Here is a 144,179-nt window from a genome sequence, read left to right on the forward strand (position 1 = left end):
TTACTAGATGCTGTTCTTCCACTAACCTCATTGCAACTCCCCTCCAAGTCTCCGACCACTGCCTTGTATCCTTTTCCCTCTCGCTCTCATCCAACACCTCCCACACTGCCCCTACTCGGATGGTATCGCGCCATCCCAACCTTCGCTCTCTCTCCCCCGCTACTCTCTCCTCTTCCATCCTATCATCTCTTCCCTCCGCTCAAACCTTCTCCCACCTATCTCCTGATTCTGCCTCCTCAACCCTCCTCTCCTCCCTCTCTGCATCCCTTGACTCTCTATGTCCCCTATCCTCCAGGCCGGCTCGGTCCTCCCCTCCCGCTCCGTGGCTCGATGACTCATTGCGAGCTCACAGAACAGGGCTCCGGGCAGCCGAGCGGAAATGGAGGAAAACTCGCCTCCCTGCGGACCTGGCATCCTTTCACTCCCTCCTCTCTACATTTTCCTCCTCTGTCTCTGCTGCTAAAGCCACTTTCTACCACGCTAAATTCCAAGCATCTGCCTCTAACCCTAGGAAGCTCTTTGCCACCTTCTCCTCCCTCCTGAATCCTCCTCCCCCCCCCTCCTCCCTCTCTGCAGATGACTTCGTCAACCATTTTGAAAAGAAGGTCGACGACATCCGATCCTCGTTTGCTAAGTCAAACGACACCGCTGGTTCTGCTCACACTGCCCTACCCTGTGCTCTGACCTCTTTCTCCCCTCTCTCTCCAGATGAAATCTCGCGTCTTGTGACGGCCGGCCGCCCAACAACCTGCCCGCTTGACCCTATCCCCTCCTCTCTTCTCCAGACCATTTCCGGAGACCTTCTCCCTTACCTCACCTCGCTCATCAACTCATCCCTGACCGCTGGCTACGTCCCTTCCGTCTTCAAGAGAGCGAGAGTTGCACCCCTTCTGAAAAAACCTACACTCGATCCCTCTGATGTCAACAATTACAGACCAGTATCCCTTCTTTCTTTTCTCTCCAAAACTCTTGAACGTGCCGTCCTTGGCCAGCTCTCCCGCTATCTCTCTCTGAATGACCTTCTTGATCCAAATCAGTCAGGTTTCAAGACTAGTCATTCAACTGAGACTGCTCTCCTCTGTATCACGGAGGCGCTCCGCACTGCTAAAGCTAACTCTCTCTCCTCTGCTCTCATCCTTCTAGATCTATCGGCTGCCTTCGATACTGTGAACCATCAGATCCTCCTCTCCACCCTCTCTGAGTTGGGCATCTCCGGCGCGGCCCACGCTTGGATTGCGTCCTACCTGACAGGTCGCTCCTACCAGGTGGCGTGGCGAGAATCTGTCTCCTCACCACGCGCTCTCACCACTGGTGTCCCCCAGGGCTCTGTTCTAGGCCCTCTCCTATTCTCGCTATACACCAAGTCACTTGGCTCTGTCATAACCTCACATGGTCTCTCCTATCATTGCTATGCAGACGACACACAATTAATCTTCTCCTTTCCCCCTTCTGATGACCAGGTGGCGAATCGCATCTCTGCATGTCTGGCAGACATATCAGTGTGGATGACGGATCACCACCTCAAGCTGAACCTCGGCAAGACGGAGCTGCTCTTCCTCCCGGGGAAGGACTGCCCGTTCCATGATCTCGCCATCACGGTTGACAACTCCATTGTGTCCTCCTCCCAGAGCGCTAAGAACCTTGGCGTGATCCTGGACAACACCCTGTCGTTCTCAACCAACATCAAGGCGGTGGCCCGTTCCTGTAGGTTCATGCTCTACAACATCCGCAGAGTACGACCCTGCCTCACACAGGAAGCGGCGCAGGTCCTAATCCAGGCACTTGTCATCTCCCGTCTGGATTACTGCAACTCGCTGTTGGCTGGGCTCCCTGCCTGTGCCATTAAACCCCTTCAACTCATCCAGAACGCCGCAGCCCGTCTGGTGTTCAACCTTCCCAAGTTCTCTCACGTCACCCCGCTCCTCCGTTCTCTCCACTGGCTTCCAGTTGAAGCTCGCATCCGCTACAAGACCATGGTGCTTGCCTACGGAGCTGTGAGGGGAACGGCACCTCAGTACCTCCAGGCTCTGATCAGGCCCTACACCCAAACAAGGGCACTGCGTTCATCCACCTCTGGCCTGCTCGCCTCCCTACCACTGAGGAAGTACAGCTCCCGCTCAGCCCAGTCAAAACTGTTCGCTGCCCTGGCCCCCAATGGTGGAACAAACTCCCTCACGACGCCAGGACAGCGGAGTCAATCACCACCTTCCGGAGACACCTGAAACCCCACCTCTTTAAGGAATACCTAGGATAGGATAAGTAATCCCTCTCACCCCCCTTAAGTTTTAGATGCACTATTGTAAAGTGACTGTTCCACTGGATGTCATAAGGTGAATGCACCAATTTGTAAGTCGCTCTGGATAAGAGCGTCTGCTAAATGACTTAAATGTAAATGTAAAATACTGTTATACCCTCCAGGACACCTACACCACCCGATGTCACAGGAAGGCCATAAAGATCATCAAGGACAACAACCACCCGAGCCACTGCCTGTTCACACGCTATCATCAAGAAGGCGAGGTCAGTACAAGTACGTCATTACGTACGTAATTATAATCAAAAGTAGTGTGAAATGCACACATATGCAACATGTAAATAGAGGCTTTTTTGTTGGTATTCCATTCTGTCACCATAGTGGATTGAGCAGTCAAAATAGAATAGTGAATAGACCATTTTTTTGTGTTTGTAAACGTTGCCGCACGAGGGCGATGTTTGCAAACACAAAAAAGGGTCTATTCACTATTCCATTTGACTGCTCAATCTACTATCTCATCAGCCCAGCCAGGCAATTTATTACCTTGATCTCCACTGTAAAAAGCATTTAGATATTATATCCCATTTATTTTAGACTAGCATTTGGTTTTCAACAGTGGAGATTTGTATTAATCTTGCTGTCTGTCTCATTCCACGGGGATGCGGACCTATGTTGACTCCAATCCTTCCCACAGTTGTGTCAAGTTAATAATATAATATATGCCATTTAGCAGACGCTTTTATCCAAAGCGACTTACAGTCATGCGACTTACAGTCATGTGTGCATACATTCTACGTATGGGTGGTCCCGGGGATCGAACCCACTACCCTGGCGTTACAAGCGCCAAGCGCCATGCTCTACCAACTGAGCTAAGTTGGCAGCATGTCCTTAGGGTGGTGGACCATTCTTGATACACACAGGAAACTGTTGAGCGTGAAAAACCCAGCACTGTTACAGTTCTGGCACCTAGTAGCATACCCGGTCAAAGGCACTTAAAAATTGTGTCTTGCCCTTTCCCCCTCTGAATGGCACACATACACAATCCATGTCTTTAACCTGTCTCCTCCCCTTCATCTATTTACTGATTTAAGTGGCTTTAACAAGTGACATAAATAAGGGATCATAGCTTTCACCTGGATTTGCCTGATCAGTCTATGTCATGTTAATGTTTTGTATACCCAGTGTATACAGGATCTCATGGAAGGATGAAATCGTATGGATGAATTCATCTAAATAACGTTTTTATTGAAAACATGTCAATCATTATTTGAATATTTTGGTAACCCGTTGTTTTGTCTGGTAGCCCAAAAAGTTACATATTGCAGCTTTAAATTCATAATAATGATACTGACCTTTGGCTTTGAGGAACAAAATGGGTCATTATCATGGTCTTTTTGCCATTATCAAAAATAAGAAAACATGAGATGGAATCACTTTACACAAGCTGGCGAAGCAGAACAGTCTGTAATGCATTCACAGACATGTTATCAAGCAGTGGTTATTCTTATCTGAACAAAATGTAAAATAATGACAGAGAAATAGAAATCAATAGGATGATCAATGGAATAAGACACATTTATTATAACCATAACATGTTGAAATATTAAGAGTTCCTGAAGTAAAAGAGGGGAGGGGAAAAGAGGGGAAAGAATAATGGAATATCCTGTAGCACAAACAGATGGAAGGAAAAATAACTCACCGAAAAGGAGGATGAGCAAAAACAGACGACCAGCCATATCAGGGATGAACAATGTCATTTTTTAGACAGCGACATACATACTGTTAGTCTGACATCACAGAAGATGGTGGCAGTGACTAGGACAAAGTTTAAATGTTTCAATAGAAAAGCAGATGCGGAGCTTGTTCACAGGAAAACCACAGATGTCTCATATGACAACTGTGGGCTAATGTCATGTTGCAGAAGACAAGGAGGCTGAACATTCAGAATCATTCATCTGTAATTATTTTTAGGTTCTAAAGCTACATGTCCTCAAATAATTTTATATTTAATTGCAGGCAATTAAATTTTCTAAAACCAACAAACTAACTTGTCTTTCTGAGAAAAATATTTATCTTCGACTTTTTGTTTTGTAACAGCTGCACAAAGTTTAACTACAAAAAACCCTGCATTTGTGGTTGAGAGTTTTATAATCTCTAAAATGTAGAAGGGTTTTCATATTTCATTTATGTTTGGTGAGTCAGCTTTAATAATATGCCAGAGCAGTGAAGGTAAACTGATAAACGCAGTAAAGGAAAGGATGGGTGGAAGGAAGGAACAGAGCAGAGAAGAAAAAGCGAGTTCACACTACTGTTTGAATGTTAAATGACGAGACAGAGGCATTGATGCGAGTAACCAGTCTTTTCGGTACATCACAACACATCCAGGTATCTCAAGCACCCCGGTCAAACACAAGAGTTGCAGTAATGAACATTTACCAACAGATGGAATCACTGTGCCATTTTACACCCATAACAACTGCTCGGACTGATCAGTTAACCTTTAGTGCTCTGACTGGTACATACATTTCAGCGCCCATTCAGATAAACCGCGTGCTTTACTTGAAGTGCAAAACATTGAACGTGTGTAGGCTGAGTGTTATGTTCTGTTAATTACTGATGTCGCCTTTAAGGATGGAGCGCCCTTGGTCATGCGCAGTATTGTTCTATGTTATTCTGGTACTAACTAGTTTGAGTAAATGTGAAGCTCCAGTTCAATTGCTCGTATTCAGAGTCTTTCTTATTACATAAATAAGTACTAAGTGTTAAGACACTACAATGGCGACGAGGATGATTACCTGCAGTGTGCATCACGAATACAGATGGAGTTCCTAGACTAACCACCCCTAGCCTGCAAAAGCACAGCGTGGTGCCCTGGCCCCCCAATGGTGGAACAAACTCCCTCACGACGCCAGGACAATGGAGTCAATCACCACCTTCCGGAGACACCTGAAACCCCACCTCTTTAAGGAATACCTAGGATAGGATAAGTAATCCCTCTCACCCCACCCCCCCTAAGTTTTAGATGCACTATTGTTAAGTGACTGTCCCACTGGATGTCATAAGGTGAATGCACCAATTTGTAAGTCGCTCTGGATAAGAGCGTCTGCTAAATGACTTAAATGTAAATGTAAATGTAAATGAGTTCGTATAGAAGAGAGGAAGATTTTGACCCTGTAAGCACAACAGCTAGCAAGCAGTGAAGACGAGGGGAGAGCTGATGAGAACGAGGCGGCAGATCAAAGACCCGTGGAGCCGGAGGTAAAGAGAATGGCTAGCATCGGGAAAATAGATGTGTTTGATGACACGCAAGAAAACTGGGCAACTTACATTGAACGACTGGAACAGTACTTCATTGCAAACGATATTGCTGATAACAAAAGAGTACCAGCGTTGTTGAGTTTAATTGGCCCAAAAACATACAGTTTGCTAAGAGATCTGACTGCCCCTCTGAAGCCCTCGAATAAAACATTCACAGAGATTGTGGAGATATTGCAAAATCACCTATCACCTAAACCACTCCTCATCGCGGAACGTTTTCATTTCCACAAGAGAGATCAGAATGAGGGGGAGGGTGTTAGTACATATGTAGCAGTGTTGAAGAAACTGTCTGAACATTGCCAGTTGGGAGAGAACCTAAATGACACATTAAAAGGGATAGATTTGTTTGTGGACTGAAACATGAACACATTCAAAAACGTTTGCTCACAGAATCAGAGCTCACGTTTGCAAAGGCTGTTGAAATTGCTGTGGCTATGGAAATCGCGACTAAAGATGCATTTGAGTTGCAAAGTAAAAGAAGTACTAACCTGTCACAAATTTGCCTGCACAAGTTCACGCAGTCGACAGCGCCCCCGTGTGGCCGAAAAATGAAACAGGTGTGACAGAGATGGTCACAGAGCAGAGGACTGCCGTGTCAAAGACAAAATTTGTCACAAATGCAGTAGAAGGGGCCACATTCAAAGAGCATGCAAAGCAAAATTCAGTCACAACAGGAAAACTGAGAAAATTAAAGGGTCTGTGAATGCACTAGCAGAGAACAGTGGCAGTGATTCAGATGAACGATTAATTGGTACAATGGAGTTAAACACAGTGACTTCTCCCAGCAGTAGCATAATATGGGTGACACCAGATATCGAAGGCAAACCCCTCAAAATGGAGCTGGACACAGGATCTGCAGTGTCTATAATTTCCACTACTGTCTACAATGAGCACTTTAAGGCTATCAAGCTGAAGAACACAAATGTGTTGCTGAAGACATACTCAGGAGAGAGATTGAGCCCAATGGGGGGTTGCAGGTCAGAGTGCATTATGGGGGGCAAACACAGCAGTTACAGCTGTATGTGGTGCCTGGAACTGGCCCCCCATTATTTGGCAGGGAATGGCTTTCAAAAATAAAGCTGAATTGGTGTGACTTGAAAATGCTCCACACGTTCCAGTCCAAAGAGAATGGTACAGACCAAACACTGGAACACTTGCGGAAGAAATACAACACAGTTTTCAGTGATCAGATGGGAACAGTAAAAGGCTTCACAGCAAAACTTGTACTAAGAGATGACGCAACCCCAAAATTCTGCAAAGCCCGATCTGTTCCATACTCCCTGAGACCAAAGGTGGAAGCGGAAATCGATCGCTTGCAGGATACAGGGATCCTGACGAAAGTGGACAGAAGCGAATGGGCCACACCCATAGTTCCTATTGTGAAGAAAGACGGGTCTGTTAGAATGTGTGGGGACTTCAAGGTAACTGTGAATCCAATGTTGCATGTGGACCAATACCCCCTACCACGTCTGGATGACATCTTTGCTGCACTAGCTGGTGGGAAACACTTCAGTAAAATTGATCTGAAACAGGCTTACCTGCAGCTACCGGTTGAAGAGAGTTCCAAACAGTACCTAACAATAAACACACACAAAGGTCTATACAGGTATAACCGCCTGGTTTTTGGCATTGCATCAGCCCCAGCCATTTGGCAACGAACTATTGACCAGATTTTGCAAGGAATCCCAGGAACCCAGTGTATCCTGGATGACATGATCATAACAGGACGCACCGACAAAGAGCTAACCTGGAAGAGGTCCTGAAAAGACTGAAAGAGTATGGTCTACAGGCAAACTTAAAGAAGTGTGAGTTCTTCAAAGACAATATTGTCTTCTGTGGACATGAGATTGACTGTAATGGATTGCACAAAACACAGGACAAAATCGAGGCAGTGGTACAGGCACCACAACCACAAAATATCACAGAAGTGAGATCTTTCACGGGACTGATCAATTACTACAGAAGATTCCTCCCAAACATTTCAGCAGTACTCCAGCCTCTAAATCAGCTCCTGGAAAAGAATAGGACATGGCGATGGACAGAACAGTGTGAAAATGCATTTCTGGAGGCAAAACGGCTCATAACATCTGAACAGGTCCTGATGCATTACGACCCTGAAATGCCAGTGAAGTTGACTTGTGATGCCTCCCCTTATGGATTAGGGGCAGTCCTTTCACACACACTGAAATATGGGTCAGAGAGGCCAGTTGCATTTGCGTCACGAACAAGAATGATGCAGAGAAAAACTACTCACAAATCGACAAAGAAGCACTGGCACTAGTGTGGGGCGTCAAGAAATTCCACCCATACCTATATGGCAAGCGTTTCACACTGGTTACAGAACACCAGCCGTTGCTTTCCATTTTCAGTCCAAAGAAAGGCATTCCGGCAATGACAGCAGCCAGGTTACAGCGATATGCCCTATTCCTTGCCAGTCATATGTATGACATTGAGTTTAAGCCGTCATCCCTCCACACAAATGCAGATGGATTATCCAGACTGCCGTGTACTAGAGTAAGACAAAGGCGTGTGGATGCAGTGGACATGTTCCATACCGCTCAGCTTGAGGCACTACCGGTCACAAGCACAGTTATCAAAAACGAGACAAGGAAAGATGTGACCTTGTCAAAAGTGTACACCTACACCATGTCAGGATGGCCAGTTACTGGCAGAAAGGAGCTGACTCCGTATTTCCAGCGGAGAAACGAAATTACAACGTACCAAGGATGTTTGATGTGGGGAATGAGAGACATGATACCCCAGAAATGCCAACATCTAGTCTTGCAGCAACTACATGAAGGTCATGTTGGAATTGTCAAAATGAAGCTGCTCGCAAGGAGCCACTTCTGGTGGCCAGGTCTGGACCAACAGATAGAAAATATGGCAAAGAACTGTAGTGGATGTTTGGAAACCCTTCACATGCCTGCTCCTGTCCCAGTCCACCCATGGGAATGGCCCACAGAGCCATTGCAGAGAATTCATGTGGACTACGCTGGTCCCTTTGAAAAGCACGTTTCTGGTTATAGTTGATGCCCATTCCAAATGGCCAGAGGTTTTTGCACTGACTCCTCCACCTCAGCTCAGACGATAGAGTGTCTCAGAACAACGTTTGCACGCTTCGGTTTGCCGCTGCAGCTGGTAAGTGACAACGCGCAAGCTTTTGTAAGTGACGAGTTTACAAGATTCATGTCAGTAAATGGAATCAAACACTCAACCTCAGCTCCGTACCACCCTGCCACCAATGGGTTGGCAGAACGCTTTGTGCAAACCCTAAAGCAAGGACTCCGTGCAGCAAAACGAGACGAAGGGACTTTGCAAACAAAACTGGCCAAGTTCCTGGCCTCCTACCGAAACACCCCACATGCCACGACAAATGAAAGCCCAGCCGCACTGATGTTCGGGAGGCCTCTCCACACACAGCTGGACATCATGAAACCAAACAGGCGTAATGAAGTGCTGAACAAACAAGCCAAGATGCTCTCCGGTGGCCGGGAGCGCCATCTCCAAACAGGACAGGAAGTGATGGTGCGAGACTACAGAAGAGGAGGGAAATGGACAAGAGGGACCGTACACACACAAATGGGACCCAGAACTTACCAGGTTCAAGTGAGCCCAGACATAATGTGGCGGCGTCACATTAACCAAATGCATTCCACGGAAAACAGCACAACAATCGATAGAGAACAGGCACAGAGAGCTCCTGAGAGTGACACACAGGGAACTGTAGAGGACGGTGGGGCAGTAGAGAGACCCCAGGCTGAAAGAAGGGAACGTGTTGATGAAGGTGCTGCTATAGCAGACGCTATAATGGAACAAGCACACACTGAGGATGTTCAGGAGCCTCCAGACAATCTGAGGCGCTACCCAGAACGAAGGCACCGTCCACCAGACAGAGTAGACTTATAAACAAACAAACAAAAACAAACTGTTCAAGTTCAAATTAAAAGATGCAAAATAACTACAACAAGTTCTGGGAAATGCTTCAGTTGTGGTTTGGTAAAAGTAACTCTGATTGTATAAGAGAAGGAATGTTATGTTCTGTTAATTACTGATGTCGCCTTTAAGGATGGAGCGCCCTTGGTCATGCGCAGTATTGTTCTATGTTATTCTGGTATTAACTAGTTTGAGTAAATGTGAAGCTCCAGTTCAATTGCTTGTATTCAGAGTCTTTCTTATTACATAAATAAGTACTAAGTGTTAAGACACTACACTGAGAATGCAGTTGCTGTTTTTAAACAAACGTTTTTATTTAGCCAAACTTTGATATTAACCGTTTGATCATGACACCTTAAGAAAGCAGCAGCCGCCAAAGAAGTAGCGGCTATTTGGTTAGATTACGGTTGGTTGATACATTTGTCAATTCCATTGTTAGAATCCAGCAAAGCACCTGCTGTGGCATGAAAAACTCATCTCCATCCACCCACGATGGTGTTGGTTAAAGAAGCGCTGAAGGAGTTGAACTCTCGAATCGTCTCATCGCAGTCCACCAGCGGCGACAAAACAGGGAAATATCCATCTGTGGACCTGATGAGGTTGAAGTACATGACACGCAAGATCCTGAAAATAGGAATTGAGGGCGGGGTATTGGTGAGGACATCAACTCGATAGCAAACGGCGCACAGGGGAGGTTTCAGGTAAGTGACCCATTCATGTCTGAATCTTATTAAAGTAAATGCACAGTGTTTCCTGATTTCTATGAAATATGACCTATACAACATGAGTGAAATGATTTTCCTTCCCAAAAATTGTAATTGAGTATGTTAAAGCAGCATTCCTGTTTGAATAGTGTTTTTTATTTATATATTACAACATTGGGCTATTAAATGCAATTTCCAGTGGCACTCTGACTCACATAATGATGAAGCCACCATGGACTTCTACTCACAGTGATGGCCAATGCGCTCCTCTTGGCAATAGCCTATCTCAAAATGAGCTACTTTGAAAAACAGCGCTGCTGGTCATAAAAAATTGGGAGTTGAGAATTATATTGGTTCTAGAGACAGTCTTCTATTTTCAGCAGTAGACATTTGCTTTCCAAACTATTTTTTCCCGCAATGTTTATATTGAAATATGCAAACAGCTGCAACCAACTACATATCATCCATGGATGGCAGTTCCAGTTCAAATCAGGACTGGCAGCCATTGCTAGTGTACCCATGAGTTTCCACTCAAAATGCCAGGATAAGAGGATCCAAAAATCGATGTATTATGTCTATGGCCACAACACAACAAGCTGTACATTTGGCATGTATGCTGCCCAAATTGCAGCCTTCCAGACTGTAGGCAACCTGTAACTACCAAAATCTATGCCAAGGCGCATTGAAGCTGTTCTTGCTGCTGGTGGAGGCCAAACACAAACACTGCATGCTCTTGTGATTACATTTAATCCAATTATTTTTGAGACGCTATTGAACCTCTGTGGCTAAATATGTTCTTTGGTGTATTTTGAACATTGAGAACAGGTTCCCTTGGTTGGTTAAAAAATAATTCATTTTTTGTTTTGCCTCTTGGGCCCAGCCCCTGACTCACATAATTGACCAGTCACATTTAGTTATTATGCAGTTTATTTTTTCAGTTACCCAATCAAGGCAGGGCCCCCCATTTACCCAAACCTCTCCTCCCTCCATCTGATGATTAGCAGAGTGGCAGTAGGAAGCTGTCTACACTCATTGAGAGCAGGCTCCTGAATCCTTCTGTGGTTTGTGGTTGCAGTAAAAAATATATACTACAAATCTAATATGTACTGTAAAATGTATGTATAAATTTGTGACCTTTTTTCTGTCTTCTGGGCCCAGGAGCTTCAGCCAAGCACCTTTGTTAATCCTGATGGGGAAACAAAGCTTCCTGGAGCGTTGAGAATTTCCAGCTAATTGTCTGAAATAGGTTCATTTACTCAAGGCTTTGATCGAGTGCACACACTAGTGCCGCCTGCTGGTCATCGAATTTAGAGCAGCCAAATTATTATAGATTATGTCCCACACCCCATAGAGTGTGTGTACAGTTGTAGTAGCCTAGTCTTCTACCAATCAGGTGGTTGTTTGACGAAACAAAGCTTTGGACGTCATTGATCACGTGCTTGTGATAAGGTGATTTCAACGCATACCTCAGAGCTCAGGCATCAAACATAACATCACTTTACCGGATGAGTCCACAACATTTTTTGGGTACAAATTAACAGAATATACATTTTTTTTAAAGTGAGATCTCCACTGGACAGTTACTTTTAATATAGGCTCCTTGTGGCAACTAGGCTTTGTTAACCCAAGTAATTAAATCAAGAATAATGTGATCCAAGGTGAATGGACTTTATTTTCTGAATGTAATCGTAGTGTAACAGTATAATTTTAAACCGTCCCCTCGCCCATACCCGGGCGCGAACCAGGGACCTTCCACAAAAGCCGCGGCCCTTGCAGAGCAAGGGGAACTACTACTTCAAGGTCTCAGAGCAAGTGACGTAACCGATTGAAACGCTATTTAGCGCACACCGCGAACTAAGCTAGCCGTTTCACATCCGTTACAGTAGCTTACCTGCCAAATGAGCCAAACTTCATGGTACCAGTGTTGAATATAAAGTGGTGTGTTTATTATATGCCAAAAACATATTGAACATGGGCTTGCTGTTTAATATAATGTAGCTCACCGTGTGATCACTCTCCCTTGCCAGCTGGCAGTCAGGGGTAGGGTCAAGGAGTCCAAGCCAAAGGCCACTGAGAACACTGATCCCAATGTGGAGTATACTGCCAAGGTTGGAGCCAAGGACAAGGAAGCCAGGAAACTGAATCCACTGAATTGATTGTGCTCATCACTCCTAGGATTTAGACATCACCCTATAATCTGCCCAATTGTATGGGATCATTGTTATTGAGCTACACCCATTGCAATGGAGGACATTTAACATTGCTCATTCAATGACTTGTATGGGTATCTCTCTTCACCTCATTGTGTCTATGATTGCATGCATACACACACATCACTAACTCTTGTCTCTAGAAGCTGAGAAGAAAAAGGTTACAGCCAAAAAAGCAGAAGGAGAATCCTTCAGAGGCAAGTGTGGTTTCAGTTATGTTATGACTATTGGCATTGTTCAAGTGGTTTTGGGTTATAGGGTCTTTTTTTTACACTTTTGTCATGGGTACTGTTCCCCTGTTTGGGCTTTACCACGCTTGAATTGATTCTCAAATTGAATCTCATGTTTTAAATGCTACCACAAACTAGCAGCATTGCAAACCTGTCATTTTCATCTTTCAGGATGAAAACTCAGGAAGTCCGCAAAAGCATCTGCTTCCAAGGTGGCACCTGCTCAGAAGCCCAAGTCAAAGAGGACAAAGGGGCAGAGAGGACAGCTGATGATCAACCCAAAGCACAGAAGACTACCAAGGGTGAAGGGACAGCCAAGAAGGGTGCAAAGGCCAAAGCTTTCCCGAAGCCCCTTTGTGTTCTTGAAGAGAGCTCGAAAAGATGAGGATGTCATCCAAGTAAACAAACACAAATGAGTGCTTGGAACACCGCTGGGGCGTTGGTCAGGCCGAAGGGCATCACCAAGTATTCATAGTGACCAGTAGGCGTGTTGAAAGCGGTCTTCCACTCGTCACCAGGTCTGATCCGCACAAGATGGTATGAGTTCCGCAGGTCAAGCTTAGTGAAAACAACTGCTTCCTGGAGCAGTTCGAAGGCTGTGGCCATAAGGGGTAGCGGGTAACGGTTACGGACGGTTATGGCATTGAGTCCCCGGTAGTCGATGCAAGGACATAATCCACCGTCTTTCGTGGCCACAAAGAAAAACCCTGCTCCCGCCGGGGAGGTGGATGGACGCATGAGGCCTGCTTCCAGAGCGTCCTTGATGTAGGTATCCATAGCAGCTCGTTCGGGTGGAGATAGGGAAAAGATCCGACCCCTGGGGGGGCAAGTGCCCGGAAACAGTTCGATGGGGCAATCATAAGGTCTATGGGGTGGTAGCATGGTGGTCCTCTGTTTGCTAAATACCAGTTTGAGGTCATGGTAACACTCGGGAACTCGGGTCAGGTCGATGGATTCTAAAGACTCGGGAGTAGAACTCGGGGAATTCGGGAAAATACAAGTAGCTTGGCACGTAGGACCCCACTGCTTGATATAGTGCCCACAGACCAGTCGATGTGAGGGTTATGGCTGTGAAGCCAGGGGTATCCAAGGACGAGAGGGAACTCGGAACAGGAGATCAAATGAAAGTTAATCAATTCCTGGTGTTGTGAAACTAAAAGTCGCAAGGAGGTAGTGACATGAGTGACAAGTCCAGATCCCAAAGGGCTTCCATCCAATGTAGTAACCCTCATGGGGTCACTTAGAGGTTCAGAGGGAACGCCATTCTCCTTCGCCCAGACACCATCCATGAAGTTACCTGTGGCTCCAGAGTCTACCAAAGGCTTGAAGGTGAAGCTTGTGGTTGTCCCAGGAAAGGATGACTGGAATGAGCAGACGGGAGTTGGACGGATGGGAGGAGGTTATGTTTCCCGTTACAGTTCCCCCCGGTCTGTACGGGACAGAGCGTTTCCCTGGAGCCCGGGACACGTGGAACGGAAATTGCCCGGTGTGCCGCAATATAGAAAGCGTCGCTCCCTCATCCGGCGGTCTCTCTCAGCCTGGGAGATGCGTCCAATCTGCATGAGTTCCGGTGGAGCCAGCGAGGATAAAGGTGGAGACTCGGAGCTGGGACTGATAGGGGCTAGAGGTCTACGGTTGAGTTCTCTCTCTCTCAGACGCTGGTCAATGTGTGAGGCCAACTTGATCAGGGGACTCGAGTTTGTCCGGTGGTTCCCGAGTGGCCAGTTCATCTTGGATAGTGTCGGAAAGGACTTTCAGAAAGCACACTGTGAGCGCCTCGTTGTTCCAGCCACTCGCTGCTGCCACCGTGCGGAACTGGATGGCATAGTCCGTCACGCTGCGCCTACCTTGGTGGAGAGTCAGGAGCTGTTTGGCTGAGTCAGGACCACTGCTTGGGCCTTGAAACACTCGTTTGAATTCCTCAGCAAAGGCAGAGTAGCTGGCACAGCAGGAACTATGGGCATCCCACACAGCAGTAGCCCAGGCCAGGGCTTTTTCCGACAGCAGGGTGATGATATATGCGATCTTAGATCGGTCGGTGGGGAACGACGAGGGTTGCAGCTCGAAGGAGAGAGAACATTGGGTGAGAAACCCTTTACACTTGGATCACCTGAGAACCGTTGGGGAGGTGGAAGACGAGGTTCAGCCAGAGGGTTAACTGCCATGGGTACGTGAATCTGAGGTACTGGGACGGGAACTGTTGCCGGGGTAAGTCGATCAGATATCTGCTTTATGGAAGTCAGCATCTCCGACAGAAGATGAATGTCTAGCCATTAAGGCCTCTTGCTGAACCAGGGCGGCTTTGTGGCGTTGGACAGTCTCCTGGTGGTGGGACAGCATGGCAACAAGGTCCTGGGAACTGGCTGCCTCTGGGTTCATTTCTGGCTCTGTGTTTCTGTCAGGACCCGGTTACGAACCCGGGTCTCCGGAGTGAGAAACAGTCACTAAACCAACTGAGCCACGAATAGTCAGCAGAACCCAGAAGATGAGGCAGACACAGCAGTACTTGAGACGGTGTATTTAATGAAGTAAAAAGTGAAGTTCTTCAGGAAAACATGTAACTCCACAACCTCAAAAGGAATTCCACAAGAACAAAGGTAATCCTCCAAGACAAAAAGGTAAATCCACAAGGTGGAAGCTATAGCACAAAAAAGCCTCAAAAGATACTAAAAACAAACAAACAAGAACAAAAAAAACAGAATTCCACAAGAGAGTCCACCGGGATCAACAAGAGTTCACAGAGTACTAGGGCTGGGTGCTAACATACAAACACAGAGCAAAGAACTGAGTAAAACAAAGGGTTTAAATACAATCAGGGGAAATGAGGCACAGGTGAAAATAATAATGGGGATCAAGGGAAAAGAAAAGGTCAAAAGGCACAATGGGGGCACCTAGTGACCAAAAACCGGAACAACCCTGGCCAAATCCTGACATTTGGTTTTGCTAGCGTTTAAGAGCAGTTGTAGGCCCCGGGAGGGGTGTTGTATGGCATTGAAGCTCATTTGGAGGTTAGTTAACAATTGTCCAAAGAAGGGCCAGATGTATACAGAATGGTGTCGTCTGCGTAGAGGTGGATCAGGGAGCAAGAGACACATCGTTGATATATACAGAGAAAAGAGTCGGCCAGAGAATTGAACCCTGTGGTACCCCCATGGACACTGCCAGAGGTCCGGACAACATTTTACACACTGAACTCTATCTGCGAAGTAGTTGGTGAACCAGGCGAGGCAGTCATTTGAGAAATCAAGGCTATTGAGTCTACCAATAAGAATACAGTGATTGACAGAATTGAAAGCCTTTTATCGATGGCGGTTATGATATTGTTTAGTACCTTGAGCGTGGCTGAGGTGCACCCGTGACCAGCTCGGAAACCGGATTGCACAGCGGAGAAGGTACGGTGGGATTCGAGATGGTCAGTCACCTGTTTGTTGACTTGGCTTTCGAAGACCTTAGATAGGCAGGGCAGGATGGATATAGGTCTGTAACAGTTTGGGTCCAGGGTGTCACCCCCTTTGAAGAGGGGGATGACTGTGGCAGCTTTCCAGTCCTTGGGGATCTCAGACGATATGAAAGAGGTTGAACAGGCTGGTAAAGGGGTTGCGACAATGGCGGCGGATAGTTTCAGAAATAGAGGGTCCAGATTGTCAAGCCCAGCTGATTTATACGGGTCCAGGTTTTGCAGCTCTTTCAGAACATCTGCTATCTGGATTTGGGTAAAGGAGAACCTGGAGAGGCTTGGGCGAGGAGCTGCGGGGGGGGCGGGGCTGTTGGCCGAGGTAGGAGTAGCCAGGTGGAAGGCATGGCCAGCCGTTGAGAAATGCTTGTTGAAGTTTTCGATAATCATGGATTAGCCTAGCCTCAGTGCAGTGGGCAGCTGGGAGGAGGTGCTCTTGTTCTCCATGGACTTCACAGTGTCCCAGAACTTTTTGGAGTTGGAGCTACAGGATGCAAACTTGTGCCTGAAGAAGCTGGCCTTAGCTTTCCTGACTGACTGCTTGTATTGGTTCCTGACTTCCCTGAACAGTTGCATATCGCGGGGACTGTTCGATGCTGATTGCAGTCCGCCACAGGATGTTTTTGTGCTGGTCGAGCGAGGGCAGTCAGGTCTGGAGTGAACCAAGGGCTGTATCTGTTCTTAGTTCTGCATTTTTTGAACGGAGCATGCTTATCTAAAATGGTGAGGAAGTTACTCTTAAAGAATGACCAGGCAATCTTCTTAGTGGAAGACACACAAAGAATGCAGTTTGAACTCTGCTTCACTGTCAGGAATTATTCTGCTCTTTGCTTTGGTATTACCCTGCCATTTGCAACATATCATGCCAAGGACGAAGGCAGTAAACTGCTGTTTAAGGGTCAACGGTCATGTCAGAGGTCAGGGTCAACATGAATATGATATTAACTAAATGTCTCCTGCTCCTAACATGAGCCAAAACTATTTGCTTATCTGTCAGAGGAAATAACTATATTTTATTCGGGATTTATTTTTAACTACACTGCACAATAAAAAGCACGTTTCATGTACAACAACAGTATATATTGCCAACATCCAAAAGTAAGAAACAAGAAAGAGTCTTGCTGTGTCTCCATATGACTCTCCATATTGTGCATTAGAGGCAATATTTTTCCTATCTACTGTAGTTATTAGCTTAATAAGAAAGAGGTGCAGATACATAAGCAGTAAACTACAACACTGAATATTTCCATGGAAATATAACATGACAAGTGTTGCTTGTTGTAATGGTCAGAAGCATGAATACATTTCTCATAATGGTGATTTTGGGGTATGAATTTAGTTGAGTTTTTTTTACATCTTGCTAAAATTGTCAGGTAAAGTGGTTGAATAGTTTCAGTTAGATGTATCTGAGGTTTGGTTCAACAGTACTTCTGTCAATCTCCTCAACACAACTAGTCTCTGAAATATGATAGGCTGAAGTTTCAGAAGGACAGGATGTGGCAAGAGTCTCGTCTAACTTTCCAACCTACTGTGGTGTGTGTGGGTGGGTGCGTGTGCATGTGTGCACTCGTGCACCTGTTTGCAGGTGTGGATACGTGGCAGCATAAACTTACTGGTTGGTATGTGATCTGTAGACTGTGACTGCTGCAGGAGAATGCAGGCCACTTTGCCTCCCTCGCAATAGAACCAAACCACAGTACAGATAATCTATAAATTGTCCTTTGAATAATATTTTTAGTCCAGGACTAAGCATTATCTGTCTCTGGGGAAAATCAGGGGAAAAGGGCCTTGGTCCGAGAGGTGACCAAGAACCTGACCAGAGTTCCTCTGTGGAGATGGGAGAACCATCCATACAGACAACCATCAATCAGGCCTTTATGGTAGAGTAGCCAGACAGAAGCCACTGCTCAGTAAAAGGCACATGACAGCCAGCTAAGAGTTTGCAAAACAGCACCTTTAAGGACTCTCAGACCACGAAAAACAAGACTCTCTGGTCTGATGAACCCAAGATTGAAGTCTTTGGCATGAATGCCAAGCATCACGTCTGGAGGAGACCTTGCACAATACCTATGGTGAAGCATGGTGGTGGCAACATCATGCCGTGGGGATGTTTTTCAGCAGCATGGGACACTAGTCAGGATCGAGGGAAAGATGAACAGAGCAAAGTACAGAGAGATTATTGATGAAAACCTCCTCCAGAGTACTCAGGACCTCAGACTGGGGCGAAGGTTTTACCTTCCACTAGGATAAGGACCTTAAGCACACAGCCAAGACAGGGCAGGAGTGGCTTTGGGACAAGTCTCTGAACGTCCTTGAGCGGCCCAGCCAGAATCCAGACTTGAACCCGATCAAACATCTCTGGAGAGATCTGATAATAGCTGTGCAGCGACGCTCCCCATCCAGCCTAACAGAGCCTGAGATGTTCTGGAAAGAATGGGAGAAACTCCCCAAATACAGGTGTGCCAAGCTTGTAGCATCATACCCAAAGAAGACTTGAGGCTGTAATTGCTGCCAAAGGTGCTTCAGAAAACTACTGAGTAATGGGTCTGAATTTACAATGGGTCTGAATAATGTTCAGTTCGTCTAAAAGCCTTTGTCTAAAAATCTGTTTTTGCTTTGTCATTATGTGTAGATTAATGGGGGGGACAAATGAATCCATTTTAGAATAAGGCTATAACGTAACAAAATGTGGAAAAAGTCAAGGGATCTGAATACTTTCCAAATGCACTGTATAAGGACTGAAAGAAAAATAGCACCTTGATCTTTACCACTGGCCAGAAAATGTGACGTTTACAACAGTACATATTTTTTGCATTATCTTGAATAATCAAGATCAAAATCAAATCATGTAAAATACTAACAAAGATGAGGGAATGGTTGTATTCAATTTATTCTTCTTACTTTTTGGTTTTACAGAAGAGAGCATTTCAAATGGAGCTAAAAATATAGGATTTGTATTAACTAACTTAAAGGTGTCATTGAAGAGGGATTTATTTTTTATTTTATTTTATTTCACCTTTATTTAACCAGGTAGGCCAGTTGAGAACAAGTTCTCATTTACAACTGCGACCTGGCCAAGATAAAGCAAAGCAGTGCAACAAAAACAAAAACACAGTTACACATAAACAAACGTACAGTCAATAACACAATAGAAAGATCTATGCACAGTGTGTACAGTGTATATGGGAGGTGAGGGGGGAGCCACCCCTTTTCAACAAACAAAGCCATCCCCCATAGCATAATCGACCACCCTGACAGTTGGGCTCAAGTGTGCATCGAAACAGAATGTAAGCTCATGGTAAACTGGAAAACAATGTAATGAAGTTGTGTTCTCCACACCATTTACATCTTAACCAGTGTCTACAACACTGCACATTGAAGGTGCGACTGATGTGCTGAGTAAGTTTAAATTAAACTGGGAACTTGGAAAATAACAAGTAAACATGGAGAAATTTTGAGATTTGAATAGCATTTAGGTCATCTATATTTTTCAGTTTTGCCAACAATGTAAACATTTTTAAAACCAAAATGTTATATTTTTAGCTTGTAAGAAAGTATGTGGAAAATATCAACATCAATACTTTTGCTATAAAATTGGGCTTTTGGGGTTGATTTTAAATTGTTAAATTAACATTAGGCTTTTTCCCCAGTTTTTTTTTTTTTTTGGGGGGGGAGCTTATATTATAGGCATATTTAAACACAAGATGAATTTTACCAAGAAAAATGTCTTATCAACACCACTGGATCTTAATGACTTCATTTCGATGAATTTATCTTAATTTCCTATTTACCTGTTTTTTTTGCATTGTGTGAATATGTTATATATTTATTGATTTTTAATTGTCTGTATCTATCGATTTTGATCACAAATATTTAGTAAATTATATCATATTTAGTAAATTTTATCAAACCGTTATGGAAGGAGGTATCACACAGATGACAGAATATATATAAATACAGTGTATATTTATTTGGGCATTTACTTAAAAATATTTAAAGGGGAGTATGCCCCGGACACCTCCAAAATCCCCAAATAAAAATAATAATATTAACAGATATTATGGATAGGCATGTAACACAATCCAGGTTTCCATGTGTGATACAGCAAATTACGGCAGTTCCAAACATTTTGGGGGCCCTAAACGAGATTTGCCCACCTCACCGACAAAACATTTTAGTGGCCCCGGTTATGGCAGCGAAGAGAAACATTTGGAGCTTTAAAGTTAATGTCCTGCAATTCTACTAATTTTGCCATGGGGCGGAGAGAACTTAATAATATATGCCATTTAGCAGACGCTTTTATCCAAAGCGATTTACAGTCATGTGTGCATACATTCTACGTATGGGTGGTTCCAGGAATCGAACCCACTATCCTGGCGTTACAAGCGCCATGCTCTACCAACTGTGCTACAGAAGGAACACGCATTTTGGGGGCCCTAAGCGAGATTTGCCCACCTCACCGACAAAACATTTTAGTGGCCCCGGTTATGGCAGCGAAGAGAAACATTTGGAGCTTTAAAGTTAATGTCCTACAATTCAACACTGTATGCCATTGTCGTTGAAACAAAAACATTCGGTTTTAAAGTTAATTTACTGCAATTCTAAACATTTGCCATGACTTATGCCATGTTAATTTGATATCTGAGTGAGAGTGACTAACAAAATTATTGGGGGCCCCCTGGAGGTCAGGGCCCCTGGGCAGTAATTCGGCCATTACTACAAGGCTAGATAGCTGGCGAGACTAACTGGGCCGAGCAATCTATAAAATCTTAGCTGTCATGGGATTTATTGAGTGACTGTCAGTGACTGACATAACAAGAGAAAAACTTCTGACGAAGAACCACATTTCGAAACTGCACGTTGTGTATTCTACTATCCTACAGTTGTTTTTGGAGGGGGGAGGGTCCTCTAACGGCTGCTTACTGTATGTCGCTTATAAACAGAAACGGCACTGTGGTAGATGTTTTAGATACTTATTTAAAGTAACATGATGTCTGATAAATAAAGGACATCCTGAAAGAAACCACTTTTCTGTGAGACATAACAGAGAGTCAGTGGTGTAGTTTCAGTGTGTCTGTAGAAGACTGTACAACCCATCCGGCTGGGCTGAGGATGCTGGTCTGTCGGGGATTGAGCTGTATACATGGTACATATCAGACTAGAGAAAATAAACAAACAGTTTAGCATCAGTCCTTTAATTCTACAGTACTGTAAATGTAATGTAATTTAAAAGGATGGTAACATCAATCTGAAACTGAGAGCCATTCACATTCACCAAACACAGTGGGTGATTCTGAACTTACTTTGTCCTTTTCAGATGACTTTCCATTTTATTCAAAAGGACCTGTACAACACAGAGGGATCCTGAGTGAGTGAGTGTGTGGTTGCATGTCACTTTGCTATACTTAATGTCCTTTCACACTTCTCCTCCTGACTCAAACCATCCTGTAGACGTACAGCTCTATTCTCATGCTCTAACACATTATCTTATGTATAACTTATACACATACATGCTTACTGATATGACTACCTCAGACCAACAAACAAGCCTAAACAACTTTGAGTCCTATAAAAAGCCTGACATGTTATGAAACATTGGGACAGAGTTAAATAGACAAACCTAATGGTACAGATGTGGATGGTACAGAAGTGATCAGGCTATAGACCCCTGCATTCTCTGAATCAGCCTGGATGAGAGAGAGAGAGAAGGATCCTTATTATCCCTAAGACTGTCTGATACAAGTTTGTATCTATATCCAAGGCTATTATTTTTGCTGTACTTACATCTTCATTTGCAGATTGCTGCACAGGACCTGCATCTCACAGAGAGAGACAAAGCCACAAGTAAGAGGTTGGGGGGGGGAGTCAAAAGAAGTGAAAATAACAGGGCTTGATGTCACTTCACACTTCTCCTCCTGACTCAAACCACCCTGGAGACTTACAGCTCTGTTCTCACACGCTTTCAAGATGCTCTGACTAAAAATGTAAGTTAGTAAGGTTGGCATTGAGTGACTAAGTGTTATTGTGGCGAGGGTCTCAAATTCACGTCCCAGGTCAGGAAGACAGGGATAGAAGACATTCTCTGTTACAAACTCACCTGAGTGCAAAAACGTGGACGGTACAGAGGTGATGAGAGAATAGATCCCAGCATCCCTTGAATCCAACATGCCTGCACTGCTCATAGCTCCCATCACCAAATCACCTACAACAGAAACAAAATGAAAATTAAATTAGGATACGTGTTTGGGCATGTATGTGTGTAGTTGTGTTAGTAGTATGTGCAGTGTTTGATGTATTTTGTTTGTTTGGAACGTACATTGTCTGTGATCATCCTGTCTGGCTGTAGGTCTGTACAACATAAAAGTATATAAGAAGGTTGTGGAAAGAAAATCTCATCATGGACAATACAGAACTAAAGGTTGATACAATCTGCATCATATTCACAAGGGAATTCTTACCTCAGAGAATTGGTTTTCTCTGAAAAACAAATGAGGCTAAATTAATGATATTGAATATAGCCTACACTACACAATATCACCAAAAGGAGTTGAAAGATGAACCCATGTCAAAGGCACTTACATTAATATGAGAAGGAAAATGTTTGCAAATGATTTGTTATGCAGAATCAGAAGTACTCACTGGTCCTCCTCCAGAGATAGACAACTGTCAATCCCATCCAGAACATGCCCACTCCAGAAGCCATACACACTGCTGCCTGCCATAGTTGCACCGCTGTTTGGTGACATGATAACATCAGAAGATGTTAGTAATCCAAATGTAAATACTTCAATTGTAGACAGGTGTTAGAATACCACTTTATTAGTAGTCTTGGTAAACGTTTCCGTTTTCATATATGTGAGAAAAGACAGCTAGTCAGCTAAGCGTTTTAGATTTGAGTTTGTGAAGGAAAATGTTATGTTTGTGCTTTTCTAATAACCAATTGGACTGGGTCCATGCAACTGACTGATTGATCGTGACTGGGAGGAATCCTCACTATCAGTATAATTGTGCCAAGAACATTGTTTTGAAAACCGAAAGGGGTGTCTCAGTTTCAAAGTCTCAGCTTGAAGAGAAGAAGCCTCGTGAGGTATTTGTTGGTCACATGCATGAACCAAACGTTAATGATGAATTAATTATGAATTATGAATAAGCTAAATCTTGCAAATATAACTTGTCTGTTTCAGCAGTATATAAGACAACTAATGGGACTTCCCCGGTGGAGCTCCTGACCAACGTGTACTATGGTACATTAAGTTTGTTGGAACCTCTCCAGCTTGTTGATAATAAAGAATTATTCATTTAATATTGACTTCAGGTGTCCCTGATGATAATTTCCGTGACAAGTCATTTAGCAGAGGCTCTTATCCAGAGCGACTTACGTGCATTCATCTGAAGATAGCTTGGTGAGGCAACAACATATCACAATCACAACAAGTACATTTTCCCTCAACAAAGTAGTTATCAGCAAAGTCAGAGCTAGCAGACAAGTACATTTTTGCTGTGAAATTACTAAATAAGGACACTTACCCCAAACTCTTTTTTGACTGTTTGAATTCACAATGCTGTCTGTGGAGCTTTGACCTCCTGTGCACATGCAAGATAGAGACAGTTTGTTAACAGTTAACACACATCACAACTTAGTCAACATCAATAAACAAAAATTGTGTGGCCATATTCACTTTCAGTTGGACTCTTTGGTGTGTCAGTTGTCAAAGTAGGACTAACAGTCAAATCTAGTGCAAAGCAAAGTCATTCGATCTGGTTATACAATAAGGTATTTTAATGGCATGATTTAATCAATCCAATATCAACCTAATTTCTAGTAATTAGGCACATTTGTGATTCAAAAAATGTATACAAAGACCTGGGTAAGATAAAATCATTAAATTATTTTCAGTTTTACTAACTAAAGATGACCAACACACCTGATATATGATTCACTGCTGTGCTGGGGGCCAAAGGAGAGGTCAAACCTGGTGAGAAGAGATGAGAAGAGAAATGTACATTTGTTTCATATCAAATAAAATAAAAGGTTTTTTGTCACATGCTCGGAATACAACAGGTGTTACAATACAACCTTACCATGAACCACTTACCTTTAAAACACTGCATTGCTGAAAGTAAGAAAATATTTGCTAAAAAACTCTAAATAAATAAAATAAAAAAACATTTAAATAAGTAACAATAAAATAACAATAGCGAGGCTATATACTGGAGGTAACTCAGGTAAAATGTGTATGTAGGAAGGTGTAATGTGACTATGCATACATTTGAAGTCAGAAGTTTACATACTTCTGTTTACATACTTCTGACTTAAAACTCGTTTTTCAACCACTCCACAAATTTCTTGTTAACAAACTATAGTTTTGGCAAGTCGGTAAGGGCATCTACTTTGTGCATGACACAAGTAATTTTTCCAACAATTGTTCACAGACAGATTATTTCACTTATAATTAACTGTATCACATTTCAAGTGGGTCAGAAGTTTACATGCACTCAGTTGACTGTGCCTTTAAACAGCTTGGAAAAATCCAGAAAATGATGCCATGGCTTTAGAAGCTTCTGATAAGCTAATTGACATCATCTGAGTCAATTGGAGGTGTACCTGTGGATGTATTACAAGGGCTACCTTCGAACTCAGTGACTATTTGCTTGACATCATGGGAAAATCAAAAGAAATCAGCCAAGAACTCAAATAAAATTGGAGACCTTCACAAGTCTGGTTCATCCTTGGGAGCAATTTCCAAACCCCTGAAAGTACCACAGAGTACGACCCTGCCTCACACAGGAAGCGGCGCAGGTCCTAATCCAGGCACTTGTCATCTCCCGTCTGGATTACTGCAACTCTCCCTGCCTGTGCCATTAAAACAACTCATCCAGAACGCCGCAGCCCGTCTAGTGTTCAACCTTCCCAAGTTCTCTCACGTCACCCCGCTCCTCCGCTCTCTCCACTGGCTTCCAGTTGAAGCTAAAAGACCATGGTGCTTGCCTACCAATTGGACCACCTTACCTCCAGGCTCTGAAGGCCCTACTAAGTGCGTTCATCCACCTCTGGACCACTGGGAAGTACAATTCAAAACTGTTCTGTCAAACTCCTGACGCCAGGAGAATCACCACCTTCCGGAGACACCTGAAACCCCACCTCTTTAAGGAATACCTAGGATAGGATAAAGTAATCCTTCTCACCCCCCTTAAAATATTTAGATGCACTATTGTAAAGTGGTTGTTCCACTGGATGTCATAAGGTGAATGCACCAATTTGTAAGTCGCTCTGGATAAGAGCGTCTGCTAAATGACTTAAATGTAATGTAAATGTAGTAAAGTGGCTGTTCCACTGGATGTCATAAGGTGAATACACCAATTTGTAAGTCGCTCTGGATAAGAGCGTCTGCTAAATGACTTAAATGTAAAATGTAATGTAAATGTACCACGTTCATCTTTACAAATAATAGTACGCAAGTATAAACACCATGGGACCACGCAGCCGTCATACCGCTCAGGAAGGAGACACATTCTGTCTCCTGGAGATGAACGTACTTTGGTGCGAAAAGTGCAAATCAATCACAGAACAACAGCAAAGGACCTTGTGAAGATGCTGGAGGAAACAGGTACAAAAGTATATTTATCCACAGTAAAATGAGTCCTAAATCAACATAACCTGAAAGGCCGCTCAGCAAGGAAGAAGCCATTGCTCCAATAACGCCATAAAAAGCCAGACTATGGTTTGCAACTGCACATGGGGACAAAGATCATACTTTTTGGAGAAATATCCCCTGGTCTGATGACAGAAAAATTGAACTGTTTGGCCATAATGACCATCGTTATGCACATGCGCCGAATACAACAGGTGTTACAATACAACCTTACCATGAAACACTTACTATCAACAATGCATTTTTTTAATGTAAGAAAATATTTGCTACCTTTGTTTAATTATTTTAATAATTCAAAATAAAAACACTTTAAAAAGCAACACAATAAAATAACAATAGCGAAGCAATATAAAGGAGGAAATTCAGGTAGTATGTATACGTAGGAAGGTGTAAAGTGACTATTTATAGGTAATAAACAAAGAGTAGCAGCAAAATAAAAAAGGGGGTCAATGCAAATAGTCTGGTTAGCCATTTCATTAACTCTTCAGCAGTCTTATAGCTTGGGGGTAGAAGCTGTTAAGGAGCCTATTGGACCTGGACTTGGCAATCCAGTACCACTTGCCATGCAGTAGCAGAGAGAACAGTTCATGACTTGGGTGGCTGGAGTCTTTGACACTTTTAAGGGCCTTCCTCTGACCCCGCCTGATATAGATGTCCTGGATGGCAGGAATCTTGTCCCAAGAGATGTACTGGGCCGTACGCACTAACCTCTGCGGTCGGATGCCGATTAGTTGCCAAACCAAGCGGTGATGCAATTAGTCAGGATGCTCTCTATGGTGCAGCTCTATAACTTTTTGAGGCTCTGAGGACCCATGCCAAATATTTTCAGTCTCCTGAGAGGGGATAGACATTGACATGACTTCTTCACGACTGTCTTGCTGTGTTTGGACCATGATAGTTTGTTAGTGATGTTGACAGAAAGGAAGTTGAAGCTCTCGAACTACAGCCCTGTCGATGTGAATGGGGGAGGGGGCTGAGGAAGCGCTTGTTGTCTTGGCATCACACTGCCAGGTCTCTGACCTCCTCCCTATAGGCTGTCTCATCATTGTCAAAATTGTGTCGTCGGCAAACTTAATGACGGTGTTGGAGACGTGCATGACCACGCAGACGTGGGTGAACAGGTAGTACATGAGGGGACTCAACACGCACATTTGACTTCCCCCTGTGTTGAGTATCAATGAGGCAGATTTTTTGTTGCCTACCCTTACAACCTGGGGGCGGCTCGTCAGGAAGTCCAGGATCCAGTTGCAGAGGGAGGATTTTAGGCCCTGGGTACTTAGCTTAGTGATGAGCTTTAAGGGAAACTATGGTGTTTAACGCTGAGCTTTAGTCAACAAACAGCATTCTCACGTAGGTGTGCCTTTTGTCCAGGTGGGAAAATGCAGTGTGGAGACGGTGGGGTGATGGTGTTGATGTGAGCCATGACCAGCTTTTGAAAGCACGTCATGGCTACCGATGTGAGTGCTACTGGCCAGTAGTTATTTCTGTACAGCACTTTGAGATATCAGCTGATGTACGAAGGGCTATATAAATACATTTGATTTGATTAAGCAGATTACCTTGGCATTCTTGGGCACAGGGACTATGGTGGTCTGCTTGAACATGTCGTTATTACAGACTGAATGAGAGGTTGAAAATGTTAGTGAAGACACTTGCCAGTTGGTCAGTGCATGTTCTCAATATGCATCCTGGAAATCCGTGTGGCCCTGCAGCCTTGTGAATGTTGACCTGTTTAAATGTCTTACTCACATCAGCTACGGAGAGCGTGATCTCAAAGTCGTCCGAAACAGCTGGCGATCTCATGCATGGTTCAGTGTTGCTTGCCTTGAAGCAAGCATAGAAGGGATTTAGCTCGTTTGGTAGGCTTTCGTCACTGGGCAGCTCACATTTGGATTTCCCTTTGTAATCCGTAGAAGAATTGTTTGCAAGCCTGCTTTATCCGACGAGCATCAGAGCCAGTGTAGTTGGATTCAATCTTAGCCCTGTATTAATGCTTTGCCTGTTTGGTGGTTTGTCTGAGGGCATAGGGGGATTTCTTATAAGCATCCGGATTAGTGTCCCGCTCCTTGAAAGAGGCAGCTCTAGCTTTTTGCTCAGTGCAGATGTTGCCTGTAATCCATGGCTTCTGGGTGGCATATGTACGTTCAGATGAAGTCGGTGATTGATGTGGTATACTCCACAATGCCATTGGATGAATCCCAAAACATATTCCAGTCTGTGCTAGAAAAACAGTCCTGTAGCTTAGCATGCGTGTCATCTGACCATTTCAGTATTGAGCGAGTCACTGGTAAGTCCTGATTTAGTTTTTTTTTTGCAGTCACGAAAACGCCTAAAAATATACCAAGTTAGCTCCATAATATCGACAGAAACATGGCAAACGTTGTTTACAATCAATCCTCAAGGTGTTTTTCAAATATCTATTCAAATATATCCACCGGGACAATTCATTTTTCAGTAGGACCGATTGGAATAATGGCTACCTCTGTATTTTACACGAGAATCTCTCTGGGAGCATCAGGTGACCACTTGCAGTCACGAAAACGCCGAAAAAATACTCCAAATTAGCTCCATAATATCGACAGAAACTTGGAAAATGTTGTTTACAATCAATCCTCAAGGTGTTTTTCAAATATCTATTCGATAATATATCCACTGGGACAATTAGTTTTTCAGTAGGACCGATTGGAATAATGGCTACCTCTGTATTTTACGCGAGAATCTCTTTGGGAGCATCAGGTGACCAGTTGCGCAATATAGCCGCTTACTAAATAAATGCGTAAAACTACGTAACAATGCTGTAGACACCTTGGGGAATACGGAGAAAAAGTAATCTGGTTGATAGCCCATTCACTGCTCAATAGGGACGCATTGGAACGCAGCGCTTTCAAAACATGAGGCACTTCCGGATTGGATTTTTCTCAGGCTTTCGCCTGCAACATCAGTTCTGTTATACTCACAGACAATATTTTTTACAGTTTTGGAAACTTTAGAGTGTTTCTATCCTAAGCCGTCAATTATATGCATATTCTAGCATCTTGTCCTGACAAAATATCCCGTTTACTACGGGAATGTTATTTTTCCAAAAATGAACATCTTTTTTTTAATCAGGGGAAATTTGTGAGTTAAAACCTGGGTTCAATAAAGCTAGTCTATTTGTTTAGGTCCTATCTGCTAACTAGAGAAAGATGACCAACACACCTGATGTAGGATTCACTGCTGTGCTGGGGGTCAAAGGAGAGGTCAAACCTGGTGAAAGGAGATTACACAAGAACAAATGTAAATTCATTTAATTTATTAGGTCATTCAATAAGCAGAAATAGAGAAGTACACTACACATTACCTACAAATCAGATGGACTAAAAGTGCACAAATCTAGACGAAATTACAGCAGCTATGAATGGGTCAATTCATAAATCAGATGGAGCTTTAGTGAATTAATGTAAACAAAAATATACATGTCAGTTAAAATGAGTGGATCTACTTACTGGTAGTTGGTCTCACTATGGTGTCTGGGGTCAAAGTAGAAGTAACAGTCAAAACTAGTGGGAAGCAATATGATGACACAAGAATAAGATAAAGCATTAATCTAAACCCTTGACTACAATTGGTATTTGCAGAGATGGTCATTTAGAGGCCCAACACACCTTCTGTAGGACTCGCTGTCTTGCTGGGAAGCAAAGTAGATCTAGGACCTGGAGTTAAAACCACTGAGAAAACACATTAATGAAATTAGCATTTTATTCATGATTGTATTAATGATCATCATGGTGTTGTTGTCCTTTTGAAATACCTTCATAACTTGTCTATTCAAAGTGGGAAAAGTAGGACTATAAAATCACTATGGACAGATTGCTTCCTGCCCTGGTAGATTATATTTCTCCTCATTATAGAGATGATGAGACCAATTCATAAGGTGATCAAATCTTTCAGGACAGATAAGGTGTTGATTGTTGTTATCAGCTTCCTAGAATAAGGTCCCCATGTAACTAACAGCTGAAGCCTAACAGTGTACAGACATGATCTAAACACTGAACCAGTTCAAAAATTAATCTGTAATTCTTGTGGAAATGATTCCAGGCGTTGATGATGAGACTAGTTTCATATCTATGAACAAATTACATAAGGTTTCTACTGTAAAGTGTTCTTAACAACATCCTCCATCTTCAACACAATGAACTACAGAGAAAGACATTCCAACAGCTACACATTACCAAAGCTTACCCCCTTTTGTCTCCCTGCTGTAGAGGTTGTCTGTGTAGTTGTTGGATCACTGATGTGAACTCCCACTACATTTACAACAACTTTGGGGTTGGAATGGGGTCTTTAGTTTGTGGGTCAGAATGTTATTTGGTGGCAGTAGCTCCCTGCCTGCCCTCATCCTCAAGGAGCATTCCCCCAACTGGTCACACCCAAGAGGAAGACCGAGAGCCAGGTGGTCCGGCCAGTTGGGGGACGACCTACACAACCTGGGACTCAACACCAGATCAGCCTGGGACCTGGCCCAGAATAAGACAGTGTAGAGATCCATATGTCAAGGTGCTGTGCTCGAAGGAGCAAGCAAAGAGTGAGTGAGTGAGTGAGTGAGTGAGTGAGTGAGTGAGTGAGTGAGTGAGTGAGTGAGTGAGTGAGTGAGTGAGTGAGTGAGTGAGTGAGTGAGTGAGTGAGTGAGTGAGTGAGTGAATGAGTGAATGGGGGATGGAGGGACGGAGGGTCAGAATGAATATAGTCATACTAAAACATGTAAGGGGAGTCAGATCATGAAGACCTGCTGCACTGATAGATTATTATTGTATCATAATAATAATGACTCACATGTAAAGCTGTTCCAATCACTGCGTGGAGAGAGAGAGTTTGGTCCTGAGCTCACTCTGTAGTCACAGCTCACTTCCTTACGCCTCACTGACTGTAGACAACTGATCAGATCATTCTCAGCCGCAGAGAATTGACAGAACCAGCATTCGGAATCTTTGTGTTTCTTCTTCCAGATTCGTGCTCTAAAAAGACACTTACTCTTCTCACCAACATACAGGTTACAGGTGGTGTCATTACTGACAGAGCCAGGAATTAAACAGGTGATGATGAGGTTCCCTTTCAGACTGACTGTAATATTTGGTTTCTGACCTGTTGGGAGAGGACAACAACTTAATGAAGTACAAGGCACACTATTCTGCACATAACAATATACTGTAGAGCCCGCAGTCTTTCACTATGCAAAGTCAAAATGTTCAAAATAAGATAAAAATAGCATTTGTCCAACGGGCACAGACGTCAGTTCCACACCTAGTTTTGATTTACATTTGATTTAGTTGTCAACATTTCAGCCATGTCATGGGATTTAGGTTCAAGTTGGGTGAAAAATTGAGCCCAGGCTCTGTCGCAGCCGGCCACGACCAGGAGGCCCATGGGGCGGCGCACAATTGGTCTAGCGTCGTCCAGGTTAGGGAGGGTTTGGCCGGAAGGGATATCCTTTTCTCATCGCGCACTAGCGAATCCTGTGGCGGGCTGGGCGCAGAGCACGCTGACCAGGTTGGTAGGTGCACGGTGGTTCCTCCGACACATTGGTGCGGCTGGCTTCCGGGTTGGATGCGAGCTGTGTTAAGAAGCAGTGCGGCTTGGTTGGATTGTGTGTGGAGGACGCATGGCTCTCGACCTTCTCCTCTCCCTAGTCCGTGCGGGAGTTGTAGCGATGAGACAAGACAGTAACGATTAACAATTGGATACCATGAAATTGGGGAGAAAAAGGGGGGTAAAAATAATACAATTTTTAGTTTATTTTTTAAGTTGGGTGAAAAAAATACAAATTTCCCCCAAATTATTTCAGCAAATCCAATACATTTTCCACATTGATTTAATGTCATCAGAAGGAAAAACATAGTATTTATTTTGTTGAAATGGCGTGTAAGCAACATTGATTAAACCAGTTTTTGCCCATACCATTCTACACTTAAAAAATGTACATATAATACATATTTTTGCATTTGTTTATGTAAGTATCTTACCTGTAATTATGTATTTATCACTGCGGGGAGATAGAGAGTGTGATCCTGTGTTCACTCTATAGTCACAGCTCACATCTCTCTCCAACTGCAGATGCCTGAACAGATCATTCTTAGTAACACTGAAGGTACAGAATAGTTTGGATGATGCTGCGTTAAATCTCCTCACCCAAGCCTCTTTGTAGGCCTGAGGCTGGTCTCCAGTGTACATGTTACAGCTATGACCATCACTGACAGACTCAGGAAGTACACAGGCAATAGTGATGTCATGAGAAGATTCGTCATTGACACTAATGTCTGGTTTCTGCAGCTTACCTGTGAGGAGGACACGTCAATAACTGTCCATACTGTAGGTTAATGAGAATACACACCTCTTTCTTTACCAATAAGAACTAAAGAGTGTATATGTTAGCATGACATTATATATTCCAATCTGATTACAGTGAGCCAATCAGATCAGTGTATTCATAATAATACTGCTATTTTACCAAGAATAGTGATAGGCGCAGGATGACTGTGCATCGATGGATAGTGAGTCTCTACTGTGTAAAAACATATAATAATATGTATAATAATACATAAACTACCCTGCTTACCCAGGAGAGTGACTGAGACAGGGTCACTGTAGGGAGAGTAGATAGACATCTCTACAGCATAGTAGATACATCTCATGTTGACCTTGGTGGTTGGACCATGACCTGCCCATTCAAGCAGCTTGGTCCCTGTGAGTGACTGCTGACAGGATGTGGTATGTTGGAGATGGTGTATTTTCTCTATGTAGAAGTAACACTGAGACACATAGGTAGATTGAGAAGTGTGACATCTCAGCTGAACTGTGTCCGTAACCCTGATGACTTCAGGACTCACTGTCAGCTGAGGAGGGACTGTGAGTTCAGAGGGAAATAGTATGTCAATCTAATATTCAACAGATTACTATGTACATAAAATCTTCATGTGTAACAGACCTGAGCATTTCAAGAACATGACTCATCACACAAATTACTTCTAGATTGTAAAAAGACAGTAAATCATTTTGTGAAACATTGTCTTTGAAATCAGAATTATATTGTTGCAGGTTAGTGTATTGTTTAAACGTGTTAACCCTCGCAAGGCTGCAGGCCCAGACGGCATCCCCAGCCGCGCCCTTAGAGCATGCACAGACCAGCTGGCTGGTGTGTTTACAGACATATTAAATCAATCCCTATCCCAGTCTGCTGTTCCCACATGCTTCAAGAGGGACACCATTGTTCCTGTTCCCAAGAAAGCTAAGGTAACTGAGCTAAACGACTACCGCGCCCCGTAGCACTCACTTCCGTCATCATGAAGTGCTTTGAGAGACTAGTCAAGGACCATATCACCTCCACCCTACCTGACACCCTAGACCCACTCCAATTTGCTTACCGCCCAAATAGGTCCACAGACGATGCAATCTCAACCACACTGCACACTTCCCTAACCCATCTGGACAAGAGGAATACCTATGTGAGAATGCTGTTCATCAACTACAGCTCAGCATTTCACACCATAGTGCCCTCCAAGCTCGTCATCAAGCTCGAGACCCTGGGTCTCGACCCCGCCCTGTGCAACTGGGTACTGGACTTCCTGACGGGCCGCCCCCAGGTGGTGAGGGTAGGTAACAACATCTCCACCCCGCTGATCCTCAACACTGGGGCCCCACAAGGGTGTGTTCTGAACCCTCTCCTGTACTCCCTGTTCACCCATGACTGCGTGGCCACGCACGCCTCCAACTCAATCATCAAGTTTGCGGACGACACAACAGGACACAACAGTGGTAGGCTTGATTATACCAACAACGACGAGACGGCCTACAGGGAGGAGGTGAGGGCCCTCGGAGTGTGGTGTCAGGAAAATAACCTCACACTCAACGTCAACAAAACTAAGGAGATGATTGTGGACTTCAGGAAACAGCAGAGGGAACACCCCCCTATCCACATCGATGGAACAGTAGTGGAGAGGGTAGTAAGTTTTAAGTTCCTCGGCATACACATTACAGACAAACTGAATTGGTCCACCCACACAGACAGCATCGTGAAGAAGGCGCAGCAGCGCCTCTTCAACCTCAGGAGGCTGAAGAAATTTGGCTTGTCACCAAAAGCACTCACAAACTTCTACAGATGCACAATCGAGAGCATCCTGTCGGGCTGTATCACCTCCTGATACGGCAACTGCTCCGCCCACAACCGTAAGGCTCTCCAGAGGGTAGTGACGTCTGCACAACGCATCAACGGGGGCAAACTACCTGCCTTCCAGGACACCTACACCACCCGATGTCACAGGAAGGACATAAATATCATCAAGGGACAAAAACCACCCGAGCCACTGCCTGTTCACCCCGCTATCGTCCAGAAGGCGAGGTCAGTACAGGTGCATCAAAGCTGGGACCGAGAGACTGAAAAACAGATTCTATCTCAAGGCCATCAGACTGTTAAACAGCCACCACTAAAATTGAGTGGCTGCTGCCAACACACTGACTCAACTCCAGCCACTTTAATAATGGGAATTGATGTAAAATATATCACTAGCCACTTTAAACAATGCTACTTAATATAATGTTTACATACCCTACATTATCTATCTCATATGTATACGTATATACTGTACTCTATATCATCTACTGCATCTTTATGTAATACATGTATCACTAGCCACTTTAAACTATGCCACTTTGTTTACATACTCATCTCATATGTATATACTCTACTCGATACCATCTACTTGCTTTCTCAGACCCTAGATCTTTGAGAATAATTCACAGCGATAGTATGGTAAATAATGGGGATATAATATATTGCTTCATGCAAAAGCTCTTTACAAAATACAATAATAGCGTGTTTCTAGAGGACCAACTGTTTGCAGTGTTTACAGCTATAGACATTTGTTTTACCCTGAATTTGGACAGAAGTAGGTTCACTGTATACAGATTTAAACTGCCAACCTTCAGCACTGTATTTGTATTAATCATTTATCCGTAATTCCTTTTGAATTCATAGTGTCAGATGGATATGCTATCAGCTAATGTTATATTTGAATGATAAGAATATATACCATGATTACATTTACATTTACATTTACATTTAAGTCATTTAGCAGACGCTCTTATCCAGAGCGACTTACAAATTGGTGCATTCACCTTATGACATCCAGTGGAACAGTCACTTTACAATAGTGCATCTAAAACTTAAAGGGGGGGGGTGAGAGGGATTACTTATCCTATCCTAGGTATTCCTTAAAGATTATTATTAGATTTTTACTGGGTAACTAAAAACTCATAATAATGATACTGACCTTGGGCTTTGATGGATTGGAACGTATCTAGAAATTATAAAATAGATTATCATCTGCCATTCTGAAAGTATGTTTTAACAGGAGACACCTGAACACTTCACACAAGTTGGTAAAGTAGCGTAATCTACTGTAATGCATTAATGGGGATCAAGCATTGGTCAATCTTATCTGAACAAAGTATAAAATAATGATAGAGAGAAATAAATAAGATGATTAATGGAATAAGATACAAGACACTCATCATAGCCATGAGATTCAGAAATATCAAGAGTTCCTAAAGTAAAAGAGTAAAAAGTAAAAGACTAAAAGAGGGGAGAGAAGAAGAGGAATATCCTGTAGAACAAACAGATGATGAAACTGTAGAAATGTAGAAATAACTCACCAAAAAGGAGGATGACCAAGAACAGATGACCAGCCATATCAGGGATGAACAATGCCATTTGTCAGACAGCTACATATGATTAGTCTGACTTCACAGTAAGGTGTGTGACTGAGTCAGAGGATTGTTTGAATAGAGATGTAAATGTGGAGCTTGTTCACTACAAAACCACAAGGAGCAGAAACCTTAACAACAGTCTCATACAGCAAGTGTGAGCTAATGTTGCAGAAGTAAGGGTATCTGAATAATCAGAATCATTTATCAGTCATACACTCCCCTCCATATGCATTTGGACAGTGAAGCCCAAAAAGTATATATGGCTCTATACTCCAGTATTTTACATTTGAGATAGAATGTTTCATATAAGGCGACAGTACAGAATTTCCCCTTTTTTTAGGATATTTTCAAAAAGTTGTCATTCCCCTTGACTTATTATTATTATTACTATTGTGTTACTGCCTGAATTCAAAATGTATTTTAAAAAAAAACATGTCTGAACCATCTACACAACAATACCCCATTATGACAAAGTGAAAACATGTTTTTTTGTATTTTTTTGCTACATTTTTGAAAATGAAATATTTCATTTAGATAAGTCTTTACATCAATACTTTGTATTAGCACCTTTGGCAGCGATTACAGCTGTGAGTCTTTCTGCGTCTCTAAGTCTCTCAGAACTTTCACCACCTGGATTGTGCAACATTTGCACATTATTATTTTCAAATTTCTTCAAGCTCTGTCCAATTGGTTGTTGATCATTGCTAGACAACCATTTTCAGGTCTTGCCATTGATTTTCAAGTAGATTAAAGTCAAAACTGTAACTCTGCCACTCAGGAACATTCACTGTATTCTTGCTAAGCAACTCCAGTGTATATTTAGCCTTGTGTTTTAGGTTATTATCCTGCTGAAAGGTGAATTCATCTCCCAGTGTCTGGTGGAAAGCAGACTCGACCAGGTTTTCCTCTAGTACTTTGCCTGTGTTTAGCTCCATTACATGTATTTTCTATCCTGAAAATCTCCCCAGTCCCTTAATGATTACAAGTATACCCATAACAAGATGCAGCCACCACTGTGCATGAAAATATGGAGAATGGTACTCAGTAATGTGTTGTATCCTATTTGCCCCAAACATAACATTTTGTATTCAGGACAAAAAGTGAATTGCTTTGCCACAGTTTTTGCACTTTTACTTTAGTGACTTGTCACAAACAGGTACAAGCTTCCTTCTTTTCACTCCGTCATTTAGGTTAGTTTGGTAGATTAACTACAATGTTGTTGATCCATCCTCAGTTTTCTCCTATCACAGCCATTAAACTCTGTAACTGTTTTAAAGTCACCATTGGCATCATGGTGAAATCTCTGAGTGGGCTTTTTCCTCTCCGGCAACTAAGTTAGGAATGATGGCAGTATTATTGTTGTGAGTGGGTATATTGATACACCATCCAATGTGTAATTAATAACTTCACCTTGCTCAAAGGGATATTCAATGTCTGCTTTTTTTACCAATAGTTTCCTTCTTTGTGAGGTATTAGACAACCTCCCTGTTTTTTTTGGTTGAATCTGTGCTTGAAATTCACTACGCGACTGACCGACTTTACTGATAATTGTATGTGTGGGGTACAGAGACGAGGTAGTCATTAAAAATCACTGTTATTGCACACAGAGTGAGGCCATGCAATGTATTATTTGACTTTTTTGGGATTTCCATAATAAAGTATTTGAATACTTATTGACACATTATTATTTTTATTTTTTTTTACATAATTCCACTTTGACATGTGGTATTGTGTGTAGGCCAGAGACACAAAACATCTACATTTCATACATTTAAAATGCAGGCTGTAACATAACAACATGTGGAAAAAGTCAAGCGTTGTGAATACTTTCTGAAGGTATTGTATGTTTTACCATTTAGATATAAAAGCACTTTATGTATATTAGTCCCCTCAATTCAAGAAGTCATAAGTATTTGGGCAAATTAATTTATAGTGTATTAAAGTAGTCAAGCATTATGTATTTTGGTCCTATATTCTTTGCACCCAATAAATGCATCAAGCTTGTGACTCAACAAACTTGAGTTTGTATGCATTTGCAGTTTGTTTTGGTTGTGGATTATGTTTTGCCCAATAGGAAATTAATTGTATCCAACTGTTATGGAAGAAGGTATCAAACAGTCAACATAATATACTTAAATACAGTAGATTTAGCATTTACTAGGGAGAAGAAATAAGAAAAATGCTCAAAGGGGAGTATGCCCCGTACCCCTCCAAAATCCCCCGAATAGAAATATTAACACATTAACAGATATTATGGATAGACATGTAACAGAAATCAGTTGTCCATGTGAAATACAGTAGAAATATTACCTGTTAATCAACGTATTTACAGTAACTGGATGAGTGATAATAAAGGATGTCGTGTGAGAAAGAATGTATTTGTGTGAGATGTGTGAGACAGATACAGACAGCCAGAGGTGTAGTTTCAGTGTGTCTGCAGAAGACTGTACAACCCATCAGGCTGGGCTGACGTTGCTGGTCTGTCGGGGATTGAGCTGTATACATGGTACATATCAGACTAGAGAAAAGAAACAGATTAACTTTAGGGCTTCGAATCTACAGTGCAGTAAATGTAATTCATAAGGGAAATTTTATGAGGATGTAACACCAATCTTAAACTGAAAGTCATAAAACACAGTGAGAGAGACTTTTTAAATGTTTTTTAACCTTTATTTAACTAGGCAAGTCAGTTAAGAACAAATTCTTATTTACAATGACTACCTACACCGGCCAAACCCGGACAATTGTATGCCGCCCTGTGGGACTCACAATCACGGCCTGGATTTGAACCAGGGTGTCTGTTGTGACGCCTCTAGCACTGAGATGCAGTGCCACTCGGGAGCCACTATAGAGTTGTCAGAAGTGAGAGAGAGAGAGAGAGAGAGAGAGAGAGAGAGAGAGAGAGAGAGAGAGAGAGAGAGAGAGAGAGAGAGAGAGAGAGAGAGAGAGAGAGAGAGAGAGAGAGAGAGAGAGAGATACTTTAATCTTCTAGTCAGTCTGTCTGTGAAAACAATGCTACATATCAAAATATAACAATATAATACAATTAATTGTATAACGATATATCTATACTCCATGCAATTATTTGTGCAGTACTTACACGTTCATTTGCAAATGCCTGTGTATCCACATCAACGGGACCTGAGAGATAATTCCATGAGTAAGAGGTTGTGTATGTATGTATGAGGGTGTGTTTGAGGGGGGATCATGTGTATTTCACATGTCTACATTGCATGTGTGTTACTTAGTCGAGTTTGACCTCTTGCGTTACTAACAGCCAAACAGAAGAAGTGCAAGTAACAAGGCTTGATGTCATTTCACACTTCTCCTCATGTCTCAAACCCCCCTGCAGATCTACAGCTCTATTCTCACGCTGCTGATGCTCTGATACATTACTTTCTGTTTTAAGTGTCATATATGCGTTTTGATAAGGTTGATATGGTTAGGCCCAAAGTTTAAGCATGTACAGTAGCTGTGCACGTGCAGATGGTTCTGAGTTCTGAGGGACAAACTTGAGGGCATGAATGCGTACAGTACATAAGTGATCTGAGAATCGATTCCAGCATCTCCTGAATCCACCTGTAGTGGAGAGAGAGGGAGAAGAGAGAGACTTTTTATCCTCCAGTCGTAACAAACTGTCTTTCTATTCTATTCTCTAACTCGAGACATGAACTGTACCCTCCTTTGTATCACAGGAAGTGTTTGTGGGTTTTGTGTTATTCTGAGGACTACACATGTCCAATGCAAGATGTAGGTTATTTGATCAAAAATAGTTTATGACTAAACTCTGTACCTACTTAGGAACACATTTACACGGTTTAACATGAATTAATGTATTAAGAAATTATTTCAGGGGAAAAACATCTTATTTGATAATGAATATAAATTGCCATATAAATCTGTAAATAAATATAGCTGTTGATTTGATACCTTGAACATTCATATGTTGAAGCACTACTAATGTAACATTAAGCTCTTGATCCTCAGATCAGACAGTCAGAGGATGCTGGTGAGAGGATTTATAGGAGGACAGGCTCATTGTAATTGTTGAAATGGAATTAATGGAATGGAGTCAAACACATGTGTTTGATTTGTTTGACTCTGTTCCATTAATTCCATTCCAGCCATTACAATGATCCTGTCCTCCTATAACTCATCCCACCAGCCTCCTCTGTCAGAAGGGTACATGTGTACAGATTCCACTGTAATGTAGAATAATCACCATGACTCCCCTGCTCACCGCTCCCATAGACACCAAATCATCTACAACAGAAACACAATGAAAATGGGATTACAGTGTTTGTGCATGCGTGTATATAGTTATGTAAGTCGTATGTGTGTGTATGTTTGATGTATTTTGTTTGGAAAATACATTGTCTGTGATCATCCTGTCTGGCTGTAGGTCTGTACAACATAAAAGTATAAGAAGGTTGTGGTAAGAACATCACATCATGGACAATACAGAACTAAAGGTTGATACAATCTGCATCAAATTCACAAGAGAAATCTTACCTCTGAGAATTGGTTTTCTCTGAAAAACAAATAAGGCTAAATTAATTAAATTGAATATAGTCTAACCTATACAATATGATCAAAATTTGTTGATAAATTAACCCATGCCAAAGGCACTTACATTCATGTTAGCACGGTAAATGTTCAAATGATTTGTTTTGCAAAATCAAATGTACTCGCTGGTCCTCCTGCAGAGACAGACAGCTGTCAATCCTACCAGGAGCACGCCCACTCCAGAAGCCACACCCACTGCTGCCTGCCATAATTGCCCCACTATTTGGTGACATGATGACATCAGGAGAGGTCATTAGCTCTTGTTCTTCTAAGAAAACGTGCACAGCTCTGTTTTCATATGTGTGAGAAAAGACAACTAGAAAAGGATTCTTACACAGAATGCTTTCTTGACTGTTTGATTCCACTTCACTTTCTGTGGAGCTTTGACCTCCTGGTCACATGCAAGAGAGAAGGACAACTTAATAACAGAGTTATGTAAATATTTCTAAGAAGAGACAAATTGTTTGATTAATTCTAAAGCTTTGACTGAATTTACATTTGGCTATATTTGCAAAATTGGTTTATGATTCAATAGACAAAAATATTTAGCAAACTAAATGAAATCTATTGGCTAAACTTACTTTCAGTTGGACATGCTGGGGTGTCAGTGGTCAAAGTACAGCAAACAGTCGACCCTGATGCAAAGCAAATCATTGGATCTGATTATAAAAAAAGACGTGTTGATTTTAATCAATCAAATATCAACCTCTTTTTGTAATGAGGCAAATTTGGGATGTGGAAAAAAAAATCATGGAGAAGAAAAAGCAACTCTATTTGTTTTACTTATATTTGCTAACTAGATAAAGATGACTAAGAGACCTGATGAAGGATTCACTGCCCTGCTAGGGGTCAAAGGGGAGGTCAAACCTGGTGAGAAGATATTACTCATATTACACAAGAACAAATGAAAGTTAATGTAATATCTAAGGTCTTTCAATAAGCATAAAGAGAGAAGTCCACTACACATTACCTACAAATCAGATGGACTAAAAGTGGTTAAAAATCTCGACTGAAATTACAAGCAGCTATGAATATATTTATTAGTTAACCGGTCAGAGCTTTAGTGAATGAATGTAAACAAAGTCATTGTATTTGCAAACTAAGTTAAAATTGGTGAATCTACTTACTGGTAGTTGGTGTCAGTGTGGTGTCTGGGGTAAAGGTACAAGTAACAGTTGAAACTAGTGGGAAGCAATATGATCACACAAGAATAAGGTGTTACATTCACATTTGGGTCACTTAATTTTACAGGCCCGTAATCGAAACTCTTGACTGTATAATTACTATTTGCAGAGATGGTCATTTAGAGGCCCAACACACCTTCTGTAGGACTCGCTGCCGTGCTGTACGGCAAAGTAGATCGAGAACCTGGAGTCAAACCCACTGAGAAAACACATAATAATGAAATTAGCATATTATTCATGATTGTATTAATGATCATCATGGTGTTGTTGGCCTTTTGAAATACCTTCATGACTTGTCTATTCAAAGTGGGAAAAGTAGTACTATAAAATCACTATGGACAGATTGCTTCCTGCCCTGGTAGATTATATTTCTCCTCATTATAGAGATGATGAGACCAATTCATAAGGTGATCAAGTCTTTCAGGACAGATAAGGTGTTGATTGTTGTTGACAGCTTCCTAGAATAAAGTCACCATGTTATCTAACAGCAGAAGCCTAACAGGGCATAGATACAATCTAAACACTCGACTAGATGAACACAGACATTATAATACTTGTGCTGATGATCCCAGCCGTTGGTGTTGAGGCTGGTGTCATATCTATAGAACAGCTTAATTATCTAACAGAACAGCTTCATTTACACATTAACACAACTATTCTTATTTCTGAAACTTGCTTTGCTTTAAAATAACAGCAGTGTCACTATAAAAGCACAAATGTGTAGTCTACCTGTGTCTGTATAGTTGTTGGATCACTGATGTGAACTCCCACCAGATCTAAAATCATTTGGGAATGAAATGTGGTATTTAGTTTGTTGCTCAGAATTAATACAGTCATACTAAGAAGATGCTGAAATAAAAGTGAGTCAGATCATGAAGACCTGCAGCACTGATAGATATGTTTAGATTATGATTCACCTGTAAAGCTGTGCCCATCACTGCGTGGAGAGAGAGAGAGTTTGGTCCTGAGCTCAATCTGTAGTCACAGCTCACCTCCTTACGCCTCACTGACTGTAGACGACTGATCAGATCACTATGTTTTGGAGTGAAATGACAGAACTGCTGTCCGGATGCTGAGGTGGCTTTTCTCTTCATGATCTTTGCTGTGAAGGATGGCTGACTTTCCTCTCCAACATACAGGTTACAGGTGGTGTCAGGACTGACGGATCCAGGAATCAAACAGATGATGAAGTCCTCATAAATATTGACTATAATGTCTGGTTTTGGATCTGTTAGGAAAGGACAGAGACTCCTTTTTGCATCACTGTATTTGAACGTATTGTATATGTCACAAGTGACACTGACTCTTACTAAACTAGACCCTGCCATTCTCTTTATATTACGTATCAGCATGTCTTATTTGATATCATGCCTATTTATGAGTGCCAAATAATCATGTGTGCTGTGTGTTTACAACGATTGCCTTTCACTTAATTCCTTACATTCTCACGTGTGAAATGAAATCGAATCGCACAGACAATTTTGCTTGCTTGTATGGTGTGTAGTGATTCCACAGATCTTCCTCTCCCTGCTCGGGAGGACGAGCCGAACCCTGTTCGGGTAGAGCCAAACTAATCCTTCTCGGGTAGAAATGAATGAACAAACCCTGCTCGGAAGGACCCGGGAATCACCTGCTGTGTTAGTTTGGCCCGTTGCTTCTAGTTAGCCTACAGCCCTAAATCCCAGCCTATTTATACTTTTCTAATAGGACTGGTAGTGATACTGTGTATTACTGTGTAACGCTGAGTTTATAAAGAACCTTTGATTGTACATTGGCCTCTCTGTGGTTGTTTGCGTGGGATCTTAGAACTCTACTTTTGACATATACATTTAAAATATTTATTGTCTTCACAACAACTATTTGAAATTACATTGGATGAGATTGTGATTTAAACAGAATCATCCAAGACAATCTGAATATATCATTTCTTACCAATAATAGTAACAGAGACTGAACCGCTGTGCATCGATGGATAGTGAGATTCTACAGTGTAAAAACATCTCAGTTTGATCTCAGCTGATGAACTTTGACCTGCCCACGAGAGCAGCTCAGTCCCCGTGAGTGATCGCGTACAGGGTGAGGATTAGAAGTAACACTAAGACACAGAGCCAGATGGGGGAGTCTGACAGTTCAGCTGAACTGAGTCTCTCTCTCTGATGACTGTAGAACTGACCGTCAGCCTGGGAGGAGGTGAGTCTGTGAGATCAGGAGAATAGTGTCACTTTGAAAGTTGTATTTCAAAAACATCACAGGTAATCCATACATAATAACAGTAAGGAAAATCCATTAATCAAATGTTCAAATATTTCAGCATTTATGTTTGTACAAAGTACAGTAATTCCTTTCATTATGAGAAATTTAGACTTTTAGGAAATACGACAGAAGATCTCATTTTCAGAACGAGCATAATTAATACGGTATAACAGTGACGTGTATAATTTTATGAACCACCTACTTACCCTGAACAGTGACTGAGACAGGGTTACTTAAAGGAGATTATGTGAGACCTCCCTACATCATAGTAACACATCACTTTGACCACATCTGGAAACATTTGATCTGCCCTCTTGAGCAGCTCTGTTCCTGTGAGTGTCTGAGTACAGGATGAGTCTGGAAGATTCTTCCTCCCCTCTATGTAGAAGTAACAGTGAGACACAGGGAGAGAGATGGAGGAGTCTCACAACTCAGCTGAACTGATTCTGTCTCTCTGATGACTGTAGAACTCACTGTCAGCTGGGGAAGGTCTGTGCGAATTGGGGAATTAAGCATTTAGCATTTTGTGGTTTTGAGAAATGTACTGATAGCTAAATCCCTCCTTGGTATTTCAGAATTAAGGATCTTGAGTCAATATTTTATGCAGCGACAGTATGGGAAATTAAGGAGATATAATATATTGCTTGATTGTTTCATGTAAGAGATTATGACAACACACAGTATGATAACATATCACAAGAGGAACGTGGTAATGATGGCACAACAGTACATTGTTTACAACCATTCAAATAGTCTTCTTACCCTGAATTGTGACTGTTGAAGGTTCACTGTATATGGATCTAAACTGTGAACCTGTAGCACTGTACTGACATTGTATTTTGACCTCAGCTGGTGAACTCTGACCTGTCCACCTCACCAGTAGTCTTCCTGTGAGTGTCTGTTCACAGGGTGATGGAAGTGTGAATTCCACTTGCCCAGCAATTTTGAAGTAACACTCAGAGACAGATGGAGGAGTCTGACAGTTCAGCTGAACGGAGTCTCTCTCTTTGATGTGTAATGCTCCGGGTGTCGTGGGTGTGGAGTCAAATGCAGGAGACAGAGTTCAATGCTGTGCGTCTTTTAATAGCACCAACGCACCACAGGGTGCTCACAAAAGTTTACGTTCCCAACCACAGGGAATCAAAAAATTTCAATGGAAAAAATCACGACCAGGCACTAACACGTACCTCTACAACAGAGCCGAAGGTTACATAGAAATAATCCCGCACAACAACCAGGCGGGCCGGCTGTCTAATAAAGACAAACTAATTAAACATGAACAGGTGCTACCACTAAACATACAAGGAGGGGAGGAAAAACAATCAGTGGCAGCTAATAGGCCGGTGACGATGACCGCTGAGGGCCACCCGCCCGGGAAGGGGCATTGTACTAACATTGTATTTTGACCTCAGCTGGTGAACTCTGACTCTGACCTAAATGCGTTTTATTTACATCCTTTCACCAGGACATATGCTCATTTTGGAACGTTGCTAAATGGGCACAGCCAAACAACGGAAGCGATGGATTTCTTTCTGACCAGAACTGTCCCAGAGCTTGGGGAGGTGTGTCTGCGCTTGTGCTGCAGCGGCAGGTGCACAAGACAAAACTTTACCAGCATCATACATATCGGTGAATCACTGTGACATATGAAATAAAGAAGTAACAAACGTGTTAAATTATGTGACGTACAGTCATATCTAGGTCCTGATTGGTCAACAAGCTGATTTGACGCATCAAACAGTGTTATTTCACGTGTATCTTTTTTGAAATGCAAAGACCCAAATGGAGTTCCATACTTTTACAGATACACAATCGAGAGCATCCTGTCGGGCTGTACGGCAACTGTTCTGCCCCCAACCGTAAGGTTCTCCAGAGGGTAGTGAGGTCTGCACAACGCATCACTGGGGGCAAACTAACTGCCCTTGTAACGGATGTGAAATGGCTAGCTTAGTTAGCGGTGCGCGCTAAATAGCGTTTCAATCGGTTACGTCACTTGCTCTGAGACCTTGAAGTAGTAGTTCCCCTTGCTCTGCAAGGGCCGCGGCTTTTGTGGAGCAATGGGTAACGATGCTTCGAGGGTGACTGTTGTCGATGTGTGCAGAAGGTCCCTGGTTCGCGCCTGGGTATGGGCGAGGGGGACGGTTTAAAATTATACTAGTTACTAGCCCTTTCAAGCTTAACATCCTTATCATTTATCGCCCTCCAGGTTCCCTCGGAGAGTTCATCAATGAGCTTGATGCCTTGATAAGCTCCTTTCCTGAGGACGGCTCACCTCTCACAGTTCTGGGCGACTTTAACCTCCCCACGTCTACCTTTGACTCTTTCCTCTCTGCCTCCTTCTTTCCACTCCTCTCCTCTTTTGACCTCACCCTCTCACCTTCCCCCCCCCTACTCACAAGGCAGGCAATACGCTCGACCTCATCTTTACTAGATGCTGTTCTTCCACTAACCTCATTGCAACTCCCCTCCAAGTCTCCGACCACTGCCTTGTATCCTTTTCCCTCTCGCTCTCATCCAACACCTCCCACACTGCCCCTACTCGGATGGTATCGCGCCGTCCCAACCTTCGCTCTCTCTCCCCCGCTACTCTCTCCTCTTCCATCCTATCATCTCTTCCCTCCGCTCAAACCTTCTCCCACCTATCTCCTGATTCTGCCTCCTCAACCCTCCTCTCCTCCCTCTCTGCATCCCTTGACTCTCTATGTCCCCTATCCTCCAGGCCGGCTCGGTCCTCCCCTCCCGCTCCGTGGCTCGATGACTCATTGCGAGCTCACAGAACAGGGCTCCGGGCAGCCGAGCGGAAATGGAGGAAAACTCGCCTCCCTGCGGACCTGGCATCCTTTCACTCCCTCCTCTCTACATTTTCCTCCTCTGTCTCTGCTGCTAAAGCCACTTTCTACCACGCTAAATTCCAAGCATCTGCCTCTAACCCTAGGAAGCTCTTTGCCACCTTCTCCTCCCTCCTGAATCCTCCTCCCCCCCCCCTCCTCCCTCTCTGCAGATGACTTCGTCAACCATTTTGAAAAGAAGGTCGACGACATCCGATCCTCGTTTGCTAAGTCAAACGACACCGCTGGTTCTGCTCACACTGCCCTACCCTGTGCTCTGACCTCTTTCTCCCCTCTCTCTCCAGATGAAATCTCGCGTCTTGTGACGGCCGGCCGCCCAACAACCTGCCCGCTTGACCCTATCCCCTCCTCTCTTCTCCAGACCATTTCCGGAGACCTTCTCCCTTACCTCACCTCGCTCATCAACTCATCCCTGACCGCTGGCTACGTCCCTTCCGTCTTCAAGAGAGCGAGAGTTGCACCCCTTCTGAAAAAACCTACACTCGATCCCTCTGATGTCAACAATTACAGACCAGTATCCCTTCTTTCTTTCTCTCCAAAACTCTTGAACGTGCCGTCCTTGGCCAGCTCTCCCGCTATCTCTCTCTGAATGACCTTCTTGATCCAAATCAGTCAGGTTTCAAGACTAGTCATTCAACTGAGACTGCTCTCCTCTGTATCACGGAGGCGCTCCGCACTGCTAAAGCTAACTCTCTCTCCTCTGCTCTCATCCTTCTAGATCTATCGGCTGCCTTCGATACTGTGAACCATCAGATCCTCCTCTCCACCCTCTCTGAGTTGGGCATCTCCGGCGCGGCCCACGCTTGGATTGCGTCCTACCTGACAGGTCGCTCCTACCAGGTGGCGTGGCGAGAATCTGTCTCCTCACCACGCGCTCTCACCACTGGTGTCCCCCAGGGCTCTGTTCTAGGCCCTCTCCTATTCTCGCTATACACCAAGTCACTTGGCTCTGTCATAACCTCACATGGTCTCTCCTATCATTGCTATGCAGACGACACACAATTAATCTTCTCCTTTCCCCCTTCTGATGACCAGGTGGCGAATCGCATCTCTGCATGTCTGGCAGACATATCAGTGTGGATGACGGATCACCACCTCAAGCTGAACCTCGGCAAGACGGAGCTGCTCTTCCTCCCGGGAAGGACTGCCCGTTCCATGATCTCGCCATCACGGTTGACAACTCCATTGTGTCCTCCTCCCAGAGCGCTAAGAACCTTGGCGTGATCCTGGACAACACCCTGTCGTTCTCAACCAACATCAAGGCGGTGGCCCGTTCCTGTAGGTTCATGCTCTACAACATCCGCAGAGTACGACCCTGCCTCACACAGGAAGCGGCGCAGGTCCTAATCCAGGCACTTGTCATCTCCCGTCTGGATTACTGCAACTCGCTGTTGGCTGGGCTCCCTGCCTGTGCCATTAAACCCCTTCAACTCATCCAGAACGCCGCAGCCCGTCTGGTGTTCAACCTTCCCAAGTTCTCTCACGTCACCCCGCTCCTCCGTTCTCTCCACTGGCTTCCAGTTGAAGCTCGCATCCGCTACAAGACCATGGTGCTTGCCTACGGAGCTGTGAGGGGAACGGCACCTCAGTACCTCCAGGCTCTGATCAGGCCCTACACCCAAACAAGGGCACTGCGTTCATCCACCTCTGGCCTGCTCGCCTCCCTACCACTGAGGAAGTACAGCTCCCGCTCAGCCCAGTCAAAACTGTTCGCTGCCCTGGCCCCCCAATGGTGGAACAAACTCCCTCACGACGCCAGGACAGCGGAGTCAATCACCACCTTCCGGAGACACCTGAAACCCCACCTCTTTAAGGAATACCTAGGATAGGATAAGTAATCCCTCTCACCCCCCCCCTTAAGTTTTAGATGCACTATTGTAAAGTGACTGTTCCACTGGATGTCATAAGGTGAATGCACCAATTTGTAAGTCGCTCTGGATAAGAGCGTCTGCTAAATGACTTAAATGTAAATGTAAAATACTGTTATACCCTCCAGGACACCTACACCACCCGATGTCACAGGAAGGCCATAAAGATCATCAAGGACAACAACCACCCGAGCCACTGCCTGTTCACACGCTATCATCAAGAAGGCGAGGTCAGTACAAGTACGTCATTACGTACGTAATTATAATCCAAAAGTAGTGTGAAATGCACACATATGCAACATGTAAATAGAGGCTTTTTTTGTTGGTATTCCATTCTGTCACCATAGTGGATTGAGCAGTCAAAATAGAATAGTGAATAGACCATTTTTTTGTGTTTGTAAACGTTGCCGCACGAGGGCGATGTTTGCAAACACAAAAAAGGGTCTATTCACTATTCCATTTGACTGCTCAATCTACTATCTCATCAGCCCAGCCAGGCAATTTATTACCTTGATCTCCACTGTAAAAAGCATTTAGATATTATATCCCATTTATTTTAGACTAGCATTTGGTTTTCAACAGTGGAGATTTGTATTAATCTTGCTGTCTGTCTCATTCCACGGGGATGCGGACCTATGTTGACTCCAATCCTTCCCACAGTTGTGTCAAGTTAATAATATAATATATGCCATTTAGCAGACGCTTTTATCCAAAGCGACTTACAGTCATGCGACTTACAGTCATGTGTGCATACATTCTACGTATGGGTGGTCCCGGGGATCGAACCCACTACCCTGGCGTTACAAGCGCCAAGCGCCATGCTCTACCAACTGAGCTAAGTTGGCAGCATGTCCTTAGGGTGGTGGACCATTCTTGATACACACAGGAAACTGTTGAGCGTGAAAAACCCAGCACTGTTACAGTTCTGGCACCTAGTAGCATACCCGGTCAAAGGCACTTAAAAATTGTGTCTTGCCCTTTCCCCCTCTGAATGGCACACATACACAATCCATGTCTTTAACCTGTCTCCTCCCCTTCATCTATTTACTGATTTAAGTGGCTTTAACAAGTGACATAAATAAGGGATCATAGCTTTCACCTGGATTTGCCTGATCAGTCTATGTCATGTTAATGTTTTGTATACCCAGTGTATACAGGATCTCATGGAAGGATGAAATCGTATGGATGAATTCATCTAAATAACGTTTTTATTGAAAACATGTCAATCATTATTTGAATATTTTGGTAACCCGTTGTTTTGTCTGGTAGCCCAAAAAGTTACATATTGCAGCTTTAAATTCATAATAATGATACTGACCTTTGGCTTTGAGGAACAAAATGGGTCATTATCATGGTCTTTTTGCCATTATCAAAAATAAGAAAACATGAGATGGAATCACTTTACACAAGCTGGCGAAGCAGAACAGTCTGTAATGCATTCACAGACATGTTATCAAGCAGTGGTTATTCTTATCTGAACAAAATGTAAAATAATGACAGAGAAATAGAAATCAATAGGATGATCAATGGAATAAGACACATTTATTATAACCATAACATGTTGAAATATTAAGAGTTCCTGAAGTAAAAGAGGGGAGGGGAAAAGAGGGGAAAGAATAATGGAATATCCTGTAGCACAAACAGATGGAAGGAAAAATAACTCACCGAAAAGGAGGATGAGCAAAAACAGACGACCAGCCATATCAGGGATGAACAATGTCATTTTTTAGACAGCGACATACATACTGTTAGTCTGACATCACAGAAGATGGTGGCAGTGACTAGGACAAAGTTTAAATGTTTCAATAGAAAAGCAGATGCGGAGCTTGTTCACAGGAAAACCACAGATGTCTCATATGACAACTGTGGGCTAATGTCATGTTGCAGAAGACAAGGAGGCTGAACATTCAGAATCATTCATCTGTAATTATTTTTAGGTTCTAAAGCTACATGTCCTCAAATAATTTTATATTTAATTGCAGGCAATTAAATTTTCTAAAACCAACAAACTAACTTGTCTTTCTGAGAAAAATATTTATCTTCGACTTTTTGTTTTGTAACAGCTGCACAAAGTTTAACTACAAAAAACCCTGCATTTGTGGTTGAGAGTTTTATAATCTCTAAAATGTAGAAGGGTTTTCATATTTCATTTATGTTTGGTGAGTCAGCTTTAATAATATGCCAGAGCAGTGAAGGTAAACTGATAAACGCAGTAAAGGAAAGGATGGGTGGAAGGAAGGAACAGAGCAGAGAAGAAAAAGCGAGTTCACACTACTGTTTGAATGTTAAATGACGAGACAGAGGCATTGATGCGAGTAACCAGTCTTTTCGGTACATCACAACACATCCAGGTATCTCAAGCACCCCGGTCAAACACAAGAGTTGCAGTAATGAACATTTACCAACAGATGGAATCACTGTGCCATTTTACACCCATAACAACTGCTCGGACTGATCAGTTAACCTTTAGTGCTCTGACTGGTACATACATTTCAGCGCCCATTCAGATAAACCGCGTGCTTTACTTGAAGTGCAAAACATTGAACGTGTGTAGGCTGAGTGTTATGTTCTGTTAATTACTGATGTCGCCTTTAAGGATGGAGCGCCCTTGGTCATGCGCAGTATTGTTCTATGTTATTCTGGTACTAACTAGTTTGAGTAAATGTGAAGCTCCAGTTCAATTGCTCGTATTCAGAGTCTTTCTTATTACATAAATAAGTACTAAGTGTTAAGACACTACAATGGCGACGAGGATGATTACCTGCAGTGTGCATCACGAATACAGATGGAGTTCCTAGACTAACCACCCCTAGCCTGCAAAAGCACAGCGTGGTGCCCTGGCCCCCCAATGGTGGAACAAACTCCCTCACGACGCCAGGACAATGGAGTCAATCACCACCTTCCGGAGACACCTGAAACCCCACCTCTTTAAGGAATACCTAGGATAGGATAAGTAATCCCTCTCACCCCACCCCCCCTAAGTTTTAGATGCACTATTGTTAAGTGACTGTCCCACTGGATGTCATAAGGTGAATGCACCAATTTGTAAGTCGCTCTGGATAAGAGCGTCTGCTAAATGACTTAAATGTAAATGTAAATGAGTTCGTATAGAAGAGAGGAAGATTTTGACCCTGTAAGCACAACAGCTAGCAAGCAGTGAAGACGAGGGGAGAGCTGATGAGAACGAGGCGGCAGATCAAAGACCCGTGGAGCCGGAGGTAAAGAGAATGGCTAGCATCGGGAAAATAGATGTGTTTGATGACACGCAAGAAAACTGGGCAACTTACATTGAACGACTGGAACAGTACTTCATTGCAAACGATATTGCTGATAACAAAAGAGTACCAGCGTTGTTGAGTTTAATTGGCCCAAAAACATACAGTTTGCTAAGAGATCTGACTGCCCCTCTGAAGCCCTCGAATAAAACATTCACAGAGATTGTGGAGATATTGCAAAATCACCTATCACCTAAACCACTCCTCATCGCGGAACGTTTTCATTTCCACAAGAGAGATCAGAATGAGGGGGAGGGTGTTAGTACATATGTAGCAGTGTTGAAGAAACTGTCTGAACATTGCCAGTTGGGAGAGAACCTAAATGACACATTAAAAGGGATAGATTTGTTTGTGGACTGAAACATGAACACATTCAAAAACGTTTGCTCACAGAATCAGAGCTCACGTTTGCAAAGGCTGTTGAAATTGCTGTGGCTATGGAAATCGCGACTAAAGATGCATTTGAGTTGCAAAGTAAAAGAAGTACTAACCTGTCACAAATTTGCCTGCACAAGTTCACGCAGTCGACAGCGCCCCCGTGTGGCCGAAAAATGAAACAGGTGTGACAGAGATGGTCACAGAGCAGAGGACTGCCGTGTCAAAGACAAAATTTGTCACAAATGCAGTAGAAGGGGCCACATTCAAAGAGCATGCAAAGCAAAATTCAGTCACAACAGGAAAACTGAGAAAATTAAAGGGTCTGTGAATGCACTAGCAGAGAACAGTGGCAGTGATTCAGATGAACGATTAATTGGTACAATGGAGTTAAACACAGTGACTTCTCCCAGCAGTAGCATAATATGGGTGACACCAGATATCGAAGGCAAACCCCTCAAAATGGAGCTGGACACAGGATCTGCAGTGTCTATAATTTCCACTACTGTCTACAATGAGCACTTTAAGGCTATCAAGCTGAAGAACACAAATGTGTTGCTGAAGACATACTCAGGAGAGAGATTGAGCCCAATGGGGGGGTTGCAGGTCAGAGTGCATTATGGGGGGCAAACACAGCAGTTACAGCTGTATGTGGTGCCTGGAACTGGCCCCCCCATTATTTGGCAGGGAATGGCTTTCAAAAATAAAGCTGAATTGGTGTGACTTGAAAATGCTCCACACGTTCCAGTCCAAAGAGAATGGTACAGACCAAACACTGTAACACTTGCGGAAGAAATACAACACAGTTTTCAGTGATCAGATGGGAACAGTAAAAGGCTTCACAGCAAAACTTGTACTAAGAGATGACGCAACCCCAAAATTCTGCAAAGCCCGATCTGTTCCATACTCCCTGAGACCAAAGGTGGAAGCGGAAATCGATCGCTTGCAGGATACAGGGATCCTGACGAAAGTGGACAGAAGCGAATGGGCCACACCCATAGTTCCTATTGTGAAGAAAGACGGGTCTGTTAGAATGTGTGGGGACTTCAAGGTAACTGTGAATCCAATGTTGCATGTGGACCAATACCCCCTACCACGTCTGGATGACATCTTTGCTGCACTAGCTGGTGGGAAACACTTCAGTAAAATTGATCTGAAACAGGCTTACCTGCAGCTACCGGTTGAAGAGAGTTCCAAACAGTACCTAACAATAAACACACACAAAGGTCTATACAGGTATAACCGCCTGGTTTTTGGCATTGCATCAGCCCCAGCCATTTGGCAACGAACTATTGACCAGATTTTGCAAGGAATCCCAGGAACCCAGTGTATCCTGGATGACATGATCATAACAGGACGCACCGACAAAGAGCTAACCTGGAAGAGGTCCTGAAAAGACTGAAAGAGTATGGTCTACAGGCAAACTTAAAGAAGTGTGAGTTCTTCAAAGACAATATTGTCTTCTGTGGACATGAGATTGACTGTAATGGATTGCACAAAACACAGGACAAAATCGAGGCAGTGGTACAGGCACCACAACCACAAAATATCACAGAAGTGAGATCTTTCACGGGACTGATCAATTACTACAGAAGATTCCTCCCAAACATTTCAGCAGTACTCCAGCCTCTAAATCAGCTCCTGGAAAAGAATAGGACATGGCGATGGACAGAACAGTGTGAAAATGCATTTCTGGAGGCAAAACGGCTCATAACATCTGAACAGGTCCTGATGCATTACGACCCTGAAATGCCAGTGAAGTTGACTTGTGATGCCTCCCCTTATGGATTAGGGGCAGTCCTTTCACACACACTGAAATATGGGTCAGAGAGGCCAGTTGCATTTGCGTCACGAACAAGAATGATGCAGAGAAAAACTACTCACAAATCGACAAAGAAGCACTGGCACTAGTGTGGGGCGTCAAGAAATTCCACCCATACCTATATGGCAAGCGTTTCACACTGGTTACAGAACACCAGCCGTTGCTTTCCATTTTCAGTCCAAAGAAAGGCATTCCGGCAATGACAGCAGCCAGGTTACAGCGATATGCCCTATTCCTTGCCAGTCATATGTATGACATTGAGTTTAAGCCGTCATCCCTCCACACAAATGCAGATGGATTATCCAGACTGCCGTGTACTAGAGTAAGACAAAGGCGTGTGGATGCAGTGGACATGTTCCATACCGCTCAGCTTGAGGCACTACCGGTCACAAGCACAGTTATCAAAAACGAGACAAGGAAAGATGTGACCTTGTCAAAAGTGTACACCTACACCATGTCAGGATGGCCAGTTACTGGCAGAAAGGAGCTGACTCCGTATTTCCAGCGGAGAAACGAAATTACAACGTACCAAGGATGTTTGATGTGGGGAATGAGAGACATGATACCCCAGAAATGCCAACATCTAGTCTTGCAGCAACTACATGAAGGTCATGTTGGAATTGTCAAAATGAAGCTGCTCGCAAGGAGCCACTTCTGGTGGCCAGGTCTGGACCAACAGATAGAAAATATGGCAAAGAACTGTAGTGGATGTTTGGAAACCCTTCACATGCCTGCTCCTGTCCCAGTCCACCCATGGGAATGGCCCACAGAGCCATTGCAGAGAATTCATGTGGACTACGCTGGTCCCTTTGAAAAGCACGTTTCTGGTTATAGTTGATGCCCATTCCAAATGGCCAGAGGTTTTTTGCACTGACTCCTCCACCTCAGCTCAGACGATAGAGTGTCTCAGAACAACGTTTGCACGCTTCGGTTTGCCGCTGCAGCTGGTAAGTGACAACGCGCAAGCTTTTGTAAGTGACGAGTTTACAAGATTCATGTCAGTAAATGGAATCAAACACTCAACCTCAGCTCCGTACCACCCTGCCACCAATGGGTTGGCAGAACGCTTTGTGCAAACCCTAAAGCAAGGACTCCGTGCAGCAAAACGAGACGAAGGGACTTTGCAAACAAAACTGGCCAAGTTCCTGGCCTCCTACCGAAACACCCCACATGCCACGACAAATGAAAGCCCAGCCGCACTGATGTTCGGGAGGCCTCTCCACACACAGCTGGACATCATGAAACCAAACAGGCGTAATGAAGTGCTGAACAAACAAGCCAAGATGCTCTCCGGTGGCCGGGAGCGCCATCTCCAAACAGGACAGGAAGTGATGGTGCGAGACTACAGAAGAGGAGGGAAATGGACAAGAGGGACCGTACACACACAAATGGGACCCAGAACTTACCAGGTTCAAGTGAGCCCAGACATAATGTGGCGGCGTCACATTAACCAAATGCATTCCACGGAAAACAGCACAACAATCGATAGAGAACAGGCACAGAGAGCTCCTGAGAGTGACACACAGGGAACTGTAGAGGACGGTGGGGCAGTAGAGAGACCCCAGGCTGAAAGAAGGGAACGTGTTGATGAAGGTGCTGCTATAGCAGACGCTATAATGGAACAAGCACACACTGAGGATGTTCAGGAGCCTCCAGACAATCTGAGGCGCTACCCAGAACGAAGGCACCGTCCACCAGACAGAGTAGACTTATAAACAAACAAACAAAAACAAACTGTTCAAGTTCAAATTAAAAGATGCAAAATAACTACAACAAGTTCTGGGAAATGCTTCAGTTGTGGTTTGGTAAAAGTAACTCTGATTGTATAAGAGAAGGAATGTTATGTTCTGTTAATTACTGATGTCGCCTTTAAGGATGGAGCGCCCTTGGTCATGCGCAGTATTGTTCTATGTTATTCTGGTATTAACTAGTTTGAGTAAATGTGAAGCTCCAGTTCAATTGCTTGTATTCAGAGTCTTTCTTATTACATAAATAAGTACTAAGTGTTAAGACACTACACTGAGAATGCAGTTGCTGTTTTTAAACAAACGTTTTTATTTAGCCAAACTTTGATATTAACCGTTTGATCATGACACCTTAAGAAAGCAGCAGCCGCCAAAGAAGTAGCGGCTATTTGGTTAGATTACGGTTGGTTGATACATTTGTCAATTCCATTGTTAGAATCCAGCAAAGCACCTGCTGTGGCATGAAAAACTCATCTCCATCCACCCACGATGGTGTTGGTTAAAGAAGCGCTGAAGGAGTTGAACTCTCGAATCGTCTCATCGCAGTCCACCAGCGGCGACAAAACAGGGAAATATCCATCTGTGGACCTGATGAGGTTGAAGTACATGACACGCAAGACCCTGAAAATAGGAATTGAGGGCGGGGTATTGGTGAGGACATCAACTCGATAGCAAACGGCGCACAGGGGAGGTTTCAGGTAAGTGACCCATTCATGTCTGAATCTTATTAAAGTAAATGCACAGTGTTTCCTGATTTCTATGAAATATGACCTATAATTTACAACATGAGTGAAATGATTTTCCTTCCCAAAAATTGTAATTGAGTATGTTAAAGCAGCATTCCTGTTTGAATAGTGTTTTTTATTTATATATTACAACATTGGGCTATTAAATGCAATTTCCAGTGGCACTCTGACTCACATAATGATGAAGCCACCATGGACTTCTACTCACAGTGATGGCCAATGCGCTCCTCTTGGCAATAGCCTATCTCAAAATGAGCTACTTTGAAAAACAGCGCTGCTGGTCATAAAAAATTGGGAGTTGAGAATTATATTGGTTTTCTATTTTCAGCAGTAGACATTTGCTTTCCAAACTATTTTTTCCCGCAATGTTTATATTGAAATATGCAAACAGCTGCAACCAACTACATATCATCCATGGATGGCAGTTCCAGTTCAAATCAGGACTGGCAGCCATTGCTAGTGTACCCATGAGTTTCCACTCAAAATGCCAGGATAAGAGGATCCAAAAATCGATGTATTATGTCTATGGCCACAACACAACAAGCTGTACATTTGGCATGTATGCTGCCCAAATTGCAGCCTTCCAGACTGTAGGCAACCTGTAACTACCAAAATCTATGCCAAGGCGCATTGAAGCTGTTCTTGCTGCTGGTGGAGGCCAAACACAAACACTGCATGCTCTTGTGATTACATTTAATCCAATTATTTTTGAGACGCTATTGAACCTCTGTGGCTAAATATGTTCTTTGGTGTATTTTGAACATTGAGAACAGGTTCCCTTGGTTGGTTAAAAAATAATTCATTTTTTGTTTTGCCTCTTGGGCCCAGCCCCTGACTCACATAATTGACCAGTCACATTTAGTTATTATGCAGTTTATTTTTTCAGTTACCCAATCAAGGCAGGGCCCCCCATTTACCCAAACCTCTCCTCCCTCCATCTGATGATTAGCAGAGTGGCAGTAGGAAGCTGTCTACACTCATTGAGAGCAGGCTCCTGAATCCTTCTGTGGTTTGTGGTTGCAGTAAAAAATATATACTACAAATCTAATATGTACTGTAAAATGTATGTATAAATTTGTGACCTTTTTTCTGCCTTCTGGGCCCAGGGGCTTCAGCCAAGGGAAGCACCTTTGTTATTCTTGCCCCCCAGGGCGTACCCCAACAATAGAATGGTGTGGGCATATACCTGTTACAAAAAAATATTAAATCAAGTATTCTGTTGATTGGCCAGCTCAGCCAATATGATATCATGTTCAATGAGGAAATGGCGAGCATTATCGAAACAACCTGTTTTGTGTTACAAGTTTAAGTGTTTTTTTTTTTTTTTTTCAAGTTATGCTTTGGCTACAAATACAAGTATAGGATTAGTGATGGGGAAACAAAGCTTCCTGGAGCGTTGTGATTTTCCAGCTAATTGTCTGAAATAGGTTAATTACTCAAGGCTTTGATCAAGTGCCCACTATAGTGCCACCTGCTGGTCAACGAATTTAGAGCAGCCAAATTATTACACAATATATCCCACACCCCATAGAGTGTGTGTGCAGTGTAGCTTTTTTGTCTTCTACCAATCAGGTGATTGTTCGACGAAACAATGCTTTGGACGTCATTGATCACGTGCTTGTGATAAGGTGATATGGGCATCGGCACACTACGATTTCAACGCATACCTCAGAGCTCAGGCATCAAACATAACATCACTATACCGGATGAGTCCACAACATTATTTGGGAACAAATGAACAGAATATACTTTTTTTAAAAGTGAGATCTCCACTGGACAGTTACTTTAATATGCTCCTTGTGGCAACTAGCCTTTGTTAACCCAAGTAATTAAATTAAGAATAATGTGATCCAAGGCAAATGGACTTTATTTTCTGAATGTGGTTGTAAGCTTATCTGCCAAATGAGCCAAACTTCATGGTACCAGTTTTGAATTTAAAGTGGTGTGTTTATTAGATAAATCAACATTATATGACAAACATATTGAACATGGGTTTGCTGTTCAATATAATGTAGCTCAATATGTGTTCACTCTTCCTTGCCAGCTGGCAGTCAAGGTTAGGGTCAATTAGCCCAAGCCAAAGGCCACTGAGAACACTGATCCCAATGTGGAGAATGCTTCAAAGGCTGCCAAGGTTGGAGCCAAGAAGACTAAGGACAAGGAAGCCAGTAAACTGAATCCACTGAATTGATTGTGCTCATTACTCCTAGGATTTAGACATCACCCTATAATCTGCCCAATTGTATGGGATCATTGTTATTGAGCTACACCCATTGCAATGGAGGACATTTAACATTGCTCATTCAATGACTTGTATGGGTATCTCTCTTCACCTCATTGTGTCTATGATTGCATGCATACACACACATCACTAACTCTTGTCTCTAGAAGCTGAGAAGAAAAAGGTTACAGCCAAAAAAGCAGAAGGAGAATCCTTCAGAGGCAAGTGTGGTTTCAGTTATGTTATGACTATTGGCATTGTTCAAGTGGTTTTGGGTTATAGGGTCTTTTTTTTACACTTTTGTCATGGGTACTGTTCCCTATTTGGGCTTTACCACGCTTGAATTGATTCTCAAATTGAATCTCATGTTTTTAAATGCTACCACAAACTAGCAGCATTGCAAACCTGTCATTTTCATCTTTCAGGATGAAAACTCAGGAAGTCCGCAAAAGCATCTGCTTCCAAGGTGGCCCCTGCTCAGAAGCCCAAGTCAAAGAGGACAAAGGGGCAGAGAGGACAGCTGAGGATCAACCCAAAGCACAGAAGACTACCAAGGGTGAAGGGACAGCCAAGAAGGGTGCAAAGGCCAAAGCTTTCCCGAAGCCCCTTTGTGTTCTTGAAGAGAGCTCGAAAAGATGAGGATGTCATCCAAGTAAACAAACACAAATATGTTAAGCATATCCCTAAGCACATCGTTTATGAGTGCTTGGAACACCGCTGGGGCGTTGGTCAGGCCGAAGGGCATCACCAAGTATTCATAGTGACCAGTAGGCGTGTTGAAAGCGGTCTTCCACTCGTCACCAGGTCTGATCCGCACAAGATGGTATGCGTTCCGCAGGTCAAGCTTAGTGAAAACAACTGCTTCCTGGAGCAGTTCGAAGGCTGTGGCCATAAGGGGTAGCGGGTAACGGTTACGGACGGTTATAGCATTGAGTCCCCGGTAGTCGATGCAAGGACGTAATCCACCGTCTTTCTTGGCCACAAAGAAAAACCCTGCTCCCGCCGGGGAGGTGGATGGACGCATGAGGCCTGCTTCCAGAGCGTCCTTGATGTAGGTATCCAAAGCAGCTCGTTCGGGTGGAGATAGGGAAAAGATCCGACCCCTGGGGGGGGCAAGTGTCCGGAAACAGTTCGATGGGGCAATCATAAGGTCTATGGGGTGGTAGCATGGTGGTCCTCTGTTTGCTAAATACCAGTTTGAGGTCATGGTAACACTCGGGAACTCGGGTCAGGTCGATGGATTCTAAAGACTCGGGAGTAGAACTCGGGGAATTCGGGAAAATACAAGTAGCTTGGCACGTAGGACCCCACTGCTTGATAGTGCCCACAGACCAGTCGATGTGAGGGTTATGGCTGTGAAGCCAGGGGTATCCAAGGACGAGAGGGAACTCGGATCGGGAGATCAAATGAAAGTTCATCAATTCCTGGTGTTGCGAAACTAAAAGTCGCAAGGAGGTAGTGACATGAGTGACAAGTCCAGATCCCAAAGGGCTTCCATCCAATGTAGTAACCCTCATGGGGTCACTTAGAGGTTCAGAGGGAACGCCATTCTCCTTCGCCCAGACACCATCCATGAAGTTACCTGTGGCTCCAGAGTCTACCAAGGCTTGAAGGTGAAGCTTGTGGTTGTCCCAGGAAAGGATGACTGGAATGAGCAGACGGGAGTTGGACGGATGGGAGGAGGTTATGTTTCCCATTACAGTTCCCCCCGGTCTGTACGGGACAGAGCGTTTCCCTGGAGCCCGGGACACGTGGAACGGAAATGGCCCGGTGTGCCGCAATATAGAAAGCGTCGCTCCCTCATCCGGCGGTCTCTCTCAGCCTGGGAGATGCGTCCAATCTGCATGAGTTCCGGTGGAGCCAGCGAGGATAAAGGTGGGGACTCGGAGCTGGGACTGATAGGGGCTAGAGGTCTACGGTTGAGTTCTCTCTCTCTCAGACGCTGGTCAATGTGTGAGGCCAACTTGATCAGGGACTCGAGTTTGTCCGGTGGTTCCCGAGTGGCCAGTTCATCTTGGATAGTGTCGGAAAGGACTTTCAGAAAGCACACTGTGAGCGCCTCGTTGTTCCAGCCACTCGCTGCTGCCACCGTGCGGAACTGGATGGCATAGTCCGTCACGCTGCGCCTACCTTGGTGGAGAGTCAGGAGCTGTTTGGCTGAGTCAGGACCACTGCTTGGGCCTTGAAACACTCGTTTGAATTCCTCAGCAAAGGCAGAGTAGCTGGCACAGCAGGAACTATGGGCATCCCACACAGCAGTAGCCCAGGCCAGGGCTTTTTCCGACAGCAGGGTGATGATATATGCGATCTTAGATCGGTCGGTGGGGAACGACGAGGGTTGCAGCTCGAAGGAGAGAGAACATTGGGTGAGAAACCCTTTACACTTGGATCACCTGAGAACCGTTGGGGAGGTGGAAGACGAGGTTCAGCCAGAGGGTTAACTGCCATGGGTACGTGAATCTGAGGTACTGGGACGGGAACTGTTGCCGGGGTAAGTCGATCAGATATCTGCTTTATGGAAGTCAGCATCTCCGACAGAAGATGAGAATGTCTAGCCATTAAGGCCTCTTGCTGAACCAGGGCGGCTTTGTGGCGTTGGACAGTCTCCTGGTGGTGGGACAGCATGGCAACAAGGTCCTGGGAACTGGCTGCCTCTGGGTTCATTTCTGGCTCTGTGTTTCTGTCAGGACCCGGTTACGAACCCGGGTCTCCGGAGTGAGAAACAGTCACTAAACCAACTGAGCCACGAATAGTCAGCAGAACCCAGAAGATGAGGCAGACACAGCAGTACTTGAGACGGTGTATTTAATGAAGTAAAAAGTGAAGTTCTTCAGGAAAACATGTAACTCCACAACCTCAAAAGGAATTCCACAAGAACAAAGGTAATCCTCCAAGACAAAAAGGTAAATCCACAAGGTGGAAGCTATAGCACAAAAAAGCCTCAAAAGATACTAAAAACAAACAAACAAGAACAAAAAAACAGAATTCCACAAGAGAGTCCACCGGGATCAACAAGAGTTCACAGAGTACTAGGGCTGGGTGCTAACATACAAACACAGAGCAAAGAACTGAGTAAAACAAAGGGTTTAAATACAATCAGGGGAAACGAGGCACAGGTGAAAATAATAATGGGGATCAAGGGAAAAGAAAAGGTCAAAAGGCACAATGGGGGCACCTAGTGACCAAAAACCGGAACAACCCTGGCCAAATCCTGACATTTGGTTTTGCTAGCGTTTAAGAGCAGTTGTAGGCCCCGGGAGGGGTGTTGTATGGCATTGAAGCTCATTTGGAGGTTAGTTAACAATTGTCCAAAGAAGGGCCAGATGTATACAGAATGGTGTCGTCTGCGTAGAGGTGGATCGGGGAGCAAGAGACACATCGTTGATATATACAGAGAAAAGAGTCGGCCAGAGAATTGAACCCTGTGGTACCCCCATGGACACTGCCAGAGGTCCGGACAACATTTTACACACTGAACTCTATCTGCGAAGTAGTTGGTGAACCAGGCGAGGCAGTCATTTGAGAAATCAAGGCTATTGAGTCTACCAATAAGAATACAGTGATTGACAGAGTTGAAAGCCTTGGCCAGGTCGATGAAGACGGCTGCACGGTACTGTCTTTTATCGATGGCGGTTATGATATTGTTTAGTACCTTGAGCGTGGCTGAGGTGCACCCGTGACCAGCTCGGAAACCGGATTGCACAGCAGAGAAGGTACGGTGTCATTCGAAATGGTCAGTAATCTGTTTATTAACTTGGATTTCAAATACTTTAGAAAGGCAGGGCAGGATGGATATAGGTCTGTAACAGTATGGGTATAGAATAGCATCTCCTTTGAAGAGGGGGATGACCGCGACAGCTTACCAATCTTTAGGGATCTCGGACGAAACGAAAGAGAGGTTGAACAGACTGGTAATAGGGGTTGCAACAATGGCGGTGGATAGTTTTAGAAAGAGAGGGTCCAGATTGTCTAGCCCAGCTGATTTGTACGGGTCCAGGTTTTGCAGCTCTTTCAGAACATCTGCGATCTGGATTTGGGTGAAGGAGAAGCTGGGGAGGATCGGGCAAGTAGTTGCGAGGAGTGTGGAGCTGTTGGCCGGGGTTGGGGTAGCCAGGAGGATAGCATGGCCAGCCGTAGAGAAATGCTTATTGAAATTTTATCGATTAATTAGATTATCATGGATTTATCGGTGGTGACCTTGTCGCCTAGCCTCAGTGCAGTGGACAGCTGCGTGGAGGTGCTCTTGTTCTCCATGGACTTCACAGTGTCTCAACACTTTTGGGAGTTAGAGCTAAAGGATGCAAAATTCTGTTTGAAAAAGCTAGCCTTTGCTTTCCTGACTGACTGTGTGTATTGGTTCCTGATTTCCCTGAACAGTTGCATATCGCGGGGACTATTCGATGCTATTGCAGTCCGCCACAGGATGTTTTTGCAAGAAAATGTCTTCCATGTGTAAACAATTTCACTGGCTCCTCATCATCCTCCTCCTTTCCGCTAAGCCCGCCCTGTGTTGGCCTCGCTCCACCACATGCATCAGAGGCAGAGTACCGGTTTGTTAGTCAGTCGTCCCCCGCCCCTCACACCAGGCCCCGCCTCTGTCCCTCATTGTTCAGGGAGCCCCGCCCCGCTGTCGCCCCCCTTCGTCACTCATTGAGAGAGCCCCACCCCTGTAGGTCAACTCGGGGACATCAGGAAGCGATCCAGTTACTGCGAGATGACCTCCCAGTTCCTCCACAGGAAGGCGAGGAGGACGACGAAGAGCAGCATGGAGAAGGTATGGCTGCGTGTCATTAAACTCTGTTTTAAAGTCACCATTGGCCTCATGGTAAAATCTCTGAGCGGGTTTCTTTCTCTCCAGCAACTAAGTTAGGAATGATTCCAGTATATTTGTTGTGACTGTTTATATTGATAACCCATCCAAAGTGTAATTGTGTAATTTTACCAATAAATGTCCTTCTTTGTGAGGCATTAGACAACCTCCCTGGTATTGTTGGTTGAATCTGTGTTTGAAATTCACAACGCGACTGACCAACTTTACAGATAATTGCATGTGTGGGGTACAGAGATCAGATAGTCATTAAAAAATCGTGTTAAACACTATTATTGCACACAGAGTGAGTCCATGCAAAGTATTATGCGACTTGTTTAGCAAAATTTTACTTCTGAACTTATTTTGGATTTCCATAACAAAGGTGTTGAATACTCATTCACACTTTTTTTGTTGTTGACATTATTCCACTTTGACATTATTTATTTAAATGTTTTATTTGACCTTTATTTAACTAGGCAAGTCAGTTAATAACAATTTCTTATTTACAATGACAGCATAGGAACAGTGGGTTAACTGCCTTGTTCAGGGGCAGAACGACAGATTTTTACCTTGTCAGCTCGGGGATGTCACGAGTCCGACCGAGGGTGGTTCCCCTTCCCGGGCGGGTGGCGCTCGGCGGTCGTCATCACCGGCCTATTAGCTGCCACTGATTGTTTTTCCTCCCCCTCCTTGTATGTTTAGTGGTAGCACCTGTTTATGTTTAATTAGTTTGTCTTTATTAGACAGCCGGCCCGCCTGGTTGTTGTGCGGGATTATTTTATTGTAAACCTTCGGCTCTGTTGTAGAGGTACGTGCTTAGTCGTGATTTTTTCCTATTTGTACTTTTTCCCCTGTGTTTGGGAACGTTACTTTTGTGTGCACCCTGTGGTGCGTTTGGTGCTAGTAAAGACGCACAGCATTGAACTCTGTCTCCTGCATTTGACTCCACACCCACGACACCCGGAGCGTTACAGAATCCCGCACCTATCAAATTGATGGAGTCAGCAGGAGCAGCAGCCGGCCCTCTCCCTTCGATGGAGGAGAGGGTTCTCCACCACACCACCGTCCTCCATCGGATCGGATCCGCGATGGATCAGGTGATGGAGAGAATGGAAAGATGGGAGAGGAGTGGTCTCCTCTCTCCACCTTCGGCACCCACGGTTCCGGACTCCCCATCTCCCGACTCCAGCACCCTCCGTCTGACGCTACTGAGGGCTTATGATGGAGCGACGGCGGGTTGCCAGGGGTTTCTGCTTCAGCTGGAGCTATACCTGGCCACCATCAGACCCACTCCCTCAGGAGCAGAGAGGGTGAGTGTCCTCATCTCCTGCCTCACGGGTCGTGCTCTGGAGTGGGCGAACACAGTCTGGAATGGCCCAGACTCAGCGCGGGAGCACTACACAGAGTTTTCCTGCCGCTTCCGTGCCGTGTTTGATCACCCTCTAGACGGCCGAGCGGTGGGAGAACGATTATTTCATCTCAGGCAGGAGAAGAGGAGCGCCCAGGATTACGCGCTGGAGTTCCGGACCCTGGCAGCCGGATCTGGGTGGAACGACAGGGCCCTTATGGACCACTACAGGTGTAGTCTCCGAGAGGACGTCCGCCGGGAGTTAGCGTGTCGGGACACCACTCTGTCACTGGATCAGCTGATCGACATGTCCATTCGTCTGGATAATCTGCTGGCTGCCCGCGGGCGTTCAGAGAGGGTTCTGTGCCTTCCACCACCAAGCCCCTCCGCTCCCATTCCCATGGAGTTGGGAGGGGCTACGCTGAGGGGTACCGGAGGAGGTGGCCTTCCCTGCACCAACTGTGGTCGGCGAGGGCACACGTCTGATCGGTGCTGGGGGGGTCCGTCTGGGAGTAGAGATGGCAGGCGGAACGCTTCCCGGTCACCCCAGGTGAGTCGGCATCAAACTCACCCAGAACCCCTTGTTGGCCATATGTTTGTCTTAATCTCTTTCCTTCACTTGTTTCCCTCTTCCCAGCATAGGGCGCTAGTCGATTCAGGCGCAGCTGGGAACTTTATGGATCGCGGACTCGCCCTTAGGTTAGGGGTGCCGCTGGTGCCGATAGATTCTCCTTTCCCCGTGCACTCCCTAGATAGCCAGCCATTAGGGTCAGGGATGATCAGGGAGACCACAGTCCCACTGGACATGGTGACGCAGGGGAATCATAGGGAGCGTATCAGTTTTTTTATTATTGATTCGCCTGCGTTTCCAGTGGTGCTGGGGACTCCCTGGTTGGCCCGGCACAATCCTAAAATTTCATGGAGACAGGGGGTTCTCCAGGGGTGGTCAGAGGAGTGTTCTGGAAGGTGTTTGGGAGTTTCCATCGGTGCCACGTCGGTGGAGAGTCCAGACCAGGGTTCCACGGTGTGCATTCCCCCCGAGTATGCCGATTTGGCAATCGCTTTCAGTAAAGTGAAAGCGACTAAATTACCACCTTATCGACCGGGAAGGGATTGTACGATAGATCTCCAGGTAGACGCTGCGCTTCCCAAGAGTCACGTGTACCCTCTGTCCCAGGAGGAAACGTTGGCAATGGAGACATATGTCACGGAGTCGCTGGGACAGGGGTACATTCGGCCCTCCATTTCACCCGTCTCCTCGAGTTTCTTTTTTGTGAGGAAAAAGGAGGGAGGTTTGCGTCCGTGTATCGATTATAGAGGTCTAAACGCTATCACAGTGGGGTATAGTTACCCTCTACCTCTCATCGCTACGGCGGTGGAATCGTTCCACGGAGCGCAGTTCTTCACAAAACTGGACCTCAGGAGCGCGTATTCGGAAGGGAGACGAGTGGAAAACCGCATTTAGTACTACATCCGGCCACTATGAGTACCTCGTCATGCCGTATGGGTTAAAGAATGCTGCAGCCGTTTTCCAATCCTTTGTAGACGAGATTCTCAGGGACCTGTGCGGGCATGGAGTGGTTGTTTATATCGATGACATTCTGATCTACTCGGCCACTCACACCGCGCATGTGTCTCTGGTGCGCAAAGTGCTTGGTAGACTGCTGGAGCATGACCTATACGTCAAGGCTGAGAAATGCGTGTTCTCTAAACGAGCCGTCTCTTTTCTGGGATATCGCATTTCCACCTCGGGGTGGTGATGGAGGGGACCGCATTAGGGCCGTGCGTAATTGGCCGACTCCAACCACGGTAAAGGAGGTGCAGCGGTTTTTGGGTTTTGCCGACTACTACAGGAGGTTTATCCGGGGTTTTGGCCAGGTAGCGGCTCCCATTACCTCACTGCTGAAGGGGGGCCCGGTGCGGTTGCAGTGGTCAGCAGAGGCGGACAGAGCATTCAACAGGTTGAAGGCGCTGTTCACTGATGCGCCCGTGTTGGCGCATCCGGACCCCTCTCTAGCATTCATAGTGGAGGTGGACGCGTCCGAGGCTGGGGTGGGTGCCGTGCTATCACAGCGCTCGGGTACGCCACCAAAACTCCGCCCCTGCGCTTTCTTCTCAAGGAAGCTCAGCCCAGCGGAGCGTAACTATGATGTGGGGGACCGGGAGTTGCTTGCGTTGGTTAGAGCTCTGAAGGTGTGGAGACACTGGCTTGAGGGGGCTAAGCACCCTTTTCTCATCTGGACCGACCACCAGAATCTGGTGTATATTCGGGCAGCTAGGAGACTTAACCCACGTCAGGCAAGGTGGGCCATGTTCTTCACCCGGTTCCGGTTTACTTTGTCTTATAGACCGGGCTCCCAGAACGTGAAGGCAGATGCACTGTCCCGCCTTTATGACACCGAGGAGGGGTCCACCGAACCTACTCCCATCCTTCCCGCCTCTAAGCTGGTAGCCCCAGTGGTATGGGAGGTGGACTCGGACATCGAGCGGGCGTTACGGGCTGAACCCGCGCCTCCTCAGTGTCCAGCGGGGCGAAGGTACGTGCCGCTTGGTGTTCGGGACAAACTGATTCGGTGGGCTCACGTCCTACCCTCCTCGGGTCACCCTGGGGTGACGAGGACAGTGGGGAGCCTTCAGGGGAGGTATTGGTGGCCTACGTTGGTTAAGGACGTTAAGGGTTATGTCTCCTCTTGCTCAGTGTGCGCTCAGAGTAAGGCTCCTAGGCACCTTCCTAGAGGGAAGCTACAACCCCTCCCCGTTCCACAGCGGCCATGGTCACATCTGTCCATAGATTTCCTGACCGATCTCCCGCCGTCTCAGGGGAACACCGCGGTTCTAGTGATTGTGGATCGGTTTTCTAGGGGAGTGGGCACGATACATTCCCTGGGCTGAAATGGCTCAGAACTCACTACGCCACTCCTCTACTAACGTGTCCCCTTTTCAGTGTGTGTTGGGGTACCAGCCGGTCCTGGCACCATGGCATCAGAGCCAGACCGAGGCTCCTGCGGTAGAGGAATGGGTACAGCGCTCCAAGGAGACCTGGAGGGCCGTCCAGGAATCTCTACGACAAGCGAGTGGACGGCAGAAGAGGAGTGCTGACCGCCACCGCAGTGAGGCCCCCGTGTTTGTACCGGGGGACAGGGTCTGGCTCTCGACCCGAAACCTACCTCTCCGCTTGCCCTGCCGGAAGCTGGGTCCGCAGTATGTAGGGCCCTTTAAAGTCCTGAGGAGAATAAACGAGGTGTGTTATCGATTACAACTCCCTTCTTATTATCGTATTAACCCCTCGTTTCATGTGTCTCTCCTCAGGCCGGTGGTAGCTGGTCCCCTGCAGGACAGTGAGGTACCGGAGGGTCCCTCCCCCCCTCTGGACATCGAGGGGACCCCGGCGTACACGATCCGGGCCATTCTGGACTCAAGACGCCGGGTGAGGGGCCTGCAGTACCTCGTGGACTGGGAGGGGTACGGTCCGGAGGAGAGGTGCTGGGTACCGGTGGGGGACATCTTGGATCCATCCATGTTGAGGGATTTCCATCGCCTCCATCCGGATCGCCCTGCACCTCGTCCTCCGGGGCGACCTCGAGGCCGGTGTCGGCGCGCTGCGGGAGCTGCGCGTCAGAGTGGGGGTACTCTCACGAGTCCGACCGAGGGTGGTTCCCCTTCCCGGGCGGGTGGCGCTCGGCGGTCGTCATCACCGGCCTATTAGCTGCCACTGATTGTTTTTCCTCCCCCTCCTTGTATGTTTAGTGGTAGCACCTGTTTATGTTTAATTAGTTTGTCTTTATTAGACAGCCGGCCCGCCTGGTTGTTGTGTGGGATTATTTTATTGTAAACCTTCGGCTCTGTTGTAGAGGTACGTGCTTAGTCGTGATTTTTTCCTATTTGTACTTTTTCCCCTGTGTTTGGGAACGTTACTTTTGTGTGCACCCTGTGGTGCGTTTGGTGCTAGTAAAGACGCACAGCATTGAACTCTGTCTCCTGCATTTGACTCCACACCCACGACACCCGGAGTGTTACAGGGGATTTGATCTAACAACCTTTCGATTACTGGCCCAACGCTCTAACCAATGATGAGTCGGACCACAGAGTGAAGGAAAAGCAGCCAACAAGTGCTCAGCATATGTGGGAACTCCTTCAAGACTGTTAGAAAAGCATTCCAGGTGAAGCTGGTTGAAATAATGCCAAGAGTGTGCAAAGCTGTCATCAAGGGTGGCTATTTGAAGAATCTCAAATATAAAATATATTTAGATTTGTTTAACACTTTCTTGGTTACTACATGATTCCATATGTGTTATTTCATAGTTTTGATGTCCTTAAATGAAATCCTTAAATCCTTAAATGAGTAGGTGTTATACTACACCGGTAGTGTATACAAATCATTTACTTTGCAATCTCATGGTAATTTGTTATAATTAGTATTACTCTATGGCATTCTTCTACCATGTTCCAATGCATCATTATATATTACAAGATAGGTAATCATTTAATGTAATTCAAACAATTGCAGTGCTGCTTTTCACATGTATTCTTATAACAAGACATGGGCTAGTTGTAAAACACAGTATGTCGTGTGACTGACGCAGAACCTACACAAAGAATGCAGTTTGAACTCTGCTTCACTGTCAGGAATTACACTGCTCTTTAATTAATAATATACATGAGAAGAATAGTAAACTAAGAAATGAAAATGGCAGACCCTGCTCTTTGCTTTGGTATTACCCTGCCATTTGCAACATGTCATGCCAAGGAAGAAGGCAGTAACTGCTGTTTAAGGGTCAACGGTCATGTCCGAGGTCAGGGTCAACATGAATATAATATTAACTAGTAGTCTGGCAACAGATCACCACATCTCAAATGATCTCCCCAGAATTCATTTGACTCAATACCAATGATATAGCTGTACACAGTGTATATATACTAGTGCAAGAGTTGTATCAGAGGAATAACTCACAGCAAAGGAGGATGATCAAAAACAGATAACGAGCCAGATCAGGGGTGAATAACGCAATGTTTCAGAGAAACAGACTATCACAAACTACATAACATACATACATACCGTGTCTGTGACTGAGAGAATTCTATTAATAGAGAGGAAGACGAGGAGCCTACTCACAGGAAACCACAAAGAAAGTCCATCAACTGGTGTGATTAGAGGTAAATGTCTCCTGCTCCTAACATGAGCCAAAACCATTTGCTTATCTGTCAGAGTAAATAACTACATTTTATTCAGGCTTTCATTTTAACTACACTGCACAATAAAAAGCAGGTTTCATGTACAACTGCAGTATATATTGCCAACATCCAAAAGTAAGAAACAAGAAAGAGTCTTGCTGTGTCTCCATATGACGCTCCATATTGTGCATTAGAGGCAATATTTTTCCTATCTACTGTAGTTATTAGCTTAATAAGATAGAGGTGCAGATACATAAGCAGTAAACAACAACACTGAATATTTCCATGGAAATATAACATGACAAGTGGGGTTTTATCACTTGTGAGATGCTTGTTGTAATGGTCAGAAGCATGAATACATTTCTCATAATGGTGATTTTGGAGGGTGAATTTAGTTGAGTTTTTTAATATCTTGCTAAAATTGTCTGGTAAAGTATTTGAATAGTTTCAGTTAGATGTATCTGAGGTTTGGTTCAACAGTACTTCTGTCAATCTCCTCAACACAACTAGTCTCTGAAATATGATAAGCTGAAGTTTCAGAAGGACAGGATGCGGCAAGAGTCTTGTCTAACTTTCCACCCGACTGTGGTGTGTGTGTGTGTGGGTGCGTGTGCATGTGTGCACTCGTGCACCTGTTTGCAGGTGTGGATACGTGGCAGCATACATGTACTGGTTGGTATGTGATCTGTAGACTGTCTGTGACTGCTGCAGGAGAATGTAGGCATCTTTGCTTCCCTCACAGTAAAACTAACCACAATGCAGATAATCTGTAAATTGTCCTTTGAATAATATTTTTAGTCTAGGACTAAGCATTATCTGTCTCTGGGAAAATCAGGGGAGAAGGGCCTTGGTCCGGGAGGTGATCAAGAACCCGATGGTCACTCTGACAGAGCACCAGAGTTCCTCTGTGGAAATGGGAGAACCGTCCAGAAGGACCACCATCTCTGCAGTACTCCACCAATCAGGCTTTTATGGTAGAGTGGCCAGATGGAAGCCACACCTCAGTGAAAGGCACATGACAGCCCACTTAGAGTTTGACAAACGGCACCTTAACGACTCTCAGACCATGAGAAACAATATTCTCTGGTCTGATGAAACCAAGATTGAAGTCTTTGGCCTGAATGCCAAGCATCACGTCTGGAGAAACCTTGCACAATCCCTATGGTGAAGCATGGTGGTGGCAACATCATGCTGTGGGGATGTTTTCAGCAGCAGGGACTGGGAGACATGTCAGGATCGAGTGAATGATGAACAGAGCAAAGTACAGAGATCCTTGATGAAAACCTGCTTCAGAGCACTCAGGACCTCAGACTGGGGCAAAGGTTTACCTTCCAATAGGATAATGACCCTAAGCACACAGCGATGACAACGCAGGAGTGGCTTTCTGACAACTCTTTGAAAGTTCTTTATGTGGCCCTTCCAGAACCCGGACTTGAACCCGGTCAAACATCTCTGGAGAGACCTGAAAATAGCTGTACAGCAACGTTCCACCTCCAACCTGACAGAGCTTGAGAGGTTTTGCAGAGAAGAATGGGAGAAACTCCCCAAATACAGTTGCGCCAAGCTTGTAGCATCATACCCAAGAAGACTTGAGAGTGTAATTGCTGCCAAAGGTGCTTCAGAAAAGTACAGAGTAATGGGTCTGAATACGTATTTAAATATCATTTTTAGTGTTGATGTCTAAAAACCTGTTTTTGCTTTGTCATTATGGGGCATTGTGTGTAGATTAATGGGGGGGGGACTACTTCATCCATTTTAGTGAGGCTTTAACGTAACAAAATGTGGAAGAAGTCAAGGTGTCTGAATACTTTCTGAATGCGCTGTATATGGACTGAAAGAAACATTTAAGGAAAATAGCGTCTTCACCAATGGCCAGAAAAGGATGACAGAGACAACTGTACATAGTATTATCATAGCATTATCTTGAATAATCAAGATCAAATAATGTAAAATACTAACAAAGATGAGGGAATGGTCAAAGTCAATTTATTCTGCATACTTTTTTGTTTTACAGAAGAGAGCGTTTCAAACGGAGAAAAAAACATAGGATTTGTATTTGCTGTACCTTAAAGGTCTTACAGTGGGGAGAACAAGTATTAGATACAATGCTGATTTTGCAGGGTTTCCTACTTACAAAGCATGTAGAGGTCTGTAAATTTGATCAGGTACACTTCAACTGTGAGAGACAGAATCTAAAACAAAAATCCAGAAAATCACATTGTATGATTTGTAAGTAATTCATTAGCATACTTATGTCATGCAATAAAATGCTAATTAATTACTTAAATATCATACAATGTGATTTTCTGGATTTTTGTTTTACATTCCGTCTCTCACAGTTGAAGTGTACCTATGATAAAAAAATTACAGACCTCTACATGCTTTGTAAGTTGGAAAACCTGCGAAATCGGCAGTGTGTCAAATACTTGTTCTTCCCACTGTATAGAAGAGGGATTTATTTTTTATTTATTTTTATTTCACATTTATTTAACCAGGTAGGCCAGTTGAGAACAAGTTCTCATTTACAACTGCAACCTGGCCAAGATAAAGCAAAGCAGTGCAACAAAAACTACAACACAGAGTTACACATAAACAAACATACAGTCAATAACACAATAGAAAGATCTATGTACAGTGTGTACAGTGTATATGGGAGGTGAGGGGGGAGCCACCCCTTTTCAACAAACAAAGCCATCCCCCATAGCATAATCGACCACCCTGACCGCGAGGCTCGAGTGTGCATCGAAACAGAATGTAAGCTCATATTAACTGGAAAAAAATGTAATGAAGTTGTGTTCTCTTACCATTTACATCTAAACCACTCCGCAGTCATTGGACTTCAAGGCTAAAATGTGTCTACAACACTGTACATTGCGACTGAGGTGCTGAGTAAGTTGAAATTCAACTGGGAATTTGGAAAACAACAAGTTAACATGTGAATATGGAGAAATTTGGAGATTTGAATTGCATTTGGAAATCTATATTTTTCAGTTTTGATGATCTGATGTTGCCAACAATGTAAACATTTTTAAAACCGAAATGTTATATTTTGTAGCTTGTAACAACGTATGTGGGCAATATCAATATCAATACTTTTGCTATAAGATCAGGCTTTTGGGATTTGCTAACCTTTGCTGCAAAAATTGTTCAAATAAAATGAGACTTTTTCCCCAGATTTCTTGGGTGCATCTGGTTTATATTATAAGCATATTTCAACACAATATGAATTTCACCAAGAAAAATGTCTTAGCAATACCACTTTGGATCATAATGACTTAAATTATCTTAATTTCCTATTTACCTGTTTTTTTGCATTGTGTGAATATGTTATATATTTATTGATTTTTAATTGTCTGTATCTATCGATTTTGATCACAAATATATTTTATTTTGTAAACTGTATCAAACCGTTATGGAAGGAGACATCACACAGATGACAGAATATATATAAAAACAGTATATATTTACTTGGGCATTTACTTAAAAAATATTTAAAGGGGAGTATGTCCCGGACCGCTCCAAAATCCAGGCCAGGTGTCAATGTGTGATACAGGAAATTACGGCAGTTCCAATCATTTTGGGGGCCCTAAGCGAGATTTGCCCACCTCACCGATAAAACATTTTAGTGGCCCCGCTCATGGCAGCAAAGAGAAACATTTGGAGCTTTAAAGTTTATGTCCTGCAATTCTACTAATTTTGCCATGGGGCAGAGAGATCTTTGCAGTTATTAAGCAAATTTCCTGAAATTCAACACGTTGTGCAATTCCACACATTTTGCCATGACTTATGCCATGTTCATTTGATATCTGAGTGAGAGTGACTAACAAAATTATTGGGGGCCTCGTGGAAGTCAGGGCCCCTGGGCAGTAATTGGACCATTACTACAAGACTTAGATAGCTGGCTAGACTAACTTGCCTAGCAATCTATAAAATCTTAGCTGACATGGGATAATTGAGTGACTGTCAGTGACAGTCACTCAATTAACAAGAGATAAACTTCTGATGTTTCTGACATTTCGAAACTGCACGTTGTGTATTCTACTATCCTAAGGTTGTTTTTGGAGGGGGGAGGGGCCTCTAACGGCTGCTTACTGAATGTTACTTGTAAATAGAAACGGCACTGCAGTAGATGTTTTAGATACCTATTTACAGTAACATGATGTGTGATAAATAAAGGACATCCTGAAAGAAACAATATTTCTGTGAGACATACAGAGAGCCAGTGGTGTAGTTTCAGTGTGTCTGTAGAAGACTGTACAACCCATCCGGCTGGGCTGAGGTTGCTGGTCTGTCGGGGATTGAGCTGTATACATGGTACATATCAGACTAGAGAAAAGAAACAGACAGTTTAACTTCAGTCCTTTAATTCTACAGTAATGTAAATGTAATGTAATTTAAAAGGATGTAACATCAATCTGAAACTGAGAGTCGATCACAGTCACCAAACACAGTGGGTGATTCTGAACTTACATTGTCGTTTTCAGATGACTTTCCATTTTCTTCAAAAGGACCTGTACAACACAGAAGGAGCCTGAGTGAGTGAGTCAGTATGTGCGCACACACACACACACGTCACTTCTCCTCCTGACTCAAACCATCCTGTAGACAGCAGGAGACATTCTGTTACAAACTCACCTGAGGGCAAAAACGTGGACGGTACAGAAGTGATGAGAGAATAGATCCCAGCATCTCTTGAATCCAACATGCCTGCACTGCTCATAGCTCCCATCACCAAATCACCTACAACAGAAAATAAATAAAACTTAAATTCGAATTTGTGTTTGTACATGCATGTGTGTAGTTGTGTTAGTAGTGTGTGCAGTGTTTGATGTATTTTGTTTGGAACATACATTGGCTGTGATCATCCTGTCTGGCTGTAGGTCTGTACAACATAAAAGTATATAAGAAGGTTGTGGTAAGAAAATCTCATCATGGACAATACAGAACTAAAAGTTGATACAATATGCATCATATTCACAAGGGAATTCTTACCTCTGAGAATTGGTTTTCTCTGAAAAACAAATTAGACTAAATGTGATTGATGTTGAATATACACTACACAATATCACCAAAATTAGTTGAAAGATTAACCCATGTCAAAGGCACTTACATTAATATGAGAAGGAAAATGTTTGCAAGTTATTTGTTATGCAGAATCAGAAGTACTCACTGGTCCTCCTGCAGAGATAGACAGCTGTCAATCCCATTAAGAACACACCCACTCCAGAAGCCATACACACTGCTGTCTGCCATAATTGCACCTCTGTTTGGTGACATGATGACATCAGGAGAGGTCATTAGCTCTTAATCCAAATGTAAATACTTCAATGGTAGACAGGTGTTAGAATACCACTTTATTAGTAGTCTTGGTAAACGTTTCTGTTTTCATATATGTGAGAAAAGACAGCCAGTTAGCTAAACATTTTACAGTTGAGTCTGTGAAGGAAAATGTTATGTTTGTGCTTTTCTAATAACCAATTGGACTGGGTCCATGCAACTGACTGATTGATCGTGACTGGGAGGAATCCTCACTATCAGTATAAGCAATTTGGCAGTGCACCAAGAACATTGTTTTGAAAACCGAAAGGGGTCTCTCAGTTTCAAGGTCTCAGCTTGAAGAGAAGAAGCCTTGTGAGGTATTGGTTGGTCACATGCATGAAACAAACGTTAATGATTAATTAATTATGAATTTTGAGTAAGCTAAATCTTGCAAATATAACTAAATAAGAGAACTAATGGGACTTCCCCAGCGGAGCAAGATAGAGACATGCACCACATGTCTCTAAACCACAAAGAAAGTGGGGTACACATCACAACTAGTATACACCAATAAACAAAAATCGTGTGGCCATACAAACTTTCAGTTGGACTCTTTGGTGTGTCAAGTCATTGGATCTGGTTATACAATAAAGTATCTTAATGGGATGATTTAATCAATCCAAGATCAACCTCTTTTCTAGTAATTAGGCACATTTGTGATGAGGAAAGAATACAAAGACCTGGGTAAGATAAACTGAAAACAATTTACTTTTTTTAACTAACTAAAGATGACCAGCACACCTGATGTAGGATTCACTGCTGTGCTGGGGGCCAAAGGAGAGGTCAAACCTGGTGAGAAGAGATGAGAAATGTACATTTGTTTCATATCAAATAAAATAAAATGTTTTTTGTCACATGCGCTGAATACAACAGGTGTTACAATACAACCTTACCATGAACCACTTACCTTTAAAACACTGCATTGCTGAAAGTAAGAAAATATTTGCTAAAAAACTCTAAATAAATAAAATAAAAAAACATTTAAATAAGTAACAATAAAATAACAATAGCGAGGCTATATACTGGAGGTAACTCAGGTAAAATGTGTATGTAGGAAGGTGTAATGTGACTATGCATACATTTGAAGTCAGAAGTTTACATACTTCTGTTTACATACTTCTGACTTAAAACTCATTTTTCAACCACTCCACAAATTTCTTGTTAACAAACTATAGTTTTGGCAAGTCGGTAAGGGCATCTACTTTGTGCATGACACAAGTAATCTTTCCAACAATTGTTCACAGACAGATTATTTCACTTATAATTAACTGTATCACATTTCAAGTGGGTCAGAAGTTTACATGCACTCAGTTGACTGTGCCTTTAAACAGCTTGGAAAAATCCAGAAAATGATGCCATGGCTTTAGAAGCTTCTGATAAGCTAATTGACATCATCTGGGTCAATTGGAGGTGTACCTGTGGATGTATTACAAGGGCTACCTTCGAACTCAGTGACTATTTGCTTGACATCATGGGAAAATCAAAAGAAATCAGCCAAGAACTCAAATAAAATTGGAGACCTTCACAAGTCTGGTTCATCCTTGGGAGCAATTTCCAAACCCCTGAAAGTACCACGTTCATCTTTACAAATAATAGTACGCAAGTATAAACACCATGGGACCACGCAGCCGTCATACCGCTCAGGAAGGAGACACATTCGGTCTCCTGGAGATGAACGTACTTTGGTGCGAAAAGTGCAAATCAATCACAGAACAACAGCAAAGGACCTTGTGAAGATGCTGGAGGAAACAGGTACAAAAGTATATTTATCCACAGTAAAATGAGTCCTAAATCAACATAACCTGAAAGGCCGCTCAGCAAGGAAGAAGCCATTGCTCCAATAACGCCATAAAAAAGCCAGACTATGGTTTGCAACTGCACATGGGGACAAAGATCATACTTTTTGGAGAAATATCCCCTGGTCTGATGACAGAAAAATTGAACTGTTTGGCCATAATGACCATCGTTATGCACATGCGCCGAATACAACAGGTGTTACAATACAACCTTACCATGAAACACTTACTATCAACAATGCATTTTTTTAATGTAAGAAAATATTTGCTACCTTTGTTTAATTATTTTAATAATTCAAAATAAAAACACTTTAAAAAGCAACACAATAAAATAACAATAGCGAAGCAATATAAAGGAGGAAATTCAGGTAGTATGTATACGTAGGAAGGTGTAAAGTGACTATTTATAGGTAATAAACAAAGAGTAGCAGCAAAATAAAAAAGGGGGTCAATGCAAATAGTCTGGTTAGCCATTTCATTAACTCTTCAGCAGTCTTATAGCTTGGGGGTAGAAGCTGTTAAGGAGCCTATTGGACCTGGACTTGGCAATCCAGTACCACTTGCCATGCAGTAGCAGAGAGAACAGTTCATGACTTGGGTGGCTGGAGTCTTTGACAATTTTAAGGGCCTTCCTCTGACCCCGCCTGATATAGATGTCCTGGATGGCAGGAATCTTGTCCCAAGAGATGTACTGGGCCGTACGCACTAACCTCTGCGGTCGGATGCCGATTAGTTGCCAAACCAAGCGGTGATGCAATTAGTCAGGATGCTCTCTATGGTGCAGCTCTATAACTTTTTGAGGCTCTGAGGACCCATGCCAAATATTTTCAGTCTCCTGAGAGGGGATAGACATTGACATGACTTCTTCACGACTGTCTTGCTGTGTTTGGACCATGATAGTTTGTTAGTGATGTTGACAGAAAGGAAGTTGAAGCTCTCGAACTTACAGCCCTGTCGATGTGAATGGGGGAGGGGGCTGAGGAAGCGCTTGTTGTCTTGGCATCACACTGCCAGGTCTCTGACCTCCTCCCTATAGGCTGTCTCATCATTGTCAAAATTGTGTCGTCGGCAAACTTAATGACGGTGTTGGAGACGTGCATGACCACGCAGACGTGGGTGAACAGGTAGTACATGAGGGGACTCAACACGCACATTTGACTTCCCCCTGTGTTGAGTATCAATGAGGCAGATTTTTTTGTTGCCTACCCTTACAACCCGGGGGCGGCTCGTCAGGAAGTCCAGGATCCAGTTGCAGAGGGAGGATTTTAGGCCCTGGGTACTTAGCTTAGTGATTAGCTTTAAGGGAAACTATGGTGTTTAACGATGAGCTTTAGTCAACAAACAGCATTCTCACGTAGGTGTGCCTTTTGTCCAGGTGGGAAAATGCAGTGTGGAGACGGTGGGGTGATGGTGTTGATGTGAGCCATGACCAGCTTTTGAAAGCACGTCATGGCTACCGATGTGAGTGCTACTGGCCAGTAGTTATTTCTGTACAGCACTTTGAGATATCAGCTGATGTACGAAGGGCTATATAAATACATTTGATTTGATTAAGCAGATTACCTTGGCATTCTTGGGCACAGGGACTATGGTGGTCTGCTTGAACATGTCGTTATTACAGACTGAATGAGAGGTTGAAAATGTTAGTGAAGACACTTGCCAGTTGGTCAGTGCATGTTCTCAATATGCATCCTGGAAATCCATCTGGCCCTGCAGCCTTGTGAATGTTGACCTGTTTAAATGTCTTACTCACATCGGCAACGGAGAGCGTGATCTCACATTCGTCCGAAACAGCTGGTGATTTCATGCAAGGTTAAGTGTTGCTTGCCTTGAAGCAAGCATAGAAGGCATTTAGCTCGTTTGGTAGGCTTTCGCCACTGGGCAGCTCATGGTTGGGTTTCCCTTTGTAATCCGTAATAGTTCGCAAGCCTTGCCACATCCAAAGAGCGTCAGAGCCAGTGTAGTAGGATTCAATCTTAAACCTGTATTAATGCTTTGCCTGTTTGATGGTTCATCTGAGGGCATAGCAGGATTTATTATAAGCATCCGGATTAGTGTCTCCTTGAAAGCAGCAGCTTTAGATTTTTGCTCAGCGCGGATGTTGCCTGTAATCCATGGCTTCTGGTTGGCATATGTACGTACAGATGAAGTCGGTAATGTAGTGTACTCCTCAATGCCATCGGATGAATCCCAAAACATATTTCAGTCTGTGCTAGCAAAACAGTCATGTAGCATAGCATGCGTGTCATCTGACCACTTCTGTAATGAGCGAGTCACTGGTAAGTCTTGCTTAAGTTTTTGCAGGTTAGCAGGAATCAGGAGGATATAATTATGGTCAGATTTTCCAAATGGAGGGTGAGGGAGAGATTTGTACACATCTCTGTGTGTGGAGTAAAGGTGGTATAGATATTATTTTTCTCTGGTTGCACATTTGACATGCTGGTAGAAATTAGGTAACATGGATTAAAGTTTTCCTGCATTAAAGTCTCCAGCACTAAGAGCACCGCTTCTGGATTAGCATTCTCTTGTTTGCTTATGGCCTTATACAGCTCATTGAGTGCTGTCTTAATGCCTGCATCGGTTTGTGGTGGTAAATAGACAGCTACGAAAAATATAGATAAACTCTCCTGGTATATTGTGTGGACTACAGCTTATCATGAGATACTCTACCTCAGGTGAGCAAAACCTCTAGACTTCCTTAATATTTGCACACCAGCTGTTATTGACAAATAGACAGACCTCCAGCCCTCGTCTTACCGGAGGTTTATTGTTCTGTCTTGCCGATACATGGTAAACCCAGCCAACTGTATATGATCCATGTCCTCGTTCAGCCATGACTCGGTGAAACATAAGATACGGATGGTAAAGCAGGATTATCCACTTGCAGGTGAATTCTCACCAAGCACCAGGATCTGCGGCCCCTGTATCGGTCGTCTCCTCTTCATGCGAATGACGGGGCTTTGGGCCTGGTCCGTGAAAAGACGTAAATCTTTCTCCTTCAATTCATTAAAGAAAAAATCTTCGCCCAGTGAGTAATCACTGTTCTGATGTCCAGAAGCTCTTTTCAGTCATAAGAGACAGTGGCAGAAACATTATGTACAAACAACGCAAAAAAACACCCAGAATAGTACAATTGGTTAAGAACCCGTAAAATGGCAGCCATTCCCTCCGGTGCTATTCATATCTAAAAAAAAGTACAATTTAGAGTGAACGTACAAGCTGCCATGAATAAGTCTATGAGTAAACCTGTGGGAGCTGCAGTGAATTAGAGTGAACTAAAAATGTAATTGCAAAGTAAGGGATACTTACTAGTTGGTCTCACTGTGATGTCAGGGGTCAAAGTAGAAGTAACAGTCGAAACTGCTGGAAAGTATTAAAAGTTAATTCTGGATCTGATTACACAAGAAGAAAGATATTCATTATTTCTGTTAGAAAACAAAACAACTCAGTCAGTTGAAAAATTCACAATTTCAGAATTTTGAATATTATTGTTAAAACCCAGTGCCTTAAAAGCTTATGGTGTACCATGGGATGCCCCGTTAACTTCTTATGGCTGGCGGCAGTATTGAGTAGCTTGGATGAATAAGGTTCCCAGAGTAAACTGCCTGCTACTCAGTCCCAGTTGCTAATATATGCATATTATGAGTATATCCGGATAGAACACACTCTGAAGTTTCCAAAACTGTTTGAATAATGTCTGTGAGTATAACAGAACTCATATGGCAGGCAAAAACCCGAGAAAAAATCCATCCATGAAGTGGGAAATCTGAGGTTGGTTGTTTCTCAACTCATTCCCTATTGAAGAAACAGTGGGATATTGGTCATGTTGCACTTCCGAAGGCTTCCACTAGATGTCAACAGAACCTTGTTTGATGCTTCTACAGTGAAGTGGGGCTGAATGAGAGGGGATTGAGTAAGGTCTGCCATGAGCTGAATATGCGCTGACCATGCGCGTTGACGTGAGATCGAGCTCGGTTCCATCGCATTTCTGAAGACAAAGGAATTCTCCAGTTGGATCATTATTGAAGATTTATACTTAGTTTGACATGTTTCTACGGACTGTAATATGACTTTTCGTCTGAACTTTTGCCTGGACCTGCCAGTCGTGAGTTTAGATTGTGTACTGAACGCGCAATCAAAACAGAGTTATTTGGACATAAATTATGGATATTATCGAACAAAACAAACATTTATTGTGGAATTGGTATTCCTGGGAGTGCATTCTGATGAAGATCATCAAAGGTAAATGAATGTTTATAATGTTATTTATTACTTCTGTTGACTGCACAATACGGCAGATATCTTTTTGTCTTGTTTGGGCTCTGAGCGCCGTACTCAGATTATTGCATGGTTTGCTTTTTCCGTAAAGCTTTTTTTTTATCTGACACAGCAGTTGCATTAAGGAGTAGTGTATCTAAAGTTCCATGTATAACACTTGTATTTTCATCAACATTTATAATGAGTATTTCTGTAAATTGATGTGGCTCTCTGCAAAATCACCAGATGTTTTTGGAACTAACGTAAACTCACCCAATTCCGTACAAATGTGCGTAACCACGGCATTCAAACGAGGCTGCAATGAAAACGAATGAGACTGTAGTGACTGTGTTGGCATCAAAGTCTGGGGTGTGAAACTACCTTTCGATTCAGCATTGATTGACATTGTAATGGGCTAACAGTATTGGAGAAAAGATGAAAAAACGAACCCCTCTGGTGCTGTACGTTACATCGTGACGTGTCACTATGTAACGTCCAGCGCGCATTTGCGACTCATTTTGTGCCGTACAGCCTCTTTCCACCAGGGGTAGCCCTTCTCTCGCAGATTAAAATCATGCTCAACCATATACACTTGTAAGAAAACTTCATTATTTTTGTCTAAATTAATATAATTATTGCTAATATTAAACTAATATTTCATGACTAGGGTGCCATTTGCAGTTTTTTGCAGGTCATTTCTGCGAGCCATCATGACACTCGAAAGCCGGAAATGGTTTTGATTTTCTGTGACTTGGTTCTGTCCTAACATAATCATTTGTGGTGCTTTTGCCGAAAAGCCTATTTGAAATCGAACACTGTGGTGGGATTAACAAGAAGTGTATCTTAAAAATGGTGTGACATACTTGTATCCTTGAGGAATTTTAATTATGAGATTTCTGTTTGAATTTGGTGCCCTGCACTTTCACTGGCTGTTGTAATATCTATCCCGTTAGTGGGGTCTCCGCCATAACATCCCACATAATGCTTACATGGTTATTCCCTTCATTAACTTCTAGAATGGTCTCTGCTACTTACGATTGCCTGCTGTCTGTTAAATGCTCTACATTGGGTGTCACTCTAGTATGGAACCGTGAAATGCAGGGATTGGGGCCTGACCTGAACTGGGATACCATCTAGGAAAATGTATTTGTTACCTCTAAAAACCCAGCACACCAGCTTATACATTATAAGCTCATACATAGATGTTATGTAACCACATTTATACATTCTAAGATGAAGCTGATTCCTACTCCAAAATGTGAGAGACGGCGTATGAATGCTGTTGTAACACAAATGTTTTGGGAATGTCCTGTGGTGTCCCAGTTCTGGTCACATGTTTCGGATTTCCTTACAAACATGTGTTTCCCTGTGAAGATCCACCTTTATTTTCGTTGAATGATAACTCTTCATTTGTACTGCAACTGGTTCAGAAAACAATAATTTATGCGGCTTTAACAGCAGCAAAAAAGGTTATCCTTAGTGGATTACCCCTACAATCCCCTTGCCTCAAACATGGTTATCATATATTCAAGATATTGTTTGTTTAGAGCGATCAGCGGGCATGATAAACAAAGCTCGGGCAAATACAATTGAGGTATGGGATGTATTATGCAAAACTCTATCAGATATCAGCACCTCTTCAACAAGCAATGGACCTACATGATAAGGAAGTTGGGGGACGACATTTTATTTTCTGAGAATAATATAGAATATTTTTTTATTGTAAACTCCACTTCCTTCCTGTAAATGTCTCATTTGTCTGAGAAAAGACAGGTAATCAGCTAGAGATGGATGCTTACCCAGAACGCTTTCTGTGGAGCTTTCTCCTGTGCACATGCAAGAGAGATACTGTTTAATAACAGTTAACATACAACACAACGTATTACGCCACTAAGCTAAAATCATGTGGACTCTTGGGGGTGTCAGTTGTCAAAGTAGAACTAGTAGTTGAACCTGATGCAAAGCAAAGTCATTGGATCTGATTATACAATAATAAAGGTATCTAAATGGGTTGATTTAATTTATGGAACATCAACCAATATTTTTAATCGGGGGATATTTGTGAATAAAAACCTGGCTAAAATATAGCTAGTCTATTTGTTTAGGTCCTATCTGCTAACTAGAGAAAGATGACCAACACACCTGATGTAGGATTCACTGCTGTACTGGGGGTCAAAGGAGAGGTCAAACCTGGTGAAAAGAGATTACACAAGAACAAATGTAAATTAATTTAATATCTAAGGGCATTCAATAAGCAGAAAGAGAGAAGTACACTACACATTACCTACAAATCAGATGGACTAAAAGTACACAAATCTGGACAAAAATTACAAGCATGGGTCAATTCATAAATCGGAAGGAGCTTTAGTGAATTAATGTGAACAAAAATAACCATGTAAGTTAAAATGAGTGGATCTACTTATACTGGTCTCACTGTGGTGTCTGGGGTCAAGGTAGAAGTAACAGTCAAAACTAGTTGGAAGCAATATGATTACACAAGAATAAGGTTTTACATTCACATTTTGTTCACCTAATTTTACAGGCCTGTAATCTAAACCATTGACTGTACAATTGGTATTTGCTGAGATGGTCATTTAGAGGTCCAACTGTCATGCAGGTGAAAGAGGACCCAAAAGCGACTTAACAGAAACAGAGTTTATTTAAGTCCAAACAGGGAATAACAGAAATCCTCTAGACTTGTAGAGGGGGAAATAACTGGAGAAGCGGCCACAGACTGCAGGTCGCTTCGGGTAGGCGCAGGCCGTAGTCGACAGAGACACCTGCTCACACGCAGCATCTGATGAAGGCAAAAAAACACGACAGGACAGGGCGATACACAATCACAGCAAAAACACGACAGGACAGGGCGAAACGCAATCACAGCATGGTGAATACAATACAAGGAACCGACGGGACAGGAACGGATCACAAAGGAATAAATAGGGACTCTAATCAGGGGAAAGGATCGGGAACAGGTGTGGGAAGACTAAATGATGATTAGGGGAATAGGAACAGCTGGGAGCAGGAACGGAACGATAGAGAGAAGAGAGAGCGAGAGAGTGAGAGAGGGAGGGGGAGAGAGAGGGATAGAAGGAGGGGAAAGAACCAAATAAGACCAGCAGAGGGAAACGAATAGCATGGGGAGCACAGGGACAAGACATGATAATAAATGACAAACATGACACCAACACACCTTCTGTAGGACTCGCTGTCATGCTGGGAGGCAAAGTAGACAAAGGACCTGGAGTCAAACCCACTGAGAAAACACATATTAATGAAATGAGTATTTTATTAATGATTGTATTAATGATCATCATGGTGTTGTTGTCCTTTTGAAATACCTTCATAACTTGTCTATTCAAAGTGGGAAAAGTAGGACTATAAAATCACTATGGACAGATTGCTTCCTGCCCTGGTAGAATATATTTCTCCTCATTATAGAGATGATAAGACCAATTCATAAGGTGATCAAGTCTTTCAGGACAGATATGGTGTTGATTGTTGTTGACAGCTTCCTAGAATAAAGTCACCATGGTATGTAACAGCAGAAGCCTAACAGAGTATAGATACGATCTAAACACTCGACTAGATGAACACAGACATTATAATACTTGTGCTGATGATCCCAGCCGTTGGTGTTGAGGCTGGTGTCATATCTATAGAACAGCTTAATTATCTAACAGAACAGCTTCATTTTCACATTAACACAACTATTCTTATTTCTGAAACTTGCTTTGCTTTAAAATAACAGCAGTGTCACTATAAAAGCACAAATGTGTAGTCTACCTGCAATAGAAGGTGTCTGTATAGTTGTTGGATCACTGATGTGAACTCCCACCAGATCTAAAATCATTTGGGAATGAAATGTGGTATTTAGTTTGTTGCTCAGAATTAATATAGTCATACTAAGAAAATGCTGAAATAAAAGTGAGTCAGATCATGAAGACCTGCAGCACTGATAGATATGTTTAGATTATGACTCACCTGTAAAGCTGTGCCCATCACTGCGTGGAGAGAGAGAGTTTGGTCCTGAGCTCAATCTGTAGTCACAGCTCACCTCCTTCCGCCTCACTGACTGTAGACGACTGATCAGATCACTATGTTTTGGAGTGAATTGACAGAACTGCTGTCCGGATGCTGAGATGGCTTTTCTCTTCATGATCTTTGCTGTGAAGGATAGCTGACTCTCCTCTCCAACATACAGGTTACAGGTGGTGTCAGGACTGACGGATCCAGGAATCAAACAGATGATGTTGAAGTCCTCATAAATATTGACTGTAATGTCTGGTTTTGGATCTGTTAGGAAAGGACAGAGACTCAGAGACAGATGGAGGAGTCTGACAGCTCAGCTGAACTGAGTTGCTCTCTCTGATGACTGTAGAACTGACTGAGGAGGTGGATCTGTGAGATCAGGAGAATAGTGTCACTTTGAAAGTTGTATTTCAAAAACATCATAGGTAATCCATACATACTAACAGTATGGAAAATCCATTAATCAAATGTTCAACTATGTCAGCATTTCTGTTTGTACAAAGTACAGTAAATCCTATCATTATGTGAAATTTAGACGTTTTGGAAATACGACAGAAGATCTCGTTTTCAGAACGAGCATAATTAATACGGTATAACAGTGACGTGTATAATTTTATAAACCACCTACTTACCCTGAACAGTGACTGAGACAGGGTCACTAAAAGGAGATGTGTGAGACTTCCATACAGCATAGTAACACGTCACTTTGACCACATCTGGAAACGTTTGATCTGCCCTTTTGAGCAGCTCTGTTCCTGTGAGTGTCTGACTACAGGATGAGTCTGGAAGATTCTTCCTCCCCCCTATGTAGAAGTAACAGTGAGACACATGGAGAGATGGAGGAGTCTCACAACTCAGCTGAACTGATTCTGTCTCTCTGATGACTGTAGAACTCACTGTCAGCTGAGGAAGGTCTGTGAGAATTGGGGAATTAAGCATTTAGCATTTTGTGGTTTTGAGAAATTTACTGATAGCCTAATCCCTCCTTGTTATTTCAGAATTAAGGATCTTGAGTCAATATCTTTATGCAGCGACAGTATGGGAAATTAAGGAGATATAAAATATTGCTTGATTGTTTCACGTAATAGATTATGACAACACACAGTATGATAACATATCAGAAGAGGAATATGGTAATGATGGCACAACAGTACATTGTTTACAACCATTCAAATAGTCTTCTTACCCTGAATTGTGACTGTTGAAGGTTCACTGTATATGGATCTGAACTGTGAACCTTTAGCACTGTACTGACATTGGATTTTGACCTCAGCTGGGGAACTCTGACCTGTCCACCTCACCAGTAGTGTTCCTGTGAGTGTCTGTTGACAGGGTGATGGAAGGGTGAATTCTACATTCCCCTCTATTTTGAAGTAACACTCAGAGACAGGTGGAGAAGTCTGACAGTTCAGCTGAACTGAGTCTCTCTCTTTGATGACTGCAGGAATCACTGTTAGACTGGGCTGAGGAGGGTCTGTGAGATCAGTGGGATAATGGAGTGTCATTTTTAATTTAATTATAAATTCATTTTCAATGTTTAACTACTCATACAGATGATGTACAACTTAATATTATATGAGTTTGACAGAGAAAACAATTCAGACACTGTTGTCTATTTAAGCAATAAACAATGAGAGCCTGTGCCAGGAACAGCCCTTAGGAGGGAGTTATCACACAATAATCCTCGGTTTCGATGGCCATTTTGCTTTTGTAAAACGGTTGCCAACATTTAAACTAAACTAATGATTAAGGACATGTCTTTCATTCAAGACATATTATTGTTCTGAGTAAATGTGTTTTATTTACATCCTTCCACCAGGACATCATTTTGGAACGTTGCTAAATGGGCACAGCCAAACAACGGAAGTGATGGATTTCTTTCTGACCAGAACTGTCCCAGAGCTTGGGGAGGTGTGTCTGCGCTTGTGCTGCAGCGGCAGGTGCACAAGACAAAACTTTACCAGCATCACACATATCGGTGAATCACTGTGACATATGAAATACAAGTGATAGTGTAATCAATCTGTAATAACTACGTAAAAAAGTAACAAACGTGTTAAATTATGTGATGTACAGTCATATCTAGGTCCTGATTGGTCAACAAGATTATTTGACGCATCAAACAGTGTTATTTCACGTGTGTCTTTTTTGAAATGCAAAGACCCAAATGGCGTTCCATACTTTTACAGATACACAATCGAGAGCATCCTGTCGGGCTGTACGGCAACTGCTCTGCCCCCAACCGTAAGGTTCTCCAGAGGGTAGTGAGGTCTGCACAACGCATCACTGGGGGCAAACTAACTGCCCTCCAGGACACCTACACCACCCGATGTCACAGGAAGGCCATAAAGATCATCAAGGACAACAACCACCCGAGCCACTGCCTGTTCACCCGCTATCATCCAGAAGGCGAGGTCAGTACAGGTGCGTCAAAGCAGGGTCCGAGAGACTGAAAACAGCTTCTATCTCAACGCCATCAGACTGTTAAACAGCCACCACTAACATTGAGTGGCTGCTGCCAACATACTGACTCAACTCCAGCCACTTTAATAATGGAAAATTGTATCAGTAGACACTTTAAACAATGCCACTTAATATAATGTTTACATACCCTACATTACAAATCTCATATGTATATACTGTACTCGATACCATCTACTGCATCTTGCCATCTTGATGTAATACATGTATCACTAGCCACTTTAAACAATGCCACTTTTATATGTTTACAAACCTAACATTACTCATCTCATATGTATATACTGTACTCGATACCTTCTACTGCATCTTGCCTATGCCATTCTGTACCATCACTCATTCATATAACTTTATGTACATATTCTTTATCCCTTTACGTTTGTGTGTTTAAGGTATTTGTTGTGGAATTGTTAGGTCAGATTACTCGTTGGTTATTACTGCATTGTCGGAACTAGAAGCACAAGCATTTCACTACACTCGCATTAACCTCTGCTAACCATGTGTATGTGACAAATACAATTTGATTTGATTTGATACTTTCCAGTGCACGACACACTGACATCACGTACAGATGCGCATGACTCTTGGCTGCAGTAAGAAAGCCACGCCATCTGCTCACATTCAACATAGCCTAGATTTATGTTTTTATTAGTTCTAAACAAAATAACTTTTTTGGGGGGCTCTCCTACGCTTACAATGATGTGTTGATTCTTGCTTGAACAGTCACTAAGAATATAATTTGGTGTTGATCTTTGTAAATTAACTATTTTGGATGCATCAAGTTGTTAGCTAGAATGCTAAACACTCACTGACATGGCCATAGGCTGCAGCAAAAGATAGCCAAAGAGACATTTTACTGGTTGAAGTTGAAGTTATTTTTAAGTATAATGCATTTGATTTACAATGATGACATAAACGTTATATTAAGCAGGACTTTCGTACAACCCTTAAACTCCAATTAAAATCCAAAGGTAGTATGAAATGCACTCATATGCAACATGTAAATAGAGGCTATTTTTGTTGGTGTTCTGTTCTGTCACCATAGTGGATTGAGCAGTCAAATGGAATGGTGAATAGACCATTTTTTTGTGTGTTTGTAAACGTTGCCGCACGAGGGCGATGCGCGCAACGTTTGCAAACACAAAAAAGAGTCTATTCACTACTCCATTTGTCTGCTCAATTGATAGAGGAAAATATAGTTTAGATGATCAATTATGTATACTTTAATGATTAGAACCATTCATGCTAATACTATTATGTTATGATTTGAAAAGTATGGGTTCTTAATTGTACTGTTACTGAAAATGTAAGCAGAAATTAATTGTGTCTGTGTCTCCTGGAAAAGTTTTAAAGCAGAGATAAGATAGTACTTCAAACAGATAAGAATGTTTTGGTTGGATTCCATTAGCAGAGAGAAGTATATCCTTTAGGCAGGTTGGAATGTAGTTTATGAGGGGAGTGAAACTATCTCCAGGACCGAATACTACGCCATTGTAAGACTGGGAGAGGGGGTGTAACTGATGACGTCATTTTATGTCTTCAGATTTAAAATGTAATGTTCTTTGTATTTTGGGTCAGTACTCATCGAGAATAAATGCTGAACTTGTTTTTTAAGACTGGTCTCTTGCTAATTCATGCAAATGATAAACTTACAACTTATCATGAATTAGAAATGAGTGCGAATTTAATTGGTTTTGGCAATAAAACATAAGGGAATTAAAAATTACTCTATCATCAATCTACTATCTCATCAGCCCAGCCAGGCAATTTATTATCTTGATCTCCACTGTAAAAAGCATTTAGATATTATATCCCATTTATTTTAGACTAGCATTGGGTTTTCAACAGTGGAGATTTGTATTAATCTTGCTGTCTGTCTCATTCCACGGGGATGCGGACCTATGTTGACTCCAATCCTTCCCACAGTTGTGTCAAGTTGGCAGGATGTCCTTAGGGTGGTGGACCATTCTTGATACACACAGTAAACTGTTGAACGTGGAAAAACCCTGCACTGTTACAGTTCTGGCACCTAGTATCATACCCGGTCAAAGGCACTTAAATATTGTGTCTTGCCCTTTCCCCCTCTGAATGGCACACATACACAATCCATGTCTTTAACCTGTCTCCTCCCCTTCAATAAGGGATCATAGCTTTCATCTGGATTTGCCTGATCAGTCTATGTCATTTTAATGTTTTGTATACCCAGTGTATACAGCATCTCATGGGAGGATGAAATCGTATGGATGAATTCATCAAAATAACGTTTTTATTGAAAATATGTCAATCATTATTTGAATAGTTTGGTAATCCGTTGTTTTGTCTGGTAGCCCAAAAATTTGCATATTGCAGCTTTAAATCCATAATAATGATACTGACCTTTGGCTTTGAGGTACTGGAAGGTATCTAGACATAACAAAATGGGTCATTATCATGATCTTTTTGCCATTATGAAAAATAAGAAAACATGAGATGGGATCACTTTACACTGCTGGTGAAGCAGAACAGTCTGTAATGCATTCACAGCCATGTTATCAAGCAGTGGCCATTCTTATCTGTACAAAATGCAAAATAATGACAGAGAAATTAAAAATAAATAGGATGATCAATGGAATAAGACACACTTATTATAACCATAACATGTTGAAATATTAAGAGTTCCTAAAGAGGGGAAAGAAGAATGGAATATCCTGTAGCACAAACATGATGGAATGGAGAAATAACTCACCGAAAAGGAGGATGAGCAAAAACAGATGACCAGCCATATCAGGGATGAACAATGTCATTTTTTAGACAGCTACATACATACTGTTAGTCTGACTTCACAGAAGATGGTGGCAGTGACTGGGACAAAGATGAAATGTTTCAATAGAAAAGCAGATGTGGAGCTTGTTCACAGGAAAACCACAGATGTCTCATATGACAACTATGGGCTAATAATGGAAAATGGTCACGTTGCAAGGAGGCTAAACATTCAGAATAATTTATTGGTAATTATTTTTAGGTTCAAAAGCTACCTGTCTTCAACCAAATGTATTGTGTATCATTATTGCAGGCAATTGAATTTCTAAAACCAACAAACTAACTTGTCTTTCGGAGAAAAATATTTATCTTCGACTTTTTGTTTTAAGTTTTTAACAGCTGCACAATGTTTAACTACAAAAACCCTGAAAGGGTTTTCATATTTAATTTATGTTTGGTGAGTCACGTTTAATAATATGACAAAGCAGTGACTGACGGTAAACTGATAAGCGCAGTAAAGGAAAGGATTGAAGGAAGGACCGGAGGAGAGAAGAAAAAGCGAGTTCACACTACTCGGACTGATCAGTTTACCTTTAACGCTCTGACTGGTACCTACATTTCAGCGCCCGTTCAGATAAACCGCGTGGTTTGCTTGAAGTGCATAAACATTGAACGTGTGTTGGCTGAGAATGCAGTTGCTGTTTTTAACTAACGTTTTTATATAGCCTAACTTTGATATTAACCGTTTGATCATGCCACCAAAGAAAAAGCAGCAGTTTTGGTTAGATTACGGTTGATACATTTGTCAATTTCATTGTTAGAATCCAGCAAAGCACATGCTGTGGCACGAAAAACTCCTCTTCATCCACCCACGATGGTGTTGGTTAATGAAGCGCTGAAGGAGTTGGACACTCGAATCGTCTCATCGCAGGCCATTCGCGGCTTCATAACAGAGAGATATCCATCCATCTGTGGACCTGATGAGGTTGAAATACATGACGCGCAAGATCCTGAAAATAGGAATCGAGGGCGGGGTATTGGTGAGGACATCAACTCGATAGCAAACGGCGCACAGGTGAGGTTTCGGGTAAGTGACCCATACATGTCTAAATCTTATTAAAGTAAATGCACAGTGTTTCCAGATTTCTATGAAATATGACCTATAATTTACAACATGAGTGAAATGATTTTCCTTCCCAAAAATTGTAATTGAGTATGTTAAAGCAGCATTCCTGTTTGAATAGTGTTTTTTATTTATATATTACAACATTGGGCAATTAAATAAAATTTCCAGTGGCAGACTGACTCACGTATTGATGAAGCCACCATAGGCTACTACTCACGGTGATGGCCAATGCGCTCTTCTTGGCAATAGCCTATCTCAAGATGGGCTACTTTGAAAAACAGTGCTGCTGGTCACTAAAATTTGGGAGTTGAGAATTTAATTGGTTCTAGAGACAGTCTTCTATTTTCAGCAGTAGACATTTGCTTTCCAAACTATGTTTTTCCCGCAATTTTTATATTGAAACGTGCAAAAAGCTGCAACCTACTACATATCATCCATGGACGACAGTTCCAGTTCAAATAGGACTGGCAGCCATTGCTAGTGTACCCATGAGTTTCCACTCAAAATGCCAGGATAAGAGGATCCAAAAATCGATGTATTACGTCTATGGGGCGACAGCCTATTGGTTAGAGCGATGGATTAGTAACCGGTAGGTTGCAAGTTCAAACCTGAGCTGACAAGGTACAAATGTGTTGTTCTGCCCCTGAACAGGCAGTTAACCCACTGTTCCTAGGCTGTCATTGAAAATAAGAATTTGTTCTTAACTGACTTGCCTAGTTCAATAAAGGTACAAATAAAAACTGCCCAAATTGCAGCCTTCCAGACTGTAGGCATCCGGTAACTACCAAAATAAAGGAAACATTTGAATACATTTGGGACAAAGTTTATAGTGTGTGTGGGGTCCTGTTATGGTTTAGATCCATTTCTAGAATTTATGCCAAGGCGCATTGAAGCTGTTCTTGCAGCTGGTGGAGGCCTAACACACTTTGTTAGCGTTTTTTTTATTTTGGCAGTTTGGCGCCTTGGCATAAATTCTAGAAATTAATCTAAACCATGACTTTACAGATAATTGTATGTGTGGGTTACAGAGATGAGGTTATTAAAAAATCATGTTAAACACTATTATTGCACACAGAGTGAGTCCATGTGTAACAGTATAATTTTAAACCGTCCCCTCGTCCATACCCGGGCGCGAACCAGGGACCTTCTGCACACATCAACAACAGTCACCCACGAAGCATCGTTACCCATCACTCCACAATAGCCACGGCCCTTGCAGAGCAAGGGGAACTACTACTTCAAGGTCTCAGAGCAAGTGACGTAACCGATTGAAACGCTATTTAGCGCACACCGCTAACTAAGCTAGCCGTTTCACATCCGTTACACTCACCCCCCTTTTGACCTTCCTCCTGTTTCCGCAGCTAAGCTAGCCGTTTCACATCCGTTACATACTCATTCACACTTGTTTTGTTTTTTTACCGAATTCCACTTTGACATTTATTTGAATTTGAATTTTAACTTTATTTAACTAGGCAAGTCAGTTAAGAACAAATTCTTATTTTCAACGACTGTCTAGGAACAGTGGGTTAACTGCCTTGTTCAGGGGCAGAACAACCGATTTTTACCTTGTCAGCTCGGGAATTCCATCTTGCAACCTTTCGATTACTAGTCCAAAGCTCTAACCATTGGATTACCTGCCACCCCGATATGGGGTATTGTGTGTAGGCCAGTGACAAAAAATCTAAATTTCATACATTTTAAATTCAGGCTGTAACACAACAAAATGTGGAAAACGTCAAGGGGTATGAAGACCTTCTGAAGGCATTGTATGTTTCATCATTTAGATATAAAAGCACTTCATCTATATAGACCCCACATTTGGCAGGGTAGCCTAGTGGTTAGAGCGTTGGACTAGTAAACGGAAGGTTGCAAGTTCAAATCCCTGAGCTGACTAGGAACAAATCTGTTGTTCTGCCCCTGAACAGTGTTGTGGAAATTTCCTCTATTTACCAAATCATGGGAGCAAACCACACACACAAGTCAGAGTTAGTTATAAAAGTCCATCTTTAATTATATGAGCTCTATCACAATCCTGTGACTCTCAGATAAATTCAGTGTCTCTCAGTGAATTCTCTGAGAGCCCCCTTACAATGCAACTGAGTTCCTTTAATAGCAAAGACACACATAGTCAAACAGCATAGACATAATTAATCGTTCAGCTTTGTCTCCTTTCTCAAACCCCAGAACCATAAACCAATTCTCCAAATCAACAGGCATATATCAAATTGTCATTTAGATACAACCAACTCTAAATACAACCAAACCTGGACAAGCTCACAGAGAGGAGAGTGAGGCTATAGGTCAAGATAAAAACAACATTAGAGGGAGCATAGAATGATTCCAGACACTGCCACCTTCCTTTCCCCACTGGGAAAGGTAGGGAGTAAAATATATGTTTACACATGATGACACTTTGACCTCTCCCCTCCCTCTCCGCGGCCCATGCAACTTAGTCTTGACATAGAACAAGCTAACTGCAACCCCGCCACAGTATTATACAAAAATACCATTCTGATGAGAAATAACTTACACACATTTGATAAATATAAAACATCTTACAAATGTTACCAACATATTCTGATCCTTCCACGACAACAGGCAGTTAACCCACTGTTCCTAGGCCGTCATTGAAAATAAGAATTTATTCTTAACTGACTTGCCTAGTTAAATACATCAAGCTTGTGACTCAACAAACTTGTTGGATGCATTTGCAGTTTGTTTTGGTTGTGCTTTAGATTATGTTTTGCCCAATAAGAAATTAATTCTATCCAACCGCTATGGAAGGTGGTATCTCACAGTCAACATAATATACATAATTACAGTATATTTAACATTTACTAGGGGGAAGAAATAAGTATAATGCTCAAAGGGGAATATGCCCCGGACCCCTCAGAATAAAAAAATATTTTAAAAGTAACTGATATTATGGATTCACCTGTCACAGAAGCCACTTGTCCATGTGTAATACAGTAGAAATATTACCTGTTAATCAACGTATTTACAGTAACTGGAAGTGTGAAACAAAGGATGTCGTGTGAGAAAGAATGCATTTGTGTGACATGTGTGAGACATAGATACAGAAAGCCTGAGGTGTAGTGTCAGTGTAGTGTGTCTGCAGAAGCCTGTACAACCCATCTGGCTGGGCTGTGGATGCTGGTCTGTCGGGGATTGAGCTGTATACATGGTACATATCAGACTAGAGGAAAGAAACAGATTCACTTTAGGGCTTCAAATCTACATTACAGTAAATGTTATTCATAAGGGAAATTCTATGAGGATGTAACACCAATCTTAAACTGAAAGTCATAAAAAACAGTGAGAGAGACTTTTTTTTTAAATGTAACCTTTATTTAACTAGGCAAGTCAGTTAAGAACAAATTATTATTTACAATGACTGCCTACACTGGCCAAACCCGGACAATTGTATGCCGCCCAATGGGACTCACAATCACGGCCTGGTGTGAAACAGCCTGGATAGTGCCACTCGGGAGCCACTAAAGTGTTGTCAGAAGTGAGTGAGAGTGAGAGTGAGAGTGTGAGAGAGAGTGTGAGAGTGTGAGAGAGAGAGAGAGAGAGAGAGAGAGAGAGAGAGAGAGAGAGAGAGAGAGAGAGAGAGAGAGAGAGAGAGACAGAGAGAGACAGAGAGAGACAGAGAGAGACAGAGAGAGACAGAGAGAGACAGAGAGAGACAGAGAGAGAGAGAGACTGTAATCATCTAGTCAGTCTGTCTGTGAAAACAATGCTACATATCATAATATAACAATATAATAGAATGAATTGTATAACGATATATCTATACTCCATGCAATTATTTGTGCAGTGCTTACACGTTCATTTGCAAATGCCTGTGTATCCACATCAACGGGACCTGCACATCACAGAGAGAGACAATTGCATGAGTAAGAGGTTGTGTATATATGTATGAGTGTGTGTTTGAGGTGGGATCATGTGTATTTCACATGTCTACATTGCATGTGTGTTATTTAGTCGAGTTTGACCTATTGCGTTAGTAACAACCAAACAGAAGAAGTGCAAGTAACAAGGCTTGATGTCATTTCACACTTCTCCTCATGACTCAAACCCCCCTGAAGATCTACAGCTCTCAGTTCTCACGCTCCACAGATGCTCTGACACATTCATTTTTTAATTAAGTGTTTTAATTTTAAGTGTCATATATGCGTTTTGATAAGGTTGATATGGTTAGGCCCAAAGTTTAAGCATGTACAGTAGCTGTGCACGTACAGATGGTTCTGAGCTCTGAGGGACAAACCTGAGGGCATGAACGTGGACAGTACAGAAGTGATCTGAGAATCGATTCCAACATCTCCTGAATCCACCTGTAGTGGAGAGAGAGGGAGAAGAGAGACTTTTTATCCTCCAGTCGTAACAAACTGTCTGTCTCTTCTATTCTCTAACTCGAGACATGAACTGCACCCTCCTTTGTATCACAGGAAGTGTTTGTGGGTTTTGTGTTATTCTGAGGACTACACATGTCCAATGCAAGATGTAGGTTATTTGTTCAACAATAGTTTAGAAGACTGAACTCTGTACCTACTTAGGAACACATTTACAAGGTTTAACATGATTTAATGTATTAAGAAATGATTTCTGGGGAAAAACATCTTATTTGATAAATATAAATTGCCATATAAATCTGTAAATAAATATAGCTGTTGATTTGATACTTTGAACATTCATATGTTGAAGCAGTACTAATGTAACATTAAGGTCTTGATCCTCAGATCAGACAGTCAGAGGGCAGAGGATGCTGGTGAGAGGAGTTATAGGAGGACAGGCTCATTGTAATTGTTGACATGGAATGAAGATAATGGAGTGAAACATGTAGTTTTGATGTGTGTGATGTGTTTGACTGTTCTGTTAATTCCATTCCAGCCATTACAATGAGCCTGTCCTCCTATAACTCAGCCCACCAGCCTCCTCTGTCAGAGGGGTACATGTGTACAGATTTCACTGTAATGTAGAATAATCACCATGACTCCACTGCTCACCGCTCCCATAGACACCAAATCATCTACAACAGAAACACATTGAAAATTGAATTACAGTGTTTGTACATGCGATTATATAGTTCTGTAAGTCATATGTGTGTGTATGTTTGATGTATTTTGTCTTGGAACGTACATTGTCTGTGATCATCCTGTCTGGCTGTAGGTCTGTACAACATAAAAGTATAAGACGGTTGTGGTAAGAACATCACATCATGGACAATACAGAACTAAAGGTTGATACAATCTGCATCATATTCAGAAAGGGAAATCTTACCTCTGAGAATTGGTTTTCTCTGAAAAACAAATGAGGCTAAATTAATGATATTGAATATATTCTAACCTATACAATATCATCAAAAGGAGTTGCCAAAGGCACTTACATTACTATCAGCAAGGTACATTTGAAAAACTATTTGTTACGCAGAATCAAATGTACACACTGGTCCTCCTGCAGAGGCAGACAGCTGTCAATACTACCAGGAACAGGCCGACTCCAGAAGCCACACTGACTGCTGCCTGCCATAATTGCCCCACTATTTGGTGACATGATGACATCGGGAGAGGTGGTAGAGCCAAACTAATCCTGCTCGGTAGAAACGAATGAACAAACCCTACTCAGAAGGAACCAGGTATCACCTGCTGTGTTAGTCTGGCCCGTTGCTTCTAGTTAGCCTACAGCCCTAAATCCCAGCCTATTTATACGTTTCTAATAGGACTGTAGTGATACTGTGTATTACTGTGTAAAGCTGAGTTTATAAAGAACCTTTGATTGTACTTTTGCCTCTCTGTGGTTGTTTGCCGTGGGATCTTAGAACTCTACTTTTCACATATACATTTCAAATATTTATTGTCTTCACAACAACTATTTTGAAAGGACATTGGATGAGATTGTGATTTAAACAGAATCATCCAAGACAATCTGAATATATAATTTCTTACAAAGAATAGTAACAGAGACTGAACCACTGTGCATCGATGGATAGTGAGATTCTACAGTGTAAAAACATCTCAGTTTGAGCTCAGCAGATGAACTTTGACCTGCCCACGAGAGCAGCTCAGTCCCCGTGAGTAATTGCGTACAGGGTGAGTGTTTAGGATCTCTCCCCTCTGTGTAGAGGTAACACTGAGACACAGAGACAGATGGGGGAGTCTGAAAGCTCAGCCGAACTGAGTCTCTCTCTCTGATGACTGTAGAACTCACTGTCAGCCTGGGAGGAGGTGGGTCTGTGAGATCAGGGGAATAGTGTCACTTTGAAAGTTGTATTTCAAAACATCACAGGTAATCCATACATACTAACAGTATGGAAAATTCATTAATCAAATGTTCAACTATTTCAGCATTTATGTTTGTACAAAGTACAGTAATTTCTATCATTATGAGAAATTTAGACTTTTAGGAAATACGACAGAAGATCTCATTTTCAGAACGAGCATAATTAATATGGTATAACAGTGACGTGTATAATTTTATGAACCACCTACTTACCCTGAACAGTGACTGAGACAGGGTTACTTAAAGGAGATATGTGAGACCTCCCTACAGCATAGTAACACGTCACTTTGACCACATCTGGAAACGTTTGATCTGCCCTCTTGAGCAGCTCTGTTCCTGTGAGTGTCTGACTACAGGATGAGTCTGGAAGATTCTTCCCCCCCCTCTATGTAGAAGTAACAGTGAGACACATGGAGAGATGGAGAAGTCTCACAACTCAGCTGAACTGATTCTGTCTCTCTGATGACTGTAGAACTCACTGTCAGCTGAGGAAGGTCTGTGAGAATTGGGGAATTAAGCATTTAGCATTTTGTGGTTTTGAGAAATTTACTGATAGCCTAATCCCTCATTGTTATTTCAGACTTAAGGATCTTGAGTCAATATCTTTATGCAGCGACAGTATGGGAAATTAAGGAGATATAAAATATTGCTTGATTGTTTCACGTAATAGATTATGACAACACACAGTATGATAACATATCACAAGAGGAATATGGTAATGATGGCACAACAGTACATTGTTTACAACCATTCAAATAGTCTTCTTACCCTGAATTGTGACTGTTGAAGACTCACTGTATATGGATCTAAACTGTGAACCTGTAGCACTGTACTGACATTGTATTTTGACCTCAGCTGGTGAACTCTGACCTGTCCACCTCACCAGTAGTCTTCCTGTGAGTGTCTGTTCACAGTGTGATGGAAGTGTGAATTCCACTTGCCCAGCAATTTTGAAGTAACACTCAGAGACACATGGAGGAGTCTGACAGTTCAGCTGAACTGAGTCTCTCTCTTTGATGTGTAATGCTCCGGGTGTCGTGGGTGTGGAGTCAAATGCAGGAGACAGAGTTTCAATGCTGTGTGTCTTTTAATAGCACCAACGCACCACAGGGTGCTCACAAAAGTTACGTCCCCAACCACAGGGAATCAAAAATGTACAATGGAAAAAATCATGACCAGGCACTAACACGTACCTCTATAACAGAGCCGAAGGTTACATAGAAATAATCCCGCACAACAACCAGGCGGGCCGGCTGTCTAATAAAGACAAACTAATTAAACATGAACAGGTGCTACCACTAAACATACAAGGAGGGGGAGGAAAAACAATCAGTGGCAGCTAATAGGCCGGTGACGACGACCACGAGGGCCACCCGTCCGGGAAGGGGTAACACCCTCGATACCGGCCTCGAGGTCGCCCCGGAGGACGAGGTGCAGGACGATCCGGATGGAGGCGATGGAAATCCCTCAACATGGATGGATCCAAGATGTCCCCCACCGGTACCCAGCACCTCTCCTCCAGACCGTATCCCTCCCAGTCCACGAGGTACTGCAGGCCCCTCACCCGGTGTCTTGAGTCCAGAATGGCCCGGATCGTGTACGCCGGGGACCCCTCGATGTCCAGAGTGGGGGAGGAACCTCCGGTACCTCACTGTCCTGCAGGGGACCAGCTACCACCGGCCTGAGGAGAGACACATGAAACGAGGGGTTAATACGATAATAGGAAGGGAGTTGTAATCGATAACACACCTCGTTTATTCTCCTCAGGACTTTAAAGGGCCCTACATACTGCGGACCCAGCTTCCGGCAGGGCAAGCGGAGAGGTAGGTTTCGGGTCGAGAGCCAGACCCTGTCCCCCGGTACAAACACGGGGGCCTCACTGCGGTGGCGGTCAGCACTCCTCTTCTGCCGTCCACTCGCTTGTCGTAGAGATTCCTGGACGGCCCTCCAGGTCTCCTTGGAGCGCTGTACCCATTCCTCCACCGCAGGAGCCTCGGTCTGGCTCTGATGCCATGGTGCCAGGACCGGCTGGTACCCCAACACACACTGAAAAGGGGACACGTTAGTAGAGGAGTGGCGTAGTGAGTTCTGAGCCATTTCAGCCCAGGGAATGTATCGTGCCCACTCCACTGGCCGATCCTGGCAATACGACCGCAGAAACCTACCCACCTCCTGGTTCATTCTCTCCACCTGCCCATTACTCTCGGGGTGATAACCGGAGGTCAGGCTGACAGAGACCCCCAAGCGTTCCATGAACGCTCTCCATACCCGAGACGTGAATTGGGGGCCCCGATCAGAAACGATGTCCTCCGGCACCCCGTAGTGCCGAAAGACATGGGTGAATAATGCCTCCACAGTCTGTAGGGCTGTAGGGATACCGGGCAACGGGAGGAGACGGCAGGATTTAGAGAACCGATCCACAATCGCTAGAACCGTGGTGTTCCCGAGACGGCGGAAGATCGGTCAGGAAATCTATGGACAGATGTGACCATGGCCGCTGTGGAACGGGGAGGGGTTGTAGCTTCCCTCTAGGAAGGTGCCTAGGAGCCTTACTCTGAGCGCACACTGAACAGGAGGAGACATAACCCTTAACGTCCTTAGCCAACGTAGGCCACCAATACCTCCCCTGAAGGCTCCCCACTGTCCTCGTCACCCCAGGGTGACCCGAAGAGGGTAGGACGTGAGCCCACCGAATCAGTTTGTCCCGAACACCAAGCGGCACGTACCTTCGCCCCGCTGGACACTGAGGAGGCGCGGGTTCAGCCCGTAACGCCCGCTCAATACCACTGGGGCTACCAGCTTTGAGGCGGGAAGGATGGGAGTAGGTTCGGTGGACCCATCCTCCGTGTCGTAAAGGCGGGACAGTGCGTCAGCCTTCACGTTCTGGGAGCCCGGTCTATAAGACAAAGTAAACCGGAACCGGGTGAAGAATATAGCCCACCTTGCCTGACGTGGGTTAAGTCTCCTAGCTGCCCAAATATACTCCAGATTCTGGTGGTCGGTCCAGATGAGAAAGGGGTGCTTAGCCCCCTCAAGCCAGTGTCTCCACACCTTCAGAGCTCTAACCACCGCTAGCAACTCCCGGTCCCCCACATCATAGTTACGCTCCGCTGGGCTGAGCTTCCTTGAGAAGAAAGCACAGGGGTGGAGTTTTGGTGGCGTACCCGAGCGCTGTGATAGCACGGCACCCACCCCAGCCTCGGACGCTTCCACCTCCACTATGAATGCTAGAGAGGGGTCTGGATGTGCCAACACGGGCGCATCAGTGAACAGCGCCTTCAACTTATTGAATGCTCCGTCCACCTCTGCTGACCAACTGCACACCGTGGAACCCTGGTCTGGACTCTCCACCAACGTGGCACCGATGGAAACTCCCAAACACCTTCCAGAACACTTCTCTGACCACCCCTGGAGAACCCAGTCTCCACAAAATTTTAGGATTGTGCCGGGCCAGCCGGGGAGTCCCCAGCACCACTGGAAACGCAGACGAATCAATAATAAAGAAACTGATACGCTCCCTATGATTCCCCTGCGTCACCATGTCCAGTGGGACCGTGGTCTCCCTGACCATCCCTGACCCTAATGGCCGGCTATCTGGGGAGTGCACGGGGAAAGGAGGATCTATCGGCACCAGCGGAACCCCTAACTTAAGGGCAAGTCCGCGATCCATAAAGTTCCCAGCTGCGCCTGAATCGACTAGCGCCCTATGCTGGGAAGAGGGAAAAAAGTGGAGGAAAAAGGTTAAGACAAACATGTGGCCAACAAGGGGTTCTGGGTGAGTTTGATGCTGACTCACCTGGGGTGACAGAGAAGCGTTCCGCCTGCCATCTCTACTCCCAGACGGACCCCCCCAGCACCGATCAGACGTGTGTCCTCTCCGACCACAGTTGGTGCAGGGAAGGCCTCCTCCTCCGGTACCCATCGGCGCAGCCCCTCCCAACTCCATTGGAATGGAAGTGGAGGGGCTGGGTGGTGGAACGCACAGGACCCTCTCTGAACGCCCGCGGGCAGCCAGCAGATTATCCAGTCGAATGGAGATGTCAATCAGCTGATCCAGTGACAGAGTGGTGTCCCGACACGCTAACTCCCGGCGGACGTCCTCTCAGAGACTACACCTGTAGTGGTCCATAAGGGCCCTGTTGTTCCACCCAGATCCAGCTGCCAAGGTCTGGAACTCCAGCACGTAATCCTGGGCGCTCCTCCTCTCCTGCCTGAGATGAAATAGTCGTTCTCCCACCACTCGGCCGTCTAGAGGGTGATCAAACATGGCACGGAAGCGGCGGGAAAACTCTGGGTAGTGCTCCTGCGTTGAGTCTGGGCCATTCCAGACTGTGTTCGCCCACTCCAGAGCACGACCCGTGAGGCAGGAGATGAGGACACTCACCCTCTCTGCTCCTGAGGGAGTGGGTCTGATGGTGGCCAGGTATAGCTCCAGCTGAAGCAGAAACCCCTGGCAACCCGCCGCCGCTCCATCATAAGTATTCGGTAGCGTCAGACGGAGGGTGCTGGAGTCGGGAGATGGGTAGTCCGGAACGGTGGGTGCCAAAGGTGGAGAGAGGAGACCACTCCTCTCCCATCTGTCCATTCTCTCCATCACTTGATCCATCGCAGATCCGATCCGATGGAGGACGGTGGTGTGGTGGAGAACCCGTTCCTCCATCGATGGGAGAGGGTTTGCTGCTGCTCCTGCTGACTCCATTCAATTTGATAGGTGCGGGATTCTGTAATGCTCCGGGTGTCGTGGGTGTGGAGTCAAATGCAGGAGACAGAGTTCAATGCTGTGCGTCTTTTAATAGCACCAACGCACCACAGGGTGCTCACAAAAGTTGCGTTCCCAACCACAGGAAATCAAAAATGTACAATGGAAAAAATCACGACCAGGCACTAACACGTACCTCTACAACAGAGCCGAAGGTTACATAGAAATAATCCCGCACAACAACCAGGCGGGCCGGCTGTCTAAGACAAACTAATTAAATATGAACAGGTGCTACCACTAAACATACAAGGAGGGGGAGGAAAAACAATCAGTGGCAGCTAATAGGCCGGTGACGACGACAGCCGAGGGCCACCCGCCCGGGAAGGGGAAACACCCTCGGTCGGACTCGTGACATGATGACTGCAGGAATCACTGTTAGACTGGGCTGAGGAGGATCTGTGAGATCAGTGGGATGATGGAGTGACTTTTTAAATTGAATTATAAATTCATTTTCAATGTTTAACTACTCATACAGATAATGTACAACTTAATTTTATATGAGTTTGAAAGAGAAAACAATTCAGACACTGTTGTCTATTTAACTATTTAAGCAATAAACAATGAGAGCCTGTGCCAGGAACAGCCCTTAGGAGGGAGTTATCACACAATAATCCTCGGTTTCGATGGACATTTTGGTTTTGTAAAACGTTGCCAACATTTAAACTAAACTAAAGATTAAGGACCAGTCTTTCATTCAAGACGTATTATTGTTCTGAGTAAATGTGTTTTATTTACATCCTTCCACCAGGACATATCGGTGAATCACTGTGACATATGAAATACAAGTGATAGTGTAATCAATCTGTAATAACTATGTAAAAAGTAACAAACATGTTAAATGATTATGTGATGTACAGTCATATCTAGGTCCTGATTGGTCAACAAGCGTATTTGACGCATCAAACAGTGTTATTTCACGTGTATCTTTTTTGAAAAGCAAAGACCCAAATAGGGTTCCATACATTTACACGGCAACTGCTCCGCCCACAACCGTAAGGTTCTCAAGAGGATAGTGAGGTCTGCACAACGCATCACCGAGGGCAAACTACCTGCCCTCCAGGACACCTACACCACCCGATGTCACAGGAAGGCCATAAAGATCATCAAGGACAACAACCACCCGAGCCACTGCCTGTTCACCCCCCTATCATCCAGAAGGCGAGGTCAGTACAGGTGCGTCAAAGCATGGACCGAGAGACTGAAAACAGCTTCTATCTCAACGCCATCAGACTGTTCAACAGCCACCACTAACATTGAGTGGCTGCTGCCAACATACTGACTCAACTCCAGCCAATTTAATAATGGAAAATTGATGTAAAAAATGTATCACTAGCCACTTTAAACAATGCCACTTAATATAATGTTTACATACCCTACATTACTCATCTCATATGTATATACTGTACTCGATACCATCTGCTGCATATTGCCTGTGCCGTTCTGTACCATCACTCATTCATATATCTTTATGTACATGTTCTTTATCCCTTTACGCTTGTGTGTATAAGGTAGTTGTTGTGGAATTGTTAGGTCAGATTACTCGTTGGTTATTACTGCATTGTCGGAACTAGAAGCACAACTACACTCGCTACACTCGCATTAACATCTGCTAAGCATGTGTATGTGACAAATACAATTTGATTTGATTTGATACTTTCCAGTGCACGACACACTGACATAACGTACAGATGCGCGTGACTCTTGGCTGCAGTAAGAAAGCCACGCCATCTGCTCACATTCAACATAGCCTAGATTTAAATTTGTATTACTTCTAAACAAAATAACATTTGGGGGCTCTCCTATGCTTACAATGATGTGTTGATTCTTGCTTGAACAGTCCCTAAGATTAAATTTTGGTTGTGATCTTTATAAAATAACTATTTTGGATGCAGCAAGTTGTTAGCTAGAATGCTAAACACTCACTGACATGGCCATAGGCTGCAGCAAAAGAGACATTTTACGGGTTCAAGTTGAAGTTATTTTTAAGTAGTTGATTTACAATGATGACACAAACATTATATTAAGCAGGACATTCCTACGAGCCTTAAACTTCAATTATAATCCAAAAGTAGTGTGAAATGCACTGATATGCAACATGTAAATAGAGGCTTTTTTTGTTGGCATTCCGTTCTGTCACCATAATGGATTGAGCAGTCAAATGGAATGGTGAATAGACCATGTATTTGTGTTTGTAAACGTTGCCGCACGAGGGCGATGCGCGCAACGTCTTCAAACACAAAAAAATGGTCTATTCACTAATTCCATTTGACTGCTCAATCTACTATCTCATCAGCCCAGCCAGGCAATTTATTATCTTGATCGCCACTGTAAAAAGTATTTAGATATTATATCCCATTTATTTTAGACTAGCATTTGGTTTTCAACCACGGAGACTTGTATTAATCTTGCTGTCTGTCTCATTCCACAGGGATGCTGACCCATGTTGACTCCAATCCTTCCCACAGTTGTGTCAAGTTGGCAGGATGTCCTTAGGGTGGTGGACCATTCTTGATACACACAGGAAACTGTTGAGCGTGAAAAACCCAGCACTATTACAGTTCTGGCACCTACTACCATACCCGGTTCAAAGGCACTTAAATATTGTGTCTTGCCCTTTCCCCCTCTAAATGGCACACATACACAATACATGTCTTTAACCTGTCTCCTCCCCTTCAATAAGGGATCATAGCTTTCATCAGGATTTGCCTGATCAGTCTATGTCATTTTAATGTTTTGTATACCCAGTGTATACAGCATCTCATGGGAGGATGAAATCGTATGGATGAATTCATCAAAATAACGTTTTTATTGAAAATATGTCAATCATTATTTGAATATTTTGGTAATCCGTTGTTTTGTCTGGTAGCCCATAAAGTTACATATTGCAGCTTAAAATTCACAATAATGATACTGACCTTTGGCTTTGAGGTACTGGAAGGTATCTAGACATAACAAAATGGGTCATTATCATCCTCCTTTTGCCATAATGAAAAATAAGAAAACATGAGATGGGAACACTTTTACACAAGCTGGCGAAGCAGAACAGTCTGTAATGCATTCACAGCCATTGTCATGTTTTGTCTTATATTGTCTTGTCATTTTGCTTTTCCTTCTGTTCGTTTTCCCCCTGCTGGTCTTTTTAGGTTCGTTCCCCTTTTTCTCTCTCCCTCTCTCTCTCTCTTCTCTCTATCGTTCCGTTCCTGCTCCCAGCTGTTCCTATTCCCCTAATCAATCATTTAGTCTTCCCACACCTGTTCCCTATCTTTTCCCCTGATTAGAGTCCCTATTTCTCCCCTTGTTTTCCGTTTCTGTCCTGTCGGATCCTTGTATATTGTTCACCGTGCTGTGTCTTTGTATCGCCCTGTCGTGTCGTGTTTCCCTCAGATGCTGCGTGGTGAGCAGGTGTCTGAGTCTGCTACGGTCAAGTGCCTTCCCGAGGCAACCTGCAGTTCATGATCGAGTCTCCAGTCTGTTCTCGTCTTTACGAGTGGAATTGTTCTTTATGCTTTATTTACCGCTCCGAATTGTCTAGGAGTATTGAATATTTACTTTACTGGATTAAAGACTCTGTTTTCGCCAAGTCGCTTTTGGGTCCTCATTCACCTGCATAACAGAAGGATCCGACCAAAGAATGGACCCAGCGACTACAGACGCTCGTAACACTGCCGTCGAGATCCAAGGAGCCATGCTCGGCAGACACGAGCAGGAATTGTCTGCTGCTCGCCATGCCGTGGAGAACCTGGCCGCTCAGGTTTCCGACCTCTCTGGACAGTTCCAGAGTCTTCGTCTCGTGCCACCTGTTACTTCCTGGTCTGCCGAGCCTCCGGAACCTAGGGTTAATAACCCACCTTGCTACTCCGGGCAGCCCACAGAGTGCCGCTCCTTTCTCACCCAGTGTGATATTGTGTTCTCTCTCCAACCCAACACATACTCTAGAGAGAGAGCTCGGGTTGCTTACGTCATTTCACTCCTTACTGGCCGGGCTCGAGAGTGGGGCACAGCTATCTGGGAGGCAAGGGCTGATTGCTCTAACAATTACCAGAACTTTAAAGAGGAGATGATTCGGGTTTTTGACCATTCAGTTTTTGGTAGGGAGGCTTCTAGGGCCCTGGCTTCCCTATGCCAAGGTGATCGATCCATAACGGATTACTCTATTGAGTTTCGCACTCTTGCTGCCTCTAGTGACTGGAACGAGCCGGCGCTGCTCGCTCGTTTTCTGGAGGGACTCCACGCAGTGGTTAAAGATGAGATTCTCTCCCGGGAGGTTCCTTCAAGTGTGGACTCTTTGATTGCTCTCGCCATCCGCATAGAACGACGGGTAGATCTTCGTCACCAGGCTCGTGGAAGAGAGCTCGCGTCAACGGTGTTTCCCTGCTCCGCATCGAAACCATCTCCCTCCTCTGGCTCAGAGACTGAGCCCATGCAGCTGGGAGGTATTCGCATCTCGACTAAGGAGAGGGAACGGAGGATCACCAACCGCCTGTGTCTCTATTGCGGACTTGCTGGACATTTTGTCAATTCATGTCCAGTAAAAGCCAGAGCTCATCAGTAAGCGGAGGGCTACTGGTGAGCGCTACTACTCAGGTCTCTCCATCTAGATCCTGTACTACTTTGTCGGTCCATCTACGCTGGACCGGTTCGGGTGCTACATGCAGTGCCTTGATAGACTCTGGGGCTGAGGGTTGTTTCATGGACGAAGCATGGGCTCGGAAACATGACATTCCTTTCAGAGAGTTAGACAAGCCTACGCCCATGTTCGCCTTAGATGGTAGTCATCTTCCCAGTATCAGATTTGAGACACTACCTTTAACCCTCACAGTATCTGGTAACCACAGTGAGACTATTTCTTTTTTGATTTTTCGTTCACCTTTTACACCTGTTGTTTTGGGTCATCCCTGGCTAGTATGTCATAATCCTTCTATTAATTGGTCTAGTAATTCTATCCTATCCTGGAACGTTTCTTGTCATGTGAAGTGTTTAATGTCTGCCATCCCTCCCGTTTCTTCTGTCCCCACTTCTCAGGAGGAACCTGGCGATTTGACAGGAGTGCCGGAGGAATATCATGATCTGCGCACGGTCTTCAGTCGGTCCCGAGCCAACTCCCTTCCTCCTCACCGGTCGTATGATTGTAGTATTGATCTCCTTCCGGGGACCACTCCTCCTCGGGGTAGACTATACTCTCTGTCGGCTCCCGAACGTAAGGCTCTCGAGGATTATTTGTCTGTGTCTCTTGACGCCGGTACCATAGTGCCTTCTTCCTCTCCGGCCGGGGCGGGGTTTTTTTTGTTAAGAAAAAGGACGGTACTCTGCGCCCCTGCGTGGATTATCGAGGGCTGAATGACATAACGGTTAAGAATCGTTATCCGCTTCCCCTTATGTCATCAGCCTTCGAGATTCTGCAGGGAGCCAGGTGCTTTACTAAGTTGGACCTTCGTAACGCTTACCATCTCGTGCGCATCAGAGAGGGGGACGAGTGGAAAACGGCGTTTAACACTCCGTTAGGGCATTTTGAGTACCGGGTTCTGCCGTTTGGTCTCGCCAATGCGCCAGCTGTTTTTCAGGCATTAGTTAATGATGTTCTGAGAGACATGCTGAACATCTTTGTTTTTGTCTATCTTGACGATATCCTGATTTTTTCACCGTCACTCGAGATTCATGTTCAGCACGTTCGACGTGTTCTCCAGCGCCTTTTAGAGAATTGTCTCTACGTGAAGGCTGAGAAGTGCTCTTTTCATGTCTCCTCCGTTACTTTTCTCGGTTCCGTTATTTCCGCTGAAGGCATTCAGATGGATTCCGCTAAGGTCCAAGCTGTCAGTGATTGGCCCGTTCCAAGGTCACGTGTCGAGTTGCAGCGCTTTCTAGGTTTCGCTAATTTCTATCGGCGTTTCATTCGTAATTTCGGTCAAGTTGCTGCCCCTCTCACAGCTCTTACTTCTGTCAAGACGTGTTTTAAGTGGTCCGGTTCCGCCCAGGGAGCTTTTGATCTTCTAAAAGAACGTTTTACGTCCGCTCCTATCCTCGTTACTCCTGACGTCACTAGACAATTCATTGTCGAGGTTGACGCTTCAGAGGTAGGCGTGGGAGCCATTCTATCCCAGCGCTTCCAGTCTGACGATAAGGTTCATCCTTGCGCTTATTTTTCTCATCGCCTGTCGCCATCTGAACGCAACTATGATGTGGGTAACCGCGAACTGCTCGCCATCCGCTTAGCCCTAGGCGAATGGCGACAGTGGTTGGAGGGGGCGACCGTTCCTTTGTCGTTTGGACAGACCATAAGAACCTTGAGTACATCCGTTCTGCCAAACGACTTAATGCTCGTCAAGCTCGTTGGGCGTTGTTTTTCGCTCGTTTCGAGTTTGTGATTTCTTACCGTCCGGGTAGCAAGAACACCAAGCCTGATGCCTTATCCCGTCTTTTTAGTTCTTCTGTGGCTTCTACTGATCCCGAGGGGATTCTTCCTTATGGGCGTGTTGTCGGGTTGACAGTCTGGGGAATTGAAAGACAGGTTAAGCAAGCACTCACGCACACTGCGTCGCCGCGCTTGTCCTAGTAACCTTCTTTTCGTTCCTGTTTCCACTCGTCTGGCTGTTCTTCAGTGGGCTCACTCTGCCAAGTTAGCTGGTCATCCCGGTGTTCGAGGCACTCTTGCTTCTATTCGCCAGCGCTTTTGGTGGCCGACTCAGGAGCGTGACACGCGCCGTTTCGTGGCTGCTTGTTCGGACTGCGCGCAGACTAAGTCAGGTAACTCTCCTCCTGCCGGTCGTCTCAGACCGCTCCCCATTCCTTCTCGACCATGGTCTCACATCGCCCTAGACTTCATTACCGGTCTGCCTTTGTCTGCGGGGAAGACTGTGATTCTTACGGTTGTCGATAGGTTCTCTAAGGCGGCACATTTCATTCCCCTCGCTAAACTTCCTTCCGCTAAGGAGACGGCACAAATCATCATCGAGAATGTGTTCAGAATTCATGGCCTCCCGTTAGACGCCGTTTCAGACAGAGGCCCGCAATTCACGTCACAGTTTTGGAGGGAGTTCTGTCGTTTGATTGGTGCGTCCGTCAGTCTCTCTTCCGGGTTTCATCCCCAGTCTAACGGTCAAGCAGAGAGGGCCAATCAGACGATTGGTCGCATACTACGCAGCCTTTCTTTCAGAAACCCTGCGTCTTGGGCAGAACAGCTCCCCTGGGCAGAATACGCTCACAACTCGCTTCCTTCGTCTGCTACCGGGTTATCTCCGTTTCAGAGTAGTCTGGGTTACCAGCCTCCTCTGTTCTCATCCCAGCTTGCCGAGTCCAGCGTTCCCTCCGCTCAAGCGTTTGTCCAACGTTGTGAGCGCACCTGGAGGAGGGTGAGGTCTGCACTTTGCCGTTACAGGGCACAGACTGTGAGAGCCGCCAATAAACGTAGGATTAAGAGTCCTAGGTATTGTTGCGGCCAGAGAGTGTGGCTTTCCACTCGCAACCTTCCTCTTACGTAAGTTGACTCCGCGGTTCATTTGTCCGTTCCGTGTCTCCCAGGTCGTCAATCCTGTCGCTGTGCGACTGCTTCTTCCGCGACATCTTCGTCGCGTCCATCCTGTCTTCCATGTCTCCTGTGTCAAGCCCTTTCTTCGCACCCCCGTTCGTCTTCCCTCCCCCCCTCCCGTCCTTGTCGAGAGCGCACCTATTTACAAGGTACGTAGGATCATGGACATGCGTTCTCGGGGACGGGGTCACCAATACTTAGTGGATTGGGAGGGTTTACGGTCCTGAGGAGAGGAGTTGGGTTCCGTCTCGGGACGTGCTGGACCGTTCACTGATTGATGATTTCCTCCGTTGCCGCCAGGATTCCTCCTCGAGTGCGCCAGGAGGCGCTCGGTGAGTGGGGGGGGTACTGTCATGTTTTGTCTTATATTGTCTTGTCATTTTGCTTTTCCTTCTGTTCGTTTTCCCCCTGCTGGTCTTTTTAGGTTCGTTCCCCTTTTTCTCTCTCCCTCTCTCTCTCTCTTCTCTCTATTGTTCCGTTCCTGCTCCCAGCTGTTCCTATTCCCCTAATCAATCATTTAGTCTTCCCACACCTGTTCCCTATCTTTTCCCCTGATTAGAATCCCTATTTCTCCCCTTGTTTTCCGTTTCTGTCCTGTCGGATCCTTGTATATTGTTCACCGTGCTGTGTCTTTGTATCGCCCTGTCGTGTCGTGTTTCCCTCAGATGCTGCGTGGTGAGCAGGTGTCTGAGTCTGCTACGGTCAAGTGCCTTCCCGAGGCAACCTGCAGTTCATGATCGAGTCTCCAGTCTGTTCTCGTCTTTACGAGTGGAATTGTTCTTTATGCTTTATTTACCGCTCCGAATTGTCTAGGAGTATTGAATATTTACTTTACTGGATTAAAGACTCTGTTTTCGCCAAGTCGCTTTTGGGTCCTCATTCACCTGCATAACAGCCATGTTATCAAGCAGTGGTCATTCTTATCTGTACAAAATGTAAAATAATGACAGAGAAATTGAAATCAATAGGATGATCAATGTAAAAAGACACACTTATTATAACCATAACAAGTTGAAATATTAAGAGTTCCTGAAGTAAAAGACTAAAAGAGGGGAAAGAATAACGGAATATCCTGTAGCACAAACAGGTGATGGAACGGAAAAATAACTCACCAAAAAGGAGGATGACCAAGAACAGATGACCAGACATATCAGGGATGAACAATGCCATTTGTCAGACAGCTACATACGATTAGTCTGACTTCACAGTAAGGTGTGTGACTGAGTCAGGGGATTGTTTGAATAGAGATGTAAATGTGGAGCTTGTGCACAGCAAAACCACAGAGAGCAGAAACCTAAACAACAGTCTCATACAGCAAGTGTGAGCTAATGTTGCAGAAGTAAGGGTATCTGAACAATCAGAATCATTTATCGGTCATACACTCCCCTCCATATGCATTTGGACAGTGAAGCCCAAAAAGTATATATGGCTCTATATTTTTAAGATTGTTTTATATAAGGCGACAGTACAGAATTTCCCCTTTATTTGAGGGTATTTTCATAAAGTACTCAAACCCCTTGACTTATCACACATTATGTTGTGTTACAGCCTGAATTCAAAATGTACTAAATAAATAAACAATCTCACCAATCTACACACAATACCCCATTATGACAAAGTGAAAACATGTTTTTTGTCATTTTTTGCTACATTTTTGAAAATGAAACAGAAACAGAAATATTTCATTTAGATAAGTCTTTACATCACTGAGTCAATACTTTGTATTAGCACCTTTGGCAGCGATTACAGCTGTGAGTCTTTCTGCGTCTCTAAGAACTTTCAACACCTGGATTGTGCAACATATGCCCATTATTCTTTTCAAATTTCTTCAAGCTCTGTCCAATTGGTTGTTGATCATTGCTAGACAACCATTTTCAGGTCTTGCCATAGATTTTCAAGTAGATTCAAGTCAAAACTGTAACTCTGCCACTCAGGACATTCACTGTAATTCTTGGTAAGCAACTCCAGTGTATATTTAGCCTTGTGTTTTAGGTTATTATCCTGCTGAAAGGTGAATTCATCTCCTAGTGTCTGGTGGAAAGCAGACTCGACCAGGTTTTCCTCTAGTACTTTGCCTGTGTTTAGCTCCATTACATTTATTTTCTATCCTGAAAATCTCCCCAGTCCCTTAATGATTACAAGTTTACACATAACAAGATGCAGCCACCACTGTGCATGAAAATATGGAGAATGGTACTCAGTAATGTGTTGTATCCTATTTGCCCCAAACATAACATTTTGTATTCAGGACAAAAAGTGAATTGCTTTGCCATAGTTTTTGCAGTTTTACTTTAGTTCCTTTGCTGCAAACAGGTACAAGCTTCCTTCTTTTCACTCCGTCATTTAGGTTAGTTTGGTAGATTAACTACAATGTTGTTGATCCATCTTCACTTTTCTCCTATCACAGCCATTAAACTCTGTAAATGTTTTAAAGTCACCCATTGGCCTCATGGTGAAATCTCTGAGTGGTTTTTTTCCTCTCCGGCAACTAAGTTAGGAATGATGGCAGTATATGTTAGGAATGATGATGGCAGTGGGTATATTGATACACCATCCAATGTGTAATTAATAACTTCACTTTGCTCAAAGGGATATTCAATGTCTGCTTTTTTACCAATAGTTTCCTTCTTTGTGAGGCATTAGACAACCACCCTGTTTATTTTGTTAAATCTCTTGTATTCACTACGCGACTGACCGACTTTACATGTGTGGGGCACAGAGATGAGGTAGTCAATAAAAATCATGTTAAACACTATTATTGCACACAGAGTGAGTCCATGCAATGTATTATTCAATTTATTTTGGATTTCCATAAAGTAATTGAATACTTATTTTTTATTTTTTTACATAATTCCACTTTGACATTATGTGGTATTGTGTGTAGGCCAGGGACATAAAAAAATCTACATTTCATGCATTTTAAATTCCGGCTGTAACATAACAAAATTTGGAAAAAGTCAAGCGGTGTGAATACTTTCTTAAGATATTGTATGTTTTACCATTTAGATATAAAAGCACTTTATGTAAATAGTCCTCAAAATTCCAGAAAGTATTTGGACAAATTCATTTATAGTGTATTAAAGTAGTCAAGCATTATGTATTTTGGTCCTAAATTCTTTGCACCCAATAAATGCATCAAGCTTGTGACTCAACAAACTTGAGTTTGTATGCATTTGCAGTTTGTTTTGGTTGTGGATTATGTTTTGCCCAATAGGAAATTAATTGTATCCAACTGTTATGGAAGAAGGTATCAAACAGTCAATATTATATACTTAAATACAGTAGATTTAGCATTTACTAGGGAGAAGAAATAAGAAAAATGCTCAAAGGGGAGTATGCCCCGTACCCCTCCAAAATCCCCCGAATAGAAATATTAACACATTAACAGATATTATGGATAGACATGTAACAGAAATCAGTTGTCCATGTGAAATACAGTAGAAATATTACCTGTTAACCAACTTATTTACAGTAACTGGATAAGTGATAATAAAGGATGTCGTGTGAGAAAGAATGTATTTGTGTGAGATGTGTGAGACAGAGATACAGAAAGCCAGAGGTGTAGTTTCAGTGTGTCTGCAGACTGTACAATCCATCCGGCTGGGCTGAGGTTGCTGGTCTGTCGGGGATTGAGCTGTATACGTGGTACGTATCAGACTAGAGAAAAGAAACAGATTCAGTTTAGGGCTTTGTAATTCATAAGGGGTATTTTATGAGGATGTAAGACCAATCTTAAACTGAAAGTCAAAACACAGAGAGAAAGAGAGATACTTTTATCCTCGAGTCAGTCTGCCTGTGAAAACAATGCTATATACAATTATAATAATATAACAATATAATATAATACAATGAATTGGACATTTGTGCTGTACTTACATGTTCATTTGCAAATGCCTGTGTATCAACGGGACCTGCACATCACAGAGAGACAATTCCATGAGTAAGAGGTTGCATGTATGTATGTATGTGTGTTTGAGGGGGATCATGTGTATATTATATATCTACATTGCATGTGTGTTACTTAGTCGAGTTTGCCCTATTCCGTTACTAGCAGCCAAACAGAAGAAGTGCAGGTAACATGCTTGATGTCATTTCACACTCCTCATGTCTCAAACCACCCTGCAGATCTACAGCTCTATTCTCACACTGCTGATGCTCTGACACATTAATTTCTGTTTTAAGTGTCATATATGCATTTTGATGTGGTTGATAAGGTTAGGCCCAAAGCATGAACAGTAGCTGTGCACTTGCAGATGGTCCTGAGATCTGATGGACAGACCTGAGGGCATGAACATGGACAGTACAGAAGTGATCTGAGAATTGATTCCAGCATCTCCTGAATCCACCTGTAGTAGAGAGAGAGGGAGAGTATGAGAGAAAATAGAGACTTTTTATCCTCCAGTCGTAACAAACTGTCTGTCTATTCTACTCTCTAACTCGTGACACCCTCCTTTGTATCACAGGAAGTGTAGGTCGGATTTGTGTTATTCTGAGGTCTACACATGTCCAATGCAATCAAAAATAGTTTATACGACTAAAATCTGTACCAACTTAGGAACACATTTACAAGGTTTAACATGAATTACTGTATTAAGAAATTATTTCTGGTGAAGAACATCTTATTTGGTAATAAATACAAATACAAATATAAATAATAAATCAATATTTATATTGTAATTATAAATATTAACATATAAATACAGCTGTTAGTTTGATACTTTGAACATTCATATGTTGAAGCACTACTAACATAACATTAAAGTCTTGATCCTCAGATCAGATAGTCAGAGGGCAGAGGATGCTGGTGAGAGGAGTTATAGGAGGAAGGGCTCATTGTAATTGTTGAAATGGAATTAATGGAATGGAGTCAGACATGTAGTTTCAATGTGTTTGACTCCGTCCCATTAATTCCATTCCAGCCATTACAATGAGTCTGTCCTCCTATAACTCATCCCACCAGCCTCCTCTGTCAGAGGGGTACATGTGTACAGATTCCACTGTAATGTAGAATAATCACCATGACTCCGCTGCTCACCGCTCCCATAGACACCAAATCATCTACAACAGAAACACAATGAAAATGGGATTACAGTGTTTGTACATGTGTTTATATAGTTCTGTAAGTCGTATGTGTGTGTATGTTTGATGTATTTTGTTTGGAACATACATTGTCTGTGATCATCCTGTCTGGCTGTAGGTCTGTACAACATAAAAGTATATAAGAAGGTTGTGGTAAGAACATCTCATCATGGACAATACAGAACTAAAGGTTGATACAATCTGCATCAAATTCACAAGAGAATTCTTACCTCTGAGAATTGGTTTTCTCTGAAAAACAAATGAGGCCAAATTAAATCAATTGAATATAGTCTAACCTATACAATATGATCAAAATGATTTGATAAATAAACCCATGCCAAAGGCACTTACATTAATGTTAGCACTGTAATTTTCTAATGATTTGTTTTGCAGAATCAAATGTACTCACTGGTCCTCCTGCAGAGACAGACAGCTGTCAATCCTACCAGGAACACGCCCACTCCAGAAGCCACACCCACTGCTGCCTGCCATAATTGCCCCACTATTTGGTGACATGATGACATAGGGAGAGGTCATCAGCTCTTGTTCTTCTAAGAAAATGTGCACAGCTCTGTTTTCATGTGTGAGAAAAGACAACTAGAAAAGGATACTTACACAGAATGCTTTCTTGACTGTTTGATTCCACTTCACTTTCTGTGGAGCTTTGACCTCCTGGGCACATGCAAGAGAGAAGGACAACTTAATAACAGAGTTAGGTAAATATTTCTAAGAGGAGACAAATTGTTTGATTTAATCCTAATGCCTTGACTGAATTTACATTTGGCTATATTTGAAAAATTGGTTTATGCTTTAATATACAAAAATATTTAGCAAACTAAATTAAACCTATTGGCTAAACTTACTTTCAGTTGGACTCGCTGGGGTGTCAGTGGTCAAAGTACAGCAAACAGTTGACCCTGATGCAAAGCAAATCATTGGATCTGATTATTTTTTTAAACACATCTAAATGTGTTGATTTTAATCAATCAAATATCAACCTCTTTTTGTAATGAGGCAAATTTGTGATGTGGAAAAAAACAAAACATGGAGAAGATAAAGCAACTTTATTTGTTTTTTTTCTTATATTTGCTAACTAGATCAAGATGATTAGGAGAACTGATGAAAGATTCACTGCCCTGCTAGGAGTCAAAGGGGAGGTCAAACCTGGTGAGAAGATATTACTCATATTACACAAGAACAAATGAAAGTTAATGTAATATCTAAGGTCTTTCAATAAGCATAAAGAGAGAAGTACACTACACATTACCTACAAATCAGATGGACTAAAAGTGGGTGAAAATCTGGACTGAAAATACAAGCAGCTATGAAAATATTTATTAGTTAAGCGGTCAGGGCTTTAGTGAATGAATGTGAACAAAGATATTGTATTTGCAAACTAAGTTAAAATCGGTGGATCTACTTACTGGTAGTTGGTGTCACTGTGGTGTCTGGGGTAAAAGTACAAGTAACAGTTGAAACTAGTGGGAAGCAATATGATTACACAAGAATAAGGTTTTACATTCACATTTGGGTCACTTAATTTACAGGCCCGTAATCTAAACTCTTGACTGTATAATTACTATTTGCAGAGATGGTCATTTAGAGGCCCAACACACCTTCTGTAGGACTCGCTGTCGTGCTGGGCGGCAAAGTAGATCGAGAACCTGGAGTCAAACTCACTGAGAAAACACATAATAATGAAATTAGCATTTTATGAATGATCATATTACATTTAATGATCATCATGGTGTTTTTGGTGTTTTTGGCCTTTTGAAATACGATCTTTTCAAAGTGGGAAAAGTAGGACTATAAAATCACTACGGACAGATTGCTTGATTGTTGTTGACAGCTTCCTAGAATAAAGTCACCATGTTATCTAACAGCAGAAGCCTAACAGAGCATAGATACGATCTCAACACTCGACTAGATGAACACAGACATTATAATACTTGTGCTGATTATCCCATGTGTTGGTGTTGAGGCTGGTGTCATATCTATAGAACAGCTTAATTATCTAACAGAACAGCTTCATTTTCACTGTCATGTTTTGTCATTTATTATCTTGTCTTGTCCCTGTGCTTCCCATTCTATTCGTTTCCCTCTGCTGGTCTTATTAGGTTCTTTCCCTCTTTCTATCCCTCTCTCTCCCCCTCCCTCTCTCACTCTCTCGCTCTCTCTTCTCTCTATCGTTCCGTTCCTGCTCCCAGCTGTTCCTATTCCCCTAATCAATCATTTAGTCTTCCCACACCTGTTCCCGATCCTTTCCCCTGATTAGAGTCCCTATTTCTTCCTTTGTGTTCCGTTCCTGTCCTGTCGGTTCCTTGTCTAGAATTCACCGTGCTGTGTTTGTGTATCGCCCTGTCGTGTCGTGTTTTCCTCAGATGCTGCGTGGTGAGCAGGTGTCTGAGTCTGTCTGGTTCTAGTGCCTTCCCGAGGCAACCTGCTGTTCACCTGCTGTTCAAGATCGAGTCTCCAGTTTGTCCTCGTCATTTCGAGTGAAAGTTGTGTTTTTTTGTTTGTAATTACTTTACTGGATTAAAGACTCTGTTTTCGCCAAGTCGCTTTTGGGTCCTCTTTCACCTGCATGACATTCACATTAACACAACTATTCTTATTGCTGAAACTTGCTTTGCTATAAAAATAAAAGCAGTGCCACTATAAAAGCACAAATGTGTAGTCTACCTGCTATAGAAGGTGTCTGTATAGTTGTTGGATCGCTGATATGAACTCCCACCAGATCTGAAATCATTTGGGAATGAAATGTGGTATTTAGTTCGTTGGTCAGAATTAATATAGTCATACTAAGAAGATGCTGAAATAAAAGTGACTCAGATCATGAAGACCTGCAGCACTGATAGATATGTTTAGATTATGACTCACCTGTAAAGCTGTGCCCATCACTGCGTGGAGAGAGAGAGTTTGGTCCTGAGCTCAATCTGTAGTCACAGCTCACCTCCTTACGCCTCACTGACTGTAGACGACTGATCAGATCACTATGTTTTGGAGTGAATTGACAGAACTGCTGTCCGGATGCTGAGGTGGCTTTTCTCTTCTTGATCGGTGCTGTGAAGGATGGCTGACTCTCCTCTCCAACATATAGGTTACAGGTGGTGTCAGGACCGACGGATCCAAGAATCAAACAGATGATGTTGAAGTCCTCATCAAATTTGATTGTAATGTCTGGTTTTGGATCTGTTAGGAAAGGACAGAGACTCCTTTTTGCATCACTCTTTTTGAATGTAATGTGTATGTCACAAGTGACACTCTTACTAAACTAGAGCCTGCTATTCTCTTTATATTACGTATCAGCATGTCTTATTTGATGTCATTCCTATTTATGAGTGCCATTTAATCTTGTGTGCTGTGTATTTACAATGATTGCCTTTCACTTAATTCCTTACATTCTCACGTGTGTATCAAATTGATTCGCATGGACTATTTTGCTTGCTTGTATGGTGTGCTGTGATTCCAAAAATGAACACAGACTAAACTGACATTGAGATGATTCTCTATCACCTTCTCCCTCCCTAAACAAATTGCTAAACACGCCCCAGAACTAGAGTTAAAAAGGAACTGAACCAGGGACATCTCGACCGACTTGCTTCTCGTTTCCGCTGGTCGCCTGCTGTGGGAAAGACACAAATCACAAAGCTCTTTATAACACTACTAAAGGAAAGTGCTTGTTTCGAACGTGTGTGTGACCCCAATTGTTGGCCAGTACATGCTCTAATTGTATGTTTTCTGTCCCCCACAACTACAGACACGGGGGACACGCTTGACGCCGCTACACCCAACTCTAATACACAGCCAGGCCGGTGCAGAGTAAGGGACAGAAGGCGACCTACCACTGAACACCAAACCAGCAATTGACTACCAGACCAGCCATCGACTAACGATCCCTGCTCAGCAGGAAGAGCCGAACCCTGTTCGGGTAGAGCCGAACTAATCCTGCTCGGAGAAAACCGAACGAACAAACCCTGCTCGGAAGGACCAGAATGAACATTGGCCACCAATCGGGAGTCAACCGCTGTGTTAGTTTGTCCCGTTGCTTCTAGTTAGCCTTCAACCCTAAATCCCAGACTATTTACATGTTTATAAAGAACCTTTGATTGTACTTTGGCCTCTGTGGTTGTTTGCGTGGGATCTAAGAACTCTACTTTTGACATAAACATTTCAAATATTCTAGGGATTTAATGTCTTCACAACAAACATTTTGAAATGACATTGGATGAGATTGTGATTTAAACAGAATCATTTAAGACAATCTGAATAATAATTTCTTACCAAGAATAGTAAGAGAGACAGAACCACTGTGCGTCGATGTATAGTGAGTTTCTACTGTGTAAAAACATCTCAGTTTGATCTCAACAGATGAACTTTGACCTGCCCACGAGAGCAGCTCAGTCCCCGTGAGTGACCTCATACAGGGTGAGGGTTTAGGTAACACTGACACACAGAACCAGATGGAGGAGTCTGACAGCTCAGCCGAACTGAGTCTCTCTCTGATGACTGTCAGCCTGGGAGGAGGTGGGTCTCTTTGAACGTTGCATTTAAAAAAAACATTACAGATAATCCATCCATACTAACAGTATGAAAAATCCATTAATAAAATGTTCAACTATGTCAGCATTTATGTTTGTACAAAGTACAGTAAATCCTATCATTATGTGAAATGAAGACATTTAGGAAATACGACAGAAGATCTCGTTTTCAGAACGAGCATAATTAATACGGTATAACAGTGACGTGTATAATTTTATAAACCACCTACTTACCCTGAACAGTGACTGAGACAGGGTCACTAAAAGGAGATGTGTGAGACTTCCATACAGTGTAGTAACACGTCACTTTGACCACAGCTGGAAATGTTGGACCAGACCTCTTGTGCAGCTCAGTTCCTGTTATTGTCTGAGTACACAATGAGTCTGGAAGATTCTTCCCCCCCTCTATGTTGAAGTAACAGTGAGACACAGGCAGAGATGGAGGAGTCTCACAACTCAGCTGAACTGATTCTGTCTCTCTGATGACTGTAGAATTCACTGTCAGCTGAGGAAGGTCTGTGAGAATTGGGGAATTAAGCATTTAGCATTTTGTGGTTTTGAGAAATTTACTGACAGTCTAATCCCTCCTTGTTATTTCAGACTTAAGGATCTTGAGTCAATTACTTTATGCAGCGACAGTATGGGAAATTAAGGAGATATAATATATTGCTTGATTGCTTTATGTAATAGATTATGACAACACACCATATGATAACATATCCCAAGAGGAATATGGTAATGATGGCACATCAGTACATTGTTTACAACCATTCAAATAATTTTCTTACCCTGAATTGTAACTGTTGAAGGTTCACTGTATATGGATCTAAACTGTGAACCTGTAGCACTGTACTGACATTGTATTTTGACCTCAGCTGGGGAACTCTGACCTGTCCACCTCACCAGTAGTGTTCCTGTGAGTGTCTGTTGACAGGGTGATGGAAGGGTGAATTCTACATTCCCCTCTATTTTGAAGTAACACTCAGAGACAGGTGGAGAAGTCTGACAGTTCAGCTGAACTGAGTCTCTCTCTTTGATGACTGCAGGAATCACTGTTAGACTGGGCTGAGGAAGATCTGTGAGATCAGAGAGATGATGGAGTGTCTTTTTTAATTGAATTATAAATTCATTTTCAATGTTTAACGACTCATACAGATAATGTACCACGTAATATTATGAGTTTGAAAGAGAAAAACAATTCAGACACTGCAATAAATAAACAATGAGAGCCCGTGCCAGGAACAGCCCTTAGGAGGGAGTTATCACACAATAATCCTCGGCTTCGATGGACATTTGGCTTTTGTAAAACGGTTGCCAACATTTAAACAAAAGATGAAGGACATGTCTTTCATTAAAGACGTAGTATTGTTCTGAGTAAATGTGTTTTATTTTCATCCTTCCACCAGGACATATGCTCATTTTGGAACGTTGCTAAATGGGCACAGCCAAACAACGGAAGTGGTGGATTTCTTTCTGACCAGAACTATCCCAGAGCTTGGGGAGGTGTGTCTGCGCTTGTGCTGCAGCGACAGGGGAACAAGACAAAACTTTACCAGCATCACACATATCGGTGAATCACTGTGACATATGAAATACAAGTGATAGTGTAATCAATCTGTAATAAATACGAAAAAAAATTACGAATGTGTTAAATGATTATGTGATGTACAGTCATATCCAGGTCCTGATTGGTCAACAAGCTGATTTGACCCTTCAAATATTGTTATTTGATGCTTCAAACAGTGATATTTCACGTGTATCTTTATTGAAATGCAAAGACCAAAATGACGTTCCATACTTTCCAGTGAACGACACACTGACATCACGTACATATGCGCGTGACTCTTGGCTGCAGTAAGAAAACCACTCCATCTGCGCCCATTCAACATAGCCTACGTTTTTATTAGTTCTAAACAAAATAACTTTTGGGGGGCTCTCCTACCCTGACAATGATTTTTTGATTCTTGCTTGAACAGTCGCTAAAATTATATTCTGTTGTGATCTTTGTAAAATAACTATTTTGGATGCAGCAAGTTGTTAGCTAGAATGCTAAACACTCACTGACATGGCCATAGGACATAGCAAAAAAGCCATTTTACTGGTTGAAGTATGTTATTTTGAAGTATAATGCAGTTGATTCGCGATGATGACACAAACATTATATTAAGCAGGTCATTCATACGAGCCTTAAACTCCAATTTCAATCCAAAAGTAATGTGAGATGCACTCTTATGCAACATTTAAATAGAGGCTTTTTTTTGTTGGCGTCTAGAAAAACTCCCCCATGTTCTGTCACCATAGTGGATTGAGCAGTCAAATGGAATAGTGAATAGACTATTTTTTGTCTTTGCAAACGTTGCCGCAGGAGGGCGGCAACACTTGCAAACACAAAAAAAATTGTCTATTCACTATTCCATTTGACTGCTCAATCTACTATCTCATCAGCCCAGCCAGGCAATTTATAAACTTGATCTCTACTGTAAAAAGCATTTAGATATTATATCCCATTTATTTTAGACTGGCATTTGTTTTTCAACAGTGTAGATTTGTATTCACCTTGCTGTCTGTCTCCGACATTTGCAACATTGTTTCAATATTGAATTTTGATCATCTCCAGCTGTCACATAGTAATGAACGAATGTGTCGGGATGAGAGAGTCTGGCAGCTTTTCTTAGCCAGTCAAAATCATGAAAGAGTATCATTTTTATGGATATATTCAAAGAAATGCCAATAGAAAAACACGAAATGCAGCTAGTTTACTGTCATTCCAGCTTCAGTTTGAAGTGATTATGTTAACTGTGTACTGTAGTGGGCTAGCTCCACTGAATAATGTCCTGGAGAGAGAGCACATTTTCTATGCCAGGCGAAACCTCGCATCGAGTCATTAGCTCATTGTTATGGATGTATCCCCCCAGAAAATATATAGAAAACAGCTTAAACAAATGCAAATACAGCTTCTTTGCTGTTATTCTGGCTGCACTGTTTGACGTGACAGTGTTAACAGTGTTAGCAAGCAAGCAAGGAATAAGAACGTTGACAGCCGTCATGGATCGACCAGCTGCCTTGGGTACCAACCCTAGATTTGTGTCAGGATTACACTGAATATACCAAACAGTCGGGGCATGGATTTAACAATGTGTCGAAAGCATTCCACAGGGGTGATGACCAATTGTGACTTCAATCCTTCCCACAGTTGTGTCAAGTTGGCAGGATGTCCTTAGGGTGGTGGACCATTCTTGATACACACAGGAAACTGTTGAGTGTGAAAAAGCCAGCACTGATGCAGTTCTGGCACCTTCTACCATACCCTGTTCAAAGGCACTTAAATATTATGTCTTGCCCTTTCCCCCTCTGAATAGCATACATACACAATCCATGTCTTCAACCTGTCTCCTCCCCTTCATCTATTTACTGATTTAAGTGGCTTTAACAAGTGACTTTCACCTGGATTTTCCTGGTCAGTCTATGTCATGTTGATGTTTTGTATAGCCAGTGTATACAGCATCTCGTGGAAGGATGAAATCGTATGAATAAGTTAATCAAAATAACGTTATTATTGAAAATATGTTAATCATTATTTGAATATTTTGGTAACCCGTTGTTTTGTCTGGTAGCCCAAAAGGTTACATTTTGCAGCTTTAAATTCATAATAATAATACTGACCTTTGGCTTTGAGGTACTGGAAGGTATCTAGACATAACAAAATGGGTCATTATCATGCTCTTTTTGCCATTATGAAAAATAAGAAAACATGAGATGGGATCACTTTACACAAGCTGGCGAAGCAGAACAGTCTGTAATGCATTCACAGCCATGTTATCAAGCAGTGGTCATTCCTATCTGTACAAAATGTAAAATAATGACAGAGAAATATAAACCAATAGGATGATCAATGGAATAAGACACACTTATTATAACCATAACATGTTGAAATATTAAGAGTTCCTAAAGTAAAAGAGTAAAAGAGAGGAAAGAATAATGGAATATCCTGAAGCACAAACAGATGGGAGGAAAAATAACTCACCGAAAAGGAGGATGAGCAAAAACAGATGAACAGCCATATCAGGGATGAACAATGTCATTTTTTAGACAGCTACATACATACTGTTAGTCTGACTTCACAGAAGATGGTGGCAGTGACTGGGACAAAGATTAACTGTTGTTTCAATAGAAATGCAGATGTGGAGCTTGTTCACAAGAAAACCACAGATGTCTCATATGGCAACTATGGGATAATGTCATGTTGCAGAGGACAAGGAGGCTGAACATTCAGAATCATGTATCAGTAATTATTTTTACTGATACTGCTGTCTGTCTTTAACAGATGTTATTTTGTATCATTATTGCCGATAATTAGATTTTTTAAACCAACAAACTAACTTGTCTTTCTGAGAAAAATGTTTATCTTCGACTTTTTGTTTTAAGTTTTTAACACCTGCACAAAGTTTAACTACAAAACCCTGCATTTGTGGTTGAGAGTTTTAGAATCTCTAAAATGTAGAAGGGTTTTCATATTTCATTTATGTTTGGTGAGTCATGTTTAATAATTACGCCAGAGCAGTGAAGGTAAACTGATAAGCGCAGTAAAGGAAAGGTAGGGTGGAAGGAAGGAATGGAGGAGAGAAGAAAAAGCGAGTTTACACTACTCGGACTGATCAGTTGACCTTGAATGCTCTGACTGGTACCTAAATGTCAGCGCCTGTTCAGATAAACCGCATGCTTTGCTGCAGTGTTGCTTGAAGTGCATAACATTGAACCTGTGTAGGCTGAGAATGCAGTTACTGTTTTTAAACTAACGTTTTTATGTAGCCTAACTTTGAGATGAACCGTTTGGTCATGCCACCTAAAGAAAAAGCAGCAGGCTCCGAAGAAGTAACTTCACTTTCTGTCATGCCCAAAAAATATGAAAAATTGTCAGGAAAAGCTCATTCAGGTTTGTAAAACCATGTGCGGTTTAGGCCAGTTTGAGTAGCCTAATTTTACGGTTATTAGGTTAGATTACGGTAGATACATTTGTCAATTTCATTGTTAGAAACCAGCAAAGCACCTGCTGTGTCATGAAAAACTCTTCATCTACCCACGATGGTGTTGTAACGATGACGTTTGTCTGTTGTATGAAGAGAGTCAGACCGAAATGCAGCGTGTAGGTTACTCATGACTTTAATGAAAATAATCACGGTACATGAAATAACTGTATATGAAAACAACAAACGAAACGTGAAACTAATTACAGCCTATCTGGTGACTACTACACAGAGACAGGAACAAACACCCACAAAATACAACGCGAAAGTCAGGCTGTCTAAATACGGTTCTCAATCAGAGACAACGACAAGCACCTGACTCTGATTGAGAATCGCCCCAGGCAACCAAGCCTAACTAGACACACCCCTAATCAGCCGCAATCCCAAATAATACAAACCCCAATACGAATACAACATATAAACCCATGTCACACCCTGGCCTACCCTGACCTACCCAAACATATAACAAAAACACAAAATACAATGACCAAGGCGTGACAGGTGTTGGTTAAAGAAGCGTTGAAGGAGTTGGACTCTCAAAAAGGGGTCTCCTCACAGGCCATTCACGGCTACGCAACAGAGAAATAATCATCCGTGGACCTGGTGAGGTTGAAGTACATTACATGCAAGACCCTGAAAAAAGGAATCGAGGGCGGGGTATTGGTGAGGACATCAACTCGATAGCAAACGGCTAAATCTTCTTAAAGTAAATGCCCAATGTTTCCAGATTTCTATGAAATATGACCTATAATTTACAATATGAGTGAAATGGTTTTCCTTCCCAAAACTTGTAATTGAGTATGTTAATGTTGTAACTACCCATCCCGGATCCGGGAGCGTAATCATCAACTGACACTAATTAGCATAACGCAACAGACATAAATATTACTAGAAAATATTCATATTCATGAAATCACAAGTGAAATATATTGAAACACAGCTTAGCCTTTTGTTAATCACCCTGTCATCTCAGATTTTGAAAATATGCTTTACAGCCAACGCAAGACAAGCATTTGTGTAAGTTTATCGATAGCCTAGCATAACATTATGCCTAGCTAGCAGCAGGCAACGTGGTCACAAAAATCAGGAAAGCAATCAAATTAAATTGTTTACCTTTGATGAGCTTCAGATGTTTTCACTCACAAGACTCCCAGTTAGATAGCAAATGTTCCTTTTTTCCAAAAATATTATTTTTGTAGCCGAAATAACTCCGTTAGTTCTTCACTTTGGCTGAGAATTCGACCGGAAATTGCGGTCACGACAAAGCCAAAAAATATTCCAAATTAGCTCCATAATATCGACAGAAACATGTCAAATGATGTTTATAATCAATCCTCAAGGTGTTTTTCAAATATCTATTCGATAATATAGCAACCGGGACAGATGGCTTCTTAGTAGGAAAAACACTCTGAGAGACTCCAGCTGACCACTAACGCAATGTTGACGTTCAGGCTAATTTTTCAAAATAAAAGCCTGAAACGATGTATTGTGACACTAGACACATTAGGGAAGCCATAGAAAAAGGAATCTGATTGATATCTCATTCACTGCTCAATAAGGACGCATAGGAACGCAGAGGTTTCTAAATAAGAGTCACTTCCTGATTTGATTTTTCTCAGGCTTTTGCCTGCAATATCAGTTCTGTTATACTCACAGCTGTCAATTATATGCATATTCTAGCATCTTGTCCTGACAAAATAGCCCGTTTACTTTGGGTACATTATTTTTCCAAAAATGAAAATAGTGCCCCCTAGATTCAAGAGGTTAAAAAAGCTTTCCTGTTTGAATTGTGTTATTTATTTATATATTACTACATTGGGCAATTAAATACAATTTCCAGTGGCACACTGACTCACGTAATGATGAAGTCACCATATGCTACTATTCACGGTGATGGCCAATGCGCTCCTCTCGGCAATAGCCTATCTCAGGATGAGCTACTTTGAAAAAATAGTGCTGCTAGTTTAACAGTATAACTTTAGACCGTCCCCTCGCCCATACCCGGGCGCGAACCAGGGACCCTCTGCACACATCAACAACAGTCACCCACGAAGCATCGTTACCCATCGCTCCACAAAAGCTGCGGCCCTTGCAGCTTCAAGAGCAAGTGACATCACTCAAAATGCAAAAGTTCAAAAGTCTATGTATTATGTCTATGGCCACAACACAACAAGCTGTACATTTGGCATGCATGCTGCCCAAATTGCAGCCTTCCAGACTGTAGGCAACCAGTAACTACCAAAATAAAGGAAACAATTGAGTAAATGAGGGACAAAGTTTATGGTGTGTATGGGGTGTGTTTTCCTGCCACTGTTTAGGTAAATTTGTAGAATTTATGCCAAGGCGCATTGAAGCTGTTCTTGCAGCTGGTGGAGGACAAACACCCTTTTTAAGACACTTTGCTGGGATTTTCTTTATTTTGGCCATTACCTGCATATGCTGGTTATTACATTTAATCCAGTTATTTTTTTTGAAACTATTGATCCTCTGTAGCTAAATGTGTTCTCTGGTGTATTTTGAACGTTGAGAACAGGTTATCTTGGTTGGTTATAGAATAAGTCATTTGTTTTTTTGCCTCATGGGTCCAGCCCCTGACTCACATAATTGACCAGTCACATGTAGTTATTATGCAGAAAGCAGAAGGTGAAACATTGAGGCAAGTGTGGTATCAGTTATGTTCTGACTATTGGCATTGTTCAAGTGGTTTTGAGGTATCGGGCCTTTTTTATATATACAGTGGGCTCCAAAATTGCTGGCAATGCACAAACAATGCTTAAACAAATAGAAATAATACAATTATAGAGATAAATTCAAAATACCAACATGATAAATACTGTGCTTTATTAATGTTTCAATGGAAGCAACCAAAATAATTTGATTTAATTAAAAATCAATGTCCTCCAAATCAAGGTTTCACAATTAATGGCACCTTTAAAGATTATTGTAAATAACATCTACCAAAATTAAACCACAAATTAAATTCCACTTATTTAAGTCTTAAGGAACTATATTGAGCCATTACATCACTTCCTGTTTCACTAGGGTATAAAAATGAGGTAACACACATGCAATTTCCCGCTGTCATCCAACACCATGAAGAAAACAAAAGAACTAGCAGTTCAAAAGAAACAGATGGTCATAGAACTTCAGAAATGGCTACAAGAAGATCCACAAACAATTGAATATGCCAGAGCACTGTAAGGGCAATTATTAGAAAATTCAAAAGATATGGAACAGTTGAAAACCTCACAGGTAGAGGACGCAAATACATTTTGCCCCCCAGGATAGGGAGGAGGATGGTTAGAGAAGCAACAAAATCCCCAAGAATCACTGTGAAAGATTTCCAGGCCTTTGTGGCGTTTTGGGGTCACCAGGTTTCAAAAAGCACCATCAGACGCCACATCCACAGGCTCTTTGGAAGTGTTGCCAGAAGAAAGCCTTTTCTGACACCAAGACACAGATGCAAGCGCTTGGAGTTTGCGAAACGTAATTTACTTATGACTGAAAGAAGGTGCTCTGGTCAGATACAGCATCAGCATGTCTGGCATCAAAACAGAGATGCATACAAGGAGAGGCACCTCATACCCACGGTGAAATATGGAGGGGGGGGGGCCTGTTTTAATTCCAGAGGTCCATGGGCACTGGTTAAGATTGGTGGCATAATGAATTCTACCAAGTATCAGGCAATTGTGGCTGACAATCTGGTTGCCTCTGCCAGAAGGCTGGGTCTTGGCCGTAAGTGTACTTTCCAACAAAACAATGACCCGAAACATACCTCAAGATCCACACAGAAATGGTAATGTGACAACAAAATCATTGTTCTGCCATGGCCATCTCAATTGCCGGACCTCAATCCAATCGAAAACCTGTGAGCTGAGTGGAAGAGGGCAGCTGATAAGCACAAACCCAAGAATGTGAAGGATCTTGAAAGGATCTGCATAGAGGAATGGTCCAAAATCCCTCCAAATGTGTTCCTTAATCTTGTCAAACATTACAGGAAAAGACTCCATGCTGTTATCCTTGCCAGAGGTGGTTGCACAAAGTACTAAATGAGGAGTGCCAATAATTATGAAACCTTGATTTTAGTTCAATTGATTTTGTATTAAATAATTGAATGATTTTGGTTGGTTCCATTGAAACATTAATAAAGTACAGTATTTCTCACATGTTGGTATTTTGAGTCTCTCTATAATTATATTGTTTATATATTTTTTAAGTATTGTTTGTGCATTGCCAGTCAGGGGTGCCAGTAATTTTGGAGCCCACTGTATACACATACTTTTGTCATGGGTACTGTTCCCTATTTGGGCTTTATCATGTTTTCTGTTTTCTGCCCCTCACAAAAGATAGAATTTGTAGATAATTTGTGAGACACCCACAAACAGGACCAAGCCTGACCTGCTGAGGAGTGACGGACTCCATCCTAGCTTGAGGGGTGCTCTCATCTTATCTACCAACATGACAGTTAGACAGGGCTCTAACTCCTCTAGCTCCACAATGAGATAGGGTGCAGGCCAGGCAGCAGGCTGTTAGCCAGCCTGCCAGCTTAGTGGAGTCTGCCACTAGCACAGTCAGTGTAGTCAGCTCAGCTATCCCCATTGAGACCGTGTCTGTGCCTCGACCGGGGTTGGGCAAAACTAAACATGGCGGTGTTCGCCTTAGCAATCTCACTAGGATAAAAATCTCCTCCATTCCTGTCATTATTGAAAGAGATCATGATACCTCACATCTCAAAATAGGGCTACTTAATGTTAAATCCCTTACTTCAAAGGCAATTATAGTCAATGAACTAATCACTGATCATAATCTTGATGGGATTGGCCTGACAAACATGGCTGAAGCCTGATGAATTTACTGTGTTAAATGAGGCCTCACCTCCTGGCTACACTAGTGACCATATCTCCCGTGAATCCCGCAAAGGCGGGGGTGTTGCTTACATTTACGATAGCAAATTTCAATTTACAAAAAAATATATGTTTTCGTCTTTTAAGCTTCTAGTCATGAAATCTATGCAGCCTACTCAATCACTTTTTATAGCTACTGTTTACAGGCCTCCTGGGCCATTTACAGCATTCCTCATTGAGTTCCCTGAATTCCTATCGGACCTTGCAGTCATAGCAGATAATATTCAAATCTTTGGTGACTTTAATATTCACATGGAAAAGTCCACAGACCCACTCCAAAAGGCTTTCGGAGCCATCATCGACTCAGTGGGTTTTGTCCAACATGTCTCTGGACCTACTCACTCTCACAGTCATACTCTGGACCTAGTTTTGTCCCATGGAATAAATGTTGTGGATCTTATCCTGGACTATCGGACCACCATTTTATTACGTTTGCAATTGCAACAAATAATCTGCTCAGCTCTGAAGCAAGCTTCCAGAAAATTGGAACGGAAATGGCGCCACACCAAACTGGAAGTCTTCCGACTAGCTTGGAAAGACAGTACCGTGCAGTATCGAAGAGCCCTTACTGCTACTCGATCATCCTATTTTTCCAACTTAATTGGAAGAACGAACCGAAATTCCTTTTTGATACTGTCACAAAGCTGGAATGGTCTGCCAACCCATGTGAGAGACGCAAACTCGGTCTCAACCTTTAATTCTTTACTGAAGACTCAACTCTTCAGTGGGTCATATGATTGAGTGTAGTCTGGCCCAGGAGTGTGAAGGTGAACGGAAAGGCTCTGGAGCAACGAACCGCCCTTGCTGTCTCTGCCTGGCCGGTTCCCCTCTTGCAACTGGGATTCTCTGCCTCTAACCCTATTACAGGGGCTGAGTCACTGGCTTACTGGTGCTCTTTCATGCCATCCCTAGGAGGGGTGCGTCACTTGAGTGGGTTGAGTCACTGATGTGATCTTCCTGTCTGGGTTGCCCCCCCCCCTGTGCTTTGGCAAAGTGGGTGGGGTTATATCCTTCCTGTGTGGCCCTGTCCGGGGGTACCATCAGATGGGGCCAGTGTCTCCTGACCCCTCCTGTCTCAGCCTCCAGTATTTCTGCTGCAGTAGGCATGATGACTCCTTGCTGTCCCCAGTCCACCTGGCCGTGCTGCTGCTCCAGTTTCAACTGTTCTGCCTGTGATTATTATTATTTGACCATGCTGGTCATTTATGAACATTTGAACATCAGAAGAGGACTGGCCACCCTTCATAGCCTGGTTCCTCTAGGTTTCTTCCTTGGTTTTGGCCTTTCTAGGGAGTTTTTCCTAGCCACCGTGCTTCTACATCTGCATTGCTTGCTGTTTGGGGTTTTAGGCTGGGTTTCTGTACAGCACTTTGAGATATCAGCTGATGAACAAAGGGCTATATAAATACATTTGATCATGGTTAAATTGAATCTCTCATTTTAAATGGTGATTGTAAACCTGTCATTTTCATCTTTCAGGATGAAAAACTTAGGAAGGCCGCAAAAGCATCTGCTTCCAAGGTGGCCCCTGCTAAGAAGAAGCCCAAGTCAAAGAGGACAAAGGGGCAGAGGGGACAGCTGAGGATCAACCCAAAGCACAGAAGACTAGCAAGGGTGAAGGGGCAGCCAAGAAGGGTGCAAAGGCCAAAGCTTTCCAGAAGCCTGGTGATGAAGGGGACACTGCTGCTCCTGAAGCTAAAACCACAGGGAAAAGAGGAAAGAAGGCAGCAGCAGAGTTACTGCACTCCTTTTATTCACTTTGAATGTTTTTAAATAAAGCAGTTTTTTGTAGTTGTTGTTTGTGGCATTTAAGTGTAGACCTAGCTGCTGTAAAATGTAATCTCCACTTTTCCTGTAGAGAAGTGTTGGTGGTAGCTAGGGGTTTGTAAAGATGTTTAATGATTCACTGATGCAAGTTTATATATAATATATATATATATATATATATAAAGCTGTTAAGTTCTCATTTCTTACACCTGCTTAATCAGTACCCTCTTCTGCCAGATTAATTGTATCACTAGTACAGTAACTTCCCGGTTCCTGGAAAATATTGATGGCAAAGGTGTTTTCTATAGTCAGGACTTTGTTCGTCCATCATAGGTTGCTGACCATGACAGTGAGTGTGCAGATGGTTGAGACCAATCTGAGCCTGGAACACTTCGGCACACTGGACATGACGTCTTGGTACCAGTCTCCTGAGGGACGACCCTGATACTGGTCTTTCACTGTTCTCTCCACCATGGAATTTTTGATGCTGCTGGTTTGTGGTAAGCAGTCTTTCTATACAGTTAGAACTAACCATCTCAAAACTAACCATTCCCATAACTATTAATCAATGAGAAGTTATTCAAAACTAGTCTGTTATGGGTCCGTGCACACAATGGTGCAATGCAACATGTTGTACCACTTCAGTTTGTCCACAAGGGGGAGCAATAACTAATTGGGTCTTCAGTTTGATATTCAAAAGGTACCCGAAGCATTGCTGTCCGCTGGTGCTCCTGGTTCTTTATTCCCTGGAAATTTAACCACCCCCAAGGAGAAAAATAAATAAATAATTAACCAGACCTCAAGGCCTGGATTTGAAAAAGGATACACGGGAAGAAGCAAAGCAAGGTTTTACTCTGCCCAGAATCTGTCCACGACTTGAGCAATTCGTATAGAGTTCAATGAGTTGAATTTGGTCAACAAATATTTGCCAATTATCCATGTGGGGGTTATTTGATCGAATCCAAGTTTTATAATTGTTAGGTTGTGGACGCATGTGGCATTTCTGCAACTGAAAAAACTACTTTATATTGGAGTTGTGCCTGTTGTGATACTTAAGGATAACCCATTTTAGCATAGACATTGCCATGGAGGGCTTACACTATTTTAACATAGTCAACTGGGTGGGAATTCTTAAGAGTCAGGAGACATCTGCCATTGAAGGAAATTGAATACTTTAAAGTGGAGTGTATAAACAAAGCCATTGAAGCTGTCACTGATGTGGCCTATGACCCAGTCACACTTATCTGCCCTCATTGGCTTGAAAGGTCTAGCCTGCCTTCCATCTTTGAGGACATTGTTAGAGCTCGACTAGCTTGTCAATATAGGCAACATTTGCAACACGTCAAAAACTTGAGGTTGAAAGGGATGTGTTGACTCAATTCATTTTTAAAACCGCATGTTTTATTTGTTTTATAAAATAAAAAGTTTACATTTCATTGTCACTAATAGAAACAGTACGGAAGCACTGAAAGACTGAGAAGCTTCACAGCTCTTCAAGTATGTTCATTCAGTTTATAGATTAGTTTATAGTCTCAGCAGGGGCAGATCCAACAGGCCAGGCCAAGAGTGCGGGGCTTCAAGCTGAGCATATTCAGACTCAGTCCTGATCCAATCAGGCCCAACGTCGCGTTTAGCTCATCCAATAGAAACAAGTCAAGAACCCATCACTTGCTTGATCCAGTGATACGTTTGATTTTGTCCACAGCAGTTCACTGTAGCTAGTCATATCAAACCTCCCAAAATGAAGAGCAATTTGGTGAAATGGGCAAAGACTGGGGTGATTGAGAAGAGGGGCAGAGGAAGACAAACACAGAAGAGAACATATTGGGAGTAAGAAAAGGGAGAAAGGAGAGATTTTAGGGTTAAAGAGAGAAAAGGAAGAGAGATTTTGGATGTAGAGAAAAGGAGAACGGAAAAAGGGTAAAGTCACTAGCCATGTGGATCATCAACATGCCAGCTGTTTACCTTCCCAATCCTGACACAAGATAAAGCCCTCAAGCATATGCATGAATGACTGCAATAACAAGAAAAATTCAATACCACTTGAATCAATTCTAAAAGCAAGAAAACATCTTCCACGTGTAAACAATTTCACTGCTTGGAGAGAGCGAGAGAAGTAAGTGTGCAGATCTCATGGCTCCTCATCCTCCTCCTCCTTTCCGCTAAACCTGCCCTTTGTACTGGCCTGGTTCCACCACATGCATCAGAGGCAGAGTACGGGGTTTGTTAGTTAGTCACCCCCCACCAGGCCTGTCCCTCATTGTTCAGGGAGCCCCGCCCCACCGTCGCCTCCCTTTGTCACTCATTAAGAGAGCCCCACCCCTGTAGGTCAACTAGGGGACAGCAGGAAGCGATCCAGGTACTGCGAGATGACCTCCCAGTTCCTCCACAGGAAGGCGAGGAGGACGACAAAGAGCAGCGTGGAGAAGGTGCGGCTGCGCGTCTTCATCAGGGGCACCACGCAGTTGGCCACGGTAGAGACGAATACCAGGAGCACGGCCATGACGGCTAGCAGTACGTTGATGAGCTTGCCCAGCAAGGTCCGGGCCGTGGCGTTCTCTAGGCCCTCTAGCTGGACCACCTGCTGCTGTTGTTGCTGCAGCTCCATCTTGGAGATACGCGTCTGGCACACCTCCAGAGCCTCCTACATATGGGGGGGGGGGGGGGGGGGCATGGTTAAACAGGTTGGAATGTCACCGACTCGCTTCACCACAAACACACCCTATCGTAAAACATATCAAGGGGGGAGGAAGAACAAATGGAGTTCAAAGGAGCTAAAAATTACGAGGTAAAAAATAATCCTTATTTCAATTGTTGACAAAAAAACAAAAAAAAAATCACCTGAATGTCTCTAGCTCTCTCATAAGACTGATAGGCGATCTTCTCCTCCATGCTGGCCAGCTCCTGCTTCAGGTTCAGGATCTCATTCTGGTGCAGCTCTGTTAAGTCATTCAGCTGCTCCTCTAAACGCTCACACCTGAACACACACGGTACCAATCAAACACTTCCTTTCATTAACCCCTCCCCACCCTCTGAGGACAAAAAATATTTGAATATTTTTTTCCCTGCTTTTGTTACATATACATGTATTATTTTTATTTATTATAAAATGTGTCATGAAAGGAAGTGTTAGTGGAAATGTTTGCTGGTGCTGAGTGATAAGAGTTCTTTTGAACTGAGAAAGTATACCGGTATTCTAAATTTAGTAACAAGGGGATTTTGCATCTCTTAGCAACTTGAGTAACTGCCGAGTTCAGTGAGTATGTACTCTCAGAAAGTATTCATACCCCTTGACTTATTCCACATTTTGTGTTACAGCCTAAATTCAAAATGTATTAAATAGATTGTTCTCATGCATCCATCTATACACAATACCGCATAATGGCAAAGTGAAAGCATGTTAAGTTTATTGCAAATATATTGAAAATTAAATCTCAATTTACATACGTATTCACACCCCGAAGTCAATACATGTTAGAAGCACCTTTGCCCGCGATTACAGCTGCGAGTCTTTCTGGGTAAAGTCTAAGAGCTTTGCACACTTGGATTGTACCATTTTTCCCCATTATTCTTTTCAAAATTCTTCAAGCTCTGTCAAATTAGTTGTTGATCATTGCTAGACAACCATTTTCAGGTTTTGCCATAGATTTTCAAGCAGATCTAAATTCAAACTGTAAAGAACATTCACAGTCTTCTTGGTAAGAAACTCCAGTGTATATGTGGCCTTGTGTTTTATGTTATTATCCTGCTGAAAGGTGAATTCATCTCCCAGTGTCTGGTGAAAAGCGGACTGAACCAGGTTTTCCTCTAGGATTTTACATGTTCTTAGCTACATTCTGTTTATTTTTTATCCTGAAAAACTCCCCAGTCCTTAAGGATACATGAATACCCATAACAATTCAGCCACCAACTGCATTAAAATATGGAGATAAGAAGTCTAATCTAATGTGTTGTATTGGATTTGCACCAAACATAACGGTTCAAATTTCAGGACAACAATTTGTAAACAGGATGAATGTTTTGGAATATTTTAATTCTGTACAGGCTTCCTTTTCACTCAGTCAATTAAGCTAGGTGAGTACTTTTTGAGTAACTACAATGTAACGACTCCAAATCCAGACCTCCATGGGTCTGTATATAAGCACAACAGACAAACATGCCGTGCTTATATACAATGCTCAAAAAAATAAAAGGGAAGACTAAAATAACACATCCTAGATCTGAATGAATGAAATATTCTTATTAAATACTTAAATCAAATGTATCAACCCATGGAGGACTGGATTTGGAGTCGTTACATTGTAATGTACTGAAATACACTGAAATTTGAACTGTTATGTTTGGTGCAAATCCAATACAACACATTAGATTAGACTTCTTATCTCCATATTTGAATGCAGTTGGTGGCTGAATTGTTATGGGTATTCATGTAATCATTAAGGACTGGGGAGTTTTTCAGGATAAAAAAATAAACAGATTGGAGCTAAGAACATGTAAAATCCTAGAGGAAAACCTGGTTCATTCCGCTTTCCACCAGACACTGGGAGATGAATTCACCTTTTAAATTATTTTTTATAAGAACGTCTGCTAAATGACTCAAATGTAAAAATGATAAAGCCTTGTGCTTATCTCATATCTCATCGTTCTTATACAGAGCGGCTAACAGCTGCAATTAGGATTAAGTGTCTTGCTCAAGGGCACATCGACAGATGTTTCAACAAGTCAGCTCTGGGATGCGAACCCGTGACCTTTCAATTACTGGCTTTACACTTTTAACCACTAGGCTACCTGCCACCCAGGTAGCCTTTTCTACAGAAATGTTTGATCAACTAAAATTTCCTTGAAGGTCACACAGTCGATCGACCCGTTGGTAACCACTGGTCTAGTCTATTTAATACCGGTTGCGTTGTCGGTTGTGTGTGGCATGCAGTGGCGACCTGTATCTCTCCTCCTGCAGGGCCTGCATGATCATGGTGTAGTCTCTCTGGTAATGGCTTTTCAGGCTGTCAAACGACTCATCCAGCCGACCTTGGCTGTCCCGGAGCTCCTGGACCTCGTGGAGCAGCGTGTCCAAGCCCAAGCTCTGGCCGTGCTCCAGTGTGTTCAAGCCCTTAGAGCTGGGCGGGCCCCCGGGGGCCCCTGTGATGCTGTTGGCCCCAGCCGAGCCGGAGGTGGCACTGGAGCAGTCGTCCTCGCTGCCGTACTTGGGGCTAGAAGCCCCCCCCAGGGTCCTGGACCCCCCAGTCCCCAAAACTTGACCATCTTCCTGGGGCTCGTCCAGGGAGTCCTTCAGGGCAGATATGTTGTCTGCGCTGCCAAACTTGTTGCGGATGAGGGAGGCGATCTCTCGAGGCTTGGACACCACGGCCCCGGCCGCCGAGTGAGTGGCATGGGAGAAGCTGGAGAGGCCACCGGTGACCTGTTGGAGAGATGGGTCAGTTACTAACTAGGGAGGGAGGGGGGACTACGGTGGTAGTGAAAACACATGGGTCAGAGATACCAGACCTGGGTTCAACTTAGGGATGTGACAAATGGACAATTTTGACAAACGTTTCAACTGCTATTTTCTTTTTACGATTTGTCAGAATAAATGTGGTCCTAATGCAATGGTCCTAATGCATGACCGCTGGGCCGGGCAATGAAATTAATACTTCTGCAGTCATATACCCTTAAAAGGTGCCTCAGCCACGGCATGTTTGTCTGTAAGGGTACGTTTAAGCTTTTGAAAATGTCGACCCAAAAACTCTGGAGATAGTTTCGAAGCGCGACTGAACGAGCATTTTACTTGTCTGGAAAGGAATACCACTTAAGCGGTACTAACTAGCAAAAGTGTCACTCAAATAATCAAGAACTGACGGCGCGCAACTTTAGGTCTAAAATTTGTTAAATACCTTAACAAAACATTTAGTAGAACAAATGTCTACGATAGGAATCGACTGGTAAGATTTTTAAAAATTAAAGTTAAAAAAAACGGAGACCGATTAGTTGCCGTGCTTCGCAAACACTTGCATCTTTCTTAGCGAGCGACAGAGAGAGATGGGAGGGGCAGAGTATAGGCAGGTCGGCCACCAGGCAGAATTGTGCACCAGGCCTCTGTCGGCATTCAGAAGCTGTACCACGCAATGTACTTCGCAATTTCTTAACTTATAATGTTTCTCAACTTCAGTAAACCAATGAACAAGCTAGGAAATTCTACATGCAACAGACCAAAGACTGAACACACACATGCATCATTAGCGAAGAGAAAGAGCAGGCGAGCCACCTGCACTTTGATTTTCATAGTGTGTGGGGGAGGAAATACTTTTTCCATTTGGTATTATTCTTAACGTTAGGAATCCCGATTTAGTTTAAAACGTTTCACACCCCTAGTTCAAATACCACTTAATCTTTCAAATACTTTTAGCGTTTGATTTAGTCTGCCTGGAGTGACTGATGGGTACGGTTTGCGACTCTTCTATAAGTTATTGCACCAGTCAAGCCCAGCTAAAGTATGAAATTATTTCGAATAGTATTTAGGAACCCAGGTCTGAGACATACATATTCTACACACAATCTATTGAATTCTGTTCGAAACTGTGTGCTGCTAATTACTCTGAAAAGGACAGGTGGCTAAAACCAGACAAACTAGATTTTGATGGGGGCGGTGGTAGTACTCACATTAACAGTTGCAGTGGCACACTAGTGGTAGAAATAACACTGGTGAAAAATAAGTGGGATGACCTCATAAGGAAAGTACATGTGATGTTAAAATGTTCATAACGCTAACCTTAGCGCCCACGCCCTTGAGGCCTTGGTGCATGTCTCGGAGCACGTCTTTGGGCTGACGGGGGATACCGTTGTGCTCCACCTCTCTCAGTTTGCGGTGGTAGTGCTCCAGCTTCCTCTGCAGCTGCTGGATGGTCTGGGCCGACTTCTGGTTCTTCTTCTCAAACACCTGTTTGATGCGGGCACTCTGCTGCTTGTCCGCGTTGTTGGCCAGCTTCAGGTACTCGGCCACGTTGTCGTCTCTGGCCGTCTGCTCAATCTTGATCTGCTCTGTGAGCTTGAGGATCTTCTGCTGCAGCTGGGCGATGGCCTGTTTTGTGCGCTGGGGGTCAGGGGTGGTGTCGACCGAGTCCAGCCCGTAACCGTCGGCTCCGCAGGAGAGGGCGTTGGGCGATACGGCCGGGCCAGAACCGTCCAGACAATCCAGCTGACTCAGGTAAGACAGAGTAACGAGGAGGAAGAGAATATAGGAGGAGAGAAGGATAGATCAGAAACTGTCGTATAAGATTGAGGAAGAGCATTAAAAGTAGCCTAAATGGAGTGGAAAGTAACTATAAGGCAAACAAATGTAAATGATCAAATCAGCCAACACCATATCATCATAATACAGGGTCTCCAATCAAAAACGTATTTTGACCAATATGTAAAATAATGTTAATTGTGTAGATAATCACCAAAGAAAACCCAGTGATCCAAACCTCATGTCTCTATCATAATCCCTTCAAAAATTAGTTTTTACCCTTGTAGGATGGTGACTAAATTACAACCTATTTTTTATATCACACATACAACCGTTCAAAAGTTCGGGTCACTTAGAAATGTCCTTGTTTTTGAAAGAAAAAAATTAGCTTTTGCCCATCAAAATAACATCAAATTGACCAGAAATAAATACAGTGTAGACATTGTTAATGTTGTGAATGACAATTGTAGCTGGAAACAGCAGATTTTTAATGGAATATCTAAATAGGTGTACAGAGGCCCATTATCTGCAACCATCACTCCTGTGTTCCAATAGCACGTTGTGTTAGCTAATCCAAGTTTATAATTTTAAAAGGCTATTTAGTCATTAGAAAACCCTTATTCAATTATGTTAGCACAGCTGAAAACTGTTGTTCTGCTTAAATAAGCAATAAAACTGGCCTTCTTTACACTAGATGAGTATCTGGAGCGTCAGCATTTGTGAGTTTGATGACAGGCTCAAAATTGCCAGAAACAAAGAACTTTCTTCCGAAACTCATCAGTCTATTCTTGTTCTGAGAAATGAAGGCTATTCCATGTGAGAAATTGCCAAGAAATGGAAGATCTCATACAACGCTGTGTACTACTCCCTTCACAGAACAGCGAAAACTGGCTCTAACCAGAATATAAAGAGTCGGAGGACCTGGTGCACAACTGAGCAAGAGGACAAGTACATTAGTGTGCCTAGTTCGAGAAACAGCCGCCTCCCATGTCCTCAACTGGGAGCATCATTAAATAGTACCCACAAAAACACCCGTCTCAACGTCAACAGTGAAGAGGCGACTCCGGGATGCTGGCTTTCTAGGCAAAATGGTTTTCAAATGATCAATTAGCCTTTTAAAATGATAAACTTGGATTAGCTAACACAACGTGCCATTGGAACACAGGAGTGATGGTTGCTGGTAATGGTCCTCTGTATATGGATTCGGTGAAAGGAAGCTCGTAGCCTTAATTCTGACAGGCTCACTTTCCCATTGAACTAGTCGTCATTCTCAAATCCGCAGGACATAAAACAATAGAGGTCAGATGGATATCGATTGAGACATGAAATATACGCTTTTCATATTAAGTCGATATTCCTCTTTCGAAGATTCCTCATAAAAACAAGTGTTGCTCAGTGAAATGGCAATGGATTACTGAGCATGTTCCAAGCTTTTTATTCTCAAAGCCTTTTACATTTAATGACATTTGTGAAATGCTCCTTTTGTGACCCGCGGAAACAACTGAGGACAACGACAAAATTGTAAATCCTCATATCAACAGAGCTCTGTGCTTATTATCGGATATATTAAGATACAAAACCTGACCTTTTTGGACATAACGTTAATGACACATTAGAGAAAGACCCCACTGAACGATTCAGAACACGAATAATCAGATGTCTTGGCAAAATGCGTTTTATAACATAAGGAAGCTTTGGGTTTGTGGTAGATTCTGCTATTATAACATACAGAAATGACATTTTCCCCCCCTCTGGGCAGTGGCTGGACACCCTACATAATGTTACCTCAGACTGACTTACCACAAAGGAGCATGTTAATAATTTGTTTTAAAAAACAGCCAAAAAACTTCCATAAATAATCTCCAGAGGAATCCATGTCTATATACTGAGCAGTAATCCATCAGACAGGGATGCCATACACAGTGTGTGTGTGTGTGTGTGTGTGTGTGTGTGTGTGTGTGTGTGTGTGTGTGTGTGTGTGTGTGTGTGTGTGTGTGTGTGTGTGTGTGTGTGTGTGTGTGTGTGTGTGTGTGTGTAACTTCCCTACTCACAGTAAATGAGGTGGCTTAACTGAATAAGCTAAAGCTTTATTCTCAAACAAAAAAAATTAAATGTTATGTTCTCAAATCTATTTTCTACACAGAGAGGTGGGATTCTAGAATGTCGGTGCTGGAGATCGGACCATAAATCATTAATTCTGGCCTGTTCTGGGGGGTTGGGCCAGGCGAAGGCCACTAACTACAGTGGAGTTGCACTCCCATCCCACCTTCCATCACTGTTCAGACAGCTTATGTAACAGACAGCCAGTGGGGGTGGACAGGACTTTTGCTTTCTCAAAGACCGACAGACTGTGTCGCTCAACTACAGACACATCCAGATGCTACTGTAGCTAGCCACAAGCCTGTTAGCTGCTCATGTAACACGAGTTAATTACAGTTCACACAGTAGGTCTGCTGTTGGTGGAACAGACTGCTCAGGTTGGTTATCCTACTGCCCGATTCATACCCTTCCTGCTCAAAAGGCTTGGTGGTGTCATGCGCATGATGGGTATACCTCAGACACAATGATGGGTTAGTTGTACTAGTTGTCTAAGAGTTCAACAATCCCAACAGTGTGAAGGATTTAGAAATGCAGTGTCCTGCTACTAAGTCAGTAAGTATTCATTCATTGGCAAAATATTGTTAATACAGTGTACTCAATTTCTATGGATTTGAGCAATTCCAGTGAGGACCAGTCTACAACTAAAATGTTGGAGGACAGTGTCAGAGATGTCAGGGAACCATCCGCTTTTCAGCTTGTTTTGGCCTGCAAGTCAAGCCTTCGCTGGCTGACCTGAAGTACTCTTGGAGACAGCCACAGCTAAATATAGAAAGGCTTAGAGCACATAGTGACCAACACACACACACACACACACACACCAGTAATGACAGTTCCTTTCACTCCTTCATCCAAGAACATCCAGAGGAAGGCAAGTCAGTTAGCCCAATATGATCCATTTCATTTCACAGTAAATCATCATGAATTTCTGACCTTCCAATACTGCGCTTCCATTTAGATATGCGTTTTCTCTAGAAGCAGCTGCTTGTTTATTACATGTTTTGTTTTAAATATAAGTGAAAAGCTTGCAGTGGCCAGTCTGCACCAGTGGGTAGGTTTTACAGGGGATCAACCCCTGCAGGGCCCAAGTTTCAACTCACCCTGTCAGGCTCCTCAGTGGAGTGGTACCCGGAAGTGAGCAGCATGTCGGCCAGGGCGGGGCTGGTGGGAGTGTCCGTGGTGGAGGAGGAGCGCGGGCGGCCAGCCTGCAGCAGCATAACCTCCTGGGTACTCCTCCGGTGGATCTGGGGGCTGCCTTTCTGGGGGGTGTCCCCGGTCCCCCCCGCCTTAGTGCGGCGGCTCTGCAGACTGGTCCCTCGCTTCATTATGGGGGGCGCGCCACGGATTTGCTGCAGAACGCGGCTCAGAGCTGCAGGGGGAGCGGAGGAAGTAGTGTGGGGGTCAGAGTCCGGACCAGGTGCAGAGTGGGTGTCCCCAACCTCTGGCCCCCCACCGTCAGGGGGCTCAAGGGCGGGGCCAACTGAGGAGGAGGCGGCGGCGTCGTGCGGGGAGACGGATGAGCGGCGGCGCTGCGGCTGGAAAAGCTGCTTCAGGCCGTGGCCAAGCGCGCCCATGTTCTCCAGTGCATTGTGGGTGATTTTGGACAGGCCGTGCTCCGACTCAGATGCCCTTCGGCCAACCTCCTGCTCCACCCGACCTCCCGCATCCGGCTCCTCAGGACTCTGCTCACTACTAGCCTGATCCATCAGGGGGCGCCAGGCTGATGCTCAGCCACAGGGTTAACTCTGGGGGTGCGGGGGTCTAGCTACGCCCCAACACCACACCCCCTTTGAGAGGCAGCTTCAAAAGTCGGGAAGCAAGGAGTATGGCGCTCACTCACTCGGGCCCTGTGCGCGTGCATGCGGATTGGCTCAAAGACATGCTCGTCTAACACAAAAAGGAAAATAAATGGATTATGACATGCAACAGTGAGTGGATGGGACAAAAGAAAGCACCATAATTAAAACAATGATTACAAAAAGCAGCAGAGTTTGAACTCGTGTCAGCTTTGAGACATTGAGGCTTGAGTTTAGTTGACTCGATTTATATATATTTGTATGTTCAAATATTATTTTTTTATTACAATATTACACTGAACAAAAATATAAAAACGCAGCATGTAAAGTTTTGGTTCCATGTTTCATGAGCTGAAATATAAGATCCCAGAAATGTTCCATACGCACAAAAAGCTTCTCTCAAATTGTGTGCACAAATTAGTTAGTGAGCATTTCTCCTTTGACAAGACAATCCATCCACCTGACAGATTTGGCATATCAAGAAGCTGATTAAACAGGATGATCATTACACCGGTGCACCTTGTGCTGGGACAATAAAAGCCCACTCAAAACCGTGCAGTTGTCACAATACAATGCCACAGATGTCTCAAGTTGAGGCAGCGTGCAATTAGCATGCTGACTGCAGGAATGTCCAGCAGAGCAGTCACCAGAGAAGGCAATGTTAATTTCTCTACCATAAGCCGCCTCCTGCCAAATTACTTTGTAGGTCCAACCAGCCTCACAACCACAGACCACGTGTATGGCCTCGTGTGGGCGAGCGGTTTGCTGATGTCAACATTGTGAAAAGGCTGCCCCATGGTGGCTGTGGGGATATGGTATGGGCAGGAATAAGCTATGGACAACAAACACAATTGCATTTTAAATCGATGCCAATTTGAATGCACAAAGACACCATGACGAGATCCTGAGGTGCCCAGCATCTGTATTCCCAGTCATGTGAAATCCATAGTCGGGTCTAATGAATAGATTTAAAATTGACTGATTACCTTACACAAACTGTAACTAAAATCTTTGAAATTGTTGTATTTATATTTTTGTTCAGTATGGTAAATACTGAACAAATGAATACATATGAGCCAAACCACAACGTCTGTGATGTCCAAACCCACTTATAAAGCAACTCTACTATAGAAAGCAGTCTTCTACAGCAATGACGGGTGTCGTGCTAAATAAAATACTTTCCAAAAACAATTTCTGAAATGCTGGGGTTTTATTGTACAGTTTCCATAGATAGTGGCACTTCAATGTGTCATATTGCAAACGCAATTTTAGAGGAAGAAAGCATGTCACAGGACCTGGGTTAACCAGCCTAATCTGACTGTGGTTTCCTTGTCAGGCAGAGGTTAACAAACACTGCCTTAATTTGTTATTTACTTAGACAGTCGTTTGTAGTCTAATATAAGATACACAGCATTTCAGAAACTATTTCTTTACTAAAATGGGTTGGAAAAAAACATATCCTTTGAGGATTTCGAATGAGTTTAAAGTAAATGGTATGAAAAAGATGAGTAATAATGAAACAAAATAAAAATGAATATAATGGAATCTTCTGGTGGGTTCTTATCTGGCTGAGGCACCCAGAGTTGCGCCATGATATCCCTGTAGAGAGCCTGGACCTCAGAGACCAGATCAAGCATGGAGCCGTGAGCGGAGATGGCTAGGGCTAAATCCACATCGTCTGAGAGTTGAGCTCCAGGAAGGCACTTTA

The 144,179-nt window shown here is 43.2% G+C and overlaps 5 protein-coding genes and 1 long non-coding RNA gene across 31 annotated transcripts in view; all 6 read right to left on the reverse strand.

Annotated features, from left to right (window-relative positions):
- Nucleotides 1–18,975: 18,975 nt before the first annotated feature.
- Nucleotides 18,976–35,753, reverse strand: LOC124004292. Of its 5 annotated transcripts, XR_006833343.1 has the most exons (20): nt 35,441–35,753; nt 35,059–35,085; nt 32,349–32,636; nt 31,756–32,067; nt 30,569–30,877; nt 29,401–29,463; nt 29,242–29,295; nt 28,955–29,002; nt 24,200–24,217; nt 24,029–24,076; nt 23,631–23,687; nt 22,743–22,835; nt 22,562–22,580; nt 22,420–22,451; nt 22,201–22,305; nt 21,888–21,916; nt 21,724–21,790; nt 21,407–21,447; nt 20,559–21,261; nt 18,976–20,260 (listed from the first exon to the last, which is right to left on the reverse strand). XR_006833343.1 is itself a non-coding variant. In XM_046313086.1 (19 exons), exons 1-18 carry the CDS (start codon nt 35,496–35,498, stop codon nt 21,434–21,436), a joined length of 1,641 nt encoding a protein of 546 aa, XP_046169042.1. In that variant the 5' UTR covers nt 35,499–35,753; the 3' UTR covers nt 18,976–21,261; nt 21,407–21,433. The 5 variants fall into 5 exon arrangements, 4 of the variants coding, with proteins under 4 accessions (XP_046169042.1, XP_046169044.1, XP_046169043.1 ...); XM_046313086.1 differs by having other exon boundaries at nt 18,976–21,261; XM_046313088.1 differs by having other exon boundaries at nt 18,976–21,261; nt 29,242–29,265; nt 35,441–35,752.
- Nucleotides 35,754–38,285: 2,532 nt separating this feature from the next.
- Nucleotides 38,286–50,121, reverse strand: LOC124004294. Of its 14 annotated transcripts, none has more exons than XR_006833354.1 (11): nt 43,177–44,613; nt 42,162–42,472; nt 41,974–42,020; nt 41,381–41,443; nt 41,188–41,241; nt 40,880–40,927; nt 40,642–40,695; nt 40,128–40,451; nt 39,717–40,025; nt 38,595–39,073; nt 38,286–38,339 (listed from the first exon to the last, which is right to left on the reverse strand). It is a non-coding gene; the product is annotated as an uncharacterized LOC124004294 (long non-coding RNA). The 14 variants fall into 14 exon arrangements; XR_006833357.1 differs by having other exon boundaries at nt 40,642–40,719; XR_006833356.1 differs by having other exon boundaries at nt 40,128–40,194; nt 40,395–40,451; nt 40,880–41,241.
- Nucleotides 50,122–72,250: 22,129 nt separating this feature from the next.
- Nucleotides 72,251–91,340, reverse strand: LOC124004295. Of its 6 annotated transcripts, none has more exons than XM_046313092.1 (18): nt 90,336–91,340; nt 89,987–90,013; nt 86,319–86,606; nt 85,765–86,046; nt 85,085–85,396; nt 84,887–84,943; nt 84,294–84,356; nt 83,243–83,290; nt 82,900–82,926; nt 80,153–80,203; nt 75,955–75,972; nt 75,789–75,836; nt 74,899–74,991; nt 74,721–74,739; nt 74,579–74,610; nt 74,364–74,468; nt 74,199–74,239; nt 72,251–74,054 (listed from the first exon to the last, which is right to left on the reverse strand). In XM_046313092.1, exons 1-18 carry the CDS (start codon nt 90,391–90,393, stop codon nt 73,962–73,964), a joined length of 1,662 nt encoding a protein of 553 aa, XP_046169048.1. In that variant the 5' UTR covers nt 90,394–91,340; the 3' UTR covers nt 72,251–73,961. The 6 variants fall into 6 exon arrangements, with proteins under 6 accessions (XP_046169048.1, XP_046169047.1, XP_046169050.1 ...); XM_046313091.1 differs by having other exon boundaries at nt 80,153–80,206; XM_046313094.1 differs by lacking the exon at nt 75,955–75,972.
- Nucleotides 91,341–112,818: 21,478 nt separating this feature from the next.
- LOC124004144 lies at nt 112,819–119,003 on the reverse strand. Its single transcript, XM_046312926.1, has 14 exons — nt 118,992–119,003; nt 117,998–118,391; nt 117,800–117,856; nt 116,734–116,796; nt 116,542–116,565; nt 115,981–116,034; nt 115,733–115,789; nt 115,527–115,619; nt 115,348–115,366; nt 115,206–115,237; nt 115,056–115,096; nt 114,318–114,384; nt 113,915–113,949; nt 112,819–113,695 (listed from the first exon to the last, which is right to left on the reverse strand). The coding sequence occupies exons 1-14, from the start codon at nt 119,001–119,003 to the stop codon at nt 113,606–113,608; spliced, it is 1,038 nt and encodes a 345-aa protein (XP_046168882.1). The 3' UTR covers nt 112,819–113,605.
- On the reverse strand, nt 118,289–123,813 carry LOC124002495. The gene is made up of 4 exons (XM_046309927.1): nt 123,683–123,813; nt 123,322–123,348; nt 120,447–120,734; nt 118,289–120,174 (listed from the first exon to the last, which is right to left on the reverse strand). The coding sequence occupies exons 1-4, from the start codon at nt 123,738–123,740 to the stop codon at nt 119,885–119,887; spliced, it is 663 nt and encodes a 220-aa protein (XP_046165883.1). The 5' UTR covers nt 123,741–123,813; the 3' UTR covers nt 118,289–119,884.
- An 8,910-nt stretch (nt 123,814–132,723) lies between these two features.
- Nucleotides 132,724–144,179, reverse strand: part of tmcc1b (transmembrane and coiled-coil domain family 1b) — an 18,154-nt gene continuing 6,698 nt past the window's right edge. For 3 of the 4 annotated variants that reach the window (XM_046311206.1, XM_046311207.1, XM_046311208.1), the window contains exons 4-8: nt 141,776–142,562; nt 138,120–138,545; nt 136,291–136,772; nt 134,195–134,330; nt 132,724–133,997 (exon numbers count right to left, since the gene is read on the reverse strand). In XM_046311206.1, coding sequence (XP_046167162.1) covers nt 133,683–133,997; nt 134,195–134,330; nt 136,291–136,772; nt 138,120–138,545; nt 141,776–142,381 — 1,965 coding nt within the window. In that variant the 5' untranslated portion in view covers nt 142,382–142,562 and the 3' untranslated portion in view covers nt 132,724–133,682. The remainder of the gene's footprint in view (nt 133,998–134,194; nt 134,331–136,290; nt 136,773–138,119; nt 138,546–141,775; nt 142,563–144,179) is intronic. The other variant, XM_046311209.1, reaches the window with a different exon arrangement.

The sequence above is a fragment of the Oncorhynchus gorbuscha genome, linkage group LG18 (genome assembly GCF_021184085.1).
Source record: "Oncorhynchus gorbuscha isolate QuinsamMale2020 ecotype Even-year linkage group LG18, OgorEven_v1.0, whole genome shotgun sequence".
Classification (NCBI taxonomy): domain Eukaryota; kingdom Metazoa; phylum Chordata; class Actinopteri; order Salmoniformes; family Salmonidae; genus Oncorhynchus; species Oncorhynchus gorbuscha.

What these genes read in the sequence shown, in the direction of transcription:
- LOC124004292 (XM_046313086.1), bottom strand. Translation starts at nt 35,498, where the DNA reads ATGGCATTGTTCATCCCTGATATGGCTGGTCATCTGTTCTTGGTCATC. An exon ending in TGTCTCAGTCACTCTCCTGG is followed by an intron (nt 32,068 to 32,348) that starts GTAAGCAGGGTA and finishes TCCTCCTCACAG; the next exon opens with GTAAGCTGCAGAAACCAGAC. An exon ending in TGATTGGAACAGCTTTACAT is followed by an intron (nt 29,464 to 30,568) that starts GTGAGTCATTAT and finishes GTGTTTTCTCAG; the next exon opens with TGGTTTTAACTCCAGGTCCT.
- LOC124004295 (XM_046313091.1), bottom strand. Translation starts at nt 90,393, where the DNA reads ATGACATTGTTCATCCCTGATATGGCTGGTCATCTGTTTTTGCTCATC. An exon ending in TTTGCTCATCCTCCTTTTCG is followed by an intron (nt 90,014 to 90,335) that starts GTGAGTTATTTC and finishes TGTTATGTCTAG; the next exon opens with ATACCTTCCAGTACCTCAAA. An exon ending in AGTCATCTGAAAACGACAAT is followed by an intron (nt 74,055 to 74,198) that starts GTAAGTTCAGAA and finishes TCTTTTCTCTAG; the next exon opens with TCTGATATGTACCATGTATA.
- LOC124004144 (XM_046312926.1), bottom strand. An exon ending in ACAGACACCTTCTATAGCAG is followed by an intron (nt 116,797 to 117,799) that starts GTAGACTACACA and finishes GTGTTTTCTCAG; the next exon opens with TGAGTTTGACTCCAGGTTCT. An exon ending in CCCAGCGAGTCCAACTGAAA is followed by an intron (nt 115,790 to 115,980) that starts GTAAGTTTAGCC and finishes GCATGTGCCCAG; the next exon opens with GAGGTCAAAGCTCCACAGAA.
- LOC124002495 (XM_046309927.1), bottom strand. Translation starts at nt 123,740, where the DNA reads ATGACATTGTTCATCCCTGATATGGCTGTTCATCTGTTTTTGCTCATC. An exon ending in TTTGCTCATCCTCCTTTTCG is followed by an intron (nt 123,349 to 123,682) that starts GTGAGTTATTTT and finishes TGTTATGTCTAG; the next exon opens with ATACCTTCCAGTACCTCAAA. An exon ending in CCAGTACCTCAAAGCCAAAG is followed by an intron (nt 120,735 to 123,321) that starts GTCAGTATTATT and finishes CTGATCTCACAG; the next exon opens with ATCTTCCTCAGCCCAGTCTA.